Source organism: Charadrius vociferus, unplaced genomic scaffold (genome assembly GCF_000708025.1).
Source record: "Charadrius vociferus isolate BGI_N301 unplaced genomic scaffold, ASM70802v2 scaffold72, whole genome shotgun sequence".
Taxonomy (NCBI): domain Eukaryota; kingdom Metazoa; phylum Chordata; class Aves; order Charadriiformes; family Charadriidae; genus Charadrius; species Charadrius vociferus.
The window spans coordinates 3,847,719-3,959,496 of NW_009647830.1; the positions used below are offsets into that span (position 1 = coordinate 3,847,719).

General features: G+C 37.8%; 3 protein-coding genes across 3 annotated transcripts; all 3 read left to right on the forward strand.

The window, feature by feature from the left end:
- Window positions 1–11,835: 11,835 nt before the first annotated feature.
- On the forward strand, window positions 11,836–23,550 carry LUM (lumican). Its single transcript, XM_009882603.1, has 3 exons — window positions 11,836–12,159; window positions 15,253–16,149; window positions 22,502–23,550. The coding sequence occupies exons 2-3, from the start codon at window positions 15,273–15,275 to the stop codon at window positions 22,654–22,656; spliced, it is 1,032 nt and encodes a 343-aa protein (XP_009880905.1). The 5' UTR covers window positions 11,836–12,159; window positions 15,253–15,272; the 3' UTR covers window positions 22,657–23,550.
- Window positions 23,551–35,526: 11,976 nt separating this feature from the next.
- KERA (keratocan) lies at window positions 35,527–43,987 on the forward strand. The gene is made up of 4 exons (XM_009882604.1): window positions 35,527–35,586; window positions 35,707–35,801; window positions 37,124–38,016; window positions 43,462–43,987. The coding sequence occupies exons 3-4, from the start codon at window positions 37,131–37,133 to the stop codon at window positions 43,632–43,634; spliced, it is 1,059 nt and encodes a 352-aa protein (XP_009880906.1). The 5' UTR covers window positions 35,527–35,586; window positions 35,707–35,801; window positions 37,124–37,130; the 3' UTR covers window positions 43,635–43,987.
- A 24,664-nt stretch (window positions 43,988–68,651) lies between these two features.
- EPYC (epiphycan) lies at window positions 68,652–92,849 on the forward strand. The gene is made up of 7 exons (XM_009882605.1): window positions 68,652–68,708; window positions 70,805–70,980; window positions 84,905–85,058; window positions 87,754–87,912; window positions 89,447–89,649; window positions 91,039–91,134; window positions 92,655–92,849. The coding sequence occupies exons 2-7, from the start codon at window positions 70,813–70,815 to the stop codon at window positions 92,823–92,825; spliced, it is 951 nt and encodes a 316-aa protein (XP_009880907.1). The 5' UTR covers window positions 68,652–68,708; window positions 70,805–70,812; the 3' UTR covers window positions 92,826–92,849.
- Window positions 92,850–111,778: the final 18,929 nt, after the last annotated feature.

Genomic DNA, 111,778 nt, shown 5'->3' on the forward strand with positions numbered 1-111,778 from the left:
CGATGATTTCAGACTATTCTGCAGAGCTGAAAAAAGAAAAAGACAGGAGAAATAGGAATTAAAGAAGACATGTCCCAATGCTCTGCCCTACAGAGGATGAAGCTGAAGATGCCTCCCAACCACCTCCATGCTCCCCCACAGTTCAGGTGAGAGAGAGGAGATAAAAGAGCTTTCTAGCCACTTGGCTACCTCACTGACAACTTCTGGGCTAGTATGAGAGCATGTGTGGTAGTACATGAACATACGTGAACTTCATGAAGGTCGAGGCACTCCCAGTATCAGTACGGACTGGGTGATGAATGGATTAAGGTCATCCCTGCAGAGAAGGACTTGGGGATGCTGCTGGATGAAAAATTGGATATGAGCCGGCAATGTGCACTTGCAACCCAGAAAGCCAGTCAAATCCTGGGCTGCATAAAAAGAAGTGTGGCCAGCAGGTCAAGAAGGGTGATTCTGCCCCTCTACTCAGCTCTCATGGGACCCCACCTGGAGTACTGCATCCAGGTCTGGGGCCCCCAGCACAAGAGACATAGGCCTGTTAGTCCAGGTCCAGAGGAGGGCCAGGAGAATGATCAGAGGGCTGGGACACCTGTCCTACAAAGAAAGGCTGAGAGAATTGGGGTTGTTCAGCCTAAAGAAAGGAAGACTCCAGGGAGACCTTATTGCAGCCTTTCAATATATACAAAGGAGGCTTATAAGAGAGATGGAGAGACTTTTTACCAGGGCCTGTTGTGACAGGACAAGGAGGAACAGTTTTAAACTGAAAGAGGGTAGATATAGGTTGGATATAAGGAAGACATTCTTTATGTTAAAGGTGGTGAGGCACTGGAACAGGTTGCCCAGAGAAGTCATGGATGCCCATTGGATGCATCATTGGAAGTGTTGATGGCAGGGGGATGAGACTAGATGATCTTCAAAGGTTCCTTCCAAAGCAAACCATTCTGTAATTCCATCAGCAGTACCAGGGCCCTGAGTACACCAAGAGGCTGCTGCTGCCATGACCATACTCTTCTAGAACCTCTCCCTGCCTAGACATCTACCACTCATTGTGCCAGGAGATAACATTTATTCCCTGAGCTTATTGTCAGGGTTCAGCAAAAGAGGACAGCTGTGAAGGAGAAGGCAAGCTGCGAGCTAGTGGTTACAGAAGGCAGGACAGCAACCTCATGAGCAAGGTGCACAGTCCCACAGCACCTAATGAAGAAGAGCAGAGCTGGGTTGGTCAACCATCCAGTGACAGATGTCCACTGAGGAGGCGGGTCCAAAGTCAAGCTCAGATACCGAGTCAATAAGATAATGTCTTATTGCACAGCATACCCACAACACACCTAGGGCTGGACGTGCAGCTTAAATACATCTGCAGCACCAATGGGTGGAGGCAGCATGGCTGGAGAACTTGTATGAGGCTGGTTGGGGCAATCAGAACTTGTTGGCATGCTCAGGGCCTGCGATGTGGTGTGTTGCCACATACAGAGCTTGCAGAATTCCCCTGTCACTCCAATGGCCTTGTCTGCAGGCTTGAAATGTGGGAAATAAATGAGTTCTTCCCTGAGGACACTCTTGGCTCCAAGCTTAACAGGCAGTTCAGACATAGACAAGATGTGCTTTACTAGGCTGAGAGACATATAGGCATGGAGTAAAATGTTCAGCACCACCTGAGTGAATTAGGAACGCAAACACTGTTTTCCAAGACCCTGGAGGGCACACTTCTGAAAATATTTTGACATGTGAATATGTGACAGGTCATTTGTGGTGGCTTTCAGGAGAAAAATATCATCCTCATTGGTAAAGCAATCACCTTCTTCCCTTCACCATGCTTTGAATCAAAATCTTGTGGGCTATCACCTGCACATCTATTCCCCAGTTGCTTGAAAGAATGACCCTCACATGGGTTCCCTAGAAAAGTCACCAGACTGAGACAACACAAATTGCTGATGGGTCTGGATGTAGGGGACATGAGGATGCAGGCTCACACATGTGCTCAGAACCAGCCTTGCTCATTCATCAACATTTGCATGCCTCAAAAAATCCTCTTACTAAGTTCCAGAAAGGGGTAAGAGTAAACCTCAGTAGTATAGGAGAAAAGCATGAAAGCCTCACCAAAACTCTTTTACAGAAGGTGTGGGTCTTTCTAATGCCATTGCCATTTATATTATTTTCTGACACCAGTTACTCTCAGGGTTATTCAATCATTGTTGTGCCAAAAGTTCCATAATAAATGCAAAGATTTAATTACTAAAACACAGTGTAAAACGCTTCTGTTCATGAGCAAACTTAGTAGAGATGTGTGATGCTCAGCTCTGGAAACAAGAAGGTCTCATTCTGCTTTCATGAGACTGGAATAGGAGCAATGGATTTTGCTATACCACAACTGGCTAGGCATATTATTGAAGTTATCTACGGGATAGGAACATGACCTAAATTATAGTGTGGCTCACCGGTACTGCTGTAGCTAAGTTTGTGTCAGCAGTTCTATGCAAAACCAGCTTTTCCACTTAAAAATGATTACTCTGCTAAAACTTGGAATCAGATCTTATTTCTGGAATATATCTGTTTCTTTTTTGAAAATTAAAAATAATCCATGTAACTTCTTCAAAACTTCAGTGTAAAGCAAGTGTGACATATGCACCCTCACACACATGCAAACACATAAATTTTGAGAAATTGGTGAAAACAATGAAATTATGATTTGATAAAATTCAAATGGATCAGCTAATTTCAGCAGATCTTAGGACCTGAATGTCTATTTTCTTATTGATAGCCCAGGTTATATTTCAGAGTCTAAAGCTGCATCTGTATTATTAAGTGAAATCATGCAATTTTCCAGCTCTGGAACAACTAGCATGACTTTGCCCCATCTCTACTCTAAGGCTATCTTACCCCATGAAACAAGGTGGCTTCATTTAAACTCTCTGTTGACAGTGGTAAGTCCCATACCATGGCTAGGAATTGTTCAGTTCAGGCTAGAATCATGGAAAAGCCCATTCTAACCTAATACTATAAAAAATGACTTGCCAGTGCCAGGGCCTCTATGTGATTTACTAGTGTAGGTAGAGACTAAAGAGGAGGTAAGTCATCCATTTGGTTATATACAATAATTTTCAGTGTGGTGACATTAATATTTTGCATTGATCTACCCAAACATTGACAATGCTATTTCCTGCTTGCCATCTGAATGCTTTCCTATTTTTGATTCTCAGTCAGTTTTAATTCTCTCTTCATCCCGTCATGGAGAAGTCTATCTCTGTCTTTCTGTATCTTTGAATAGCTGATAACATGGAGTTCTGATCTGACTGAGAGTTTGGAGGAATTACGATATTTGCTTGCAATGTTTGACTTTCCATACCTACAATCCAAAAGAAATTACAACACAACATTTGAAGAGAGAAGGAAAGAAATTGCCTCTAGGTTAGCTTCATATTGCTGTTTAAAAAAGGTGAAGCATCTTTGAAAATGTTATTCTGTTTTGTAGTGTAATGTATCCATATAGGCAAAAGTATCTTGAAATATTAAGAAATCATGAAAAAGAATATTGGGAAGCTAAAGGGATAGATGTTGATTCCAGTTTTTGGTCCAAATCAGTTTGCCATTTAACAAACAGATGTGTATAAATATACAGATACATAATTATCCAAATACAATTGCTAAGTGCTCACCAAAGTCCAAAAAATACACGTAAAGAAAAAAGAGTCAGGCTAAGTAGACAGAGGTCTAAAATCTATGGGAGGTGAACAAGACTACTTGGAAAGTGGTATATTCTTCTTAATCAACACAGGATGAGGGAAATGTTGTGGCAGCTTGTTCCTCCTTGGATTGGGTGGAGAGCAAGTTAGATCTTAAGCACTCTTGTTTCAATTCAAAATAAGCCTATGAAAGCTTGTGATGCAAAATCTCTTAAATTGTTTCTGTCCTTTCCAATGTCTGTAACTTATAAATTATATACGAAATCTATTGAAAATCTTTGCTTGACCAAAACAAAACAAAACAAAACTGTTCAGTGAGGATTGAGGTGATGATCTAATGGAAACAGAGGACTGTTTTCTAAATTTTAATTTGACCTTCAAAAAATTCCTTATTTTGACTCTTTTATTATTATGTTTTTTAGAAGTGGTAAGAAAATGGAAAATACCTGTAGAGGAATCAGTCGTGACTGTCTCCAAGTTTGCACATCTCATTTTGCTTGGCTCTATTTCTGTGACATTTCTTTGCAGACATTGTGCTGAATACTCAACTAAGAGAAGTCTACAGAGAAAACTGTTGGAGAAAATACTGTTCAGACAGTTTGCACAAAGTGAGGCTATTACCTCACATAGGAGATCTCCTGGACTGGAGCTTCAAGGGCACAACCCAAGTGCCAAAACATAAGTATCTTATATCATTCTAGATTGCTTACATGTGTCTGGACACTATTTCAGGACAGGACAGGTTTCCTCAAGATCCCGAGACACAGCAGCCAGCCACATTTAGATGAGCTGGACAGTCCAGGCAATGTCAGACAGCAGTAGATGCCTTTACATCACAGCTGACAGAAACCCCTTGACAACAGGCAACTAACTGCCTGAATGCAGATGCCTTATTATTAGGCACCGTGGAGTACTGAGTCATCAACTGCCACTCAAAAGGGGGACAGTTCTTTAAGTCCTTTCTCATAACCTATATAGATGAGCTGGATACCATAGAGCATCTCAAATGATACTAGATGCCTACATTTAGGTAACTGAATACTGTTATGGTGTCTGTTTTAGAGAGTTAAATCACTCCCTAGGCTCCAGAACTCTATTTACTGGATCCCCACTGATCATGAGGGGTGCTTGGACTCCTAACACACATGTAGACACCTATGCTTGCTGTCTCACAGGACGAAAGTGTGAGATACAGCATCTGAGACCATTTATAAAAAAGACAGTCTGTATCTCACAGAGCAGTGGAAGTAACCTTGATTAGATATAACACTAAGTAACTTACGAAATAAATAGCTTTTCTAATGGAAAATTTTATTTTGTGAGATGTTGCTAGCAGTGCCCGGTAGCCAATAATAAAGCATTTGTAGCATTTCTCAACACTACACAATTTTAAGACAAAAGGTATTGCATACAACATGAGGTAAATCCGCTCTGGACCTCCTTATGATTAATAAAGACAAGTTAATCACTGGATTGGAATCTGGTGGTTGCTGAAGCTGACCATTTAATACGGTCAAAAGCATATTTCCAGCCAGTATTTCAGAGGAGCTCAACGTTCACAAACAGGAAAAAGATGAGTAAATTTGTCTGGGAGGAAAAAATTAGAAGAAAAATAAGAATATGTATACTTAAAAATAATTTAAGAAATTGTCCTCAAATACCTTTCCTCCCCTGATTTTGCAACCAAAAAAGGCCAATTTCTGACATAGGATTGTTTCTTTCTGTAGAAAAGTGGAATGCTATTCGACGTGAAAAAAAACCTATGAGACATGAAGAATGAGGAAATATGAAATATATTTAATAGTGTCTCTGTACATATTAGTAATAATACAAAGATGAAACTTAGTTGCACTGAAGATATCAGTGACAGATCCACAGATAGCATGGCTGAAGATATTTGGAGGAAGGTGAAGTATATGATGAGGTAAATAAATTCTAGTAATGTCATAGAAACACAAATAAACATACCCATAAAACAATGCATATAAATTAAATAGGTAAAAAAAGAATTAGTAAACATTGTTTCTCTGCATTTGAAAAGGAGTAGACTGATGTACTTTCATCAGACTGATGTGATTTTATCATATGAGGATCATCATATTCTTTCTACAGGGAAAAAACTAAAGCATATTTGTTAGAGATAAATATTTTTAAATTGCATTGTCATAACAATTTGTACCTAAATGTCTTAGGAAACCATCTAAGAGATCTTTGGTTCATTTACAATCCATTTTCATGGGCCTGGGAATACCAGAACACCAGTGCATTGTTGGTGTTCATGGACTACAAATAGGTAGATCCTATATCTCAAGGCTATTAACCTGCCGTAAGTCCCAGGAAAAATAATGAAAAATCTGATACAGCATTCAGTTGGTAATGAATTAAGTGACAACTAATGCTAGAATAGATACTAATAAGTAACTAATGATATAATAGATATCATCTAGCAAGCCTTTACTTGTTCATGAGGTTGTAAACTTGGTGGATAACAGGGTCTTCTGTAGTAGCAGTAGATTTTTCCAAGGTGTTTAATTTTAAAAATGACAATGAGCGGTACTTTAAAAAAAATGCACATTAAGTAGCTCTGAAACTGTCCCATCTTCATGACAAAGACAATTTATCACCATGTGGGTACGCTCCAGTTGAGGGTTGCATCAACTGGCAGAAGCCAAAATGCTATGTGCACGTTCTGCACACTGTGCTCAAAGCGAAGGGGTATGTGGCTGCACACCAGACTGCTACTTTCTGCATAGAATCATAGAATGTCTCGAGTCGGAAGGGACACATAAGGATCATTGAGTCCAACTCCCTGCTCCTCGCATGACTACGTAAACCTCAACCATATAGCACCATACTGCTGTACTACTTTGGGTAAAGAGTTGCAGTTATAGGAACTCACTGGAAAACAGTGTCTCATGGAGGAGAAGCACGATGCAGTAAACCAGCTTTGCAGGAGCAGCAGTGCCCACTCCCACTGGGGTCTCGTAGAGCAGACTGTCCCAGCAGATGCATGCACAAACAGGAGCAGCCAACTCCCCAGGACCTCACCCTCCACCCTGCAAGCCAGAAGCTACTGTTCCTGTACCAGCTGGCAACCCTGTTGAGTTCATAAACCCGAAGTTTCCTGGTGTTTGTGCTTCAAGGAGAAACAGAAGATGACTAACGGACTGAGTGGGGATTGCCCTGGGTCTGTGCTAATTGAGCAGACCCTGGGAACCAGCCCTCTACTTCTGGGCGCTGCCTGCAAGTACACATAAGCAGACACAAGGATGAACGCAGCAATAAATAAGCCTTATCCAACTGGCAGTCTAAATGATATCAGCTGCTTCCTCAAGATGCATCCCTCTGCCCACAGATGGGAAAGTGCTGAGTGCCCACCATAACCTGCCAGATCCTGAAACCAGCCTGGGCAAAAATCAACAGATTTTTGCATCAAACTAGAAGACTGCCAAACTTTTCATGTCTTAGTCGTGTTGCCTGGAGCATATGTAAGCAAAGGTGTTTTGTTGAACTCAGTACAGCACGAACGGGATGAAGTTTAATGGTTTATGTTATACAGCAGGTCTGGGTAGATGATGTAAGATCCCTTCTGACCTTAAACAGCAGTGATCTGAGCGCAGACAGACATTGCTAATGTTCGGATTAGGGGAAGATGTTTAGCACCCAATGATTTCAAAGAAGGCCTATGTTGATACAGCATTAGTATATACAAACAACAGGCAGTGAGCTAGCCAAGTTTGCCAAGTCCACCTCTTTCTTTTCCTATAAATTATCTGTAGTGTTTAAAATGTAAAGCTGCTAGTATAATTTTTACCTGTAACCACAACTTTCCCACAAGTTCAACAACTCCTTGAGATCCTCTTACGTTCTTTACATTAGGAATCATTTGAACTGGTTCATGTATCAGGGCCGCCTGGCTTACTTTCTTTTACACACAGACCTGCACATTTTAAATGCTAAAACACAAAGAACAGTGCATTTGTTTAGGAATCTGTTTAAAAAAAACCCATCTTGCTTTCATCTGTGCAGTTCTTACCGTAAAAGAGGTTTGACCAAGCTTTGAATCAAAGCAGAGGAATTTTACCATTGACAATTTGAATTCATTTAAGTGCAGTCTAGTACAAAAACAGTCTGAAAAGCAATGGAGAGGAGGCTAATAGCACTAGAATATAGACGCTGTCAAGTTTGAAGCAAAACAGTGAGCAATTTTTCAAAACGACAAAAACAAAGATCCATGCTCAACTAAAATATCTGTTGTGGTCTGCTAATAGATTGTACCACTATTACCATTTTTGTAAATTTCCAAAGCCGTTATTTCCTTTTTAGGAGAAAGAAAAAACAGGATTTGGATCACCACAAATTTTGTAATGCTTATAGTATGTGCTCTAACACTTTCCATTTAACATGTAAGTGCAGTGTAGAGGCTGAACAAATAAAATCTCAATTTGGAGGAATGGAAGTTTTCAGATGAAAAAATAATAAGCACCTACAGCCTTCAGAATCTGGAACTGAATTGTTTTTAGTGGAACTCACTTGATATGAGTCAGCCTTAAGCAATATTTTCAAAGTACTGCAGGACTTCACAGAAACATTTATCTAATTATTACTGGAGATGCAAGGCAAAGTTGTATTTTCATTTATTCTCTCTATATAGGCTAACAGGCTATATATTCACTATTTAGAGATATGGAAAACATCATAAATAAACACTACACTACCTCTTAATTAAGTGGCTTGCTGTATGGTGCCCATGGAATCACCTTTCCCCTTCATGGAAATTTTTACCTTCTGCTGCAGATAGCCAATTCAAATGAACTAGCCTTCATTTCATCTTGAGAGTAATATTTAACTTAAATCATATGTGATCAGTGCGAAAACTCACTAACCATTTTATGTGGCAGCGTGAAAAGATCCACAAGCACTTTGTCTGGGGCTACGTGCTTCTGTGACCCAGATATCCTACAGTTTTAGGCACCCAAATCTCTTGGTTCTTTGGGTACAATTCTGTGTACCAGTTGTACACACAGGTTTAAGACTAAACGGAAGCTGTTGGTTTAGACAATATCTATTAAGTTTTAGTAACTTGAGTCTTTTGGGAAAAAGGGGATTAAAAGCAAACAGATTAGGAGGAGTTCCCATTTATGCAGAAGTGTGTAGAGGTTATAAAGAGGATAGCTGTACAGCAGAGAAAAGGTAGAAAAGATATCACTAATGAATGAAGAGGGAAAATAGTGGCACTGTAACTCAACAATATTTGAAAACTAGATCTCACCCACTACGAAGTGTTATACTTGCAGTGACCTCTGCTTTGAGATTCTTTCTCTGCAGCCTACCAGAATTCTTGGCCATCTTCATCCATGAAAATATGAATTAACAAGAAAGGAGATTTGAATTAAATAAAAGGAGCATTTCTATTCATGTATCACAAACTGAGGAAAACTAGATGAGAATAGGGTTTGACCATATTTCCCAATAAAGAAAGATGAATAAATAAGAAATCAGACAGAAAATTAAATTTGGAGAAAAAAAATAAATTAAGAGTGCAGTTGAAATATCAAAATACCCTGACATTATCAGATACGAAGCATATTCATAACTAATTTTCAACGTGGATGTTATAAGTGAATGTATACATTGGTTTGTGTATTCCTTGGAAATAAGCTAAACTATATTCACGTGCCATTCAATGACTTCTGAGAACTACCAAAGAAACGCCCAAAAAACCCCACAAAATAGGGCCAGAAAGAAGAAATGACCCACCCACTTTCCAACCCTTTGCTGCATAAGCATCCGTATCTCCATTTGCTGGGCTTTAGCCCCTACCTGCTCTCCCGAACAGAGGTTTATGGGGTGGGTGCTTCATGAGGCACAACAGTAAGATTAGGAAAGCATGCAAAACGATGCTGAAGGGAAAAAATTAAATAACAGCGTGGGGAGATGGCAAAAATCTTATTAAAGAAAAGGGAAAACCTATTGGTTTATATCTTATCCTTGGAAGGCACGTGATTCTTCATCTTGACTGTGCAATTTACATAGCTAATTTAAAACAGTCAGCAAGACAGGAACTACATGAATGGAAAAATCTCAGCTGAACTTTAAATGACCCATTTTTTTACCATATGTTAATTGGAAAATATCATCACGTTTGTTCAATAAGATTTTTCTACAAGTTGCGAAGATATGCACGCTTTGCATTTCTGTTAATAGAATGAGCAAAAAGATGTATACTGGACCTACAGAAATCAATGTAGTAAACAACTGGTGCATAAATATAACTGTGCCAAAAACATGTCAAGCCCATGCTACCTTGTTTTTGCAGCCAATGTTCAATTCTATTTGTACTGCAAATGTAAAACTATGTCTATTACTGAAAGATCAAAATATGTATTAGTTTATTATAATACTGAACTTGTCCTTCAAAACAAATCTTTAATCTGAGAAACCCCAACTAGTGTCTTTCCCATGAATTTTAAAATCCTCCTTACAAACATTATGCTCCATTGCTCAGCTTGCTACACCTTATTTCACAGAGCAAACCGCAGTATTGCCTTACAGGGCATCTCTTTCTGTGTTCAAAATCCTTTCTTTATACCGGTTGATCTCTTGCTGAATCCTCCTGCTTGTTGCCTCATTTGCAGTTAAGGCTACAGTTTAGGTTTTCCTTGGCCAGCTGAAACTAATGAAGTAATTTTCGGATAAGTATCATACTGTGCATGAGAAACTCCATCTGGTCTCCGTTTGTCCACAGGAAGAACAACAGCAGCTTTGTCCACTTCTGCGTTTCTAGTTCTGATACACATCTTCACCTACTTAGCTTAATTCACTATCATCACCGCACTGCTTCCCATGCACTTCTTTGCATCATTCAAATAGTAATGTAGTTATGGTCTGTCATCAGCGCCTCTTTCCTAACATGTAAATGGTTTTTCCATGCCAGGGGGACAGGAATGATGTCAGAACATCAAAAGAGTAACATTTACTCCCTACGGGCTGCACTGGCACTTGGCACTCTGTCTTGAGCAAATTTGTTTGCTAATTGTGTGATTGTGGAAGCACAGAGGTCTGTAGTCGTTTGGCGTCTCTCCTGTTCTCAGTGAAGGGCACTGAATTATGTCAGGACTTTCCCTGCACCCAGTAACCTGCAAAGGCCTGGAGGCCTGGATGCATCAGCAGCAGATTTTGGGGAAAGCTCACACCCAGGCTCCTCTTATTCAAGAAGCTGCTAGGGTTCTCCAGCGCAGCCACATCCTGTACCATGACTTTTCATAAAGATAACCAGTTGACAACAGACAAAAAACTTGATCTGTACCCACAACAATTACAGTTAAATACAGTTAAACACACAAGACACTTTAAAAGAGCTTGTTCGTGCTTCCTATATGCACATTTCACATTTGTCCCCATCCAACGTTACAAGAAAGAACTTGCGTCCCATAAAAAGGGAAGGCATCTACTATTTAGAGATAAGGGAAGGTTCTTATGGAAACATTAAGACCCACTTTAAACAGTTACTGTCTCAGTGCATTATTTTTTGGCATTGCCTGGTGAAAATAACATCTCATCCAAGCCTTAAGATGCATTCTTGAACTACATCCATGGAATAAGAAACAGACAACGTAAAGCTGAGTAGTTCCAGATTCTGAAAAGCAGGAGAAAGCTGTAAGTGCAAAAATGAACAAATGTATAAAGTGAGTTTACAGTAACTGCTGAAAAACCATTCCTGGGATGTGTTTTTATTAAATAAACATGCATTCAATCACCAAAGAAAATCTCCAGACCAAATAAATTCCAATGCTTTGCAGAAGACCCTTTGAACTCGGTATTCAATGTTGTGGAAAGGGTTATAATTCAAAGATAATCCTGCATCTTTGGTTCTGATCCTTAAGCTAAAACTTTTATTGAGGATATTTTACTGCGGACATAAGATAGTTAAAGAAAAAGGCAGAAAATGAATGAGTCACTTGGCTGAAGAAGCACAGCAGCATTGAGGTCTGAGTGCTATTTGTTAGCTCATGCCTAGCAGTATAAAATAAGTTGGAAAACAAAAGTCTGTTTGTAATTTGTTTTACAATCTAAAATGTTTTCCCTCTAAAATAAAAAAAAAATAAAATCCTTGTATAAGGCTATGGCTAGTGGTCTAAACTTTCTCAGGTTTGTGAAACATTGATCATTCTCCCATCCCACAGGAATAACAGATGGGTTGTCCTTGCACAAAATATGGTATCCACCTGCACTTCATTACAGAGCTGCATTTTTGTACATGCCACACCACAAGATCACCATGATGACATAGCAGCTTCAGAGAACAGCGTGACTAGGGCTTTTTTTTTTTTTTTGCCTTTTTTTTTTTTCTCTTGTAACACAGAGGATCTGGCAGACTTTTACCTCCTGACACTGTTTACAGCATATATTGGTCGATACAGTCCCTTATTGCATCTGCTCTGGGAATTAAGGAAAGCAGCTTCAAGGCAGTAAGGTAAGTGCTGCTGCATGTTTTAACTGTAATGTTCAGCTATTTAAATGTAGCTGTAATGGGAACGTGAAAACATGTCAGGATAAGTTTGCCAATTTGTAAATTGAACACAAATCAACAGTTGCTTAGTGGATTCGCTTTCTCAGTTTCCTTAAAACAACCTCACATATTTTGTGCATCAGTATTGCACTTTTTTAACGTCTGTTTTGTTCTATTTCAAAAGAAGAGTTGATCTACAGTACAAAGAAATTTTTAAGAGTACTCACTGCATACTTATTCATTCATAATCTATTAGTAAGAGCTCCACAGATTCCATTTGTTAAATCATTTTACTTCTTTTTCCAAAAAGATAAGGTAACCTAATATTTAAATAATTAATCAAGAAAGCAATGAAAGGAAAATTATAGGCATTTTGAAATATTTAGTTAATTTTAAAGCACATTTTAAATATAGTAGTGAAACTTTTAAAAATTAAATCTTTTGCACACTGTGTAAAATGTTATGCTGCAGAATTAAGGTATATTTAGTTTAAGGCTGATTGAAGATAAACTTATATTTATTTTGTTTCACAACAACTTTAGAATGAAGATAGTATAGACTATCTCCAAAAAAATTTGAGTAGTTTGTCTACTCTACTGTAGTAACCATTTTTCCAAAATCATGGCTTTGCCATTTAGTACATTTTGGCAAGTTGCCTGAGCAACTTCACAAATATTTTCAGAGGTATTTTACAACAGAACTGATTAGAACAAACACAGGCAATTAGTTCAAACGTGCTTATGTTATAAGATAAACATCTAAGAACGTATTCTGATTTTATCTTTTGGATTCATACAGTTCAGTGCAACAAACAAGCATGATCTATTTACCTTTTACACTTCTGACAGAGAAACATTTAGATATGTGAATGAGAAAGCCATGAATAAAACAACTATATGACATATGTACTTTACTGTTTCATTTTCTGTCACACACATGCTCATATGTCCTTGCACTACAGAATTGTCATCTACATTTTAAAATGTTGTTGGTAAAATAATTCAAAACCTTTGCAATCTGACTTTTTAAATTACTTCCAGGGTTCTGCAGAGCAGTTAAAATTTGTGTACTATTTAAAAGAACTGACAGCCTGTGATATCAATAGTAAAATTTAGCATTACAAATAAAATTTGAAACTACAATAACAATAGAATTTGAATTTAAAATAGGATGTTTATGTAAGTTTATCAGTAAGACTATAAAATAATGCGAATCTATAAAAATGTCCCTGTAAGGCCAAAGAATGTAGTCCAATAAGACACTCTGGCTTATACTTTGAATATAGAAGCAGTTAGTCCTCCATCCTTAACGTTTAGTACCTAAATAGGACCAGATTTTGAGCTGAATTGTGTCACTGTAGTGTCTTTGCTTTCAGAGGAGCTGTACTTATTTATACCAGCAGGGGACTGAAGGTTGAATTTGCATGTTCTCATGCACTAATGAAGAACAAAGACAGTTACATTGATAACTCATATTTCAATGACTGCTCTATCCTATGGCTTGTAATTAGCTAAATGTGATGGGACCAACACCATGGAAAAGATATGCAATCATCCTCGTTATTCAGGGGACAGCAGCTTAGTATCTAGCAGAGGGACTTTGTGGCTGATTGGCTGGAGATAACACATGGACATTTTTTAAAAAATCTTCATCCTGTACTGCAAGAGATCAATAGGCCTTGCCTAGAGGTATCTTAGTTGAGATTATTAGCGGACTAGAATGTGATGTGGCTTTTATCTAGTTAATAAAAGCAATGAAATTTAGAATTAGGCAAGACTTTCTAGCTATGGCCCTGCATTTTAACGCTATGTACTAATCAATGTCGATAGCGAGACTAACTTTGCTGGAAGATTGCCCAGACCTGAGATGAATGTCTGGAGTTCTGTTTATAGGCTTCATGTACTTTCTGAAATTACCTGGCAACAAGAAGGTTCTAAGGATTTTCTGAATTGTCTCACTCTCTGAACAGTAGTTGAGTACACTAAGCCTTGTCCTTTACTGGTGAAAATCAACGTAAGGTCACTGACTCCAGTGATGCTAGACCAACTTTTCCAACACAACATCTATCTCAGTAGAAAGAAATAAAGCAAGATACTATGTTCACAGATTACTTGTGGAGTACCTGATGAGAAAGGTATGCCATTAAAAAGTAAGGTGAGACCACTCATATTGGATCACAGCAAAACATCCCCAAGGATACTGAACGTCCTTTTACTCTATGTGAACTGAAAGACCAACTATGTGAAACCACTGCTTTATTGTTCTGTTGATTTAGAATGGTCATACAATGTAAACAACACATTTATTGTTACACACAGAATTTGCAAGGACATTTGCACTATCTGAAATTCGGTCTTTTGAGATCGACTGTAGATCCATATTAGATAGAGTATACTCGTGCACACATATGCGGTGCTGGTTGTTTGACATGTCCAGGAGAATATGGTATATATTTCTATTAGTTTATTCTTTAGGTGAATATGATACTTAGTGGATAAAGCTTTACTGGACGTGATCCATGAGAAAAAGATATTACAAACTACAAGCATCTTAACAACACACTATACAGCAGATCATTACCCTCAATTTGTAACTTTTCTGGCTTTTTCAAACTTAAGTCAAATTGCCACATGTTGTTTAGATATAAGGCAATTCAGTATATTAGGAATGCTCGTCAGAATTTAAATGGCAGAACTGCCTCTGAAGATGGCCTTCAGCAAAACTGAAAACTTCTGTGCCAAGTTTAAAAAACCTGGACTTTATCATCGTTCTCGTGACTTAATGAATGAATGCAGGAAGGTAAAAAGAATGTTTTACTTAGAACAGCAGAATGGCCTACAATTTTGAATTGCAAAGACAATATAACAAGACACTGTAAATTTATAGTAGTAACAATGCAATACTCACAAACTAATGTATTTTATCTGAATTTATAGCTTTAAACAGGAAGCCTATATTAAATAGTTTTGACTTATAACATTTATGTGGTAAAATTTCAAATATTGCTGAAAGAGAGAAAAAGAAGTTATAACTTTTTTGTTCCCTTTCACCATACAGGGACAAGACACATTGCAAAGATGACTTTAAACTCCTTACCCATCTTCCTGTTATTGATTAGTGGCATTTTTTGCCAATATGAATATGGTCCTGCAGATGATTATGGTTATGATCCTTTTGGGCCATCCTCAGCAGTCTGTGCCCCAGAATGTAATTGCCCTTTAAGCTACCCTACTGCCATGTATTGTGACAATCTTAAACTGAAAACCATTCCGATCGTACCAAGTGGAATAAAATACCTTTACCTTCGAAACAATATGATTGAGGGCATTGAAGAGAACACGTTTGATAATGTAACAGACCTACAGTGGCTGATTCTAGATCACAACCATTTGGAAAATTCAAAAATTAAGGGAAGAGTCTTCTCTAAACTAAAGCATCTGAAGAAACTTCACATTAACTACAACAATTTGACTGAAGCTGTTGGACCACTCCCCAAAACTCTGGATGACCTGCAATTAAGTCATAACAAGATCACAAAAGTCAATCCCAGTGCACTTGAGGGGCTGGTGAATCTGACCGTCATTCACCTCCAGAACAACCACCTGAAAGCAGATTCTATTTCTGGGGCCTTTAAAGGCCTGAATTCACTTTTGTATCTTGACTTAAGCTTTAATCGACTTACAAAGCTACCGACAGGCCTGCCTCACTCCTTACTCATGCTGTATTTTGATAATAACCAGATCTCCAATGTTCCTGATGAGTATTTCCAAGGTTTTAAAGCCCTGCAATACTTACGTTTATCCCACAATAAATTAACAGATTCTGGAATACCAGGCAATGTCTTCAATATCACATCACTGGTTGAGTTGGATCTGTCTTTCAATCAGCTGAAGAGCATTCCAACAGTCAGTGAGAACCTCGAAAACTTCTACCTCCAAGTCAACAAAATTAACAGTGAGTAAAATTTGCATATTTTTAGCATTATTTACCACAGTCTGGACACTCATGGCCAATGCAAGTATCTGAAAGGTTAGATCAATCAGTCTGAAGAAATGGTACTGGTTAGACAGTTAGTACACTGACATTTCTCTGACTCTTGTCCACATTAATGCTAAAAGACAGACATTTATTTGATAGCTACAAATTAACATTAAAGACAGAAGTTTCTGTTTTCATACTAATGTGGGTACTATTGGCCTAATTCTCATCTCATGTAAATTGGAGTAACTCCATTGAAGCCAATGGAGTTGATTTAGACAATTGAGGAAAAAACACTGGGAAAAGTTTAATCAGTGTGGCACATAAGCCAGCAAAAAAAGACAGACATCAGCTGAGGATCTGACTATGGTACGTGTAACCTTTCAGAAGGCTGGTAGTGAAAGTGCTGGAGGGAGGGAGGAAGAGAGGGAGAAGACTTCAAATTCATAAGGTCAGGCACAAGGCACAGTGAAAAGGATACAGCAAAGTAGCTGCTTTTTTCTCATTCCTCCCTTCTCTCATGCAAAATCCCTCCAAACCCATCATGAAATCCAAAGAGCTGCCCCTGTTGTTTCTTCTTTTCATTTCCATTTCCCATATCACATGATCAGGTGGCAAGCTTGTCTCCATTCAAGCATGATTTGAAAAAATGTTCTTTCTGAAGTCAATAAATGTCACACCTTGGATGAGATCATGGAGGTTTCTACTGAGACAGGGCTTTTACGAGGCTGTCCTAATCCTGGGGTGGGAAGGAAGTGCTGGAGAGCTGTAGAGGCCCCACCACCATGTGAGAAGCTCTCCAGCTGCACCTCTGTCAGCAGTGGTCCCTGAGGGAGAGGCAGATCTGTCAAACATAACAGTGTTTCTGCAGGAGGACTTATATCATCTTGCTAGCTGTCATAAATTAAACCATAAAACCCTCTCTTCTGTTCGCCTGCTTGTAACCAGCAGGGGTTTAGGTTATCAGTGTTAGCTATTCCATACATAGCTAACCCCGTACAGACATAGCCTTTAAAGCCAAATATTTGAAAAAATTTAAAGCTGATTTTACCAGGCAGAGGGCAACACCTTTTGAAATGTTTTGTATTTACTATGCTTTACGTTTTCCTCAACGCTATGATTTTTTTTTCCTATTACATCTCAGTTCCTTGTTTTGATGATGGAAAATAATGAGTTAATGCTTCCTACCTGAGGCATCGCATAGAGCGACCTGTAGAACTTTATCAGATACTCTCCCTCTCCTAAAAGAGCTAACAATGATGATGTTTAACTTCTCATGAGATATACAAGGCAAGTTTCCTTGCTTAGAATGGTTGTTCTGAGCCTTCTGCAGGATACCCAGGTATCAAGTCTGCTTTCCATTCACATTTCCAAGGACTTCTGAGCAATTGTGATGGCAATTTAATTTTGTGATGAAAGCTGTATTTCCAGGGTACTGGTTAGCAGCAGAGGAGGATTGTGTGAGGAGTGAGTGTGCACCGGCTACTGCTGCACTGTCACTGCTACCCTATGGACTGATGCAAGAGAACTCTGATTTACTGGTTTTTGCTTAACCATAAAACCTAGAAGACTTTACTTACAAATTTTCTCAGCTATCTAATTTCACAGGCATAATATTGTGTTCCCTAGGATGCTAATTGACAACATGGGATAAAATTTAGTTAGCAATAAGAATTTCAGTTTAATGAAGTACCAGCTACAGGCTGATCAAAGTCTTTGCAGTTCACTGTTCATTACACCTAACCTACAGATGTGAGCACTTACAAAAACTGAGTTGATTGACCTTTGAATATTTGAGCTGCAAACAAATGACCAGTTTCTTTTTTTTTTAATAAAATATTGTAATTTACCAGAGATTTGTACAAGGATGACTGTAAACAGGGCCAGTTTCCCTTCCATACCACGGCCTGTGGTACACATGTACTGTGACAGGAAGGCTTCTATATTAGGGCTAATGATAATTTGTCCTAAAGTGTACAAAAGGTATAATCTTTCAGTTTATGCTTACATAGCTTAAAGTTTTCACTTATACTGAAACCTAACAAATATATGTCTCCAGAGTTCCTCATTTGCTACTGTCTCCCCTTTTCTTAGGTAACTTTAGGCTATCAATTATTTTTCAATTTAATTTATCAATTAATTATTATATTTGTCTAAGGAAGAGTAATCTGGTTCCAACCCTTTTGATATTACCAGAAAGAAAGAAAATGTTTCTCTAAATTATTGTCCATGAGTTTCATCCTGGGCTTGCTACAGTCCCTATGCATTGCCACACATATAAAAATTACTTGTTTGCCAAATATCCTTATTTGAGTGGCTTTGAGCTTTTTGAACAAGAGTAGATGAATACAAACATGAAAAAAAAAAAAATGTAGCAGAATTGGCTTCACTTCAGTATGTTCTCTCTTCATCTGTGATAAATTGAAACACATCCATTCTATTGAATGTAAGTTAGGTATCAGCTGTACGCTCAATCTACTGTACTTGGTGTACTTGGATCCAACTTGTGCTAGTTGGATCACCAAGCTAGCATAGGGCCATGGAAGGTTTATAAAAGCCTTTGTTTTCTCCGTACCTCAAACCTAATCTGTAACTTCTAAATTGAAGCTTCTTTTTCTAATATCTCTTATTATTTGTAATTTAAGGGTAGAATTTTCTACTTAATAACAACAGTGGTTTGCTGCCATACTTTAAGATGCCATTAATATTACATATATATATATTTCTTTCACGGTCTCCTCAAGGCAAAAAAAAAAAACCCTCTGCAGGATGAAAAAAGTACAGGAATCAAAGAGGTTCAGTGATACAAGAAGAGGGTCTGAAGGCAGACTTCTCCTTATTTCATTTGTACTTGTAAAGGATTAAGGAGAGAGTTGTCGTTTCCACATGAAACCCCAGAAACAAGATACTATGTGAATAGAGTATAAAAAGGGGAATGTGAAAATGTTCCAGAGGACAGTTAAGGGGCCACATATTCTGCTCCAGTCCATCAGCTGGCTCAGTACCTGTGCCATACTTGTACTTATTCTAAACAGAGTTAGATGGGGAGGTGCTCTATGGTCTTTTGTCTGGCTCACTCCACCAATCCCAAAAGCCCTTTTTTACAATGGTCTGTGCAGAAATGACTCAGATATGATTACTATGGGACCACAGACCAGCAAGGTTGACTATGGGACTTCAGATCTCATTAGGATTGCCCACTATATTGCAGGCCTGAACAAGGAGTCTTTGCACAGTTAATCTTCCTCTCAGCTAAAGGCTGCTTACACTCCTGATGTGCAAGGGATATACTCTCACCTAGCCTATAGTAAAAAAAATAATTCTATCTGAAAAATAAGTGTTTCTTATGAGAGAGAGAGGAGGAGAGGAGAGGAGAGGTCATGCCTGCTCTTGCTTTATTTTTTTTTTTTCCCCCAGATATTTCAAATACTTGGGCAGTTTGTTAGAATATCAGACTTTGTTATGTCGACAGACACTTTGAGTAAGAAAATAATTGTGCAGATGAAAATTGAATTTTTATCCAATCCTTCTTATTCTCTCAGTGTCTGATTATTGCAGGAATTCTGTGTTAGGAAAATATGAATGCCACGCTAATGGCAAAATTCTAGGTACACTGCCTCTGATCCTGAATATTATAAATTCAGGCAGACATCTTCACACCTGCAACACTAATAAGTGTAATAAGGGAGGAAGTAAGGTACTGACATATTTCATGCAACAGTGCTCTAGTCTCACTGATTGCAGTTCCCATACAGATCATATAGGTAACAGAAGATCAAGTGCATTTGCAAGACCCACTTATCTTATTTTCTGCTAGTGGAGACTTCCTTTAGAAAATAAACACTTTTAACATGCTTCTAACAACTGACAATTAGATTAAGCATATAAAAAGTTAATACCCAAATGCAAACAGTGTACGCCAAATATTGGAGCCAAATCCCACTGAAGTCGATAACGCAGTTTCTTTGATTTCTGAGGACTAGATTTGCATCTATTTCCAAAGTGGTTCCAGTCTCATAGATAGTCAGCACAGCTGAGTATCTTGGTTACACAGATAAATTTTGTAGTTTAAATACATGAAGTTTATATCCTTTGAGTAGTTAAACATCTACACAACTTGTATGAGCATACCTTGTTTTGCAGCCAAATGTTAGTATTTATTCTCAAAAGTAACAATAAGGAAAAAGAAAATAAGTAAATTTAGAAAGTTTTTAAATGTTGGACTTCAACAAAAATACACTTACCATGTCATTCCTGAATGACAAGAAAACAAAACACAAAAAAATCTATATTAGAATTTGTGCTTATTTTAATCTTTATAAATTATACCCAAACTATTTGCAGAAAACTGGACCTAAACAGTTAATGATATAAGCTGTAGGCCAAGCAATTGAGTTCAAAGTCTCAGGAACTTATGTTTTTATTCAGCAAAATTCCACACAGATCTAATCCTATAAACATCTTTCAGATTATATGATCCTAGCTTACAAAAATCATCAGTTCACTTCAGATGAGACATTCTGAATCAGAATAGTATCAGAATTGGTCTGCAGGCTTAAAATTATGCTATATTGCAATAGGAACTGCCCAATAAATGTGCCATTAAGGGTGTATTTTGTCTCTCATCCTTCCAAAAGAAGGTGGTACAATATACAAATTCTAGGAAACTGGCTTGACTTGCTTTAATCAAATTGGTGATCAAGATCTAACATTTGAAATACATTTCTCTAATCCCTACTCAAAACAACTTATTTAGTGGAAGATACATAAATCTTCATCCATTCTTCAACATCATATCTCTGCATCCAAAAAAATTACCTAGGCTCTCATGCTTTAAAGACCTGCCTGTACAATGGGTGTTCATTTATACTTAGTTTACATAAGTCATGTTTCATCAATGACAGCAGATTATTGTAATGTCAGTTCTGAAAGAATCCAATTGAAGTTAAAGTGGAGATATGAAACATACTTCCTCCGCTGCCTTTAGTACTACAACATGATGTAGGTCATCACATTTTCTTAGATGAATTAAATAGCCATGCAGAAAATATATATAAATTGGTGTTTTCAAAAGTCCATGAATGACTTATGATTGCTAGTTAAAATGGCATCTGATTTTGAGAACACTACCTTGCTTTCTCAGAAATTATGGGAGCTAGTCCTTTGCTACATAAAAGCAACTGAAGATATGAAATTTGTCCCCATACTGGTGACTGGGTTTGTTGAAGGAGTCCCTTTAAAATATTTTCCGTATGAATTCAGTTGATGTCAATGGCCCATAGAAGAACAAGCCTCTCAGACCGCTTCTTTAGTAGTGCTGGAGTTTTTCAACAGACTCATCCTCTCTCTGACTCCAAGGAAACACAGGCGAGAATGAAGGACTATCTTTGCAGAAATACATGATGTAGTATGCAGGGACATCAGATTTATTCACATACAACCTCACTTGAGGATAGATGCATGACAAAGGTCTATAATATGTATATGTGTGTGCTTATGCATACCGAGCACAGAATTTCTCTGCTTAGTGTAATTTCCAGCTTACAGTTAATACTGCTTATAAGACACAAGACAGAGTTTCCATTCAAGACCTGTCTGGTATTATGTGAACCAAATCATACTTCAACTGAATATATAAATTACAATAATTATGAACATTTTTATAATTATTTTTTTTTACATTTATATTCACCTTCTAAACCTGTTGTTCTGGAAAGGTTCAACCATGCAATTTATATGTAAATCTCCTCCCTAAGCCCCGCCCCAAATTTCATTTTGAAACTAGTAAACCAAAATGGCATATCCAAAATAATACTTGACACAGACACCTTTTGGACTGCTTATTGTTAAGGGTAAGGTCATGTAATGGTTTCAATTTCTCCAGACACTTCCTTCAATATCTTATGTAGCATGGTTTTACCCTTCCATCATAATGTACCCCGCATGACTGTTTCCCACATCTACATCGTCAGTTCTAATGGAGATTCATTTTTTCCTTTTTTCAAAATGCCAGATTAGACCTCTATATAGAATCTGAAGTCTTAAAAATGAATGGGTACTGGGAGCACATAGGACTTGAAAAGCTCAGTCCTGAAATTCTGAACCTCTCACAACTAATGGAAAGAACATCTTCTAACACAAGCCCCTCAAGTTCCAGTAACCTCCTGGGAAATTACATCAGTGGACATGCAAAATATTGAAAAATGGTAGAATAAATTTAAGGTCACCATTTCCAAATAAAATTCTTAAATAACAGAAAAATAATGAGTTTGTCCTATTTGTCCTATTTTATTCATGCTTTCCCTCATTCATGTTCCCTTTGTTTCAGAGTTCCCATTGAGCAGCTTCTGTAAGGTTGTTGGGCCAACGACCTACTCCAAGATCACTCATTTGCGCCTGGATGGAAACAATCTCACTCGGGCTGACCTGCCACAGGAGATGTACAACTGCCTTCGGGTGGCTGCTGAGATTTCACTGGAGTGAGATACATGGGAGCATCCAGTTCCCTTATAGCGGCAGTACCTACAGGAATTACATCATGATAGCTCTTTAAAATTAGGATACGCCTTCAAAAAAGTGTCAATCTGCATATTATCCATTCTGTTTGTTAATATTTAGCATGGACTTGGCAACCTTAAGGAAACGTGCATATTTTTACAAATGGTTGTATTTAGAAAGCACAAGATTAACCAAATGTGGTTCAAAATATGCCTTCATTTGGGTAGGTAAGTTGATGAAAAGCATTCACCTTCATAGAAATCTATGTCCATGCATGCAATACATGCCAGCTGGTACCAGACTTACATGAAAGTCAGGTGGGTTTCATCAGCGTGCTGAGCAGTATGGGCTAGCCTGTGTAAATACAAGATTCCTCTCCAACCAATCCAACTTTCTTAATTATTCATGCCTTTTTCATATTGTTATCAATTGCAAAGGAAAAAAATGATATAAAAATCTAAGAACAATTTAAGATATATTAAAATATGTTTTTAGAGCCCATGACATTATTAAATTAATGGAATATGTGAAAGATAACAGGGAAACAAACATTTTTCAGGTTAAAAAGTTGTTTACTCTTCTTTTTGTCATACTTTCATTTAAACTTTCATGGTAAGATTTTTATCCATTGCTGGTATAATTTTTATTTCAAAATAAGTCATATATACAAGTATTTTAATTCAATTACTTGCATGCTACTTTTAACCAGATTGTAGAAAATAAAACATAGCAAATAGTATTTTTGTGTCCATATCATTGTCAACTATGTTTCAGTCTTCTATAAATGAAAAAAAAAACCCTTCAGGTTAAGACAAGATAATCTAAGCTATTATATTATTATTAAAATTTATTGTAAGGTTAAATAAACTGTTTTCTCTACTTTCAAGTTTCAATATGTTTGTAAACATATAATTTAACATACCCCACTGCATTTGTGTTTGCCATTATATCAATGTCTTATGGCGTTTGCAGTATGGGAGCCACAGTACTATGAAATAGTGCAAATTAATTTCTCAGCGTTGTCAAAAGAACAATTAAATCTCTCCGAAGCCACAGGCAATGAGTAAAATGCAGCCCTAGCTACTCATGGTAGAGAGATGGTAGTATATTCTATCCGGGAATGAATAGTTCAAATATTGTCAGCATCCTGGAACACACAGTGAAATAAATGTGTTAGTAACTGAGAGCTGTAAATGGCTTGCTTGCAAACACAGATCATCCCATGGGTACTATTTTCTTTTCAACTACTAGACTATTAAACACTCAAACAGAAACTCTTCTAGTTTCTGCAGCAAAAGCAGAAACTATCACCTCTGAAAAAAAAACCAACCCAACCCAAACCAAAACCCCACACCAATCCATTTAGTCGGCACATTGCCAATGCCAGATGTTCAGAATCAATACACAATTCACGAAGAAACCTGGAACTAAAACAAAAAGAGAGATGCAGGAGACAATAGAAATATTTTCCTCCTCATTTTTGTCATTTTGGACTTCATAAGTGTTATTGCTTTTTTATCCACATACAGGCAGGATTGAAAGTAACCTTTGTTACAAGTAAGCTAGAATTTTCATAGAAGAATGAAGTCTAAAGCTGGGGCTTTCTGAACACATCAGAGTGGGAATAACTATGGAATAGCACCTAGCCATTATACCACAGAAAAAGAAAGAAGTTCATGCAAAAACCCACAAAGAATAGAAAAAGATATGGGAAAGAGCATTCAAACATTTCCAGAGAGATTTTAACCCAACTGTTCCCATCACAGGAAAACACGCTAATCACCTCTAGAGCACAAATTGATACTGAGATGTGTCACGACATAGCTGTGATCTAGTAAACAGGACAGAAATGTTTTCTTCTTTTCAGTTTGTTTCAGCAAACCAGTTATCTTTATGAAAAATGAAACAGTGTGAACAGTGAGACTGAGAACAGTCCACCTCAGGACAGATTAAAACTTGTTGATGAGGGTAATTGCTGCATACCCATATGTTGCAAATAAAGCATCCACAGATGCTCATGAAGCATTTTGAGGTTCTCTTCAAGGGATAGAGTAGAAGGAAGCCCTCTGCCAAAATAGCAAACAGTACCGATGACATCCCTCAGAAACTGGGGAACCTTCACCTGTGGTTCGGAAATTCCAAGTTAGGTGGGGAGAGATAACATTGCGCAGCTTGCTCTTCACGCTATCTGTGAAAACAATAGAACATGAGGTCCTTTTGCTAAAGGAGAAATGGGACACTGTACCTCTGCTTTCGTATTGTGAGACACAGCAGCACAGGTTTCTGCTTCTGCATTAATGAACTGGTTTAAATCACTACAAAGACTGTTTAAGCTCCCAAAATCTACATCATGCAGAAACAGATAGGCAACAATATACATGTACATTAGTTCTCCGTTTATGAAAGCCACATGAATTGTTTTCTAGGCACTAGGCAGACATGTAGGTGTTTGAGAATACTTCACAGGGCCAGAGTCTTGGAAACTGAGTCACTGTAATGCAGTTTCTGCCCTTCCTGGAAGGAAAGGTGATGGATCTTGCTTATAAAGCCTCCGGCATTGTGGATACTGAAAAACATGATGCATATATCCCTCTTCCCATCTAACCTGATCACATTATAAAATACTTACATGTACAGGTGCAAACTTGTCACTTAAAAGGAGGCAGAGGTGAACAGATAACAACACAGCTGCAGTGGTATGAAGACAGTGGACTGGATAAATTAGATGAACTTAACTCTGTTCGGGGCTACATCATATGCAGCCTACAGTATAGCTATACAATTTACTTAAAATAGGTGTCCTTTCTTCTTTCAGGTCAAAATGGGTAAATTTGTCATGACACTTTCATGTGACGTTTCATATGAAAGAATTTACTAAAATCAAGATCTTTTGGAAAGACATGAATTTGAAAGCAGACATAAAAAGGAAAGTTTGCTACTAATGTAATGAAAAGCAGTTACAAGAACAATATAAAATATTAACAGACAAAAACTTTACCCATGAAATTTCAGGAACTGGTCTGCAAGTGTGTTGTACAGCCATTCACAAAGACAAAGGCACCTTTCAAATAAACAAGTATTGTCTGATTTAAAAGCATTTTTTTTTTTAATATTAAATTAAATTAGAGAAATTCCCTAGAAGGAACAGGCAGTGACTCAAGTGAATGTCTGGACATAGCATAAATTCTACATGCCCTCTACTGCTTTAGAGTCCAGCACGGTCAAATGGATCAAGATAGGAGTGAGCAGTGGCTGCTTGCAGCTGTCCTTCTAGTGCAAGGAACCTGACAAGGTCCCATCCCTACTCGCAAACCTTCAGTTTTAATGAAAGGGTATAAAGAGGGAATTGCTTAGCATAAACCAAATTATTTCGAAAACTAGGAACAAGAAGGCAAAACGTCATTAGGAAAGGCAGTCTGAATTGTTCTACATACAGCTGCAATAAGCATAGACTGAAGATGTTAAAGACTGTGAGGTTATAAAGCAAAATCAAGTTCAATGGAGAGCTGCTACGATGGAAGGCTGCAAAGAGAACTTCCCTCAGCCTTCTCCTTTCCAGGCTATGTCAAGTCACTTCCCTTATCCTCTCTGAGTATACCATATGCCTTAGTCCCGTGATTTATTGGCAGTTTTCCACTGCCTAAAAGGGCACTATAGAAAAAGGGGCCAGATTCAGAGGTGCACCATGAAAGGACAAGAAAGCAAAGGAAAAGTTCCAAGAAGAGAAATTCAGGCTGGACATACAAAGAAATTCTTTACAATGAGCATGTAAAGCACTGACACGGGTTGCACTAGGAGGCTGTGCACTCCTCCATCCTTGGAGATTTTCAGAACTCGCATGGGCAGCACCCTGAGGAACTGATCTGGCTTTGAAATTAACCTTATTTTTAAAGAAGGACTACACGACCTTCAGATGTTCCTTCAAACTTATTTATGATTTCTGTGAATCTGTGGCTCTAAGAATATGAGTAACCAATGGGGGACAATATCAATTTTAATAACCAGCTCTACAGCTGAAGAGTTTTGTGCTAAATTCACATGGAAAATTTATTGTTTCAGGTTCCAGTCCATAATTCCGAGTCCCAAGATACTCACAAAATCATAACTCAGCTAACATTTGGATATAGATTCCATAGGTAAAGACTGTGGAAACTTTCTTTTGATGCCCAAATGTCTGCAGCTGGCTTGTGCAAATCTGTTCCCATTTTGATACTTGTGAGCTTCTCAGTGCTGGCAGTGAAGTCAGAGATCCATCCCATCTAACTCTTCCATGTGGAACAGCACTGACAAACATGCTTAGACGTCTACACAAAATAAGGGAAGCAGTCTATGAGCTACCATCCCAGTGGACAGAGTGCTCATGGAGGACATTTTAGTTCTGAACTTTCTTTAGATTTAGGTATTGAAGAAAAGACTCTCAGACTGTACAAAAATAACTTAATAGGTACCCTATAGAGCTTCCATGGATAAAAATCTCTTAAATCTTCTCTGTGTAGTGTGAACAGTTCAACAGTAGCTAGCACAGAGAAAGGAGTGCTAACTCTGTATTTCAGGACACTCACTTTGAATGTTGGAATGTCAGGTTCAAATGCCTGGATAAATGATTGCTTCATTATGCAAAGCAAAACAGCCTTAAAAGAAGAGGCTGAAAGACTTTTAATCACACTATACTCTGCAGCTTTTGAGATAAAGTTGTGGTTGTGGGCTAGACAGGAAATAATTGTGCCCATATCTCCACATGCTGGAACCACAAGAAGGATCCTACCAGTCTTCTCTCAGAGGTGACCTGCCTGGAGTGCCCAACTTGAACAAGTTCAGAGGTGATACTGAACTGCTTTAGGCTGTGCTCACTGAATCACATAAACGCTTTGCCCTGAAGATTTCAGTTTGGATACTTTAAGTTATCCTCAGTTTGATAGCTTTTGTGGACCCTTAAGGTTATAGCTGTTTTTTGGGGTTTTTTGTTGGTATCTGTATCCCTCCATCAATGTATATGAAGGTATAGGTGTATAATCAGCAGCTGAGGATTTCAGTGAGCAGCAGCATATCTGAAAAATTACATATTGCTACTCTTTGGTGTTATAAACCCTGATTCTTCGTGGATGTAACCCAATCCACATGTTTTTTGGGAGCGAGTTATCTTTCTTTTCAGAATTTCAAATCTTAATCTGCAGATCAGAACACACAACATTTACAGCAAGTCTTGATTACCTGAATAATTATTATTTAAGTATAATCCCTCTTATGCAGTACCTCTGTGGTACAGCATACATTTTTATTCCGAAATTGTTAAAGAAAAGCAGAAAAAATAAAGTCTCAATTAGAAGGCAGTGAAGAAATGAAGCAAACACATGAAAAGAGAAATGTTTTTTTGTAGTCCAGACGACAGTGTAGAGGCACGGAGATTTGGTCAAATGCACATGACTTCTGAACAAGAGGAAAGCTTTATTTTAGAAAAAGTACTACTGTTCTGGCAAGAGAGGGCAAAGCAAACCCATCTCACAAGAAAAGATATAAAGGACCATGGAGTTTTTTATTCCCTCCAAGAAAGCAATTTTCAGAACAGTTTCTAATTCCATTGTTATGAGATGTTTAAAATTATTTCAAAACGTTAATGAAAAAAATCCCACATTGTTCAAAATGGGTTTATAAGTGTTGCCTATATGTTCTGTCAGGTCTGGTTGTAACAGTTAAACCACCATAAGATCATTCTGATAAACATATAGGCCATGTTTTTATAGTTGCAGAGAGATCCCTACTATAGTATCTCGGCAACAGAGGTGGGAAAAATGACCCAAATATCTTCTCAGAATCAGACCCTGCAAGTGTTGGTTTCTTTTGTTCCCCAAGGGACAGTCATGAATGCAAACTGTCTGGGATAGCAATGTGAATTGTAGCACTTTTTTTTTTTTTTTTGCCAGAAAACATAACTAGCTGCTTAATAATACAGAATTTGCTGACTTCAGGTTTCTATCCTTTATCAGACATGCAAAACCTCACATATCTCCTATCTCTTGAGGAATTGCTTGCTAGGTCCACCTCTGGGCATAACCGCACTGCCTGCAAGGCAGGTAATGTGCATTTTTCCAACAGATAGAGGCACTCCTTGGTGGCGTTGATGCACCAGCACTCAGCAGAGAAGATACTACTATATCACTGACCTGGAGAGCTTCCATTCCAGCAGTTCCGTGCTAGTATGGAGGTTGCTGCTCCTGCTACCTTTCCTGCTCCAACTCAATCAGTTCTTGTATTGCTCAGTTAGCACAAGGGTTTATGGCTGCGAAGGTGACTGACTTAACATGTAGCTTTTGGGCCTGCAAAGAGAACGGGCAGTTAGATTTATCTATATGGGCAGCTACACTGTGCAAAAGAGCATTTCTGTCTTCATCCCTTGTCTCCTAGTGTGGGATAAAGCATGCAAGACAGCAGTGTTAACTGGTGAACCTGACTAGGGCACATATTCCAAAAATTACAAAAAACACTTTGCAATATATTGAATGATATCTGTTAAAATATATTTCTATTTAAGTTAATGGTTTTATCGAAACATGCATAAAACTTCAGACAGAAGTACTGGAAGTCTTTAAAAATTTCATACCTTAGAAACCAAACTAATAATAAGCTGTCCTCAAGATAAATAAGGCCAAGTGCTGTCTTTCAAAATTCCTGTGTTCATCAGCTTTCCAGAATCTTCTTGTGTGCATCTGCTGTCCATCTTACTCTGTTGACTGGTTTCCAAACTAGATAAAGACAAGTTTCCTGAAGTTCATATTTAGACTTCAGCATTACGGCCATTTTGCTGCCAAGAAAAAATAAAGAGTAAGACTAATAAGTTCACAAAATTATGTGCAATGTCACATTGATTTCAAAAAGGGTTTGTGTTTCCATGGTGAAAAATGAGATGTTTTTATTCAGGTTCCTAAGTTGGGGTAAGAAAAGTAATGCCCTGCAGTATTTTCATTTGCACTCTAGATTCAAAAGGACGACAGATAAGTTGTTCCTAATAAAAACCACAGCCCTGAGATGAGGTGTATATTACAGACAGAATGCAGAAAGGAACTAGACATTTACATTTGGGATTCACAGCAGCCACCATGATGAGTGGGTAATCACCTAAGATAAGAGTAAGCAGTGCTGGAACGCAGCCCCTGACTGTTTAGGACCTCTGCAATGCTGCACAGTGCTTGGGTAGGGATGGATGCATGACTTCTCCCTGGAGCTGGGTTCCAGAGCTGTGTTCAAAGAAAAAGGTGGTGTCAGTTGGCACCAAAGTGCTGGGTGTTAAGGACTTTCATTTATAGCATAAAGGCTTAGTTTCAACATGTTCCATCTGAAAGGATTATTAGTGACTGGAGTATTCACGGTGAGTGAGATTCTAGCTTCAAGTCAGGATGCTGGAAGAAAACTTGAGGGCCTTGGAAAATGCCAACTCTTGAAAATTATGACAAAGTTGACAGCTTAAGAAAAATATTCACATATTCTAATGTTTAATTTCAGTATTTCCCAAGAGTATCTGCATTAAAAATCAGACCAAAAAATACTGCAATTAATGGAAAATAAAATAAGGGCTGGGTTTTCATACAGCTTATGCCATTTGGCTTTTCTTTTTAATATTTAAAAAGCACCTGAACCTTGAATTTCTCATCTGGCAGAATCAATGTAGCAGAGCTTTATTATAAGGGGACTAAAATATTTTTTTCATTAAGTTGTGGGAGTACTCTTTTATGAAACCCTTGTTCATTTTAGAGGACAGATCTTTCTGTAAGTCTAAACTTCATTGAATTCATCATCCTATTGTGGAAATCTAAAATGAAGATGAACTGAAATATTTTTAGACTTCTTCAACAACGGAACAAAATAAGAGAAAAGTAACACTAAAACCTCACAGTCTCTTTTCACTATCTTTATGCTATCTTAGAATATGTAACCCATGATGGTTTACTTTTCAAAACTGCAGATTTACAGAATGGGCACTAAATGACTAATTCATGTTTTAATTTGCCATTAGTTGCCTGGAAAATATTAATCGTCTAAATAGCCACATGCAGGCCCAAGAACTCAATGTATATGTGTAATTGATAAATTTCTGTTAGATATTTAATTTAAGGTACATTTAGCATGTATGGCTGTACATTTAGCATTTTAAAAATCAGGTCCCTGGTTAGGTACTAACCTAAGATTTGTTTCAGTGTTGAAATAGTTAAGGCATGAAAACAAATTAAGGTAAGGGATTGACAGCCACGTTTACACAGTAGGTAAACTAAACCTAACTGGCCAAGATAAATAGCAGATCTTGGCTTTGTGTCGTGGAACCTTTATGATGTCCCTGTGGTTAAGAATCCAAAATGGAGAGAGAAAGGAACAGACAGCCAAAAAATTCCTTAATGAAGCATATTCAGGAGAGAACTATATTTCCCATAAAAGCTGAGCCCTTTTCCATAGTCGATCTGTTCGGAACTGTGTTGCTCTGCAAGGATCTTTTTAAGCTGAGCTACTCAGTTCTCACTGTGGTTTTTACAAGGGAGTGAAGATGTGCAGAAAGTAAACTGCTAGAATTTTGTTTCTGGACTTCTAGAATAGGATCTCATCTTCCTAAATCCTACATAAATGAGGAGTCAGGTGACACATTTCAAAAATTAAGCCTGACCAATTATTTTCCAGGTTTCCTTTAAACAATGTCTCCTTATCTAATCTGAAAGCTCCCCAGGTAAGGTCCCCATACTTTAGCTGCCTGCATATACACAGAAATGCCTATTTAAATGAAATATGCAATTTCTCCCACTTAGAGGTCTAGGCAGGCAATTCTAGGCTTCTAGGAGAGGTGCAGATTTCCTGCTCCTCAGTTGTTTTGGTTTGCTGGTTTTGTTTTTTCAGGAATGACGTTGAGTAAAATGCGTCCCTAGGAGCAGGGTCTGGAACATCTGTGCTGGCCCCTTTGATCTGTCTGCACTGTCCCTTGGGCTAGCCTGAAAGGCTCACTCATCTGCTTTATTTTAGACTCTTTGGTCTTGCCGACCTTTTGTGGCTCCTTTTTAAAAGGAGTATCAGATACTATTAATTGGGATATATCACTGTCTGGTGATCAGGGAACTGTGTGGAAATAGAAGCTTTTCCTTTCTGACTCCGAGTAAAACTCAGAGCTTCCATCTCTCTATTTCAAGCGGCAATGCAAAAAAGAGAGAGCGATCACCACTCCATGCCAGTCTTCAGAAATTAAAGAGGCAGACTGAACCCTGAGCAAATGTAAACACCTGCTTTAAGTGGTCTGCACGGCTGTCTGGAGATACCAGTAGAGTATATGGTGAAGGGTATCTAAACTGGACTTACTCTCTTCAGGTTTTGAAGCACCACCTTTTCTGTAATCATCATGAAGGGAATTTAAGAGCATGTTTCAGATAAACTGATTGTCCATTGGAGCAAAACACCTAGCATTTTAGTAAACTCATACCCAAATTAGGCACACTGGATTGCAGCCTTCGCTAAATGGAGCAATCCACAGGGCTGGTGAATTAGCTCTGCTTGCAGTATACTCCTGGGTTTGCTGGTGATGAACTATACACATGCTTGATGTTTAACAGACCTTGCTTCGTATTAAATCTGAGACATATGGCAGCCATTACTGAAAGAAAGCAACACATTTTTTCACTGTCAGCAACTTCGATGCTGAACCAGAACAACAGCTCTTGCAGCACTCCCGGTTTCCCATGTCTCCTCCCAATGGGTCTTTATAGTCTATCTTTTTAGCCCTGCTATTCTTTCTCAAGCTTGTGGACTGTTCTGGTCTCAAGCATGTACATCATCCGGCTCCAGGAGATGTTACCACCCTCTGCGGTTGTTGGTGCTCTTCACTTTTTGATTTTTTTTTAATAGAGATTTTCTTATTACATTGATTAACAATGTGGATTGCCAGGAGATATATGAATGAAAAATCCTTGAGAATTCTTCCAGCTTGAGACATCTTCCTCAAACTAGAATACTGCTAGCAGTATCATTTAAAAGGCCTCTGTGAAAAAAATTCACAGAGTGGGCATTCATAGTGTTTTTACTGTAATAATTTTTCAACTTCCTGTTATTGTCATGCAAATACCTTGCATACTGTTACTTTTTGGGAGATGGTTCGTGATCTCAGGAGCAGTTTGTGTTTCACAAAGTGAAATCAAAAGCTTCACAAATTAAAAATGACCTCATTTACACAAAATTCTTAGCCCCTCTTACTGAAAATAAGGCCCTGGAAAGTGTCTCAGGTTGGATACTCAGAGCAAAAAGCCTCCCAAACCATTAGTCACTTTTTAAAATCTTGGCCGTGGACTTTTATTAGTCTGTAAAACTTTATCACCATATATTGCACCCCTTAAATAATGAATAGTAACACAACACCAGATGATGGAGGACTGAACAAAACAAGTACACGATGGAGAATATGTGTGTAATCTTGAAGGTTTCATGGAACACAGGCCTTTCTGCAAAGTCTGCTTAGGCACCCAAGCAATCGCTTGTACCTGCAGAGATCTTTCCAGAGTTTCTGAGTGCACATGACAATACATAATACAGTTGTCACACCCTTTTCTCCTGATTTTGAGGACATTTCTTGCCATTTTTTTCTGCTCTTTGTATTCATCAGAAGAAATGGAAATTCACATCGTTGAGAAAGTCTTAGCAATTGTTCCTGCTGTTTCCTTCTCCAAGTGAAGAACTGCTTCTTTGAATGGGATGGCAATGTATGTGTTTGATAAGTATCAAAGACCTGGCCTCCAAACCCTCAAAGGGCAGACTGTGACGTGCCTCTCCTTTGCTGAACAGTAGTTCATACAAACAGCCCCACTGCCTGTCACAAGGCAACGGGCAAGTCCCTGTGCCAGTGACTTCTGTGATAACACAGTGACCATCTGTACATGATCAGCAGGTTAAAGGGCAAATTCAGACCCCCACGAAACATAAGATAAATCAAACTTTCTTTTTTTTTGTTAAATGTGCAACATCTGGCAACTTGCCTTAAGTGTGTCACACTAGATATCTGTCAGCAGGACTCACTATTTTAAACTCTTCAGTACAACATTCATCAAGGTCTTAGGTTTTTCTTTAATGGTGAACAGACCTCAGTGCCTCCATATGCTCTCTACACACTCTGTGAAGACTGACCACAAATGCAAACCAGTTTTACGTTGCGCTGTCTAGCTATATGGGGATCATACATGCACGTTTCATGGTGAAGCCTCCTTAAATGACTCACAGCAGAATGCACAACTATTTTAACCTTCGTACAGCGGTGCCTCTGCCTCTCCCCACCTCTCTTCCTTGGACAGCAGCTGGCAAGCCTCCTCATCATTAATGTGGGGCACCACATCTGTTGCGAGAGGTCAAAGGAAATGTTTTAAGGCCTAGGTGACACTCATAATGAAAAGGTTAATACATTACATCTAATTTTTGTGCTAACAATTAGTACCTCTGCTTAAAGATAGAACCTTTATTTTTAGGTAAAGTAAATTAATGTCATCTAATTTAAACTTTTGAAATATTCAGCTAGTATGCATGAAGGAATCAGTTTTATACTCGGCTTATAGGAAAGCTCTAATAATCTCTAAGAGATGTTGAAGTGTCTGGAGTTCTAGCACAGTGAAACACTTAAGCACTCGTTTTATTTCTAAGTACATACTTAAGCCATGTAAAAATTACTGGTAGTAAAGATGTATTTTTTCCTAAACAGAAAACAAGGCAGTACAACCATATACTTACGAAAAAAAAAAATTATGACACATTTAACATTAGCCTTGCTGAAGTCAGTGGAAGCTGCCCATGTACTTAAGGGTTGCTTTCCTTTTTTTGATTACTTATCTTTTTGTCTACTCTACTTCTAAACTTCTTTTGAGACATTCTTAGTTTAGGAAGCAAAGTATTAAACATTATGGAATAAGTTGTTAGAGATTTTATTGTTAAAATAAATTAGATGAAACAGAATTGAAAATAATTAGATAATTAAGTTTTAAAACTGATACAAACTCATAAAAGACACCAGGATATATTTTTTGTTTTCTGGATTTTCATTAGCTTTTTCCTTAAAATACTTATGCCATTGTTCTGGCTTTAAACGTGGCTAGTTTTCCTGATATTAAGTTGTTACTTTAAGTTTGAACAAAAAAAAAAGAAAACAAAAACCTTCCAAAATACTTAATGTGAGAAATATGTGTCTATGCCTTGGATAGCAAGTTAGCTGGAAAGAGTTTACTTTAGATCAATGATAAAACAAGATAATTAATTGGTGTCTCGATAATTAAAGCCAGACCTCACTGCAGGAGGCACTGGAGAGTATGAAAACTTTGTAGAAATATATGTAAATATCTCTCTGAACAACAACAACAAAAAAAGTTATGGTTTTATCTTTAAAGAAATGAAGATATGTTATTAAAAAATTCTTAGCAAATGCTTTTGCAGTCTTCTTCTTCTAATCAAGAATTATGTCTTTAAATGTCATGGCAGCATCTGCATTTGATAAAAATCAAATAAAATATTTCCGTAGAAACAGATGGCACTGTTTTTAATTTTTTGTGGCCAGTTCAGGTATTATGAGAACGAATTATGATGTAAGCAAGCTTTGCATGTAAAGTATCTGCTGACAAAAATTTTGAATAAAGGTACATTTTGTGTTACCTGTTTCGTTTAGACCAGTTCCTCTCATCTGCTAAAACGTAAAAATCAAATACCTTCAGCTCTGTGGCTACTTGATATTAAAGTCAGGATTTCCTGTCTTTTCCTGCCTAGGTGCCGAGGTGCCTTAGTTATTTTAGGGGTTAAAAGCTGTAGCCACTGATGCGTATATATTAGGCTGTATTCATAGAACACGGCTTGTAGCCTGACTCAAGCTATTACAGTCTAACAACAGTGACCAATAGAAAGAGAAGAAGATCCAAGAAAGCTGAGGTAAGCCCAAACTCTGAAGCAATGTCAAATTAGAAACAATAGCTAATAAGGTGTGTATAGTAATACATCTGGGAATACTAGCATGTACTCCAAGTTTTATATGCTATTAATTCTTAGGAGAACAGGAAGCAAACACAGTGGTTAGCAGCCAAAGGCTGTGAATTTACAGTGATTTTTAACTGGTTTCAGATAGCTCCAGGAACTTGACTAACAAGGTAAATTACTTTATATTTCTTTTTTAAAATGTTATTAAGGTTATGAATATTTACACTGTGAGAATGCATCATTTCACTGTGCAAATCAGAGATGTTATTCTTTAGAAATATTTTATTTGTCCTTTTTTTGGAATGCTTCCAGATAGCAGTTTCTGAGGCTGGAAGATCTGTAGGATACTGCACTTGTTACTGCTAATAACAATGTTGAAAACTATTAAATGATCATTTAATCATTTGCAGCAACTTAACTGAGATCTTAACCTTACTGGTACGCCAACCTTATGAGAGAATTTACTTCTTATTTAAATAGTATTTTTGCCAAAACTAACCTCCTAATTTTGACCAGAAATTTCAGCTATCAGTCTTTTGCTTCTGCATTGCAAAATGCTTGCTAATCTTCAGGAGAAAGCAAGCAAGATAACAGAGTTTGTGAAGCACCGTCTCTGTGCTACACAAATGTTTTCTTTTGGAGTAAACTATCATTGATTATTTTGTTCATCATTTAATGGTGGAAGAGGCTAAACAAAGCAAATAATTAAGTAGGTATAATACGTGCAAGATGCAAGAGCGTATATGATATAATTTGATTAGAACTTACTTTTGTGTCATTTAGATGAGGCATTTGTTTTGGCTGTTTGCTTTAGAGAAGGAAATTCATAACTTTGGCTACGAGAGAGTGAATGAGGGAGGGGAATGGATTACTCAAACATATTCCCTTCAAGCTTTTTAAGACCATGCCCAACAAACAGCTGTTAAAACACTCTTTGATCTTTCACTTTTCTGTGATGAGAAAAGACCCTGGAAAATCTGATCCAGATGCCATTATAATTTAAGAGAGAGGAAAAGCAGAAAAGAGGGTATGATTAATTTTAAAAGGAGGAACGCTGAGTACAATAGTATTTATATCATCATGGTATTGATAGGTTTACTGAAGATAGTACATTATATAAAGTAGTTTAGAGTTCTGTACAGGAAAACAAATAAATTTATACGAAGCAATGATTTAATGTCAGGAAAATGATCCATGTTTTCAGGTTCTTTGAAATGACACTGGCATGAACATCAGTTAAACTGGTCTTAAAACTGATAAATGCGGAGTCTAAGTTAAATCAGGAAAAAGTTCTTCAACATGGAGCACTGAATTATTCATATCTCTTATGTTACTGTTCAGTTTTTCCTTAACATGCCATAGGTAATACCACAGAGGACAGAATTTGGCTGTTTATAAAAGAAATATTTTCTGTGTAATAGTCCTTTGTTAACCTAGCTTGCTTTTAGAGAGTTCTGTTGAGAGACAGCTAACTTTATTTTCCCTTTCCGAGGCAGACAATGACTCTAAACATCTATACAAGCCTTTTGCTCTTGTTCTTGGCCAATTCTGCATGGGCTCGAACTGTGAGACAAGTTTATGATGAGCTGGATCCTGAGCATTGGTCTCGGTACACTTCTGAGTGTCCACGAGAGTGCTTCTGTCCTCCTAGTTTCCCCAATGCATTATACTGTGATAACAAAGGACTTACAGAAATCCCTGCAATCCCAGCAAGAATTTGGTACCTTTATCTTCAAAACAATCTAATTGAAACAGTTTCAGAGAAGCCTTTTGTGAATGCCACTCACCTGAGATGGATAAATCTGAACAAGAATAAAATCACTAACAGTGGAATTGAGAGTGGTGTGCTGAGCAAGCTGAAAAGGCTGCTTTACTTATTCCTTGAAGATAATGAATTGGAAGAGGTGCCTTCCCCATTACCAGTGGGCCTGGAACAGCTAAGACTGGCTAGAAACAAAATCTCCAGAATCCCAGAAGGAGTCTTCAGCAACTTGGAAAACCTTACTATGTTAGATCTGCACCAGAACAGTTTGTTGGACAGCGCTCTTCAAAGTGACACCTTCCAAGGACTCAACAATCTTATGCAACTCAACATAGCAAAAAATTCACTCAAGAAAATGCCTTTAAGCATTCCAGCTAACACACTGCAGCTGTTTTTGGACAACAACTCCATTGAGGTGATACCAGAAAACTACTTCAGAGCAATACCCAACGTGACTTTCCTTAGACTGAACTACAATAAATTATCTGATGATGGTATTCCCCCAAACGGGTTTAATGTTTCATCTATTCTAGATCTACAGCTGTCTCACAACCAGCTCACTAAAATTCCACCGATCAATGCCCATCTCGAGCACCTTCACCTTGATCACAACAGAATAAAAAGTAAGTGTGTATTGTCAGCGTTGGATCCTACCAAGACATAATTATTTTAAATTGTTTACTTAACTACAAAAAATGCTCTTTGAAATAAGGAGATTAAAAATGTGCTATATATTATAGGGAGATGAGCATGAGGACCTCCCACAGGCCAGTTTTCAGGTCAGGTCTAAAATATGACAACCAAATATGTGCAAAGTAGTAATACAATATGTGAAAAATGTTCATATGCAAACAGAAATAACAGTTTATGAGCAGATCACAAATACGATTAAGGAGAATTTGTGCATTCACATTTTACTATATACACGCTAGTAAACATTTTGTGGGAAAAAAATAAGTTTCCCACAGAAAGGCTAGGAGTAAAAAGCAAGAAACAACAATAAAAAAATGGGTGCAACAAGTTAGGATATTCAATCCACATCTGCATGACTGTTAGATTTTCAAAGTTCCTGAGCACCTTCACCTTTAGTGAAAGACTTCACTAAAGAAAGAGAATTGCTCTATGTTCAGTTCTTCTGACTATCTCTCTGCCCACCTAAATTATGTAGTAGGAGCTTAAGGTGAGACACCCTTAAAACAGAATAAAATGTTGGCTGTAGTCAACATAATCTATTTCAGATATGACTAACTATAATGTGGATATTGAATATTTCAGGCTTGGATATCCTCCCCATCTTTTGTTCACTGTGCACAAAATGCTGACACTTGGGTTTAGTCTTTATGAAAACTCTTTTCACTGACTTTACAGAAGCTTGTCCTACTAAGGTTTATCTCCCCAAATGTCTTCTAACATTTTCTGTTTTGCATAAATGAGGCAAGGTTTTGTATCCATGGCGACAGAAGCCTGTTGTCATGTCATAGTTCTGCTTCTAGAACTACTTCCAAATTCATCCAGATAGAGCAGGGATGTGGTGGTTGGGGACACTGGGTAAAATATCTGCCTAGTAAATCCTACAGATCTTAAATCCTTTGTTTCATCCCAAAAGCCAAAATCGAAGTGATGACTTTCTATTTATCACTGCACAGAAGGTAAACAAGCCTCCACATTTGTCTTCCTGTCATGGTGATTTAATTGCATAAATGGTTCCTCACTCCTGTTTTGTGCCACTGTAGTTCACAAACATACTAAAAATAATGGTTTGGCTTCTGAATGAAGCAAGGACACATCAAAGGAAGATACCTATTAAAAATTTAGCTTAATTCACTGCATTTTGAAAAAGAAAAAAAGTATGAAGCCTTTTGTACAACTGGCACATATTTGATTGTCTAGCGAGAAGTCTAACAGTTAATTAGAGTTAAGGCTTATGACATATGTTGTTACTAAACATGTTTCATTGCCTCCTGGTTACAAAGGGATTTATTTTAATTGATTTACTGCAGGGCCTCAGGTGCAGACTTTATCTCCTGTCACTTTAAGTGGACACTAAATTGAAATCAATGGAATGTAACCTGTCCAGTTTAAGAGGTGTTTTGTGTTGAGGTAGTATTTAAAAAGGTGCCAAACTATCTTCCTTTCCTAAATGAGTTTTTAAAAGGTAAAAACCATGCAAATCCACCTGTGTAGTATGTGCAAAATCAAGTCCTGTTTTCCAATGACACATAGGTACCCATGAGCCTAAATCACAATAATTTTCCACAAGCCTTATATTCCTTAATGCCTTTACCACTTTTCAAAATTCATTCATTACTAACTTAAGCACAACACTGCTCTTAATTTTTTTTAAAAAAGCTTTTATTCTTAGTAAGTGCATATAAAGTAGTCAAAAATATTAAAAAAGCAACCTGACACCTTAAATTAAATGTAGGTATTATGTAAGGCACATTCTACCGCATAGCATAGTTGTTGAAGAGGTAAGGCATGATGACAAAGTCTTCATGAGACGCTGCTCTGACAGACAATATCTCAAAGGGCCTTTAGGATTGCAAACAAAGAATGTAATTCCATCAGGCAGCACTAATAAGATGTGGCACTAATTCTGCAGATTGTTTTTGTCTTCTGAAACACAGGTAGTTGATGATCATTCATTACTTTAAGATAACCAATGTAAAAGATTTGAAAGGAAGATAACTGTAAAAGCCTAGATCTGGTTTCTACAAAGAAGAGTCCTCCTGAAAGTTTACTTTTACCTGTGCAGTACAAGCCCTTTTTATAATATTAAGTCTCAGATACCCCTACACACCTGCCAATTGCTGCTTTATTTTCTCTTGGTGGTCCATAGCTATGCTGCTGGCATTTTAAGAGCTCAGACATCAAAATTCTATGCAAATAGTATTTGCTTACTTTTTATTGTATGTTATTGTATAACATCAATTCTTCATATAAGTCCAAGGCTTTATTTCTCCAGTGATCATTTATGAAGATATAAGGCAATATCCTGAAGCCCAGTGAAGTCAATGTTAGCCTCATCATTGGTCTCAGTGGAACCAGGATTCTACCTGTGGCCCCTTCCCCAGGGTTCTCAATGCGCAGACGGAAAAAGTACTTGAAAGTTGGAAGCAAAATCAACATAAACCCAAAACTAATTATAGCTACAGCAGATATACACCACACTTGTTCCATGTCATTTTAAAACACACATGTTTACATATTTATTTATGAGATACACATACGAGGCTCTGGGGACATGTCAAATGATGCAAAAAGGGAGCGTTAAAGGAAGCAAAAAGGGGAAGGTAGGAAATGATGATGCCATGAGCGAGCAAAGGTTAGGAAGTGGTATTACAGTGTTATCAAAGGAGCGATAAAAGGGAGTGAACAGTAAGGTCCCCTAGAAGAACACCAAGAGATTGGCATACCTCCTTTGAGCTAGTATTATTCCACATTTAGAGAAAGGGAGAAGTCCTTGGGCCAAGTAGCAATGCAAGACTATCAGAATCTGTTATAGGATATTTGGAAAGAAATGGTTGAAGTTACAGATCCTGACTTATTGTCAGACCCCTGAGTTGTAGCTGGTACTGGCTTCTTTTGTGGAACAGTCCAGAAAGGTACAGATTTCCAGGCTGATCCATGGCTGCTACAGTTAAATATTACGTGAAAAGGAGGAAAGAAGTCCAACTACTTAAGTTGGACTACAGTGAGTGCAGCTAGAGGTTACAAGAATAGAACAGAAATACCCTCACACTCATATATGTCAGAACACATCTATCTTCTAGATCAACTTACTTTCTGAATTTTGTAAATTATGAGTTTTACTGGAAAAGAAATAGGATCTTCTTTGGTTCTTCAGCAGACATACAGTATTAACCATTAATGAAAACCTCTTTGGCAGTTTTCCCTTACAGCAGATCCAGAGTCTCATTTTTAAACATTACACCACTTAACAATACTGTTCACAACAGGTGGAATTCATCTTCTTTGACTTAACCATCCTAGATTTTTGTACCTAGTTTGGGTTAGTCATACAGACCACCTACTCAAATAATAGAAAGAGATATGCAATTGCAGAGGGAAAATCATCCCATCTTAAGGAGCTGTGAATCACCTTTTGGAAGTGTTCATTTCTCTCCAGAGTTTACAAACTGAGCCTAAATGGTTTACTTAGACTGACACCCTCTACATGGATCAGTTTAGACAGGGTGAATTGTACCCATGTGGATGGATTGCCCTGTCCCTCCTGCTTAAGCAAAATCCAGCCATATACCATAAAGAGGATTGCAAAAGAAGAGAAAAGAAAGAGGCTTTTACTCCTCTGACAGTTTGGGTAGGATTTACTGTTCATGGGACGAGAACAATAAAAACCCAAACCACTTCATACCACACATCATCAGGAAATAATTTCTTCATAGGTGGCCTGTGATTAGATAACTGCTGCCTCATTTTAAGGTTGGAGTAATTAACCCAGTGAAAACTAGTGCAGTGGGATGATTTCTTGGTCAGAGAACACAGAGATTTAGAACACCCTTGAAGCCTTCTTGTCTCCTAAGGACAGTAGTGTTGACCTGAAAAGGCAGATATTTTCTGCTACGTGGTGTTGATTCACTTGTAAAACTGTTAATAACTACTTTCATAATGAAACCTCACTCTCAAGCTTCCTGCTTCATAGCTTCACACATGAAAAGAAGTTATAGCTTGTTTCTTCCAAGAATATCAAATGCTTTACAAACATTAATCAAATTTCATAACATAGGCAAAGACATTTTGATATCATGGTTATGATAAAAGTTTTAGGCCTTGGCCAACTAGATGTATTTATCTAATTTTCATGACAAAGATAAAGTCCATTTCCAAGATGTTGCAAACATATGGGCAGTTTTTCAAAATTCGGTGGTTTGGTTTTGTTTGGTTTTTTTTTTTGGGGGGGGGAGGGGTATCAGGTTTTTTTTTCATCATAACATTTAGCCTATTTTGGGAATTGTAATCAAAAGATGTGTGCATATTATTGTTGCTAAGTATAATGGGAGAAAAATTTTGGTAGAAATCTTTTCCTATTTCTGAGCTGTTAAAAAAATGTGCTTAAAAAAAAATCTGTTACACACATATTCTCCATTAAACCACTTTTAACAGATGGTCTGAAGCCAACAAGATCCTCAAGCAGTCAGACCAATCACTAAATACCATCATTTGGTCAAAGGAATTTGACATCTTTGATAAACAAACATTGCTTCAGTGTTTTATAGAATAAGGCCATTTTGAGGCTGAAATAGGGCAATGGCAACCTCACTGTTCAACAACTGAAGACATGATATGAAAAGCATTTTAGCCAAGTGACAGTGTAGAGGTAACTTAGGGGAGACAAAGTAAGAATCCAATCTATTTAACTTATATGAAAACAGGTGATGATTTATGCTATAGTTTCAAATTTTACCTGAACTGAAACAATCTATGTGTGATTATAAAGGATTTTAAGGACTTGTTTGCTTTCAGATTAGGAAGAAAAATAGCCCAATGCACAAGCTATGTTCTTGCAGTTAAAACCAACTGTACTAAAGAATATAAAAGAACAGGAAAGTATAGATGTTAAAAATCACAGGCACTACCTGAAAAGCTCCACTAATTCAATACTGGTAACTTGGAATGCAAGATTTTCATTGGGGAATATTATCAGCTAAAATTAATGTACTGCCATTGCAGTACGGTGTTTGAAATCCCTCAGCACTAACCTTGTTCTGCTGTCTCTGGGAGGAGAGAGCTATTTCTCAATGAATAGTTATCGAGTAGTTCTCTAAATTATTTTCATCTCTGTCCAAGGTAAAATTATGCATCTAGTGGCTTTTATTCATAATTGCAGTATATTAAATATGTGATTCACTGATCTAGTTTACGTGATGTTAACATAATTTTTTTGCTTGATCAATAAAGCAGTTAATTTGGCATTTCCAACTCTGATAAGACTAAATGTCTCCCATACAAATATCAGTAGAAGTCTGTTTTACTTTTTTTCTAAATGAGTTTTGTCTTCATGAGCCTTTCCCATGGAAATTACCTAACATGTTGATGTACACTTTCAGGTGTCAATGGTACTGAAATATGCCCAGTCTCAATTGCTGTAGCAGAAGACTATGGTTTTTATGGCAACATCCCTCGCCTCCGATACCTTCGCCTGGATGGAAATGAAATTCAACCTCCAATCCCATTGGACGTCATGATATGTTTCCGACTACTTCAAGCTGTTGTCATATAATGATATCACAGTGTCACTCTTGTTCTGTGAGAGTGCTAAGATACAAGTTTTGCTGGAATGAAACTTGTTCTAACTCATAAATCAACAAGTAACATCTTTATTGTGACTTTATTTTTTTCTTTGCTTGCATCTTTTCTACAGCTGAAAAGATCATTCTTTCTTCAGAAGAAAGTTTGGACGGACATGAAATGTGCTTAACATTTTACCTAAGAATTCCTGATGCAAATATATTGAAAATTGTCTGTGTCAGATACCAAATATTCCAAAGCAAATTCTTGTCTACTCCCTCTTTATTGTCAAATGGTACAACATCTATCCTGTTAACATCATTGCTACAGACAAATTATGTTTCCTTATTGTGTTACATAGTAACTAACACAATGCATTTGAGTGCACTTGGCTGAACATATATGCTAGAAAAATCATGAATTGCATGACTACTAGTTATCAGAACTGCCACTGTCTTTCTTAACACAGTGACTAATGGTGAACAACCACTTAACGTACAAATAGCTCCTAAATTGTTGTCACCTTGTGAAGACTGGTACTTGTAAGGCATGAATGAAGTATGTGAGGCTCAGAGTCCAAAGCAGTATACTCAATACATATTGTTGTATGGATTCATTCAGTGTATGATTTCAGAATTAGAATACACTGATCCAACTCAAATCCAGGGATAAAGGAACATGAGATGAAGTTTTGTTCTATCAAAGTGCCAATTTTCTGCTGTTTCATTCGTCAGTATTCCATTTCTAGTTTTGACACCATTTCTTCCTGTAGCTTTGGGATAGTCACTGAATATTTGGTTTATTTTAGTTTCCTTAGAGATAAAACCAAGAAGAGTATTACATATTTCACAGACTAGATGCTTCACAAAAATTGGAATGGTTAGTTAATATAATGGTGATAAAGAGAGAATTAAGAAATTGAGATACATCCTCTCGCAATTATTTACTGAACTAGCCAAGTATTTGTATAGGAATTGTATTACTTTGAGCAAATATGATCAACTCAGAGCAGTATTTAGCTATCTGCTGACTCATATACACGTACATAATAACACTGGATTTTAGAGAAGTCCAGGTATTTAGAATACAGCACATTCACAATTCACTAACAAGGGACATATTAGTGGTCATTTTTTTATGAAATCTGGTTGGGGTTTTTTTCCTATTTTTATAAGACAATATTGGAATTTCAATACACAACTTGAATATTAGAGTCAACTATTCACTGGGAGAGTACGAAATTTTTGTTTCTGATAGCTAGCTCAACAGACTATCCATCAGCCATATTATTTTAGTCTTCTTGTATTTGTAGATAGAAGCAATTAGTTACTCTTCGATAGCTTGCATCTATTTCTAACGTTTTAAGACTGGCCTCAGTAACAAGCATTTAAAGGCTATGCATGTGGTATAGTTTTTTCTTTGAAGATAAAGCATTTTCTTCAAGGTAGATTTCTAAAAGGGTCGAGATCTGTAATTTCTGACATTCAATCTCTTTTTATCTGAAAATCAGGCCTTATTCAGCTCCAGTGTGCTTGTGGAAACAACCCAGTATAGAAACTCAGCATAGAAATAACCCACTCAGAAATCCTATCCCAAAAATGTTTATTTTTGCAGTTCTTTTTATGTGATTGCTGAGAAACTCCTGCCCTTCTAGCAAAATATTTTCTGTACCTCTGTGTTCAACCTATATGAAAAAATACAGATTTTAAAAGTTTCTACAATATGTATGCATGTTTATCTATGCTCTTTACTCAATAATAGCATAGTAATTTATTTTTTGAAAAAAAAAAAAAGTGACAATACTACTAATTAAATTATAAGAAAAATTACCTGGTTCTACTTGGAAATTAATTTCTAGTATAAACAAAGAACAAATACACATACACCAAAGTGACTATTCACAGACATATATGTATATTATTAACTTTATTTACAGTTCTAACTGATTGTACAGCAAACCACCTTGAAGTTCCAGCCAAAAATTATCACCCTCTTAGGCACCATATAGATATTAAACCAGAAAAGACTAACCCTTCCCCAAAGAGACATCAAGCTTATGTATGAGAAGGAATGGGACATAAAATCATCTGGGGACACTGGAGCATCAAAGTACTCAATGTTCTTGATAGGGGCATTATGTGAATATATCAGGGGCACATAATCTGATGAAATCACTTTTAGTAGTTTTTTTCCACCAGCTAGCTTGATATTAAGGGATTTTTCCAATCCACTCTAGGGTGGAAAGCCTTATAAATTAGTTCTTCAAAGGTCAGTACTACTTTATGGAAAAATCTTTGAACACATGCAGATTGAAGCTCAAGACCTGTCCTTTTCAAATGCCAGTTAATCTGAGTGAAGGCAAAAATTTGTGATACATCCTTGGACAAGCTTTTATTGGGCTGAAGAGCTGCAGTTGCCAAGTGCTTTGTGTTCTACATCTTTGATGCCACCCACTGACTCCACATCTGAGAACTGTTTAGTAAAAAGTAAATCTTCGGTATCCTCATTCAGGCTAGTTTGTCCCATCTTGATTCCCTCTCCCAGAACCAGCAGCATGAAGCAGAATGAAAAATAGTTATGTTACTATAGCGACCTTCACGAGATAAATCAGCCCTGGTTGGGGTTTGAGCTGCTTTACTGCATGCATGTCTCTATTTGCAACAGTTTTAATGTTCTCACACATTCTGGGAAAGTTGGTGAAATTTCCCCTGAGATTACAATAGCAGGCCTAAACTGCATTATTGTATGGAACTAAACAACGTAGGCCTTCAGCCACACCTCATTCAATCCATTCGTTATGCCAGAAGACTATAAAGTAAAATGTAAAACACAACATCCTTTTCCCTATGAATAATGTCCCTAAAACTATGTAAAAAGCATTATTGTGCTTGAAAGTCTGGTGTTAATTCTTTGTAATCCAAGATTGGTCTAAGATTCCCCACTGATATTTCCTGGTCAGAAAAAAATTGCAGTCTCTTCCACTGCAAGGAGGGAGGAACGGACCTCTTAACTCTCCTGTCTGAACACACAGCTGCCTTCGTAAAGTCGACATATGTTTCACTTAATTGTCAGAGCACATCACAAGCAGTTTTGCATGGAACAGCATGTAAAGAAACACAGACGTTTACAAGTATAAGAAGTTGAGAACGAAGCAGGTCACCTTAAGCACACTGCAGTTGTGATCAATCGCTAACCAAACCACAAACACCTAATGCTTTGCCTGAAATGCATGTTACATATGAGTTAATTTTGAAATCACGGTCGTTACACAGATGTGCTATCACCTCAGCCCAGGGTACAGACAGTTGTTCTGTAAAGGAAATCATTACAACAAAGTGAGAGGCTGAAGAACTGGGAAGCACCCAGAGGTTTCTGACATGTCTGCCAGCTTGATTGGAGGCTGGATGCTGGACCTGTCAAAAGACTGTGGGGTTTTATAACGCAGCTGGCTCTGCAGGAATTAAAATCCTGTATAGATGTTGCCAGCATATTTAAAAATTCAGCCATATACACGAATGTCCCTGCTCCATACTCTTCTCTGGCATTTTCTGTTTCTTTCTCAATATGCCAAACAGTTTGTTACCACTTTCTTTTTCAACATTATTAATGAAAAACACCACCACAACAATCATCTGCAGAGTTGCCAGTGACCACAGCAGCTTGTACGACACTTGAAGGAAGAAACACAAACAGTAAGAGGTAAAAATTTGGAAGAAAACTAGAAAGCCAATTTGCATGTTTGTACTTAATAACTCCAACACATACTTGGTGTCACTGAAGGGATTTTCATTCACCCTTGATGCGCCCACATGGTTTCCAATGTTTGCCACAAGTACTTGCTGTCATTTTTCCAGCCTAGAAAAACTATTTGCTGATATTATACTGCAGCTAGTTTCATTATCTATCTGGAATCAGATTACTGTAACACCTGAACTGCTGTGTTGGTTGTTGAACAGCTAATATCCCACTTCTGCCATGTGTGGCAGAGAATCTTTGCATTGTTGGAGTCAGCAAATAAACACACTTCTCCGTAATTGCATTCTTTTCTCCAGAAATGATTACTCATTTAAACATAAAGGGTAGCTCTACAAGGCACCACACTGTGTGTGTAATGATTCTCAGGACTAGTGCTAATCACTTCAGGTCAAGCGTATGAACCATTATACATCATTTGCATTCATGTTCTGCCTCACCTAATTTACCTTCTTCCCCATCAGTAGAGGCAATACTGCTTCTTAGTCCCGTGCTTGCTCTGTCGGTGGTGGCGGTTCAAAGAAATTTATACTGTAATGAATTTTAAACCCTTCCCAATACAGTTGTTTCTTACACCCCCTGCACTGTTGCAAACAGCCTGGGTATTCTTCTTACTGTTTTTGTCTTGGTTTCTGTAGCATATGCATTTGGTCAACCTATGAGCTTGATTTAGTTTTGTTTCTTTGGTGCTTTCTAGCCTAAGTGTATTTATGCACGCTGTGCTAATGGCGGTTCTGATTTCATCTGTTTCCTGGTGGTTCAGCTGCATCTGTTTTTCTCTAGGGGAAGCGCCGGCCTGACTGCCGCACACGTACCGCAGCAGAAAATCATGCCCCACAGCTCACGACGTTCACACCTCCTCCCACGTGTGTGCAGGGATCCAGGCTGATGCTCTCATGTAGATAGGGTATATCTGGAAATCTCTTTTCCAAGGCTTCCCCTCCCTGCCCCCAGTCTTTTCTTGTAAGAAAATTAGTGAAGAAATTGGAATCACATCTTCCACAAACAAAAGCTGTTCCTAATTAGGGGCTGGGGCAATGAAAATTACATGTGGAATCAGCAGCTCTCAGGGAAGCTAAGTTTTTTCAGTAAATCATTTATTCATTAAAATGCTCTATCACAGTTTTTCTGAATTACTAGTAAACTCAGGAAAAAATATGCAAATAGTTTCAGCCACAGGACAGAAAAAAAAAAACAACAAACCAGTGCTCATGCTTCTTATTTAATAATCCTTTTGCTAAGACATCCATGTAGCATGATATGCTCTCCTCCAGGCAATGAAACCCTGGAATTTGTCTGAAATTGTACTCCTACTACTAGGCAGCCTATTTCAAGGAAGGTAATCTCCTTGTGTTGCTCTGCTTTGTTTCAGGACTTGAAATAATCCACCAATTCTCTACTTTGGCAGTGAGGATAGCCTTCATCGCCTTAGAGGATCTAGGCTCAAGTCCTTGTCTGAATCAGAAGCACAGTGAATTGGCACGTAGATTATTTTTCCCTCTGAGGAGACTGTTTTGAGCACCAGACTAGAGGTTCACTCTGTTTTGTGAATCCTAAGATTTGTTTCTTTTAACGACTGGAATTACTTCAAACAAAAAAGATTGATAACAACCCTTTCCAATACTGCTTAGCAGCAGAATAGGCAGGAGCTACTCTGCTGAAGTTACATCTTAACTATCTTCTCTGAGAAAGCTACCAGGCACAGGGCCCCCAAACTCCCTGCCTCTGCATTACTGGCCAAATGGGAAAATGAAAGCTGTTGGTGAAGATTTCCTCTGAAGGTCATGGTGTTTTGTATCTTTTAAAAAAACTAATCATTTATGTGTTTGTTTTGGTTTGATCTAAGTTCTTTAACATTTAATTTAAAATGCAACATATAAATATGGTGTGAGGTCTATTCTCTTTTTCAATAAGAAAAGAAGATGACAATACTTAATTCTTAGTCAAATAAACATAAACATTTTTATATTGGTCTGACCATCAAACAAACAAACAGAAAAGACAATTTTCTGTTCTCAAGCCAAGATTTCCATGCTGTCCTTTTTTTCCCCTGTTGTTCATTTTTTACATTTGCATTCTGTCTGGTATCACATAACAGACTTTCCAGTACTGAAGAACATTAAGAATGATTTCAGCTGCAATATTATGCATCCTTCTTATTCTCCTCAAAGCATTAATAAGACTTGTATATTTTCCTACTTTTGCGAGCTCTGGGTACAGGCCTCCTTTTCTGTGCTTTTTCAACCACAATTGTTGGCAATGTTTGCACAAGACGCCTGTGCAAGAAATATGGCGTTCTCAGAGACTCAAGGCTTTCTGTGGTGTCTGCTTTTCTTGTATTTAGACATCTACCACCTCCCTCCTGAGGTTCTTATGGGGCTTATTCCTGGTGGTTTAATACTACCTCAATACTAGGATTTTTCCCAACGTTGGTACTGTGAAGGATGGAGCAGGATAAGTCCTATTACTGCTGGGCTGCTTCTAACATGGGCCGACTGCGTTGATGGAGGAATTACAGCCTGTAGACCTTTTGTCTTAGGAGATGAAGCAGGTGGCCAGCAGATCAGGGTTATGAAGAGGTTCAATTGAGTGGTAGGAATAAAGGCAAGAAAGGGGCCCAACAACTAAATGAGTCCTATTTTATCAGAAACGTGGAACAGAAAATCATCCAGTGCAAGGCAGATGGAAATGAAGATGCAATTGGGGTAAACTGTCAGACTTACAAGTGTGTGCAGATACTTGTATGAGTGAGAAGCATAGAGAGGTAACAATTACCTCTGTCTGGCCAAGGACCAACAATGATGTAAAAAACTTGGAGGATCCAAATACTTGACTGAAGTCCAAAAGACCACCTGATGCATTCTGCTTGGCACATTAGATCTCTTTAACTATTCCACCAAATTTGGAAAAAGAAAACTAAATCCTTGGTATACCAGCCATGCTTTCTGTCAGCATCACACAGGACTGCTCCCTGAAATACAATTTCTGTTACAGCAGACCTTAACCTTAAATGTTTCAAGAAGAAATTAGGAGACAAGTCCACAGCCTCATCTATATCAGTGTCAGCAAACAGTCCCCTTTAGGTGGGAGCTGTGTGCACTCTGGAGGGCAAATATACTTAGAATCATAGAATTGTAGAATGGTTAGAGTTGGAAGGGACCTTAAAGATCATCTAGTTCCAAACCCCCCTGCCCTTGGCAGGGACACCTACCATTAGACCAGGTTACTCAAAGGCCCATCCAACCTGGCTTTGAACACTTCCAGGGATAGAGCATCCACAACTTCTCTGGGCAACCTGTTCCAGTGTCCCACCACCCTCAGAGTAAAGAATTTCTTCCTAATAACTAATCTAAATCTGCCCTCTTTCAAGTTTAAAACCATTACCCCTCATCCTATCACTACATTGCCTGACAGAGGGTCCCTCCCCTTGTTTCCTGGAGGCCCCCTTTAAGTACTAGAAGGCCCCAATAAGGTGTCCCTGGAGGCTTCTCTTCTCCAGTGGTAGCCTCACTTCTTTTCATGTTTTCTTCAAGCAGCCATCCACGCAGATTGAATTATCTAAGTGTCCATGAACTGCCTGGAGAAAAGACAACACAGTTATTGTACTTCCCTTCCCACAAGGGAGTCTGGAGGCTGAATGAGGGGCCAGGGAAGAAAGGATCCTGGTTTGGCTGGGGTAATTTTCATGGCAGCCCCTGGTGACTGGAGACATGAGCCAAGCCTCTTGGATTGGGATGTCTAAACACAATGTGGAGAAAAAAAATCAACCTAAAAATAGGGAATTCTTCTGTTAATTAACGTTTGGATTTTAAGCATTCATAGGGTTTATAAAATCATACTTTGTCCACATGCAACAGGACTAAAAATGTCATTGTTTTTTAATGAAAGCTGAAATTTTCTATAATCAGTGACTTGAGGAACAGAATTTTAACATTGCCAATGCCTCAGCCTCACCTGGTTTAGTGCCACTTGTAGCTGGGACCATGTAATGATCTGCCACAGCTGCTTCTTGGGTCATGTTAGCTCAAATCACTGGTGCAGATGGGAGAGACATCTTTGGACACCTACGCATGAAGCTTGGGCAGTTTGCTGCTGAGGCATAATAACAGAGAGACTTCAGAGAGAAGAACCAGTGGAAAGCTGTGAATGCAGAAATGGAAACTTTTTTTTCCCAAAGTCTGGTTCTTTTGATTGCACTGACTTAACATTTGCAGAGTTTTCTGCGTTTTCAAATGCATAATGATTTGTCACTTCTTGTTTACCTTCTCAGAGGTAAACAATAGGTTGGTCACATGAATGTGACATTATTCTTCTTTCTATACTGACTATTGTGATCAGGTCTAAACAGTTATTGGTCAGCTTTTCCAAGTCTCCAAAAACTGTTTAAACGTAGCAGTTCAGGCACAACTCAGCAGTTATAAGTGCTGCTGAAAGCTCATGTAAACATACGCTTTGTTTAATAAAAAAAAAAAAAAAATAAAAGAAAAATGTGCATCTCCTTTGAAAGCTGTTACTGTTTTCAGGGAGAATATGTCAAATACTGCTACAGTTTTCATTAACATTTTCATCATTTCAGAAACCATTTCCAGAACAGTTCTGATGAATTCATGCACCTTATTTAAAAGAAAATAAACTGAACAAGCATATCTTACCATTAGCAGACAATTTGAAATGTTTTAGGTAAATCTTTTCACATTGACCTTCTAGAAGACATATTTCTTATTGAATATTTGCATCCCACTGAAGTGAAATCACTTAAAATTTCTAGATTGTCCTTGCTCTGTGTGTGTGTGTAGAAACACATATTTTAATTTTAAGATTGTTTTCAAATTCAACAAAATGCCTGAAGAACGGGGAATTGCCTGAGCTGGTGACTGCAGTCTACTGCAGTCTTGCTTGGTGGGAATGGAAACAGAGAGAACACATGTCTTATGAGGAGCAGTGAGGGAAATGGGGTTGCTCAGCCCAGAGAAAAGGAGGCTGAGGGGAGACCTTATCACTCCCTACAACTACCTGAAAGAAGGATGTTGCGAGGTGAGGGTCAGTCTCTTCTCCCAAGTAACAGGCGATAGGACAAGAGGAAATGGCCTCAAGTTGCACCAAGGGAAGTTTAGATTAGATATTAGGAGAAATGTCTTCACCAAAAGGGTTATCAAGCATTGGAGCAGGCTGCCCAGGGAAGCGGTTGAGTCACCATCCCTGGAGGTATTTAAAAGATGTAGTGCTGAGGGACATGGTTTAGCAGTAACTGGGCAGTACTAGGTTAATGGTTGGACTTGATCTTAAAGGTGTCTTCAAACCAAAAAGATTCTATGGATCTCTGAAATTCCTGTTCTTTTAAGAGACTGAGCCCTCAGACCAAAGCCTATTAATTTGTCTAAGGATGAGTAGGACATGCTGAAGCCCTGTGCCTTCTACAGGTAAAAAAAAAGCTGAAAGCACTGCAAATTATCTTGCTCATACAGCCCTTGACCAGGATTAGGTGGTGCTTTCCCCTCTACATCACAAGGTCATGGAGTTACATTGTCAGTTGTTGCTGAACTGTGAGCATACACAAACAGTGTGGAAAGCGAAGTGATAAAACCTGGTCATACAAATAAATGAGAAATCAGTTGATAGATTACAGCCAAAGTGGCTGTGGATGGTATTCTTTCCTTAGAAAGGATGGCATTTTCCACTTGAAAAAAATGTCCTTTTACAGTACTGTAATTGTGGAAAAAACACCTGTTTAGGGAGAAATATCCGAGATCTCAAAAATCTGTGCAGGAACTTCAGCCGCAGTTGGCATCAGTTTTACGTAGTACTCCCAGATATATGAAAAGGCTTTTGTTGCAGCCAATATCTGGCCAAGTAATGAAACAACTGTATTTGTCATTTGTCATGTCGCCAATATAACCACAATTTGACAAGGAAGGAGACAAAGGAAGTCAAATACTAGAAGTGAGAAGATGAAAGACAAGGGAGGTAAAAGAAAGAATTTGGGATGGGGGCATAAAAGAGAAAGAAAGAAAATAAGATTAATTTGAAAAAGAAGGAAGCTTGAGAGATGCTTTTTTTGGGCATCCCTTCTCATGAGAATAAAAGGAGGGGGAAGGAGACACAAATACCTCAGATGCTTTTTGGGAGGCAACCTGAGAGCCTGCAAGCTTGGAAACTACTGGTGCACAATGCCTTTTGTAGAAGTGCTGTCGTCTTTCCTAAAACTCAAGACTTATAACGCCGCAGCCTATTGTAGCATTACTTCTTTTGGGAACTGGCAGGACAGCAACAGCTAATAGTAAATGTTTAATATTTGTAATGCTGTCTAAAGCACTGTTATTAATACATAATCCAACATTTGAGCCCTGTCCAAACACAAAGAAACTGTGCTGATGTGAAAATAACACCCATGGGCTTTCTTCAGATCATGCTTTACTCTATTCTGTGCACTGTTTCATGCTGATGTGGAGTTGTCTTTTAGAATGAACTCCAGAAGGAATATGGTAATACGCCACAACCATGAATTTCGTTAAAGATTTGTTGGAAACCACATGAAGAGACAACGTCAGCTGGCAAATCAACTCTGCAGTGTTCTCAGGCTTAACCTTTATCCTGTAAAACATATGCTGCTCCATGTGCTTAGTTTTATCAGCTAATGTTTCAGACAGTAGTTGATATAAGATCTGTGGTCTACTAATTTTCAGTGGCCCTCTAACTTGTTGGGTTTTTCAAAAGTGTTATGGCTCCCTAAATACTTTCAGGTGCTGAATCGTGGCTCAGATGTACTACAAGCTCAAGAGCACAGTTTTGCTTCTTGCTAGCCTCCACTTAACATCATGCAATGAAAAAGCCCTCTTTTTTTTTTTTAAGGAACACCAGAAAAAAGAGTGCCTATGCTGAGGGAGAAAAGTCCACATTGGATGAATAAATATACAATGTTTAAAGAAGTTCTAAGTACAGTCCCAACACTGGTTAATCATAAAATCTCTACTCTTGTAAATGGGATGGCTTTGCATGTTCATTTTATTCATGACAGGTAGACAACTAGATACTTAATCTTGATTAAATTTAAATTCAGGTTGCAGAATATCAGAAATCCAACTTGCAGGATTTTTTTTCACTGGAGAACGGGTTACCTTTCTTTTTTTTTTTTTTTCCTTTTTTTTTTAATGGCAGATAAACATCTGCTCTTACATCCTTTGGGGTTCCAGGAATCTAAGAGTGAATTGCTTATTAAATGGATAGATTGGGTTACTTTGGTCCCAAATGGATTCTGGTCAACAATTTGACAGTAAAAACAGCAGCACTGTTTTGAAGTGGAGATAGCAACAAAATTCAGCTGTTCCCTCATCCTGGACTATGAAGTCAGTGAAGGAGTCATTCCCACAGAGTGAGGGTGACCTTATGGGCTCCTATTAAAAAATGAAGGGAAAAGAAAGGAGTAAAAGGAAAATTGTGTGTTTGCCCAAGTCCTTTTCTACTTTAACAATATCTAGAACAGTGTAAAAAGAGATTAACTTTGAGGGCTGGATTTCAGTTACAAACAGGAGGAAAAACTGGGAAGAAAGGACTCAATAGCTCTCGTATCAAACTCTTCTACCCACAGTATTGCTTTTTGGCTCAACCTTAGCACAACAGCATTTTTATTTCAATACATAATCTAGTTAAAGAAAAATAATGTTGTTCTGGATCATGCATTCCCTCTCCACATCTCCACATCTTGATGCCAGAATCCCACAGCGGTAGGGTTGTTCTTTGTGTCAATAGCACATGATTGAGTGATACATATGTTCATTTCAGTATGTTGTTTTCCAATTAAATATATGTGTAACACACAAAAGAAACATACTGCATACACTTTAGACACAGGGTAGAAGTAGAGGCACAAAAGTGACTAAAAGTTATTATGAAATGAAGACTTTCATGAAACTGGTTTTGGTTAGAGAAAAATGAAGCTTTTAACCATAATCAAGGCTTCAAGCTATTCCGGAAATAATCCAAGAGAAATGAAATGAGGATAAGGTACATGAAAGCTTCTGGGTTTGCAATAGTAACAGCTGTGTCTAGAGAACCTGGGCAAGGGGGGTTGTTATTCAAATATGTCTGTTTTAAATAGCATTTTCAATTCAAGCATACATCTCTGTCCGTTACAACAAAGAAAAAAAACAGGCCTAAACACACAGGACAAACACCATATGATCTTCAATAAACAGTCTTATAATCAAACACTATGTAATTAGTGCAAGAATTGAATGCCAAAAATATGTTGTGATTCCATGAAATGTACCCTTAAGGATTTGTGAAAAAGAATAGATATTCTAGGACTTGTGCCCATTTATCCCATTCTGTTCCACATGAAAGAAATTATATTAAATCAACTGAATATCTGGAAAAAATTAAATCATCATCTCTCATTGGCAAGCCTAAAGGAAAAATTCACAAGAAAGCACAGTTTTATATAATAAAACTTCTCATGTTTCATGGAGCAAAAGGGAAAAAAATAACTGCCAAAGGGAAAGTTTTCGCTGCCTTTGGTTATTCTTCTTCTCAGACAATATATTATCTTTATTCAATGATCTGAAGTTGCAGATATAGTAACCAGAGTTATTTAAATGAAACCATTTCAAACTCTATCTCAGAAAGTCCTACAGGAACAGAATTTTCTCTCTAGCAGTTGATACAGTGACAGTCATTGGCACTATACAGTAGCAACCAAAACAGACCGGTCCCCTCAGCAGGATTCTTTTTAATGATAGAAATGTCTGGCTTTTTTACTACCCTCGAGTTCTGTTTAAAGTAGCATGTGGGCCAAAATCTGCCTTTGTTAATGGTGTTTCAGAGGTGTAAATGAAAGCAAGGACTTTCTCCAGCAGACCAAGTTCACCACAGGCTCCAAATGATTTACCTCAGAGACAGCTTTAGTTTAGTAATGGAGTTTTACAAGTCACACTGCACTGTTCTTTATTTTATATTTAGTTTTGGCATATCGTGCTTGTATATTATTTATCATTAAACCACCATAAAATGTCCAGGGCTCAACTTTCAAATAATCTGCACTCTGATGTGAAAATCTGATTATTTTCATCAGCTGAGGCTGTGTCCCTCAGACTTTACTAAGGAGAAGCCATAATCTATCATTACTAGAGATTACAAATAGATGCACACTTACATGTCTGCATAACAGAGATAAACCGAAATTTCTGTTTTCCTTCCAGAAAATGATTGTGTGAGCAACTGTTGGTTCAGCATCTTATTTATGGGTTTAGCAGTAACATCCATTCCTGTGTCTCCTCTTACATCTTGCGTCATTCTTCAGTAGGTCTTAGTCCTTCCCTCACTCTCTTCTATGCCCTGCTGATCTCCCATTGCTCATTTTCCTTAGACAAGTCAATTCATTCACACTACTCGATCTTTAACTTCTGCGGTAAGGATTCCACAATCTCCTGCTGAAGGCTGTATTAAAGAAACTAGAATTTGTAATTGAGAAACATGGAGCTTACCCTTTTTCTTCTGTAATTCTCCATAATGCTATCTAGGTATCTCCCTTACTGCTATTAATTTCTCTCCCACTCTTCTTTTGGAATCCTCCTTCTTTCTGCTGTGGTCTGAATTTTGCCACTACATGCTATACTGTTTCCTATGCCTTAACTACTATTCCTATGTATGACTTTTGTCAGAATTTTTATAAAGCCTGATTATTAGAATCTCTTGCTTCTGGTCTCCAGTACAGCAGTTCCTATTTTTTTCTTTCTTGCTCCTTACAATCATTCAGATCCACTCCATACATTAAAAATGTACAGTTTCAGATCATCTTCCTTTAATATCATTTTGACCACATCAGTCTAGATCTGAACATTTCCACTTGCTCCCTTTCCCCAGCTGACGAAATTCAAGCTCTGATCTTCATGTAGGGCTTGTTCATTTGGAGAAAAAAATCTCAGTTACTTGCTATGATATAATCCCATTCATACCTTTCTGGGATTTTACACTAAAACTACCAAAGGCTTTTCACCATCACTGCACATTTGCTTCATAATCTGTTGAAAACTTAGAAAACTTTTAAGTTCCCTCCTGAATTTATACATGGTTGATGTAGGCTCTTTTGCCGTGGTGCCAGCAGATTTTTTTTTTTTTCCAGTTACTTACAGTGGACCATCTGACTTACAAAAGGAATCAGCAAAATAACTGTGGGCATCTGGGCAAACAGTGCTATAATCACCACGTTGCTCATCAAAGGACAGAAACAGAAAGAACACACCATTTATACAATGAAATTTAACACTGTTCCCCTTGCGCTTGAATGGAGAATTTTCTTTTGCACCAGAGCTGGAGTAATTCCCTCAGTCTAAAGCTGCATGAACCTGGATTAATCTGGGCTTCCTGGCTTCAGGAAACTTGCACAAGCTGAAACTTCTCCATTAATAGTTCCCTCAGACATTCATCAGCACAGCTTTGTGTCAAAACAGGACATTAGGAGTCTTGAGATAGCATTGAGACACACTACATCTGCTGTTACTTTGAACCCTAAAACTTAACTTTTCCCTTACGTGTCTCATCCAGTCCTTGCGTATTTTCCCAACACTTGCTTAGATGTAGTGTTTGAGTTTTGGTTTGTCTCTTCTGGATGATTCACTTTGGATGAGTGAAATTTCACTCAACAAAGAATTCTACCTGTATTTTAGCTATATTGGCTGTGCTAGATAAAAGGTCTTTCATCAGCTAACTCTGATCCTGTTTCTGTTAATGGCAACACAGAGATGATAGAGCTCACAGAGCAGAGGCCACTTGATAAGTTGTTACAGATGGTGAGTTGAGCAAAAGCTGATTGCAGTTTAATTTTAAGCAGTAAGAGTCATATTGTGCAGTCAATGAAGCAAAACAAACAACTCCCCTTAAAAGACAATCCTGCAAATCAGACATTTTAAGGCCATTTGATTACACTATCTTGAGATTCTGTGAAGCTACCAGGATCTGTCTGTGTTTCTCTATGTATGTGTACATGTGTGTATGTGTGACTGCACAAATTAGAAAAATGTTTTTGGAAAACACTTCATACATTTCAAATAGAAACTGAAAAGCAATGTTTTGTTACCTAAATTCATCAAAAAATAATGAAAAAATATTAATTTAGGAATTTTTCTTGGATACTTGCCTTTAAAAATATCACTAATGTCTGACCTGTAAAATGGTAGAGAAATTCACGTCGCTCTTCAACCAATGATAATTTCCTTTATTGTCATGCTAACAGCAATCTGCACTTTTGCTGAACTGCTATCTGGGTTGACATTTTCTACAAGCTAATATTTTTTTAAAGATGTTTTCCAAGTAATTAATTGGTAGAAATAGAGGTCTGGCTAACATTGTATTTCAATTCTTGTTTACAGTCACATAGTTTTACAGATAATAGATAAAACACCATTGTAATTCTAACAGCTAAAGAAAATTAATATTTTTCCTTAAAGCCGATGAGAAAAATCTAGTTTCTCACATTCTTTGTGCATTACTGTCTCAAAGGATATGTTCCCAAGTCTACTCAGAAAAGAAACGGTTTAAAGCAGAAATTCAAAACATAAACAGAAATATTGGCTGAAGAGTGGTGTGTCTCTTATTTACAGTGCCAGAGGTCCTAGAGTCAGGCTGTGGTTAGCTATGGCACAGTCCAGCTATGTTTGCCTCACTCTGTCTAACTTGCTCAGGCACTTCTGCCCCGCGCTCCCCGACCACAGCATCCACCTCCCACACTCCCCGCTGAGCGCCACAGTTCCTCCTGTACCTCTCAACTGTGCCAGTCAAAGCTGTCTGGCTGCTGTCAGCTGGAACCAGGCATCCGAAAGATGGAGAGACCTTGAAATGCTGTGTTGTAGTTAGGGTCGAGTCGTCTAACAGGACCCAAATTCTCTCAGAAGGTCTACATGGAAATATATCTTCGGTTTCAGCCTGGTTGCTCCCCATCAGATGACTTAGTGCTGGTGTGGATATAGCCATTGTATCACTCAAGCTACCTGCATGCATATGTGAAGCAGGATAGTCTTTACTCTGTCAGATGAACTGGCCTGTGAATGCTGTCTTTTGCTAGGAGGGGCAATAAGGACGGCTACCAAAACTAGTGTACCTCCTCTCTTCCTCCTCTTCACGCTCCATGGCGGCACAACTCAACCCATGGTTCATGGTGGTGGAGCTGCTTCCCACCTCTACCCCTTGTCTAAAACTCTTGGTGCTATTCCTACCCCTGCGGAGGAAGCCTGGACAATGGCCCTTTGGTTTTTTTTAAATCAAATATTTCAGTCAGAGACTGCTAGTTAACAGAAAAGAAAACTTCCCCTAGAGTGAGACTGTTATGAAAAAAAAAAAAAAAAAACTTTTGCCAAAAAAACCCCAACAACTTACTCTATGGAAACATATATCATTTCAAAAAATCATTTCCCTGTTATTAGAGTAATGGGAAGAAAACAAATTGTAGACAGTCAGTTGGACTGGCAATAGCAATTCTGCTAAAGTTCATCTGATCCCTGGATATAGTGGCAGATCTATTTTGCTACAATCGCTTCCAACTATCACTGCAGCTCCATTTTGCAATGTATATACTTCAAGTAAATTAATTAGAAAAAGAATCTGCCTTGCAGGCCAGCATATGTTAAAAACCCAACAAGTAGGCTTAGAATTTTAAGATTTTATAAAATCCTATGAAATATATTCCAATCCTATATATGTTTTATTCCTGGCTTTTGGAATCCAATAACAATAATTAAAAAAAAAATGTTAAAATAACTTTTAAGATTAAAATCTTTTTTTTTTTTTTTAATTTGTTTGAAAACATGTCTGTAAAGATAGCTGGGGGAGAAAAAGGGAGCTGTTTACTGTTTGTATCCCAGCTTTATAATAAGCATTTTTCCAGTTTTCTTCTTTCAGGGTTAGATGCTGTTATATTCAATCCTTGATTCCATAAGAGATTAAGAGAATGAAAATATTTCCCAAGCATCAGACCAGAGCAACATAGGTTAATGTCAGTAGAGCTTCCCTTGAGATCAATGCCCTCAGAACAACTAACTTGAGTACTGCTAGAAGAAATAATCAAATGGAAACAATGCATAAATGCCACTGAAGGATGCAACAGATACTATGATAACATGGATGCCAGCTGCATGTCTGACACACTGGTGCCTGAGCAAAGTATGATAATGACCAGTTTATGAACTGCATTAATAATTTTCAGATTATGTTCTGTAGGTTGGAGTAATTATGACTTCTTTGGATCATTGTAGGTGAGAATTACTTGTTAGTGATTTGTACTAAAGTTGTAAAATTTAAGATACTACAAGTAATTAATATTCATGCATTTTGTAACAAATTCAGTTAAAGTAGAGATCATTTTTATGTTACAACTGTAGGATTGCATGAAGGCATTCAAATGCAGTCATGCTATCCTCTTTAGAAACATTTTTTTAACATTTTTGAAGCATATGTAGAGGGTATAAACCTCTAACAGTCATGCTATCCTCTTTAGAAGCATTTTTTGAGCATTTTAGAAGCATATGTAGAGGGTATAAACCTCTGCAATATGTGCAGTACAAAATGCAAACCTACTAACACACATGTACAATTTCATATTCAAGCTTTATAGGGAACTGGGTAAAATTTAGCTGATGAGAAAATGAACTTTAATTCTTGTCCTCAATTTCAAATTTACTTAGGATATCGTGTACATTATGACCGTCATTATGCTACATAAAATCTTTTACAGTCTCTATCCAAGAAATAAGTATAATATAATAGTCTTCACCATTTCTTTTGAATAAGTGGGTATGTCAACATACAATACACAATACGAAGCCTGTGCTCTAGTGAATTCCAAATTCTTGTCTTATTGAACCTTGTTTCTGGTTTATTTTTCCATCCCAAGCAAAACATCATACATCTTTTAGCGATAAATATGATAACCCAGCTCTGAACTGTACTTGTTTAGCTAAGCAAAAACACTCAGAAGTTTTCCATCTCTGGGGCCAGGAACTGCATTTTCCTGAAAGGGTCTAACACCAACCAGTCCACAGGCTGGGCTGGAACAGCAGACAATAGCTTTGGATGTTAATAAAAACCATTCTGCCACACCACATGCTTGCATACTCAGCAGTGCTATCTTATGTTCAACTATGATTAAAGAAAGAACAGAGATTCCTTTCCCAACTCTTTCTCAAAACTGATGCAAATTATACCTCTTAAACAGCAAACTGTAAATTTGGTTTTAGAAGAACGGCAGTCTGTCTAATGTGAGTGGAATATAGCCCAAATATGTGAGTCTGAAGCTCTGACTCCCATCTTTGGCCTCAGTGGGAATTCCTGAGACTGCCTTCATTAACAAACTACAGTACAACCTTCATATATCTGTGTGTGTACACATAACTGATAGACCAATGAAGCACAAACTGCACATTTGTTTTCACCCAACTAATTTCAAAAGTACAAGAGAATCAGTAAGAAGGTAGAAAAAACCCGACCCATTAAGCTTTCTCCAGCAAACCTTCAGAGAATACATCTCTCTACCTCTCCTCTGCATACTTACATGAAGCAAGGAAAAATGCTATCTTAAGCACCAGCCGCAATTTAGATGATTACCTGCCAGTTGTGTCCAAACCGAAAGTACTAAATATTCTGAGAAAAATATGTTCTCTTGAGACTTTTGAATCAAATGAAAACAAGTGCAAGGAATACAATTTATTATTAAGGCTATTTCAGACCTTTTTTTAGCAGAGTTTGAATAATCAGATTTCTCTGATTTTCTAAGTGTTTTTCTAAGCTAACCATATGGTTTATTCATATATAATATATAGTAATAATCTGACATGCTTTTCATCTGCTTGAAAATTTATAACATACAGAAAGAGTGAACAGCATGCTATGATGGATTTAACTTACGGGCTGATTGTACAAACAAATGTTAGAAAGGTAAAATTGGAAATGTATTTAAGGAGGATCTTTGAATTTTACAGGACAGTCATGCCAGCAAGCCTGTCTAAAGATGTTTAAAAGTAATAACTTTTGGATCATGTTCATAGTTTGCAACAAAGTTTAATAATTTCAGAAGCAGATATTGCAGGTTCTAAATCAACCTTTCTAAAAGAAAAGTGGGAGCCATCCATTCCTTTCATAACTATGTATTTGTTGTTTGATTTTACTGTAAATGTGCATGGTGCCTGTTAAAGCTAATGTTTTATTCTTCACAACTAAGAAATTTCAGATATACTGAATGTAATGATGAATCAGAGTCTAAATAGATAGACGAGCTTTACATATGCAAGAAAACAATATTGTGGGTGCTCATTTAGAAAAGCATCATCATTTGGTAGACCAGACTGCATTAAAATATTCTGAGATGTCACTGTTAGTAGTCAATATTAACCAGATCCAGCACATCGGACAAATTTTAGATAGGCATGCTATTTTTTTTTTCCTGGAAGACAGAAAAAATAGCAGCTGGACAGGTAGCACAAACAAGCAACAATTCATATTTGAATGACAGGAAAAAAATCTTATACTACAAGATCTGACAATTTAATCTGCCTACATCAACCATGGAAATAAAAGGTAACAATAAAAGCAACTTTAAAGGAAAAGAATAACAGCGTCTAAGGGCATGTGAACTGAAAGGGAATTTGCCATTGAGAACCAAAAATCAGGCAAACTGAGGTGAGAAATAAGGCACTTGAGCTGATCCATATGCAATGCATTTTTAGTTAGTTCCGTGACTCATTAAAAAGCTTTTTTTCTTCCCTGCATTCACCGTTTATGCAGAAATAATGAAAACTAAACAGGACTTTACTAGTAAAAAGAATTGTAGCTATCTCACATTTTCTGTTTAAGTCTCTTTTTCCTCCTGTTTATGGTGGTTTGCACAAGGGATGGACAGTTGGAGCACTCTAAATCCTTCTTTTGTACTTTGTTTAACTTTGATGAGCAAAATGGAAATGCTAATCCCTTCTGCAGACACATGATTTCCTTCCTTTCTCCTTCTCTCTGAGACATTTGTTTTTCTGTTCTCCAGCCTTTGTTCCCTGGTCCCAGCGAGGCTCATATGATGCACTCCTTTTCCCAGGCTCCTAGGGCGAACGAGGTTCCACAATCCAGCAATTCATGAAATGCAAGTGATACTGAGACAGGCAAGTGATGTATCAAAGCAGCTTCCTACCTCTCTGTCCTCCTACTATGCCTTTAGAACAAACAAACAAACAGAAAAACGAGTCAGGGTGTTCAGTGTCTCAGAAGGAAACACTCTAAAATACTGGCCTGAATTTTAGCCCCGAACTCGATTGTAGCTAACTTCAGTGATTACAGGATTTCACATTGTGGTTTCTCTTTGTTCAATATAATTCTGGTCACATATTTAAAACTGAAAAATAAATCACAAACAAGGATTCAGTAAATAATAATGTCACACACCAAGAACAAGCTGAGAAAAGCTGAGAAGCATTTGTTTGGACACAAAGCAGACTCTTTGGTACAGCATATAGCATTAGTGAAAATGTTGGAGGATTCTAGCACTAAAGGCCTGAGGGAAATAGGATGTCAAAGAAGATGGATCCAGGTGCAAAAAGCGAAAGTTCATTGCTATGCACCTTAGTAAAGTTCTTCACGAACATTCAGTGGACATAGTTTGGAGTGCTAAATACTACATTTATTCAGAAAACTAAAAACTATCCAACTGGATTAGGTTGTGGCACATATATGCAGGTTAGACGGTATTAGCTGAAAAAATTGTATTTTAAATTCTAAAATAAAATTTTTACACATTCACAATAATAGATGTCTTTCCAAATAGTTTAGATTGTATGTAGAAGGAATTACATCTGCTTTGCAATCTCTTCTCCACAGTAAAGTGAAAGAAAACAAACATTCATTGTGAGCGTTTTATTAATAAAGGTTACATGCATGCCACCAAATAATATGAAACCTGACCTAAATAGGTAACAGTTTATAATCATTTAAAAAGGAGCAAAAATTTAAAAAATTATATAGTATATATAAATTACTAACTAAAGTGACACAATGTATGACATTTTATTACTTCAACTATGAATCCTCTCCTAGTATATGAAAAATAAACTACATATTATACAGGTCTTTTAGGGAAACAATAAAAACTTGATTTTTCTAAAAATAATCCTTGCATAAGTTTAAATACATAAGTATACTGCCAGGTTTAGGACTGATGTTTTGTATACCCACTGAGGTGATATTCCTCTAACAACTTTTTTGGGAATAGATGGCTCTGCTTTATACCAATTCAAACGGACTATTTTTTGCCACTGTCTTTTGTAAGTGCCCCACGTTTGTTTCCTCATGCTAACATTAATGTTAACAAGCTAATGTTAGCATCAAAATGTTAATGTTACCTGCATTTTGGTTGTGAGACATAGCATACCTCGAGAAATGAATGCTTATGGACCTCCCACATATGACCAAAACACAATTGTCCCCATCACATAATGCTAGTGACCCCATTTTGTTCATCTGGCAGATGCACTTCTGGCCACAGAATGTGGAAAAGAGTTGGAGGAAACACAGTGTGTCTTTTTAAGAGACTGTGTGGCCCAAGCAGGTGAACTTACTGTCACCAGTACTGGAACAGTCATGTATTTCCTCTCCTGTATGTGGACTGGCCCCTAGCCCAGGAGAAGGGGATGTTTCATTTTGTTATTATTGTGGTATATGAAAATACATCAACATCTTCATTTATTGCTCTTACTCTATAGTTTCAGACCAGGACCACCTTTTAAACAGGTGCCAAGTAGAAACCACCAATAGAATGATCCATTTTGGGACTCTCCTGTCCCTCTTTCCAAAGCTGAATATTACCTTGCCTCCTTGTTAGCAATCAGCATTAGAACATTCCAGAGCTGATGCAGTAGACTAAAGACCTGTACTTCTGTTCAGGCTGGGAGACCAAGAAGGTGTCAAGAGGGAAACTTGGTGCCACACACAAACTCTTTCTCAGGGTCAGACAGGATTTTTCACTTTATGGCCAAGCTAGTATTTTTCCCACACATTCTTTCTTATCACAAGTTCCTGGGGATGAATCTGTGAGGCCCAGAAGAAAACAAAGCAAAAAAAAAAAAAATTATATTTATATCAAGTGGATGCTGACAGTCTGAATCAAAGGCTCAGAGCTTTATAATCAAGGTTTTGGAAAAACAAGAATAGGACAACCCTGAGGCTTTGGCACTGAGTTCAAGAACACAGTTAGGAGTCATTGCACCTCCAAGAACTCGGAGAACTGAAATGGAAACAAAGCCCTCTCAAAAAACAAGGGAATAAATTAATTCATTTAGCATCGCCAGCAATTATACAATGGGAATGCATTTTAGCTAGGAATGTGTTAGGCAATGACCACAGCTGGATATACTTCTAGCTGAAGTCATGCTCCAAAACCCACTGAATGCGAAGAAACTCTCCATTAACTCTAGTGAGCTCTTAATCAAGCCCAAGTTAGCAAGTCAGACAGCAAGATTTAGAGACAACTAAGGAAGTTTGCAAGACAGTAATTTAAACTGCACAAGGCCAGAGGATCTGCTAAAAAAAAGAAGTGTCAGTGATGGGGCTAATTAGAGGACACGAAAAGGTCACTCCCAAATGTCTTTTAGTCATACTCAGGAATTTCATTATCTTCTGTGATAACAGGATTCAGAAAGCATAAGGCAGTGATCTGAATTAGTTCCTAGTTTAAGCACAGATTTTCTGTGAGCTTTCTATAAAAGCTTATCTTTCTGCTTAGCAACACCACAAGGGCTATAAGTAGTCTTTCTTTTCCTTTGCTCTTAATGGCATACTATGCTCGAACTGCTTAAATATTGGGTCTCCTGGGTTTCTGGCTAGTCTAGGGTTGTTAACATCAGGACATCTAGTATCCAACCTCAAACAAAATGCCAAACGTTAATTCCAGCGTCAATTAAGGCATGCCCCCTACAGGTATAGCACTCAGTATCCAAGTTCTGGTTCTTTAAAGCATAAATTAAGACAAACAAAACTGTTTTTTCCATTTGACCCTTATTGGCAAAATTTGTGTGCCATCATACTCATAAGATTGTAAAATGAATGTAAAATAAATCTTTTTTTCAGATAAGTTTCCATAGTTCTAACAAAAAATAGAAATCAATTTTACTTGCTTAGAGTTTCTGGAAAACAAGACTAGCAAAGCATATTATAGTTTGACAGGAATGCAGTAAGCCACTAAATTCAAGATTAAGTTAAGATTCAGAGCCAAAGGGGTTTGAACTTCATTGGTCTTAATAAAACAAAAAAAGCAAACCTACAGACCAAAAGATACAAAATTTTCAGGCCCTAGGTCACAGTATGTCTAAATCAACTTAGTTGTGGAAGAATAAAGAAAAAGATTGATATAGATATGAAGAATTTGTTGTAGATAAGAATTTTCCTTCAATAAAGAACACAAGATTGAGGTTTTTTGTACAAGTGAAATCAATGAATGCTGTGTCTGTCCAGAGAGAATATGTTTTGTAAATGAAGAAGACATTTGAGAGTGAGTATTTCATAGAGTAATTCTTAAATCACCAAGCACAGCAGCTAATGAAACACTTAAAACTGAAGAAACGTTAATTATTTCAACATGTGGAGCAGCATAAAAATTCCCAGTAGCAGTAAGAAGGTGAAATGATGCATTTTGATGCAGAAGATACAGCTATTTGTTTTGTTGCCAGAAAGGAGCATACATAGCCATTGAAAGCAACTAGATTGCGAACTTACACAGTAAACTGAGGCCAAAGCTACTGACCTGAAGAAAAATCAACAAGACACAGTAGTGTGGTGCTCACAATGTACTTATTGCCCTGATTCTTTGTGGCAGAAGCTGCTTTTACAGTGGGAAGAGACTGTGAATACAGAAATTTGAAATATCTGATGTAATGATCAGTGCCCCTGTTTTCAGAGAAACAAATCATGCTGAACCTTCCTTAGAAAGAAGTCTGTCATCCAGGAGTGGTCCTAGTACTGTAAAGGCGCTGCGAACTTGACTCAGTTGTCAAAATAGTACACGATACCTAGCGCCATTTGATATGTCCTACAATACCCTACCCTCTACCTATCTGCTAGCAGAGTTGCTGCTCTTCTACCCTTTGACCTATCTATCTGCCAAATCCTTTCATATGTCTTGGATTCCCTAGGCTAGTACTAGAAGTTTACTGTTGGACATTCAAATTATTGAGAGCTGGCTTAAAATTCTTAACATGCTTTTGGTCCTTCATACAAATGAGCCTTCTAGGATGATTTCCTTATTTGAAAAAGATTGATGTGGAAATTATACAAGGCAAAGGGAATCGGGTTTGCTTAGAATGTTAGAATCTTCTACATGAATCATATTCCTTCATAGATAAGGAATGGGTTCTGCCTTTTCCTAACCATTAATATAGGACATTGACAGTATTAGGAGGCATATTTTATTGAAGCGTTGGAGGAATGATGAAAAAGTTCAAAGGAATGGTTGTATGTTGTACGAAATACCTGTAATATGAAAGTAAGTCCAGAATTAAGTAGGAACTGATAATAAGGAAAATACCATTGATAAGGAAAAGAGATACCTTGACTTCTGCTAACATTGTAAAACCTTTTTCTGGTGTAATAAAGTGCATCATACTACTGTGTATGCCTGACATTTGCAGCATATTATAGCAGTTCATATCTGCTATAATAGGAATATGTCTTCCTTAATAGGAAGTGGTATTTCCCCTTCAGAAGGAAAACATTCTGGAAAGAGTATACCCTATGAGTATTGCTTTGTAAGTACCTATAGAAAAGTAAAGAAAAAAAAGTATCTCTAAATACATACCAGATAATACCCACAGCAGATGGAAATTCATTAAACATTATCACATACTATGAGTACCAAAATAGAAATGTTACATAGAGGAAAAAATATTCATATGTAATCCAATTTGCTTAAGCCTTGATTTTGGATGTTGGAAAATATGCACTTCCAGATTTTCAGGACACCCACAAGATTGTTTCCAGAATGCACCTGAGAATGTTATTGGTATGTTGGTAGGAGTAGTAAGAAATTTGAGGAGAAAGGGTAAAAAGCTGTGACGCGAAATAAATGCCATTTGCTTACAACACACCTTTGTTTGACCCTGCTAAAATTCAATTCAGCAAAATAAATACAAAGGTGTTTGAAGTCTAAGAAACTCCCTGGGCTGAGGTCCCCAGTTGAGGGTAGAAGCTGTACCACCTCCCACAGCCCCAGAATGCCACTGCCATTGGTCGGGGTCTAATACCACTGGCTCTGCATTCTGAGTAGCTCCATCCCATTTGAGAGATTGGAAGCTAAAGGTAAGTTTTGGTGCTTCTCTCTTAGAACAGTTAATTGGAATTTTAACGCTGGAAATATTTTTATAGTATTTGTTTTATTTTATCGTGCATAATACTAATTCAAAGGCTGCAGATTGAGGAGAATATTTATTTTCCCTGGATATGTCTTAGTTCCTTCCTGTGAGAGGAGTGCATAATCTTCATCAAAATATTTGATCTTAGAGCTACTGCAGATGCCAATATCATTACAGCCTGTTCCAATATATTACACATAAGGGAAGTACAGAGACATGTAAACTCTGCAAGTGAGTGTAGATACTATAGTCATAGGTAAATAATTTCTTTCATAGAGATCATCATTATATTTGCTGGTTTTGTCTATATATGTACAAAATTAAATATCTATTAAGCCCTATACCCTTTAAAAACCCTTTATTTATAGGCAATGTGAAATGAAAACATTTTTGAAAAATTAATATTTTTTTATTTAGGAATTGTTTATTCAGAAGAAAAATTACACCAGATATTTTATTTATTACATTTTGGGTTAATAGATAACATCTTTTATAGCTGAATCATTTGGGATAAATGACAAGCAAAAGAAAAGCAAGACCAAAACCAGTCCTGTCAAAAATAGGCAGCAGGAAATATAAAGACAGAAGACAATATACTTCAGTTTATTTCAGAAACTTGTTGCATTCTTATTTCATTTCATTTCATTTCATTTTTTTTGTAATATTGGAAGCTAATACTGAAAGGTGCAATTTAACTAAGTCTTCTCAAAGACAAGCCCAAGTGACTCTAGCTTCCCCCAGCAGCAGCTGAAAAGTCTTTTTGAATAAAGCAAACGAGGGAAAAATGAACGCCTTGTGTTGCTGACCATCCCCAGAGGAATTTCATATCCTCATGCCTAAACTAGCTTCATAAAGACCTCTTTTCATGAACCTAACATTCAGCTTGTTGCTCAGCACACACATTCAAAAAAAGGTCTTGTACATTTCTTATACTTAATCTGTTTTAAGTAGCTACAGGTTAAAAATGAAATAGGTAAGTGTGTGTATTATGGCATCACATCAGGAGCACGATTTATTAGATTTATGCACTGTTCATTATCATTGCCTGTGCTTTTGGTGAAATTAGTGGGACCTGTAGCTAAATCAAGGTGTAAGCAAAGAGTGCTGAATAGAGACTTGTGTCAGGCATCTTAGATGATAATATTGAATACACTGCATACAAGGAATAGGGAATGCATAAACACTAATATTCAAGCCTAGCATGAATTTTCTACTATTTTACTAAAATATGGAACCTTTAAGTGGATGATAATTCGATTTTACAATTCTATTCTCCAAGGAGAACAGGTGACTGTACTATGCTGCTATTTCTCACTACTTTAAAAATGGTGTTAATTGAATAATGAAGGAATGCAGAGTACTGTCACTTACAGGGCTATGGAGAACACAGATTACTTTTTATTTTGCTCTCCAGACCTTTGCAGAAGTGATGGTCCAAATATGCCACACCATTCAACAAATTAAAATTATATTCTGGCAAAACAGCTACTGGGTGAAATGTGTTTTGATTATGCTCATCCAGAGACAATCAAGAAAGAGGTCCTAATGTTTTCTAATTTTTTTTTTTTTTTTATGGTGGAGGAGAAAGACAAAATTACATTTCAAAAGATTATTAATTGTGATAGACACAAATAATATACTAATCTAACTGTTGGCTAGTTTCTCAGAAGTTCTTTTCTAATGGTGCGGTGGAAATAGGTGAAGTTAGATGAAAAGAGAAAAACAAAATATATATCTTCCTTTCACCTTTTTAGGTACTTTCTCATTGAAGTCAGTTTATTTTTATGCCAATAAAACTCTATAGGTCTTTCCTAAATTATCTAAATATTAGAATGGCCAAAGTAGTTTGCATAAATTTTCAGATCCAGGGACACTTCATGGAGCAAACCAGAATAAACCATAGATTCATCATGAATAACTATGAGTTATCCACCAGAAATATTGTTGCATAAATATAAGTACTGTATTTTTGAGACTAAATTTTCATACATTCCTTGCAAATACCACATTACCCATATTTTGTCCATTTTCTTCTCTTTCAGAAAAGAAAGCAGAATGCAGCCCTTTGTAAATATTTTTCTGGGATTTTTTATCTTCGAGTCTGTTGGAGCTGCGCCTATCACTGATACCATAATTTATGATTCTGAGTTCTATGATACACCACTTGGAGAGCTGCCTCACTCATTTGTCTATGATGAAAACGAGCAATCTGACCAATTAGAGGTAATCGGAATTTCATGTATTCTATTTTTCCAAAGTGCACAAATGCAGTGGCTGCTGATGAGTTTTTGTTGGCCATGAAAACATTTATCAGGCCAATCTGCTCATGTGTTTGCTCTTGCCTTTGGTTGATCAACAGTTTTCTGTGCTAATCACAGAATCACAGAATAGTAGGGGTTGGAAGGGATCTCTGGAGATCATCTAGTCCAGCCCCCAAGCCAAAGCAGGTTCACCTAGAGCAAGTTGGACAGGATCATGTCCAGGCGGACGCTGTAGTTCATTCACATTTTCCCTAATCTAAAAATATGGCCAAAATATTTCCTGATTTATTTTTTTTTTTTGTGGTAATCTTTGAGAGCAGGTGAATGCTGCTGTGCTTCCCTCAGGCCTCCTTCCATTGCCACAAATTCTGTTGAAGATTGTCCTTGGAATCTTTCTGTCCGAATGAGGCACAGAGGCAGCTGAGATAGGACATCCAGCATTCCCTGTTAAATGAGGTTGTAAAATGCTGTAATGAGTTTATTTCTTATAGCAATAGATATGTTCAATACAAGTATTTCAGGCTATAAATGCTAGTGGTTTCTATTTCTGTTAGGAAAGTGGGCAGAAGGAAGTAAAAAAGAAAGGTAAAGCACTTTAATTGAAAAATGGGAAAGTAAGATTACTGAAGAAAAACTGTTGAAATTGTGTTATAGGATGAGATAGTGAGATGTGTTGCCTGTACAAGCATGGGAGTCAATTTGTTGACTTAAATACCTCCTTCCCCTCCTACATTCCTGTATTTCTCTACATTACCAAAAAGGTACATTAATTTTACTCTCACTCTTCTGCTTGGACATGGGCACAACTTCCCTGAAGGTCATATATGCACTGTATGATTCAGTGTTAAGTGTGATAAAAGTTGGGTGAAAAGTATAACATTTAAATAATAATACGGGGTTTTTGCTATTACATATAATATTTTAGAAATTTTTCATGTAACAGTACATAATTCATGAAAATATGTTCTGTTGAGTGATTCATGATTGCAGCAGGAGGGACAGGAACTAGTCTTTCATCAAGGTGAGATCATAATTGGATAGTAGCCTTGAAATCAAAGGACATAGACAATTTAAGAATAAATATATCCCAAACCTGGAGAACTGAAGAGATAAAAATAATCTCAAAGTTTGTACTAAGTCAGAGCCTTACAGTTTGGAGGCAATAAATTTTGTCCTCTACGGAGGACTGAGAAGAACTTTGCTCTAAAGAAATTACTTTGCCTCTGGCTTGCTTCCTTGTGCCATGCAGAATCAAAGATCTTTACAAACCCACATGCTTGAGCTTTCTTCCTTGATAGTCACCCCCACTTTAAGTCACTGGATACTTGTGCTCTGTCTATTTCACATTGACTAATAAATCACCGTTCCTGTCTTTCTTTGCTTTAAAAAATGAAGTCTTTATCAGTCCTACAGAAATTTCCCTTCCTTTCCAGAAATGAGAGAGGCTATTTTGTATGTGCTTCACCACAGAGATTTTCTCATTCAAACAATACATTTCTTAGTAATGCATTGAATGATAGGTGGGACTCCCCTGTGCTGTGCCTTCTCTGTGAGGTCCAATGGCACTGAAGCATGGGGTGGCCTCTTTGCAAGTTTCTGGGTGAAGGACAGAGACAAGGCAAGGCTCCTATGGTTCTTTCCCAGCTGAAAGGAAATTCAGGAAGATAAATATTGCACCCAACAGGAAAAGACACAACAGGTCCTATCACAAGTTGTTTTCTTTCGGGAAGCATAGAACAGGCAGAGTCCAAAAAGTCTTTTCATTTTGACTTGTAAACTGCTTTTCCAGAGCAGAATTTTCTCCCATTACTGAGTTCTTCAGACAGCCTTCTTAAAATTCATCAAGTGAAGGTCATCAGTCACAGCCGTTCAAAGGAATGTTACTTTGCATATGGATGGACCTCCCTGTGAGAACATTTTTTTTTCCTAGATGTTTAGCCAAAACCTTTTTTTGCTTACATTCCTCTTACGGTGTACCACCCAAAAGAAACCCAAGCATTTACAATTCCCCTAAACCCAGGAGAGCTCAGTGGTCAGTGCTGTACAAATCAAGCAGCTTTTATAGACGTGCATGTCAATCTTGCAAGTTATCATTTAGATACTGAATATTATTGACTTCACTCAAGTTTTAAACAGAATACATTTGAATTCTTGATTGTGGTTTTGACTTTCCTCCCTAAATTCTGTTATCGTAAAGAAGTGAACTACATGAGGGGCTCTATGTGTAAAACCCAGTATTTATGCAAGGTTACAGGTTAGTTTTTATTATGCATAGCTTAAATGATGAGCAATACCACAGACACCCAGATAAACAGCAGGACTTCATTAGATCTAGCCTGTGTACAGTAACTCTTTAGGGCCTGGTTTAAAACCTGCATTTTCTTTTAGGAAAGTCTGAATCCTGTCTTTAGCCTTCTGAAATAGTGGAGAAAAAAATGAAATAACATTTTCTGTCGTTGTCGTTTTCAGTTTAAGATTTTAAAATTCAGTTATGTGCAAATATAAACCATTCTGTTTAACACATTTTTAGACTTATTGGAGAAATGCAAACTTTTCCAATGTTGTGCATCCATCTAATTTTCAGAAGATCCAGGAGACTGACTGGTTCTAGGGCTTCATATGTGTTTAGTGTGTTGCCCCTGGGAATTAGGCAACTGTGTGTCTTAAGGAATTGATGTAAAGCACCTATGTCGGTATGTCCTTTGTAGAATGTTACCCATTGGGTGCTGTAATCACTTATTCAATGTGTAACCATAAAAATGAGAAAAAACCTAGAGGTAATTAGGGAAGGATTCCACCCACTCATCCTATCTGGCTCTCCTTTCTCTTAGCTTTTATTGCTGAGCATGATGCCATATGGTATGGAATATCTCTTTGGTCATTTGGGGTCACTTGTCCTAGCTATGTCCCCTCCCAAGCTCTTGCCTGCCCCTACCCTACCAGCCTTGGGGTGGGGAAGGGGGTTGGAGAGACAGCCTTGATGCTGTGTGAGCACTGCTCAGCAGTAGCCAAAACAGTGTTTTTTTGATCAACACCGTTTGAGCTACAAATACAAAGTACAGCACTACAAGGGCAGCTATGGGGGAAGTTAACTCCACCCCAGACATACCCAATGAAGCTATCTTCCTCCAATAACGTTAGATGGACCCTAGGCACCTGTTTCAGGCTTAGCACCACGGTTTCAGCTTAATAAAGTTAAACAAGAGGGACCGAATCCAAGTTCATGACTTCTTTTCTACTTCTCGTACTCTGGACGGATTTTTCCTTGTGGAGTATGTATGCCAAAAATGAAGTGTATGTGTGTACACACACACACACTTCATTGGCTTGCAAATAATTTCCTGAGAGCATTTTATCTAGATAATGGATGTTGATATTTTTCCACTTGAAATCTGTCTTTTTTTTTTTCATAGATTTTAGACTAACTTTAAGGTTTGGAAAATTTACTTAACAATGGAAATCAGAGGTTATCTAGCATTGTCTGCTAACAGCAGCAGATCTGTTTCATTTCTTGCATTCTCATAATGTATTCAATATGTGTACATGGAAAACATTTTTTAATTCAAAGTTTTTGCATGGGGAAAATAACTGTAGCTGTGAATTACTTGGGAGAACTGTACTGAATCCTCAATCAAAGCTATGCATTGTCATTCGTTAGACGGGTCAAATCTGGGCTATAAAATCTGTGACTTCCAAGTTCCCAGGTTGTGAGACATGGAAGACCTAGCTAAAGCTTTGCATCCAAAGGCAAATTGTTACTGAAAAAAAACTTAAGTAATATATGACTCAGAAATAAAATATGTACAGAGACTTTAGGGAGAACAGTATCAACTCTTTCACAGATAATGGTAAAAAAAAGGCAATGTAAAAGGAAAACTTATTACCAATGCAGAAATCCCAAGGCTTTTCAGGAAAGAGTCTGCAAAGGAATGCTACTCTAAGGTAGTGTACAAGCTTTGTGTTGGAGTTATCTTCTGAAACTGACAGTTACAACAGTATAAACATGAGCTGCTGTATCACCCTTTTTCTTCACAGTAAGTTTCATTATTATTTTCAATGAATATTTATATCACGATAGGGTTCAGAAGCTCCAGTCAAGACTGGGTCTTCATTGTCCCAGCTGCTCTGCAAACATGTACAAAGATGGACTTCCTTCTTTGAAATGGATACAATCAAACCAGGCTGTCAAAGGCATTCTTGTGTAAGCTCCTTGCTGGTAAAACTGAAGGCTCAGAGTTTCCCTCTTTGAAATTAAAACTTTATTTGGATAGTGTGTGAGAAAAACAAATTGTGGAGAGAGATTTCTAAGTACATCAGCTACTGATGTCTAATAAAGTCATATTGCAAACTTTTGATTACAGTGCCTGTTAAACATAACCAGCCCATTTTCCTTCAGGTAGGAAAAGCTATGTTAGAAAAACAAGAAGTAAAAATATAGGAGCATCAGGAAAATATTTTCATCAATAAGATAGGCGATCAGTCAGGCTGAGAAGTAAGGGAGCTATCCTAGCAGCGAAACAAGGGAATTGAATACAGGTTGGTCCAGGTCTGTGTACACAGAAGAGGTAAACTGGAAAGTATGATCCACAACATAATCAGAAACAAGCACTGTAAAAGCCTAATACTTAGATACTGCACTAGCTTGTTGGATTTGAATCAAACTGAAAATAGGATATACAGGTGCCTGCACAAAGCTCAGAACTTGAGTCATACACACACATTCAGTTATCCATCCGTATGTGCACATACACACAAAGCTTCTCTGCTACTGTCATAACACACATGAAGATGGATCTTACTTATACAAGAACTGCCTCTTGCCATTCTGCAGTGCTGTGAGAGGTTTACATTGCTGTTTCTATCTTTGTGGCAGGTATCTGATCAAATAAGGCACTTCAAGGTGGATATGCAATGACTTTTCAGAACATATACACTTTTAAAAAACTTATGAATTGATACAAGTAATGTATAGGTCAGATAACGACATAGTTGATAAGAGAATTAAATTTGCCATTAGAAGCTTTATCCCCAAATAGGAAATTTTCTACTTCTTCAGAAAAGCTTTGACTGCAGCTCTTCACTTGGCTGTTCATAACTGATTCCATATGCTTCTCTACAGATGTCTTCATGGAAGGTAAACATTTCTGTGGATTAAAAAGTAGTCATGAAATACCTGAGTGATGTTTCAACTATTTTGTCATATAGCAAAAGCAAATACCACAAGATGAAAAGGAAGGATTTGAAATAGCATGTTAGTCCCTAAGTTCTAGTACAACAATCCAAGAGCTTGTCTCACCCATTTAGATAGCTGAAATGTTATAAAGACTACATGTACTGGCTATGACATTCTGAAGCACGTAAAACTGATACTGGGCGTGCCACTAGTTACCACTACCTGAGCTGAACAGAGTAGCTACCTCCTTCATCTTGCCTCAGACTGGGTGAGACTCTCTGAGTAGTTGTCCTGGTCTGCAAACACCTAAATTGGCTCATTGCTTAAGACTGACTGTCACATTGTTTGAAATTCCTGTGAGAGAGGTGACAGCTGAAAGTCCACAATAAGATTACATAGACCTTTTACAGTAGACGTTTGCTACCTCAATTTCCCTGGTCACTTAACTTTTTTTTTTTCCCCCAAGACTTACAGTTTTGTGGCTACTTCTTTCTAGAAGTAACATGCATCATCCCTACAGATGTGGGGTATGAAACAAGGATAAAGATACTTTAGAAACTTATCTCAAATTCCTGAATTGTACCCATACATATGTACTTTTTCTGAACACTATCAAGTTAAATAACATGTGCATTTCTATCCCATTTAAAAATCATTTAAGATTAGAATCATTCTACAGCCAATCAAAACATAATCCAGAATGTGGTTTGGCACAGAACCCAGAGGGGGGGAGTGTTGTGGTTCTGTTCTGTCTGCTCTGAGTCATTTCTGCCCTTGTTCATGTTTACTGTTTATTTAATGCATGGGACTTTAACAATCCTTTGAAAAAGCTCCCAGGTCTCACTTCTTTTCATATTAGGCCGCATAACCATGTGTCCTTTGGCTTATTCTCCTTCTCCTGCCATAAGTTTTGCATCTTTGGATGTATTCTGGCTTTCTTTCAGCATCTTATCCAAACCTTCCTCTGGACCCCACTTGATGATTAAGATGTCTTCCAGAACAAAGGTTATTGGGGTGTCAGCCTCCTCAAGCTAGCAACTTATGTCTCAGCTCTGTTGCTTCTTGTATGGATGGAGAATCAGCCCCTTTGCTTTCATCTGAACCGAAATGGAGTAAAACAGTTGTGTAAATTTAGCAGATGGGTTCTTTGAATTACTTAGATGCAGGAATGTCTCATTCCTGACACCAATAGCCTTAAGTGTGAGACAGGTCAATAAATTCTTTGGAACATGCACAACTGTAAAGACCTAATGAAATTTCTGCCTAAATCCTTAGCTGCACATGTATCAGGCACCTGAATTAGCTAAGTAAAACTTTTCTGAATTTCTTTCCCTAGATTCCTCAGTGCAACCTAATATCTTGTTAGATGCTTAAAGACTTGGTGGACCATCCACCATTGTCACCCTAGCTGTTCTTTTTAATGATTTGTACCATTTTTTTGTTTTGTTTAAAGAAAAAAAAAAGTATAGAAGTGGTACTGCAGTAATTGTATATATTTCATAGCTCTACAATCCCTACTGTAACATCACAGATACCTTTTGGGATTGAAAATTTACTTTGAATGTTATTTTTCAAAGGTGGTTTTGGCTCTGGCTTTCTTTACAGGAGATCTAAGCTTGAATCAGCTTCCAATTTCTGCTTTTCAGATTCCACTCCTGAATTAGCTCTTATTAATAGAAGGGGAAATAGTAGCTGTGGATAAAACGACTGCAGCTATTGATCCTGTACATAGAGTTCACACCACAAGTTGAAGAAAAAGTAGGAAGTAAAAAAGATTAATATACAGAAAAAAAATGTTCTCTTATTATTATTCCTTTTTTGATATTGGTGTTCCTTATTTTAGAGTTGTGCCTATTGTTATGATGCAGAATGTCCGTCCCAGTGGCAGGAAATGCATCACACCCATGTCCCTGTCCTCAATACTTTCTTCTGTGTACTATATTCATGTCCTGGAATTCTCAATAAATGATTGTTAACTGATCTTACACTGGCAAAACATTTCTATATAGCATAACAGTCCACACTGTGAAGGCACACCTAAACTATTAGAAACTTCTCTAGTTCTGGAGATACAGCAGCTTGTGAGCGCTACACCTGTATCACTGCAGGCTACACGCATGTACTGGATTGGATGAAATCAAATGAAATGTCTTTGCATTATAAGCTGTAGAAATGAGAGGAAGATCAGATCTGATGTCAGACTTAGGCCATGATGTCTGGTAAAAGATATGGTTGCCTCTATATGGCCTCCTTTACAGCCAAAGGAAGATGGACAGGCACCTCAGAAAGTTGATTCATAACATAGATGTGCTGAACCAGCCTCAGGAAGTGATTCTTCTTCCACTGTCTGCACCAGTAGTGTGAGGAGACTAAGCTACTAAACAAGACCTTTAAATTCAATATCTGAAGTTAAATGAAGGGAATCCAATCCTTGCTGTTCACGTTTCTAACACTGTTTGGCTGTAGTTCGGATTCAAAGCAATCACAGTGCATTTAGGAAAAGCCAGGCTGGTGAACTGGGCCAAAGCACGTTCAGCTCCAGCAGTGCCCAGTCTTCCTGGACTGCGTGAGGAAATATGCTTGAGACCCTGAACCCTCCCTTACAGTGAGCTCTGGAAGTCCAACTGAGGCAGCTCCTTACCACAGGTCTGAGGGTTGACAAAGTCTCTGGTAGATACTCTGGTCATCTGAGCGATCTCCAGCTTTGTCTGTCTGTGTACGTCTACTTTGTGGCTTGGATCAGCAGGAGCTCCTGTGGAAATCTTCGTTAAATAGCTGGGACTAGTTTTCAGTCCTTTTGTGCTTTATAATAGTGCAAAGGCAAAAGCTCTGTTCTGATTTCTAAAACTGGCATATTTCTCTTTGAAATTTTATGTCTTGCAAAACTTCAGCCTGTTCCAGAGAAAACCATCTGCTGTAGGCTAACTAAGATATTACATGGCCCTCAAAACAGAATGTTAGAAATAAATACTGTAATTTCAAATGCAGTGCTGGTATGAGACTTTGACTTGATTTGTAATCATGGAAATCCAGATTAGCTCAATTTATATGGAGTTTCTTCATTCTCAGAAAACAGAATTAGTAAGTAAAGTCCCTGTATCAATGCTGTGCAGCTAAAATCAGACATGACATAGATACACTTACTTTTGAGACAAGAAACTTTAGGATATTCTGTGGTCAAGGTGCTAAAAAGACTACTTCTCTTTCTAAGACTAATTATAAGAACCTCAGAGTCTACCTATATTTTCCAAGGCAGAAGCCACAGACATTAATTTATAGAGAACTGGGTTATGATTCTAAAGCTCTGTAACTTAAATATTAAGGTTGGTCTAACCCAGCAGAAACAACAAAATAACTTTAAAAAAGAAAAATTAGAAGGCTTAAAGGGTTAAAAGAATGGCCTGCATTGAAAATGAAGGACACTGTACCCGACTGCACCACTTCCAGAACACAGTTCCCAGCAGCAAAACTGAGGAATGTGTTGTTTACACCAAAATCAAATGTCCTGCACACTGATAACGTTGCAGCACAGACGACTTCTCAGTGAAGACCCTTCATCCTACCACCACCGGACAGGAAAAAAGGTTGTAGTATACAATATATACCATTCCTTTCCATGTAAGACGTCATGAAATCACATCCCCAGTGAGGAAAAGAAGGCAATGGGCAGCAACCTGGTGTAAGATTCATGGATACTGAAACATCCAAGACTCCGAGGAAAAAGACTGCCCTATAACAAACAGTGATTCTTAAAGGAAATAAAAACTTGTCCAAAGGTCAGTTTTCAACGCTTGTCAAGAATAACGCCAGAGGCACTAAAAGGACTCAGTAGTTTCTGTCCCTTGTCTTCTGTGTTGAACACAAGTGATCCTGGCCAGACCACTTGGGTACACACATTTAGGGAGTATGTGGGAGTATGTGGGTGCAAACATGGAAGTGACTAAAACCTGAGAGAATGAGTGTGAGTAGGTAAAATCAGTTTACTTACAAATTTTGAAGACAAATATCACCTTCCCCAAGATCTCCATGAGTTTTATTACACTAATTTTTCCACGCAACTTATTTATGTAGCTCTTTAAAAGAAAATGCCAGTTTATTTGAGCTGCAGAATTTGCAAGTAGATCTTGTGTTAGCATGCAGCGGCTCACAGATCTATTTATCTTTGAGATAGAACAATAGGAGAAAAGAAGACCTTAAATGCAAAATTAAAGAAGAAGCAAGTATGAACCACTTTTGGAAAGGAAAACAAACCAAAAACCTCTACCATAATTAGACATATTCTTGTAAGCCTTTGATAGTTTCAGAACAGCTGTGGGGGAAACTAGGTCTTTTTGATGGGTCAGTGTGTGGTACAACAGTCCCTTCAAGTTTATAATGTCTCTTTTTAAGTTCTGAACTTTTGTTTGTGTTTTAAAGTATATTTTTTGCAGTAAAAGGAGCACTGAAACAGGACACACTTCAAATTCTTCTGTGGATTTAAATTTATTACATGTAATATATCAACTTTGATTCTAAAAGATGTAGACATAAAACAATAGACAAAACATCTGCCACTGGAATTACACCACTTCAGAAGTGAAATGTGGCAACTGATGACTTCCAGCCTTGCTGTTTATCTCTTCAAATCTATTTATTTTCTGTATTTTATTACTTTGCATCGATTATGTGGGTTCATAATCCTCATGTAGGTTGCTCTTACCTACATTTCTATACTCTTCCACCCCTACTGACTCCCAGCCCACAGACACTCTTTCATCCTACTTTATTTTCAGAGCTCAGCATCCTGAGCCTTTTCTAATCTTAAAAGCCTCTTCATTTGTCTCACTTGCTTTTCAGCCAGTGGTGAGAGATACGTATCTAAAGAGCCCATCCTAAAAGAAGCACCTGTGGTCAGTGGCTGGAGTTGCTTTTCAGAGAATTTGTCTCATTCTCTGCTGACTGTGAAAGAACATAGCATAGAGCAGATGCCTAGCTTATGGATGACTAAAGTTACGAGCTGACTTTTACCAATTGTATTTTATCGATGATTGATACGTTCAGGTTTCTGTGGTCTTGACTTTTGTAACTTCTCAGTCTGAAAGTGCTTCTTAATTGGCCATTCACATTAAGCAGTTTCATTTGTAAATGTAGTCCCATTGGATAAGTATAGGACGGGGAAAAATAGATACTCCATGCAATCTTAGGAAAAATATTATTCTGCTTACAGCACGTTCTGTGGCTAATATTCTGCACTGGTATTCTCTAAATCTCTTGATTGATTCCAAAGACAGAGTAGGGTAACTATTAACCACATAGTTAGGTGGTTGAAGGTAGGTGGTGTGATTCTCTTTCAGTGTTTTCTGGCTTGGAAGGCTGATTATGATTTGAAGACTTGCAACTATTGGCAAAGAGAAACATGCTTTACTGTATTTCTCTACAATATTATTCCTGCTTTGTGATTTTTCATAAAGAATATTAGAGTAGCAAAGGAAATACAACCCCACTCCCACTCCCAAACCCCCCCAAAACCCTATGGAGAATAATACCATTAAGTGATATAGAATCATTTCTGGTTCAATTTTTTAGTAAAGTGCATGTTGCCAAAGCCAAACAAACATCTGGAAGACAAAGGTCCGTTCTGTGCAGTATATAGTCCAAGTAACATCTTTGTCTTGTTACAATCTTGCGTGATTTATCAAATATGTAAAAGATAGAAAGCTGCATGGATTATTTGACTGATAATGGGAAGCAGACTTTTACCTTTAAGTTACTGGTTCAAGTCCAACCTGTGTACTGCAAGCAAATACTGCTCATGCTCAGGGCCTGATACGTAATACACATGTATCAGTGAACTCCTACTCTGTTACCAGTGTAAAAATGGCAACAGCATTAAATTCGCAGTAATAACTGCTATTTTTTTATCACAGTCACAACTGAATAGATAATGCTAACTAACTGCTTGGAACAGTTTCTCTAGAACCCAGATTTATCACTTTGGCAAGGAAACTAAGGGGAGGCTTTCAACTGCATATCTCCAAATCTAGATAACATCCTGTAATAAAAGTGAGATAACAGTCTAGGAGCAGAATTACTAGAAATTGATTCCTCTGCTTTGGTATCCAACAGCTACAGTCATTAATCAACTAAGAACACCTGAGAAGGCATAAAGCAAATCACAGACCCCAAGCTAGTAAGTTCCATAAAGTATGCCCTCAAATATTCAGATAAGTGGCAGTCAGCATAGAAGACCCAAATCCCATGACAAGTGAAAGGAACGTTTTCTTAGATCTGAAGCCTGTTTACAAACTGTATCTTGAAAAAGCTTTTCTCCAGAATAATATTTTCAGCAGAACTGCCACAAAAGATGCATACAAAGCCATTAATAGGTCTCAAAACCTCTGGATTTTGTTCCAAAGTTCAGGACAGAGACTCTTATCTGATTTCCACAAAACTGGTGAAGAATTAAACCGCATGTGCAAGCACTTTAGTGCAGTACTACCCTAGGTCAATAAAAGGCTGGAATGCATCTCTCCCTCTAGGCTTCCTCCATTCGGAGAACATCTGTCCCATTTCCTTTGTTCCCAAAGTCTTCTTTTGATTTGTCCCCAAGTCCATTCCTGGTTAAGCTGTCTTACTGTCAGTGCTGCAGATGGGAACATCATGTATTTGTCTGCACAAAGCAACAAGGTACATCCTCACTGTTACTTACACCAACAGGTTACTCAGTCACAGTTCAGCTGAAGTTCATTTTGCTCACTTGGGCACCATGCGTGTTGCAAAGTTGTGATCCTACTAACTGTATCAGGGCAGTTTTATCCATAAACCCTACTTAGTAATAGTATCTATGGCTTATTGGAATGCAACTAAAGAATATACAGAGAACCTGAACGGTGTTTAGTTGAAATCTCAGTCTGTGAGGTTCAGAGTTTTTCCTGGTTTCTCATTGCTTCCATATTCTCTGTCTTCAGTGAAACTAATTGATGCAAAATATTTGACCTTACAACCACTATATAACTTCAACCAAATTATTTCTGTGCAAAAGGTAGATTTTAGATGTTTATTTAGATGTTCTCAGGCAGTCCAGGATCATAATGTTTAATACTGCTAGTAACGATATATGGCTACACTGCAAGATCTAGAGTGTCTATTATGAAGTGTAAAGTGTTTTCTTCAAAAATTGTGGTAAATATATATACATATATGAATGTATATAGATATTTCACATAAATATATTTAAAATCTATCCTGCCTAGGAATAATAAGACAAAAATAACACTACTTGCTGAATATTACATAGCTAAGCTGAGAGATTTGAATAGGGATCAGAATATAGCAAAAGCTTTGCTCATGCTTGGGACCCAGATCTTGGGTCCCAAGGGCGTTAGTCCCTTTAGCTTGTATAGTCTACATAGAAAGCCTAATTTAAAAAATCCTAACCACCTGTCCAGTCTGGGTGCCATCTGTCTTTTACAACTAGAATTTATGAGCACTAGTGTGAGTGATTTCAACATTCGGTTCTCCATGGTGACAGCAAAGCCAGCAGTAGATGGTGGCTTGTCTCAAAAAATGAAAGGTTTGATCAGGTGAAAAACTCAGGATTCAATAGTTTTATGGTGGTCTTGTGCTAGAAGTGGAGGAAAATCTTTACTAAAGCATAATTTTAAGTTTCTGTGCCTTCGCACTTGGGATAAAGATACTGTCACAAAATTCCTACTTTTGATCATGCCTTAGATACAAGCTAAGGAGTGTTGACTGCAGCACAGGGGTGCAGCACCCACAGAGGTGGATGTATTGCCTAACTTTTAAGCAGTACCTCAGATCTGCAACTCATTGTCAGGGATTTTAATCTTGATTAAGAAAAATCCTATAAAATTTAGCAGTTCCTTTCATGAAACTCAAAATCCTATTTTTTATTCTCAACTTAATTAGTGAAACCAGTGAATTTTATTGTGTTAACTTTAATTCTAAAGATGTATTCAGTTGATTTTGCTATATGAGAACTTCAGGATAAAAATGAAGTTGTAGCAATTTTCTTGCATCATATCATCCCTCATAAAAAGAGTATTGCAGATTTGCCAGACTTGTTGCAGAAGGGCCTACATTTGGAAAGAGGCAGAGTGCTTTACTCTCATCACCCAGACACTGACAGTCCACTCTAGTTGTGTGTCCTTTGCAAGTCACTTTATCACTGTATCTTGGTTTCCCCATGTGTGATAACGTTGTTTGTCTGCCCCGGGGTCCCATAATTTTTAAAGTATGTTAGCATTCTTAAAACAGAGCCTGAGCAGCTCCTTTGGATTTGGATTTATGCTGGTACAATTTAAAACTTTATGTTCAAATGACTTTCATCTTTTTGATGCTTCACAACGAGTTTTCATTTGTCGCACAGAATATATCAATTTTTATCACAAATCTAATTTAATTTTAAATAAATATGGAAAAAGCATTTTGTTAGTATATGTTCTTGCTAATAAAGTATATGCAGTGTGCATGCATCTGTGCATACAAAAAAAACGTTTAAAACACTGAGATAAAAGCGAATGAGCATGTTGAAGTTTCATGAATTCTTTACACACCATAGGAATTCATTGTAGCTGCCAGATAAAACACAGCTCAAGCACTAAACCTCAGAACATATATGACCTCTAGTGGGAGAATCTGAATAACTGGAAGAGAAACAGCTGCCAGTGGAAGTAAACAGTAATATTTCTTGTTTCCTCTTGATTTTCCCTAGACAGGGATTGGGACAGCACTACCTTCTATAATTCAAGAGAGTTACTCTTCTGCACCATTGACAGAAGAACCTGATGAGGAAGCATCAACTCCAAAATTAATTGATGGATCTTCAGCACAGGGGTCTGGAGTTCTTGGACCCCAAACTCAAGACGGTTAGTAGGAAAGAGCAATGAGTTTCACGTGTGTAGCTTTGCTTTGAGTGAGCCCATTTTGCTTGCTTATGAACATCTGCCTCTCTTACTGAAGAGGAGGTATACATTTCTGTACCCCTCTTACTGTAGGGATGCTCTAAAGTCACATAGGTGACTAGTCAAAACGTTTCCACACAACTTCACTAAGAAAATGACAGTGCATCAATGAAGATTTTTTCAAATAATATTCTATTAACACGTAAACGCTTACAACTTAAAAATTTGCTAATTGTTGGCAAATGCTACCAGTACTTTTTAATTGACTTAGATTTCAGTATCATTACCATCTTTATTTTATAATGATTTGTTACATGATTTTTATAAATGTGTTCATACAAAACATAAATAAAATGTTGAACAATTTTTGACCACGAAAACTGAAAACTATGAAACTTAAGGAAAGGGAACTATTTAGAAATTTTTGGTGAAGCTGATTTTCTGTTCTTCTGACAAGCTATAGTAAAGTAAGAACTTTCTACATCTCACAGGGGAATTAAAGTTCGAAAACACAATCTTCCCCTCTCCCACACAAACTTTGTGATGTTAATAATTGGCATTTGTTAGAAGCTACTCTAAACTCTTGCAGTGGAAGATTACTAGAGTTATACGCTGCTGTGATGGTTCTTTGTGTTGTGTGGTTAGCAACAGACAACAACAGGAAAAGCTTACTTTTTACTATGCTTAACACTATAACTGAGTGCCGTAGAAGACACATGAAATAGAGGGGGTGAAGAGTTCATGCTTCCAAAATTGTGTGTTCAGTGAAGACAAATTAATCATTCCTAGTCTTGTTTTTGTACATATTACTAGTGAGCCCTGACCAGGCAAAAAAAAATACACTGATGTCAAAACAAATAAAAATGGAAATGAGAATTTCCCAGGAGAGCTCTGAAAAAACCCACACAATTTCCTTCAATTTTCAAAGCTGCAGGATGTTACAAAACATTTCATGTAAATATTACATATTATGAATTCTGTATCTGTCAACATTTTTGAGCACTGAATGCAAATCAACCAGTGCATCAACTAAAGATATGCATGGGAGGCTCAAGGCTGTAATATATCAAATCAGATTTTTTTGTGTCTTTATTTTGTTTCAGCAACTTATTTTCCTGTCAGATGTTGCTGTTCTTGGCTTGGTAGTGGATAAAAGACTACAAGGCTGAGGAACATCAAGCCAAATTCATTTCTGTTGTTGATATCTTTTTGAACCTTCCCATAGCTCTATCATTTTTCAGACTACACCAGCCATAGGTGACAAATACCACTCCTCCAAGATCAAAAATAGCGCAGAAGGGGAAACTCTTTTCATATGCTATGTTGCAATATTTGGAAAAAAAATGTCAGACGTCCTAAACTTTACATTCATTTAGGCCTAGATTTGCTGGAATGGTTCATGGTGTCACAACTTATTTTTTCCCTGTGTCAGGCTTGCTCCCTGTAGCTCATTTAAACTGTCCTGAGGGGGAATTTAGGGAAAGTATAAAAAGAGTTTCATCTCTCCCAAAATGTTATTCCTGGATGTCCAAGTAGAGATTCTCAAACAAAAGAGTACTCCAGTCACTGATTCTTTATCTTGCCTGAAAAGATGCCACATATATAGCCCACCTTCAGTTAGTTACTGCTGCTTGTTGGTAACTGATACAGATTAAGAAGGCAAATCTTCCATGTAACCACAACTGATCTGGAGAAAAAAACTCCTTTGCAAGAAAAACATTCTCATGCTCGTTAATTATGCTACTATTTTATAAAGTAACCAGAACAAACAATCAACCATCTGCTACAAGGAGGAAGAAAACATGCAACAGGGAAGTATTTCTATGGGATTAAAAGATGAGAAACAGATATACTGATTTATACCCATGATCAAAGAAAAGATGTATCAAAAATTCAACACACATAGCAACTAACAACTTTTCCTACTGAAATTACATTCAGACAAACCAGTCAGTGTCACAATTGTCACCAAATTTGAACAGTATCATCAAAATAAACTCTCAATTCATGGGATTCACGCCCTTTTATGACTGAGATGAAATGGCTTTATTTTCATATTCATGAATTTCTGGTGGTAACCAAATGTTGTGTTAACATGGTGTCCAAGTTATCGTAACTGAGTGATAGAGAAATTTTTAATGATTCTGAATTTCTGAATCAGAAAAGGTAATTAAACAACATGCAAAGGAAATTGAGGTTCTTCTCCATATCTCTGTAGGAAAATATTAATCTCCTTACAAATTATTCAGAAGTACTATTTACAGAACCAAACTTGGGCAATCATAACAAGTTTCAATCATTAGCTGTTCTGTCTCCATCTAGATGGAACTGCACACTTGCCGGCTTAGGGGAAAACTGATCTTTGGTTAGCTGCTGTCACCTAATATGCTATTGTTATAGTCTGAGAAACGCTATATCAAAGCAAGTTAAATGACCTTCTAACAGGCATATGGAGAAAAAAAACCTATTTTTAAGCAGAATGTAATCACTTTGTTGTTGCAATTATATGCTGTGGTGATCAAAACAGAACGGGAATGAATTTTATCATTGACAAAATCTTGTCATTATGTGCTTAGGTGAGCATTTCATTGTAGTAATTTACACCGATCTTTGCAATTTTTTTTTGTAACAAACTGTTTTCTTTTAAATTCTTTGATAGGCCTTCCCACCTGCCTTTTGTGTACATGTCTAGGGACCACAGTCTACTGTGATGATCATGAGCTTGATGCTGTTCCACCGTTGCCTGAGAAAACAATGTATTTCTACTCACGCTACAACAGAATCAGGAAGATCAACAGAAATGACTTTGCTAACTTAAGTATGGCTAGAAGTGTTGTTGCAATTGCTATAATTTCTATTTCTGGCTCATATTCATCTAAGACATAGTGATTCACTTTATGTAATATTTGATGATGGTTGGAATATACACATAAATGCACATATGGAAAAGTGGTTTGCTACTTTTGAATGTAATGTAGGTTCTATGTCAAATTTTCAAATTTTGGAATTATTAGAAATAACAACTTTCATCTATCTTTTTGCTGTTACTTGTAATCAGCTTTGGAAAGGTAGAAAAAAACCCAAGCTTCATGGAACATTTCTAGCGTATTAGAAAGTACTGTCTTCCTAAAAATAAAAAGTTCTCAGGTAGACATACTTTCAAATATTTGCAAAGTATATGTGTGAAAGGAATTTTACCTTTAAATTTTACCTTTAAAATATATGTTAATTGGTTTATTCCAGAATTATCTAGTAAAATCTTCAGTAAATGAATACTGCTAATCCAAAGCCATTTGTGGCCTAAATCTGGCCAAAATTGGTGGTTTAGGTAGCTTATGTTTTCACATTTCCTACTTGAGATTCTTAAAGATACCTGATTTTTCAGGAAGTATTAAGCCTACTCCATTTAGGGATAGGGACTGCCATACACTCACCAGCCTGAATATCAAACCACATTCTTTGGGTTTTGTTTTAGACCTAACTTTGTTTAAATAACGCTTATTGATTTCATGAGGAAAAATGTGGAATCAGTGCCAAAACGGTTACTACCATAATTCAGAGGAATACAAAGATCCTTTTATGAAAGAAAAATATAAGGGTTCGGCTTGCTCAAACCAAGATGAAGATTGGGAAGGAATACAATTGGTGTAGAAAAGAACCCAGGGGGAATAAATACTAAGAGAGAAAATTTATTTAGGCCAAAATATACTGCTAGCATAAGAATAAAATAATAGAATAAAATAAAATAACCATGAAAAACATTCTGGGTAGAAAATAGAAGTAAGCTAGAGAATAATACGCTTAAAATTAATGCATATTAATGCACTGATATTTAGACATTGTTCTCTTTTGCCAAAAATAAGATTAAATTTATTTTTTTGACTGGAAAAAGTATTTCAATCTATTTTAGAAAAAAGTCAATATATCAAATTTCTTACATATATGAAAATGTTGAATATAAAGAAACATGTGGAACAAGGTGGTAGAGAATATGTTTATTTCCCTTTAAATGTTATTTTTCCAAAAGATAACCATTTAAAATAATATTCACAGAACATGCAGATATTTTAAAACTATTAACTTTAAAATCTTTCACTGAAAGATGTATGAAGAATCACACAGGTGATTCTAGACAGGATGAGAACGAGATGTTGGTCCCCTTCCTTAGAACTGTTCAAATATGGATTATTGCATTATATACAGAGAGTGAGTGCTGTCACATAGTAGGGTCAGGAATGGATCCGATTCAAGACATTTCACCTGTAATGTAAATAACCCATTCGCCTTTTTCTTTTTTAAAATTTTCTGGAAATACATTCTTACATGCTTTTTGCCTCTTATTTCTGTGCCAGACAACTTAAAGACGATTGATTTGACTGCAAACTTTATATCAGAGATCCATGAAGATGCCTTCCGGAGATTGCCCCAACTTGAGGAGCTGGTGCTCCGGGACAATAGGATAAGACAACTCCCTGAGTTACCATCTACCTTAACATTCATTGATGTTAGTAAGAACAGACTTGGTCGCAAAGGAATACGTAATGAGGCATTTAAAGTAAGTGTGGGTTTGATGGGAAAATCTTTTCTTCCTCTCTCCAAAGGATGTGGTCGGAAGATTAAGATTATAGGCACCGTGACTAAGCTGGCTGCTGGTTAATCTATAAAGATGGAGCAAGATGTATGAGCACTATCAGCTGGACACGGGACCCCTTTTTATTCTTCTTTACAAAGATCCACACAGGACATGTGATGGCATACTATGTTTGTATCTATGAACCAGCTACCCACGTGACTAGCAAGACTCCAGAAAGCTGCTTGATGTTCCCTTACAAGTAGGCAGGAGGGAAGGGCAAAGCTAGGGATGCTGCTGCTTCAAACTTACTCTGCCATGTGTCTTGTTATAGTATGCATTAAATGTATATATGTTCTTTCCACGTTGAAAAGCAGAGAAATTGGAACCTCTGAGCGATCGCCCTTCCTCAAGAATTTTGGTGGATAGAAGCAGCCATGTACTGCTCCTAATTGCATGTGAAATCTGAATTCATTCATCTCTGAATTCCTCCCTTGGAAGACAGGTTCTTAGTGATGTAACCAACTGCAGTTGCTGAATCAGATATTTTCTCCTAGCGCAACATAAGGCAGGTGTTGGGAATAGAAATGATGGGCAAAAATCAGTCCCCCAAATTGAGACTCTGGCCGAGAACGCTTTCCTTCTGCACTCACCTGATTTTAGCCACGAGGAGTCTCAGCCTTTATCTTCCATATTTGCCCTGATATCTCAGAGTTCTGTCAGTAGAAATTAAATTAGGACACTGCACTCAAAGAAGTAGTTAGGTACCATGGTAACTTTTGTGTGTAAAAAGGGGGCAAGATAAGAGTATTCTACTGAGCCTTATTGACCTCGCCAAATTCATATCTTACTGTTGTTATAACTACTGGATGAAGCTGCTTATTCCACTAAATCAAGGGAGAAAATGATTTAGCTTTTCAAATGGAATGGGAAATTTATTTTTAGCTCAGGCATTTCTTATGCAGTTGTAATTTGCTTCAACACCAATACACTTCTGCAAAATTGAGTAAGCTTTTCACAAAAGCAAGAAAACAGACAGAATAGGAAGCCTTTATGCATAATGACTGGGAGAGGCAGTATTTTCATGTTAGAACAACATGAAATTACATCTCTAATTATTAAGTCTTGAGACATTTCAAATAAATTATTTCCTTCATTTTAATCCAAACACCTAATCTTTAATAGCAACACTTCTCAGCCTGTGCAAATGACAGTTCATGACTGTCTTTGAATTTCTGCTTTTTTCAACCATATCATGCTGACACAAAATGCATTAGTATCCAGCAGTGCTCATTGCAGTGATAAATTTCAAACTTGCTAGAGATTTTCAAGAATGTCTGTCATTTTCCCCTGACTTTCTCCTTCATCCTCTAGGGTCTGCATGAACTGCAGCATCTTTATATCACTGACAATAACTTGGACCACATTCCATTGCCACTCCCTGAAAGCCTCCAATCTCTTCATCTTCAGGTAGGCTACAAAAATAACGGCTCTATATATCGTGTTCAAATAGTAAGTAAAACTGGAAAGGATAACTATTGACTTGTTTTGTTTCTTCTGTTTATCCAAAAATGTACTTACATGACTAAACAAACTATTTGAAACATACAATTAACTAGTGAATGCAGTATTTGAAAGAAGTAAAATTTAGCTCAGCTAAGCTTTAATTATTAGAACTTGTAATACAGTATTTTTCAAACATAAAATTCTAGATTTATTGTTAGTACAGGTTAAAGTTAGATTCACAGCTATCAAGAGCACCAGCAGTCCAAGAGACTTCAAAGACAGAAATCCCTCACACTGCTCATACAAATCTTCTAACAGGAATACTTTTAGATACTCATAGAAAGTTGCTTTATATATTGGTTGTATCTATACCCAGTGCATTTCATTCCCTTAATAAAGGTAATTTCCAGTTGCTAACATTTTTTCAGCCAAACATTTCCATTTGACTATGTTGGAACATTCCACCCATCATCTTTCTGTAATCCTTTATTTTTCATATTTGCTTTTACCTAAACTTTTGTTTCTGAATCCTTCCTTTTAACCTTTCCTATGTCTGCTTCTTTCCCTTTATCTCCTCTTGTACCAATGCCCAGTTTTGATTGTCAGAAGATGTTTATTTATTAGATAATACAGAAAAAAAACTTTGAATAAATAAACTGGTGTAACATACATAATTTGACATCTATCAATAAATAAATCTATAGAAACACTCTGCTTACTATTTTTTTTCACTTGCCCATGCCTGTAAGTTAATATTCAGTGCTATGTGCTACAGACAAAAGCTAGTGAGCTGGGCACAAATTTCTGACTATCAAAGGAATGGAAAAGGGATGAATTTTCAGACAGTCCTCATTTTAGGAGATGACCTTTTTAGGCTTAATTTTCATACAATATTGTATTCTAGCAGTTCATTGTTGAAAACAGTTCACTTCAAGAACAAAAGCTCAATGAAGATAAGGTATATAAGAGGAATTTAAATCAAAGGAATAAAACCTAAAGCATTCAATTTTCCCTGTATATATTCAATGTGGGCTAAACTAATGTGAGAGGGCCTGCGGGAAAGAAATTTGTCACAGATCAAATTGCAGATTTGTGTCTTTGCAGGTTGAGGCGTATCAAACTGTCAGCATGATAATTATGGTTCTGTGATTTTTGGACCAGCCTGCGCTGGTTCCAATTTGCATTGATAAGGCTCTTGAATATGATCCCTCAAATGAAAATGCTCTATTCTTCCATCAGGCCCCTCCTGCAAAGCCTGTCTCTGCTACATGGTGTGAGTTACTCAGTTCTGAAGTTTTGCACTGGTCAAGAAATTTTCCTACTTCTTGTGAGATTTCTTTATTGATGACTTGTAGCGACAATTGGGTCTCCTGGGTGCAAACAAGTGTCTTTCTAGGCACTGAAAATACATCCATAAATTGTTCTTCAAAGAGTAAAAAATTGCTTTCAGGCAACTATTCTGATAGTTTGTTTTTATTTTTTAGAACAACAACATTCAAGAGATGCACGAAGACACTTTCTGCAAAATGAAAGATTTTACTTATGTCCGTAGGGCTCTTGAAGACATCAGACTGGATGGTAATCCCATCAATCTGAGCAGAACACCTTATGCATATATGTGTTTACCCCGTTTGCCAGTTGGTAACCTCATGTAAGCTTTGACAGAAGCCAATACTGTCATATGCTATAAGAATCTTTAAAGACAAATTATTAACTCACTGCTACACTACGTAAGATGCGTTTTTTCAAATCTCATTTATTTGGTAAATGTTTCTATTAATAATGAAGTTAATTGCTGAGAATATGAAATGCTAAAAGACAACTCTATTATCCACTCAACTGTAAGTTGTATAATAATATCAAGAAAAATATTTTCCCACAAAAACTGTACTGAAGGCAATAAAAGATCAATGTAAATGCATTGATCTGAATTATACAGCTCTAATGTATGAATTCTAAAGTAAAGTAATTTTATTTGTCAAAATATAACTATAACATAGTAAATAAAGAAATAAAATATGTGTACACAATTGAATCTTTAACTCCTTTTCATTTAATTAATTTTTTTTTCTCAGAGACACATCCATTTTTCTACTTCTTTCCTTAAACATCCTTTCATTTTGGAAAAGTACTAGCAGTATTCCAAAACACGTGTTTTCTTTAGCAAACAGAATCTTTCCTTGAATGAATAATGAAATATAGAGATTAAACTTGTATCAAATTACCTCCCAAAAAGTACACAAATTATTTATTTATACTTTTGCAGTAATAATTGGTCTTTGTAATGCTGATGAGGCCCAAAGCTGTCTTCTGTATCTTTGATAAACTTGCCTGCCAGATTACACAGCAAATAAAAACCTCATGAAAAATAGCCTATTTGAAAAATACTGAACTATGTTCTGCATAGGAAGTGGAAAAAACTCCCCTTGATATATTTTCACATTCACACAAAATACTGCAGTTCAATATACTGAGAACCAGAATTCAGAGACCCAAATAGCAAATATCCTTGTGGAACCATGGCTTGGGTTCTAATTATTTCAAGCAATTCCACTGAGTTTTTCTGCTTTACTGTTTAAAAGTTTTACCAGTTCAAGATTAGGAAGTTCCCTGCCTGTCAATAGTTTGCACAACTCTCCTCCATTTCCGAGGGAGATTTAACATATTTTTCTAGGGAGTAATCCCCCAGAAAATATACACTACATAGAACACAGGTACTTGCTCATTCTGTTCTACAGTGACAAGCAGCAAATAACACCTGTGCATCTTCAGTGATAGAGGTTGGATGAAAAACTTCAACAAAAAATATCCCCATAAAACGTAACAAATCTTTCCTCTTACACAATTTGATATTTGTTTAATATCAAAGCTGCCTTTCATCTAACTGAGCATACATGCTCATTTAAAAAGTAGGTGAAGTTGACTTGCTATATTTCTGTTGGGCGAGGCAATGGAAACTCTGTTCACAGAGACCACATTCTTCACCCTCACCACCACTTTCTGGAAGAGAACACACTGGGAACATGGACAGCAGGTTTGTATGCAACAGCCTCAGACAGGCTAAAATCAGAGGTGAGGAAATACAGCAGGCTGCAATGGCTGCCTTGATGACCATACCTCTACCAATTTGACAGTCTTACTTGAAATCTAGATAGACAAAAGAATTCCAAACCAAACATAACAGCTGGACCCTTCACTTCTGTTTAAAATAACTTTTCTTTGTTTTCAGATACTTATGCAGAACAAGCTGTAGAACAACAGCTATCTTCATTTTAGCATTTCCTTCCGAAGACACGAATTGTTCTTAGATAAATGCTCTTAGAGCTGAGACAGTATTTTTTGTCCATCCTTCAGTTCTCTCTAACAGTAACTGAAAGGCAATAATAAAAAAAAAAAAAAAACCACCAAAAACAAAAACAAGACAACCAACCAACCAAAACCTTCCAAGCTGCAGATGTTGTTTCAGGCCTAGAATCTGAACCTACAGTACTGTGTTTAGTGGTCAAAGGGATGATGTGCAGTACATCCTTAAATTCACAGAATCCACACCACTTTGTTGTGTAGCCATTTTGTCTTACTTTTGGGATTCAGTTTCCCTGTTCTGTCAATCTATACATAAATAATCAGCTTTATATTGTTTTGTCAATCAAGTGAAAACTAATATTGAGGAGGAAAAATATCATTTGTCTATTGGGCGGTTGTTTTCTTTGAAATCTCTGTCTCTGTCAATGTGTTGTGCTGATAGTGGATACTGTCTCCAAAAGGTTATGATCTCTTAGGGCACATATGCATTGCTTTCTAAATAACATCCAGAGCTTGCACCCACCATCCCCATCTGTGCATCTGCATTGCTTGGGCATAAGCCTATGTTCAGACACAAGCTTTAGGCAGGCGTTGGGGCACACTTTGAAAAACAACTGTGATTCTGTGTTGGGTTTAAATGTCTGTGCGTTCATGTCCCTGATATGCAGACAGGTTGAACGTTGCCTAATTCAGCTATTTAGCCTGCAGCATTAACATATCTTTCAGACATCTCACAGATATGGCTGGTGCCACGCAGACAAGATTACTTCTAAAAGAGTCCTAATATTGCAGTGCAAATTTATCTCCAGAGGCTTCCAAAGAGAACCAGCCACTCAAGCTCACATCGTTAACATAGGTACAAACATTGCCTTACACTCCAGCTCAAGTAAACTTTTTTTCCCAGAGCCTAGCAGGTAAGCAGCAGCAGCAGAAGACTCTCTATTGCAATATTGTAAGAAGAAGAGTCTCTATCACAGCATTTTATGGCAATCTAATTAACACGAATATTAGATCCCTACAGAACAGGGACATTTTTGTACCCAGATGTGTTTCATTACCTATAAAATCTATGTAAGTATGTCAGCCTCAAGTGGTTGCTTCATACCCTGAATGTGAAGCTCTTTCCTCTCCAGAAAATGGAACTGTAAGCAAAAGAACTTCTAGGTTTCAATGAGTGACTTGCCTACAAAGGGAGAGAAAATGTATACATAGCTTTCAAAGGGTTACAGAATGTAATGCAACAGAAGGAACTGTGCTGCCAAAGAACTTCTGGGGCTGAGCTGGAAGGAAGGAGGTGAGCTGAGGCAAGGACAGAATATGGAACGGCATGATGAAGCAAGAGAGGAAGACTTGCTTCCCGTCTTGCTGAAAGGCGGACGGGGAGCAGCAAAACCCCAGAAGTCTTAGACTGTAGCTGCATGTATTTTTATGCTAAAGAGATTCTACCCATTCCTTTCCATTCACACCTCACCCCTCATGCCATCACCATCTCTTCATGTTCCCAGTGGATCACATGTGCTCTGGGAAAGATATAAATTTACGGGTTGAGGGGGGAGTGAAGAATATGCAAAGGAATGTGGGTGTTCAGATATCTGGCCCCCAAGCATATACTATGGTGCGTACCTGCAATTTGAAGCCTGTTTTGCAGGCTACTCTCGGATCACAGTGAGGAAAGGGTCTGCCAAAAAAAGTAGAAATTTCTGTGACAGACAAAAATCAAGTATTGTACTCCAGAAGCCAAGAAATACTAAATGGAATATAATGTCTCTAAATTCTGCTTTGGAAGAAAGTTCCAAAACCACAGACCAGAGCTCCATCCCTTGTATAGTGGTCAGCTATACTAATATACTGTAGACCTTATCCAGTTGCAGAGTACTAGCCAGGTAGTTCACAGTTTCTGCGTATATGTTTTTCTTTTTGTGCAGTTTGTCTGAACTCCAGTCTTTGTTCCACATTACAAATCAGACCAAGTCTCATGGAACTCAGCTGTGATGCTCAGGTGCAGACCTGTTTTGTGTGAACAGACCTCCCGAAGCCCGCTACCAAATTCCACTTCTCAGAAGTTAGGGAGAGGTGTTCAGCATGCAGGGTACATGTGCTACCTGCTCTGCCCAAGCCTTAGCTTCTCTCTCTCCTGCAACAGCACTGCCAAATATAAAGTCTAAGTCTGTGCTTCTCTTTCAAGCAGTCTTGCAACTTCCCCATTCAAGCACGTGCCAAGTGTATGCCTGTGTTAGGGAAAAGAAATGTTTTGACTTCTGCAACTGTGAAAGTGTGAGACAGGCAAAAAGTCAATGTGAAATTTCACCAAAAGAAGTTGTACCACAACTGCAACAAAGGAGGAACCGACAAAAGCTCCTACAACATGTCCTGTGGTCAGAAATGCCCTGCATGGCATACACAGGAAATAAAAAGAGCTCTGTAGATGTAGCAACTAGGCAGCTCTATTCTTACTGACTTCTGTTTCCAAGGTCTGTGAAGACTCCTGGGGGATATTATTAAGGCCATGAGCACTGGTGTAGCTGTCATTTTCCACTGACTTCTGTGAGAGAAAAGCCTCTAGAAATTTTCTACTTGAGTTATCTTCACACTACTTTTACAAAGTGAATGTGCATGAACGTGATTGATTTTAGCAAAAGATAGATAAAACCAGAACAACGAAGAGCCTTGAAAGAAATGTGTAAAGGAAAAAACTAAGCATTATAGACTGTACCCAGTTCTGTGCCCACACTATAAGTCTGTGCTTCCTAGGGGAAACAAACAAACAAACAAACAAGCAAACAAAAAGATTAATAAGCACAATATTCTGGTGCAAGTTCACAAGGCCAAGCGCACTCACTACTTTCTTAATTTTATTCATTGTACAAATAGAATATCAGTTGTGATCCCCTTTATATTGTGAGTGGATGTTTACACAAAAATAGTAATCTCTTCTGTTCTCTGCCACTGAGTCTACTATTTTCATTATTCGTATTATTGACATCTGCAAGAACAGTATCCTCACTCTTATTTGGTAGCATTTAAAAACAATGTTTGCATGAGTTTCTGTAATTATTTCAAGAACAATGTATATGAGATTTGGGGTTCTTATCCATTAAAAAGAAGGCTAACCTAAATTTCAGGCAATAAGATAGAAAACTCATGGTAGGTAAAAAGGTGTGTGCCCAGGTGGGTGAGTTTGTAAAAGTGATGAAGCCAGAAGGACACAATAAAGGGAGAGAATCTTATTTCTCTGAAGTTGAAAATGCAAATATTTCTCTCAGCAACTGAATCAGGTAGAATTTTGAGGAGCAAATCCAGACCCAGACCACCCTAACATCAAATAATTGTTTCACAATTAATCCGTGGGATATAAAGGGGTACATTTTCAACACAGACAGACAGGTGCACCGCTTTAATTTGAGTTCTCTGCCCCCCTCTGAGTGAAAAGCATGTACATCCTTTGTATGCAGAGTCTAAGTACCTGAGTGACAAACAAAAGGTGTTAGATTTGCAGATAGTCCTCTTTGACAAATATTCAATATTGGGCCAAGAACCTGGAAAGTCTGTTAAGAATAAAAAACTGAATACAAAATAAATTAATTTGAAAAATGAAAACCAAACAAATAGGGATTCCGAGCTTCTCTATAGCCAAGCCTTATTTGAGGAAATCGGCTGTGCTTCGCTGGATTCAGTTCCTTGTCTCTCTCCCTTGAGCCCCTGTGCACTATTCTACTCTCATTAACACAGAATTTGGGTGCCTGAAGAAAACACCTGCAGTGTTTGACTTGCTGGCTCTAGAGTGGGACACCAGGTGATGTGTCTGATGCCTTCTATGCTGCAGGACCTTAGTGCCATGGAATATGACCAAAACAGCTGCAGCTCCCGCCCGTCAGTTAAGACGACACAGCGAGCGCGGCGTCAAGTCTTCAGACTTGCCTTGTCCTGTTTTCCATGTTGCAGGATGGTATTTCCACTTATTCTGAATCCACAGTCTGAAAACTTATGTTCTGCTCTGAATTCCTTAATTGACTAGGCCTTACACTATCTGTATAGCATGAAAGTGTTAGCAGAGGTCATACAGTTGATGCTCTGTCCATTTCAGAAAATAGTTCTGAGATTAGCACTAACAATACCAAGGTTACGTGTTTGAGTCATGTATGGGCCAATCTGCAGCTGTTTTCCACCACTCCTGTCTAGACACATGGCAAAGTCCTCGAAGCAGAGACCCCTCTCTCTTTAGGGGTAATTTCTGCAAGTCCCTCTCTGCTAGGAATCTGTTAGAAAATCAAAAAAGTTAAACCAGTGCTGGTTTTAAAAGAACAAGATTGCTGTTACATTTTATAGACAGTTCAGTGCAGCAGCCATGTGTTTGACATCTTCTAAGACGATCTGCTGGGACTGTCACAGGACAAATATATAATTTCTAAATCATTTCTTGGCCTGGGGTACTGAGCTGCGCTGGGTGGGCATCAGGTGTCTGAAACAGGATAGCTATGTTACCCTTGTGCCCCTCGCAGTAAATCCTGTTAACCAAGGCTTTTTGCAGAGATGCAGTTATTTCTGCTGCTAGCTTCTGGGGCCAGGGGGATACAGGGTTGTCTCAGTAGCATCATCCATTGATCAGTGCAAATGTGCCTTCAGCCACAAAAGCAGTCTAACTCAGCTTGGGAGACCCATGAGTATCTCAACTGTTCAACACTGTGCAATTAATTTAAGTTACAGGGAGTTGATGTTAAATGTCTAGTTACTATCAAACAGCTCATCTGAAAGGAAATCCACACAGACGCATTCTGCGGAAAGGTTGAAGCTGTCAGTGTTCAAGAAGAAGATAAGTAATGACATCAAATCCAATCAAACATCACTGTGAGTATTAAACCACTTTTACATGTCTAAAAGGCTTTTTCTTGGCATATTGAAGAAGTAGTGACAAAAAAAATTGTATTTGCTTAGTCAATACAAGGAACCTTTATGCCTCTCCAGCAAGAACTTTTGATATCTAACTCAAAATTGATCACAGATAACGGAGCATTATCAGCTGAATAGGCTGCTAAAGAAATCTTTCTTTTGATTTGGGAAGAGCCCCGAAGTGCTACAATCTCACCAGGAGGTACAGAATGTCTACAGAACCTGCTACAGTGAATATGATAAGCCAGAGAAAGCTTTCCAAAAAGTTTCTATGGTTAAGGACATCACTAGACTGCCACTTTATACATGGAATTTGAAATCACAAACTGTATCTGGAATAACAATTAGGGACACCTTGATTAAGCAAAGACTAGGAACCTTCCTCTTTTTTCTTTTCTTTTTTTCTTTTTTTTTTCTTTCCCTTTTTTTCCTTCCTCTGTGGAGCTGAGATCAGTAACTGTCAAGATTCATAAGCAAAATCTGTAGCTATCTCTAGAAAAAAAGGCATAAGAGATATTTTGGTTTACTAATGTACAGCATCGGTTAATCATTTCACGGACTACTACTGCCATCGTGTGTTCATAAGTAGTAATACTTGGTATCATACCAAAATCTGACATTAAGGGTAGATGCGACTTTGTTTATGTTTGGTAAGCATAATCCTATGCACATATGTTTTTCCTTTCATCTTTAATGAAAGCTGAAGGAATGGGAAATTCTTTTGAGAGAAAAACAAAGGAACATTGTGTGGATGCTGTTGTTTTTAAAAATCAGTCTAGAAAATTAAAAAAGGAAAAAATCCGTTTTGTATAGAATATTAAATATAAAAAATATATATTTTATATATAATAAACATTAAATAATGCCTATTTAAATACATAGACTAGAAATGCCTTCAGAATAATTTATGTCTTGGGGGGTAATACCATGCAGGTGCTCTAATCACTAAGTATGAAAATTCAGAGTCCTTGAAGATATCTCTCTGCAAAAGATGGACACAGGTTAAACCTCATCTGGCAGTATCAGTGCATGGAGAGGGGCGCTAAACCAATAAATCCCCACTTCTTAGCTACACAAGCCTTGGGAACTTCCACAGAGACAAACAGCCACAAAAACACCCCACCCTTATCTTTGAGTGGTAGTGAGAATGAGGACACACCAGCTGTTTTTCCATAAATAAGTGCATAACACCTGTCTTCAACCTAGCTGTCTTTTATAAAGCTGTTTCTGTCACCATAGCAGACAAATGTATTTATTTATTTATTCTGTACCCCAACAAAAGGCATGCTACAGATAGCACCCGTGTGATGTAAATATAGTATGTATAGAAAATGAATCCTGCCATCGGCCTGCTTGCTACCTTTCACAACAAAAGGACAGGAATTCATTTCAACAGGTGCTATGAGGAACTGGGTGTGGGATTTTGAGTCAGGAGAGCAAGAAGAGCTTTTTGGCAGCGCTGACTTTCTGTTTGAGCTTGTGAAAGTTACTTAGTCCCTCCGCATCTTCCTCCACCACATGGCCAGAGTAACATTCACTCACTTTTACGAGGTGCTTTAAGGCAAGCAAAAATTAAGACTGGCTAACAGTAAAGCTAGACCTGGTCTGGGGCCTGGGCTTATGCAGGAGGGAGGCGCAGGTGCTCCCTGTGCCCCCAGCTGACTGAGGCTGAGGTCACAAAGGCTGGTGGCCTTGTCACTGCCATCACCCCTATGTCACAAACACGCCCCGCTGGTGGCACCAGGCAGGGTGGCAAGGCAGTCTGTCACTTTGCCCCCAGACCTCCCCAGGTGAACAACCTCCTCGGGACAGCAGAGTCTCAGCATGGGGTGGGCAGAGTACAAGGCTCCCTCCCAGGCCTCGCATCTGAAAATGCGCCATGGGGACAGGGATGCTGCACTCGTTGCAGAGCCAGACCCCAGCAGAAGAGGAGAACACCCCTGGCACAGGCCACCCATACGTGCCGCACCACCGGCTGCAGTCAATCCTGGGCAGCACGGAGAGGTATGGCAGGGTGAGGGCCATGGCAACCGGCAAAGGCAGCAGCAGCAGGCGCAGGTGGAAGACATGTCCCACTTCCTCCAGTGGCGCAACAGGGCTGGCAGGGGCCGAAGGCGAGAGAAGCGACGGCAGCACAGGAGAAAATGGTATTTTAAGAGACACTACAAGCTAGGGCAACAGGAGAAACACCTCATGGAGCAGTGCCCTTGTGCATCTTCCTCAAACGGCTGCAGGAGGCAACGTTGCCAGCACAGGTTTCCTGTGTGCAGGCCACAGCATGAGTGGCCTGGGAAGGCATGCTGGCAGGGCCACTACTGGAGGGGCAACAACCACCACTTCACCAAGCCCCTCCACCAAGACCAGTCAGGTGAGCAGAGCCGTGGTGGCCAAGAAGAAGTGCAGTTCCAGAACACGAGGGAGTGCTGCTGCGTCACGACCTTCCACCCACCGGCAGCGATGCTGGAAGAGGCAACCGTGCACCTCCGCCCCATGAACATGGAAGAGTTCTGCCTGCCGGGGATGCATGCGCCCCACAACACCAGTCAGTACATCATGGACCAGCATGAATACCCGTGGAGAAACGAGGAGGAAGCGGCAGCTGCAATGTCTGGAGGAAGCAGTAACTACAGCGCTGCAGGTGAGGACTTCCCTCTCGTGGTCCCCACAGCCCAGGAGAGTGAAGGCACATCTGCAGAAGAGGAAGAAAAGGAGAGCACACAGCCTGCCTGGCAAGGCTGGAAGTACCAAGATGATATCTACCGTGAAACCTAAAGTGGAGTGACAGCACGATGAAAGCATCTGACTTATAAAATAATCAGCTATTAAGAGCAGGCAAGCTCTTGACATTCAGTTGCCTAAATAAATATATACCTGTACTTCTAACCCTGCTGCCTATTGCCTAGTGATTCACAGACACTGAGATAGGGCTGGCAGAATAAAACCCAGAAAAACAAAATGGTTAGCATTGCATATGCCAAAGCAGTCAAAACCACAACCCCAGACATTTATCTCATAGAGACTCTGTGTTCCCCTCAGGTACATATGTCCCATTCAGGAAAGCTTTTTAAACAAATTACTGTGTTCTACTGAAAACAGACGGCTGCCTTAGATGATTAAAAAACAAAACAAAACAAAAAAAACAACATATATTTCAGCACACATTAGAATGGAGGCTTTTTTTTGGACATTAGAAAAAACAAAGCGTGTTTGTTAGATAAATATACTTTCTGATATAAACAGACGCTAAAACCTGCTTATTCATGGCCAGAGTGTGTATTTGCATATATGTATACATTATATAATATAAGCAAAATAAAAGCAGCTCCAAAAAAAAAGAGAAAAAGACCAAAAAATCCCATTTGGGGCACAGCAGCCAACCCACAGACCATGCACTTTGACCCATCATGAATGTTCATATCACTTTTACGAAAGGTCAAGAAGAGAAAGAGGTTTGATGATATGCCCTAGCCTCACTTTTTAAGATTACTGAAGCTATAGCCATGGAAAACATCACATATATATTAGTACTTGCATCTCAAGGTGAAGGAATCATATATGTCTACTAGCCACCATAACAGAAAAGTAGTAGTCAAAAACTCTTGGCTTAAGAGAGAATGATGCTAATGTAGGCTAGGGATTTAAAAGGGGGAGAAGGAAAAATAGAGTTAGTGGGAAAGTCTGTGTCTCTGACCTTTATATTAGGGGCAGACCAAGACAGAATAAGGTGACATAAACCTTTTCTAACCATCTAAGTCGAGACAAGGTCTAAAACTCAGCTAGTTGTAGAACTATTAAACTTTTTATGTTTCTAGTGAAACATAAAAACACTAAAAACAAAAAGATAAATAAAATCAATATCAAATACAATTTTGCTATAAGTATCAATATATGTTCTGTGTAAAACAACTACATATAAGTATATAGTTGTATATAAAAATATACGTATTTAAATTTCTCAAATACCTTATGCAGAATTAAGTGGCCATAGTAGATCTATTTTTTCCCTTTGGGTTCTTTTCTCCAACTAATTGTTTAAAAATCCCAAATACTCTTACTGAAATTCATCTTTAAATGTCATAATGCATTAATACTTTTTCCTCTTCCTCCTTCACATTCTGCTTCACTGCTAGTTAATAGAAACCCTCTCAAAACATTACAACATGAACATATAGCAGTCTGCAAGTCTCTTATTTGGCAGAAATCCTCATTTTTAGCTCCCATATCTTGACATAGCCCATGAGACGATATAATAGACTTTAGTGGGATAGGCTGCTGTAGCGAGAGATACAGTAAAGCAAGAAGGGAAGGTCTGATATGCCATTAACTAGCAGAAACTGCTACTTCATATTGGACTTCTCAAACGCTTACTTAATTGAAAAACATGCTACTAAATTTATTCCTAAAACAGTGTAATTTTCAGTCTTTTTAGTGCCTGTAAGAATGATTTGAAACTTTGTTAACCATGAAGAAAATAATGGGAATACATGTAAGCTTTGTGACCTCATTATAGTATCCCCTTTTGGTATTTTTCTGCCTTTGAAAGGCCATAAAAGCTCGATAAACCCTTTAGGCTTATCAAAAGCGATCTAGATAGATTGGAGAATTGGGTTATGATTAATGGGATGAAATGACAGCTCAAAATGACAGATTCTGCACCTGGGACAGAGTAATGCTGGGCACAAATATAAATTGGGAGAGGAGTGGCTGGAAAGCAGCCCTGCAGAAAGGGATCTGTGGGTGCTGGTTGCCAGCTGGCTCGCTATGAGCCGGCAGCATGCCCTGGCAGCGTGCCCCAGAGGGCAAACCGCATCCTGGGGTGCATCAAACCCAGTATAACCAGACAGCCAAAAGAGGTGATTGTCCTGCTGTATCCGGCGTTGGTGTGACCTCACCTTGAGTACTGTGTGCAGTTCTGGGGCCCACAAATTTAGAAGGATGTGAAGGTCCTTGAGTGCGTCCAGAGGAGAGCAACAAAGCTGGTGAAAGGGCTGGAAGGAATGTCCTCTGAGGAGCAGCTGAGGGCTTTGGGCTTGTCTAGTTTGGAGAAAAGGAAGCTGAGGGGCGACCTCATTGCTCCCTACAGCTTCCCGAGGAGGGGAAGTGGAAATAGAGGTGCTGATCTCTTCTCCCCGGTGTCCAGTGGGAACGTTTCAAAGCTGTGCCAAGGGAGGTTCAGACTTGATATCAGGAAGCATTTCTTTACTGAGAGAGTGGTCAAACACTGGAACAGACTTCCTAGAGAGGTGTTCTATGCCCTGTCAGTGTTTAAGAGGCGTTTGGACAATGACCTTAACAACATGCTTTAACTTTTGGTCAGCCCTGAAGTGGTCCGGCAGTTGGAATAGATTATCATTGTAGGCCCATTCCAGTTGGTTCAGTTCCATTTGGTTTGGTTCAGTTTGGTTCCACTCTACACTACTCTACTCTACTCTACTCTACTCTACTCTACTCTACTCTATATTATTCTGTTCTATTAAAGATTGGAAGGTTAACAAGAAGTGGAGTGTCACAAGACCAGAAAAGAGAGTTTCAGCAAAAGCATTTCAATTTAGTTCTCAAGTATTTCACGTTCTCATTCAGAATGTTTGTATTCAAATCTTATTTGTTTTTATATTATACAATGAAGATAAAAATCTTTCTTTTCCTTTATGGATTAGGAGAGATCTGTCTGATTTTTTTTTTTTTTTAAGTGACTTTCCCTATCAAGATGGTCTTTAAGACTCACAGAGATTCGAAGAGGATTTTTTTTTTCTTCTTTCTCCGTCTTAATTAACTTTTAGTTGTATGTAAGAGTGACTCTGTCTGGAGAAATATTTTGACAGAATTACACATGACATGATGCTAGCAATCACTCAAAAATTGACATTTTGTTCAAACTGAATATTCCATTAACCTAATCTGTGCTGGGGTATTTATCTTGATGCAAATTTCAGTTCCAATGTGCTGAAAAGTATCTGGTATATAAAAAATGTCAGAAATAGAACTGTTCATTCTGACAATAGAAAAGAGAAATCTATAGATTTTGGTGTGTAAGAAGGTATCATAGCTCATATGAAGTTTGAAGTAAGCATATTAGCTACAGGTTTCTGCTAAAGTGAGTAGCGATGTAGCACAATTCTGACTTTATTACTTATTAGATCTTCACTGACTTCATTTTTAAAAGTAACAGCTAGTTCAGACTTCCATGTGTTATACTAAGATTTCTTGTATTTTTATTTGATTTTTTAATTGGTTTTCTGCTTACACAGACCTGTAGTATTACATGATCACTGTTTAGCAAACAGTTCGCAATGTTATCATGGAACAGTGGAATTGATATTGCAAGCAATATGAATTAGTATTCAAAATTCAGAAAAAAAAATTATGTCCTCACTTAATTCTTTGGTCATTGAAATAAGAGTGCCCTATGAAGCTGGAATTACTCATTTCTTTCGCTATTTTGTCATTGTACTAGAAAAGAAGATAACATAATACATCACAGAGTACAAAATATTTATAATTTTGCTACACAATTGAACTAGTTTGAATTTATTACAGCATATTTTCACCATTCACAATTTACAGGTTGTGTGTCATCTTCTTGACTTCAGTGATGGACCATTGACATTGTATTGCTCAGGTGTTGCCATGCAGAAGGTTGTTTTCAAAGATCCTTACTATGAGCTCTGTTATGAAATTGAAATGCCTTTCTGCAGAACAACTTCTGCCATTTTTTATTAAAAAAAATTTAATCTTTCAGAAGTCCTTGTAATCTGGCTATAAAACTTTCTAAAGTCTGTATTTTGAATATCTGATTGTTTTGTCTGTTTCGTCTGCTTTTGTGATATAATTGGGAAAAGCAACTCTGTGTTACTGCTCAATAATATAGCAAAGCATGGTTTAAATATTGAATTTCTGTCTAAAATGCCTCTAGGGAAAAAAGCTTATTGCATTTTTGACAGTTTCATCTTCTGACAAAAGAAACTACAGTTGTTAGGTAAGTGCTGTCTGTGAATACCATTTTATCTTAAGAGTACAAGGAGAATTTTGGTTTGGTTTTGTTTTGTTGTGGGTAAGAGAAAGAAAAAAAGTTAGAAAATGAAGATGTTCTTACAACAGTAAAGAGTCTGGGAAAATTCTGCTAAAGGGATTATCTATTATAGTGTCTCAAGAGGGTATGAGCCAGACATAGGGAACTCACAGTGAAAAGCAGTAGCTGAGAGAAAATTTCAACTTCTTATTTTCTTCCTTTTCTTTTTTTTTTTTTTTTTAATGTGAGCCAGTACAGCAAAATAGTTTGCTGTAAAGTGCTCTCGCAAGTAAGAGGCTGAAGCAACGCTAACTTTATGGCAACATTTTGAATTGATCTTGTTTATCAAACCACCTTTTATATTTAAGATAAGTTCTCCAGACAACCAGTATCTAATAATTTCAACCTGAGGTGTACATACTTTCAAATATGTGGCACATCAACAGAATGAGAATGTGAATTATTTATGTATAAAGATAACATTTCTCCAAAATAAGATTTCTCAATGCCTCCCAAAATACACACTTCCTAAAACATGAATTTATTGTGAACTGTGTCTAAATAAGTACTTCTAATGACATCTGAAGGTACATAAAGATCACATTGGTGTTACATTTACATTAAAAAGCTCATTACATGAAAATCCAAATCACTAATATTTTTACTGTGCAAAATTAAATATAAACACGATTTGGTAAATGAGGCCAACAGGGTATTGCTATGAATGCCATTAATGGCACTCCACAGACCTGACAATATCTCTTTATTGTACATTAATGAAGCAGCGAGGCTATATTTCTTATTTCCTGATAGTGGTGCTGGAAAACAAAGTCCTATTCTTCATTTACTGAATGTGACACTGACAGAACTACTTATGACCTTCTGCTCCTTCTCCCTAGGAGTGCACTGCACAAGCAGCACAGCAAGGTGGCCTGTCTTCCTTTTCATGGTCTCATGTGCCAGAGACAAGAGATCAGACTGATGGGTGTTTCATTTTAGGTATTACATGCAAACAGTGACCAAAAATAAGCTGAGAACAACCTTGCAGCGACTAGTTTAGCATATTACCTCGAGAGATAAGTTATCTGGATTTCTATCTGTGCTCCAGCTTGCAATTTATGTTACTACAAAGTTGTATAGAGTCAAGAGAATTTATTAAGGAAGAACAGAAACTTAGGTCTCCTGAATCCTAAGTATTAAAATCACTGAGCTATTAATTGGTGAGGGAACAGTATCAACCCCACCTTCCGAGAAACTTTGAGATTAATTTGATTCTTTGTAGTGCAACCATCTTAGAAATTCACCACACACTGTCTCTAGGACAGTGTTGGTAACAGATGTATTGATATGAAATAGCAACGACCACATAGGTTATTGACAGGTTGAGAGCAATAGTTAGCTAACTCTTGAGTAAGGCTACTACGTCACCAGCGATAATTCAGCTAAGCACCATGTCTCCTTCACAGTTTATTCTACAGCTCTGACATCACAGTGACTCCTGAATTCTTGTTGCTGCTGTTGGCCTGATCTCTTGAACCAATCTCTTGTTACACTGTGACAAGTAAATGACTCTATGTTGGGTGTAAGGATGGGTGCTTGAAGGACCCTTCAGGTCCCTTGAGAAAGCTGCTAAAGAAAATGGAACAGGACTATTTAGAGAGCCTTTTAAAGAGAAGCTCTGGGAATCAGCCAGCCTTATTCCACTTTCACAATACTCTCATACAAAAAAAGCTATTGACAGAAAGTCAGACAAAGCAAGGTCTGGAGACATGGATATCATGGAGAGAGTCCAGTGAAGGGCCAGGAAGATGGCTTAGGGTTTGGAGCATCTGACATTTGACAAGTTGCTGAGAGAGCTGGGAGTGCTCAGCCTGGAGAAGAGAAGGCTGAGCAGGATCATATGAAGATGTAGGCATGCCTAATGAGAGCAGTAAAGAAAAGAGAGTCAGACTCTTCTCAGTGGTGCCCAGTGAAGGGACACGAAGCAACAGTGACAAATTGAAATACAAGCAATTCCATTTAAATACGAAAATACCGACCACCTCAGTGAGGGTGGTCAAAAACTGAGACCAATTGCCCAGAAAGGCTGTGAAGTATCCTTCTCTGGATCTTCCGTACCAGACTGGGCACGGTCCTAGGCAACCTGTTCTAGCAGACTTGTTCTGAGCAGGAGGGTTTGACGCAGCAGTCTCCAAAGGGACCTTCCAACCTCAGCCATTGTGTGAATCTGTAAGCGCTTTGCCTTGGCTGTGTTTTTCTCCTTTGGCAATGCAAAATAGTTGTTAGTCACTACTCTAATAAACTGAATTCTACTGAAAACACAGCTCCGCACCATTAATGATTGCATAATAGTGCTCCTTTGCATTTACCTTCCTAGTGATCATGAATGGACTTTTTGAAAAGCAATAAAATTCCTGCAGGAATTATAGTTTAAATGGGAGGTGTGGCTTAGAATATACATCTGAAATGTAAACATTAAACAGTACTTGTAATTATTTCCAAATTAAGCCACATAAATTTAAGAAATTGCAGGGTTAAGTATATGCTTAAAAGAAATAAAAAAAAAATGTAATTTTTTTTTATTGCAAATGAGACATCCACATGATTTATACTCTATTATGTATTGATATAATTACAAAAACACAAAAATGTAACATCCTTCAAAATCCATGAAATCTAATCTGGGACTGCAAAGCACTAGACTGATTAGCATTCTGTGTTGACTGCTGTTATTGCTACACCAGAACAGAGATTTGGGCACCTTGTTTTGACAGATGTTTAGGAGACAGGTGTACAGCGTTTGAAAATGATATAGTTGTTTACAAAGACTGCAATTAAATTACTTTCTGATCCCAGCCTTCCCCATCCAGGAACTCTTCATTCATGGTAAGCACTAAAGCCAGCTCCCTCCCTGTCTTCCGTTTCTCATTTAGACCCCTTCCTCAGTCTTCTCCTCTAATATTCCCAGACTGAGCAGCTGAATGTTTTCCCTGTTCCCACCTCACCCCCGCCATATGCCTTCATCTCTGCTAAAAAACTAAAATGTTTAAGGGACTTTTATGCAGCTCTCCACACCATTAACATGGAGTCTGGCATCATTTTGGCCTGAATGTATGCCCTGGTTTCAGACGGGAAAGAATTCATTTTCTTTCTAGTGATTGCTGAGAAAGGCATGTCAATAATACCTATTGGTTTTAGTTGTTGCTAAATGATATTTACACTATTCAAGGACTTTTTTCAGCTTCCAGTAGAACAGACAGGAAGATGGAATGGGCAATGAAATATCCTATACCATAGATGTCATGCTTGGAATATAATTGGGGGTTAGCCAGGGGTTGGGCATCCACAATCACTGCTCAGGATGGTGCCAGTTCACTGCGTGGTGAGAGTAACCTGTATCATTATTATTGTTGTTATTATCTTTGTTATTTTTTCATTTTCTGTTATTATTTCTTTTCAACTGTCTTTATCTCAACCCAGGAATTTTTTTCTCCCTTTCCCCTCCTTCCCCCTCGCCCCCCCCCCTTCTTGGAGGGGAAAAAGGGAGGGGTGAGCAAGTGGCTGCGTGATAGTTGCCAGCTGGGGTTAAACCATGACGATGTACCAGTGCTCTTCCAGGCAATGCCTGGAGTCAGCATGCACTGGAGATCACTCAAAGCCAGCAGTCTGGATGTGGCCATCCTATTTTGGGTGGGAAAGGATTTGAGCTATATAGAAATAAGCTATGCTGTGTCAGTTCATTTCAAGGCCAGAAAAGCCCATTTATCTACTAATATAGATGCAGCTTCAGAGTCTTTGTTCCAATCTGTATATCCTCCCTTACCTTGTTTTATCCAGTTTTTTCTCCCTTCCAGGTTCAAATTAAATATTTTTTCTTTCTGTGTTACTTGGTAGAAGCACAAGCTCACACAGAATAGAAGCAAACTTCCTGCTCTGAGTTAGATCCCAGCCCCAACTTAGCCTGTAAAAGATCAAAGCTGCCCAAATCCTTATGAACCCCTTCCAACCCCACGCTGGAACACCTGCTGGTATGTGTGTGCCTGTGTGGATAGTATGGGTGTGCTCGGAGCAGGTGAAATCCTCATGCAGTCAAACTGCAAAACCTTTGCAAGTCTTCTATAGTAGTAACTAAACTTTACTTTCTTTAAAGATTCATAAATGGAAGAAAAATTAGTGATTTTTTTTTTTTTTATTCACAACAGAAGAGGTATGCCCTAAAGCAAAAGCCATTCTTCAGTTCAGCATCGAGTTCCTGCTCTAAAGTACAGGAGGTTGAAAAAGAAGAGCCACAGGGGTTTTTAACAGGGACAAGACACCTTTTCAGATTCTTGTTCTCAGAAACAGCTAAAATAAATTTGACTAAAATTTTCCCAAAAGATAAACCTGAAGAAGATATCCAACATGGAAAATTTCAGTCCCATGCTCAATCTGGCAAAGTTACAAACACCTGAAGATGGACTATTACAGTGAGTATTACCATTGATAATAGGCAGTGCTTAAAATTACAAACTAGTGAACTACCAACAAAAACTGCCTACGTGTGAAGTAATTGTTTCCCCCAGGAAATTACACCTGAATAAAAACATATTCTGAAGAACAGAGCTGTATACCAGATAGAATAAACAACCTTGGTCTGTGCCAAAGTTTTCATACCTAAACCTGAGATGGAAATCATCCCACCTAACTTTAGATGTCTTCAATGTCAGTTGTCCCCTATGGGGCTTTAAGAACAGGGCCAAGACACAGAAGAAAAGAAAAATGAGCTTCAGTCCTGCAAGTGCAAGATACGTTCTCCAGGCCACACTGAGCTCAGCTCCATGCCTCATCCACAGCATGGCCAGTTTTAGCCCTGAGAGGAAAAGGTGATTTCTGAGGCATTCAGGTTGGTGCAACATTTTGGCAGACTAATGCATGCTCTACGGAGGTATTAGCAGCATACAATATTTACATATCTACTACTTAAGATGTCCATGGAAAATTTTGGTCATCTAGGTAAGAACAAGCCATACAGACCCAGGAGTTATGATGGTTTTAGTCAGAGGACTGGCCAGGGTGTGATACTTAGCTATGACAAATTTGAGATCCCAGTACTGCACCATTTCTTCTGCGATGGGATCAAAACTGTGGCTTCAATTATCTACTTATCTTTTAAAATCATTTTGAATGTGAAAAATCTGGATGGAAATCCTCAAGTGGTTACGGAGCCAGCATGGTGACACAACAGAGGGTGCATTAACGAAATTAAATGTGAGTTCTCTATCGGTTGTTTGGGTGTTTTGTTTTGTTTTGTTTTTCCTTCTTCTTCTTTTTCTGTATATGAGCAAACGTTCCGCTTCCCAGCCCCCTACGTTTTGCCATAGCTTTCCGGAAAGAGCTGTGCCGATTCCCGAGCAACGGGGCTGGCGAACC

Bases quoted from the DNA above. Each gene is read 5' to 3' on its own strand.
- LUM (XM_009882603.1), top strand. From the start codon at position 15,273: ATGACTTTAAACTCCTTACCCATCTTCCTGTTATTGATTAGTGGCATT. The intron at 16,150-22,501 runs GTGAGTAAAATT...CCTTTGTTTCAG, and splicing joins CCAAGTCAACAAAATTAACA to AGTTCCCATTGAGCAGCTTC.
- EPYC (XM_009882605.1), top strand. From the start codon at position 70,813: ATGCAGCCCTTTGTAAATATTTTTCTGGGATTTTTTATCTTCGAGTCT. The intron at 70,981-84,904 runs GTAATCGGAATT...GATTTTCCCTAG, and splicing joins AGCAATCTGACCAATTAGAG to ACAGGGATTGGGACAGCACT. The intron at 91,135-92,654 runs GTAGGCTACAAA...TTTATTTTTTAG, and splicing joins TCCAATCTCTTCATCTTCAG to AACAACAACATTCAAGAGAT.
- KERA (XM_009882604.1), top strand. From the start codon at position 37,131: ATGACTCTAAACATCTATACAAGCCTTTTGCTCTTGTTCTTGGCCAAT. The intron at 38,017-43,461 runs GTAAGTGTGTAT...GTACACTTTCAG, and splicing joins TGATCACAACAGAATAAAAA to GTGTCAATGGTACTGAAATA.